This window comes from Mercenaria mercenaria, chromosome 15, assembly GCF_021730395.1.
Source record: "Mercenaria mercenaria strain notata chromosome 15, MADL_Memer_1, whole genome shotgun sequence".
Classification (NCBI taxonomy): domain Eukaryota; kingdom Metazoa; phylum Mollusca; class Bivalvia; order Venerida; family Veneridae; genus Mercenaria; species Mercenaria mercenaria.
Genome location: NC_069375.1, coordinates 35,511,832 through 35,637,052, shown reverse-complemented (window position 1 = coordinate 35,637,052; position 125,221 = coordinate 35,511,832). Strand labels below are relative to the sequence as shown.

Sequence of the window (125,221 nt, the reverse complement as noted above, 5' to 3'; positions counted from 1 at the left end):
TTCACCTGGTGAACCAGGAAGGCGAAATTTTATATTACTGATTTCTTTCAAACTATGGATTATGATAATTAATCAAGGTATCACTGACCTCCGTTTGCCATAAAAGAACACCCGTCAAGGCATTGATTCATTAGAAATGTATGAAAACTCTTTTTATGCGAGATACTGATTTCTTTCAAACTATGGATTATGATAATTAATCAAGGTATCACTGACCTCCGTTTGCCATAAAAGAACACCCGTCAAGGCATTGATTCATTAGAAATGTATGAAAACTCTTTTTATGCGAGATAATATTGTGCGGTGGATGGGGAAGTGTTTCCATGAAGTGCATTGTGCTGGAATGTTCTCTTAAGCGTAAGACTTTGTTGTAAAATGCAAACTTCAGTGATAAACTAGAGACACAGGCGGGTACTATAGACTATATGACATTTCCAAATCTGTTCATTACAAATGAAATAATCGCAAGTTTACTCACCGAATCGAGGTGTTTTGACATTAAAAAAGCCGCATCGGGAAGTGTTGCGCGCACCTGTTGATGACGTACTATACCACCCCTGGATTCTGTAGAAAATGAAGATAGATTGTAACATGCCTGATGCATCACAAATTTGCAGTAGTTTGCCACTTTGTAAAATGATTTATATGCAAGTCCCAGTAGACTTTCAATGCAATGATAATATCTTTGAGCTTTTTGATGTCTCTTTTCCTATGATTATATAATTTGCATTTACTCATTAGAGACATTATTTTCTAATTTTCAAAAGCCGTGACATAATGTAATATTCTGCAGCTTTCTGGTTGGAAAGTTAATGATATAGACAGTTTGTATATAACCAGTATTACATGCATTTTTGAAGTTTTTGGTGGGATTTTTTACATGCCCATTTTGAAATAACAGGATGTATCATGGAATAGCAACAGTGCATCAGTCTGTGAACATTTTCTGTTTTCGGACACAAAGTCACAATGAACATGTATATTAGCTACAGCTTCCAAACTTGGAAGGATGACTAAGCACCACTTGATGAGAATCCCTTTTTTTTGGTGGTGGGGGGGGGGGGGGGGGGGGCAGTAGGTCAAAGTTCAAGGTCACAGTGGCCTTGGACTGGAGACTTGAAATGGTTCCATACTCTAACAGGTATGGCTTTGAAACTTATTGCGTATTGACTAAGTACAATAAGTAGAAGATCCTTATTGTCATTTGATTAGTTGCTATTAAAAGGTCAATGTCACAGGGACCTGACTTCATTTCTGTTCTTTTTTTCAATTCCAGGCTCTAAGTCACAGTGTATTAACTACAGTTTTCAAGCTTTACATGATACCACCAAGGAAGATCTCTGTTGCTTCTGGTGTCGATAGGACAAAGGTCAAGAAGTAAGCCTGAGATTGAATAAGGTTTCTGAACTGCAAGTCCTAGCATGTATTAGCTACGGCTTGACTAAGTACCGCTCCAGGATGATCCAAATCTATTTTGGGGTCAGTTGATGAAAAGTCAATGTCATAGGGACCTGACTTAATTTTTGATAAGTTTATTGTCAGGCTCTAGGTCAACAGTAAATAACTACAGCTTTTAAACTTTACCGATGACTAGATCAGGAAGATTCCTATTGATTTTGGCGTCAGTGGCTCACAGGTCAAGGTCACAGGGATACCCCTCCCCCCCACCCAACACGCACTAATTATTTTACTGTCAGTTCAGTTTCTTGATATTGTGTTGTAGTTCCTGTACCCTCTACACCCACACACAGATACTTTGCCCCTTATATCCCTCCTGCATATTTTCATTCAGATCAGATTCTTGACTTTGTGTCTTAGTATCCCTCATTCACATCCTACACTCTCTCCCCACTACCAGTTAGTAGGACTAAAGATAAAAACTGAACTAGCATGCTTAGATGCAAACACCTTGCTTGTTTTTGTGTATACACACATTAAAAATAACGGTTGTCAGCATTATATGCATGACGTTTTTGAGTTGTGGAAGTAACACAATTAGTAGAGACTGGTAGCACATACTGTACACATTGCTAGGAGTGACCATTTGAGACTATTTCCAAGCTCAATCTTAAAACAAATATGAAACTTAAGTGAAAACAATAGTTGCAGTGATAGATAAGTCACCATAATTGTTTAACCATTTTGTTGATTTTTTAGCTCGACTATTCGTGAGCTTTAGTGTGAGCGTGAGCGTCACACAAATGTTAAAGTTTGTGTACCACCTCAAATATTTTCAAAGTCCATTGAGATATTGCTTTCATATTTTGCATGCTTGTTTACTATCATGACCCCAGTCTATAAAAAGGAGGAGGCAACTCTATCAAGCATTTTGACTGAATTATGGCCCCTTTGCAAATTAGAGTAAATGTTAAAGTTTGCGTACCACCCCAAATATTTTCAAAGTCCATTGAGATACTGCTTTCATATTTTGCATACTTGTTTACCATCATGACATTAGTCTGTAAAAAGGAGGAGGCAACTCTATCAAGCATTTTGACTGAATTATGGCCCCTTTTCGACTTAGAATATGCTTATTGTAATGTTAAAGTTTTACTCATTGCTTATATTATACTATCAAGCACTGAGAATAGTCGAGCGCGCTGTCCACTGACAGCTCTTGTTACTCATTACAGCTATAATCAAACAAATATGATTACATATTTCTGATACATGTAAGTTTGCAAATTAAAAATGTGCTTATATGATTTTTTGTAAAATGTCGACATAAAATTTGTATTTTCCTTGTGAGGCTAAATTTGGTATGATAATGTTTTCTTTCCTTGAATACAACTTTACAGATAGTAAATTGAAATTGGCTAAATGTATATCATGTTTTTGTATGTATTTTGATATACTACAATGTCAGAGGTTTTAATGGATAAATTTTAAGACAGATGTGTTGTCACCATAAAAGGGCTTTTTGTTGTTATTTTTTTGGAAAATGAGGAAACATTTGTGAAATTCAAAAGGCACCACCGGTCTTCTAAAGGCCAGTCGTGGCATTGGTGATGTTCAGATAGATGACCCTCTGTATTCATTCAGGGGTTCTTTTTCCTTTATCCTCTTAGGCTATTGTTTATTAAATGATCTATTATTATATGCTGGGCCACCTGGGCTGAAATAAGTCTTTACACATAATTTCTGATAAACTATTTTCAACAGAGATGAAGATGGTTTCAATTGAGGGCCACTGGCATTTAATATTCAATTAATATTTAGTAAATGGTTGCTGTATTTATTTTTGGGTCCTTGACTGTCTATGGATGCTTTTTAGCACACCAGAGCTCGAAGTGCTCAAGGTGAGCTATTGTGACCGGTCATTGCCCGGCGTCCGTCAACATTTGCTTTGTGAACACTCTAGAGGCCACATTTGTGACCCAATATTTATGAAACTTGGTCAGAATGTTAGTCTTGATGACTTTTGAATAAACGGCACAAATCTCAGCTAAATGGATACATGTGCTAAAACATAGACACATTTGTGCTTCAGATGCACCCATCGTTTTCATTTGATCATTATTTAACGGGTAGAAATTCCTTTAAATCATACCTACAATACCGGAAATTTGTAGTATCGGCCATAATTCTCCATCTGATCGGCGTAAAATTCACCGCTCAAACAACGTTGGAACCACTTGATCTGATAAAGTTATGGCCAGTGTGATTACTTGTATGGTATTTTATCATTATTTCATGCAAGGCTTAGAAAAAATCTTTAGAATTTCAAGTTAGGTTTATCAGCTCTTTTGTAATTAACACGATTTTCAAACCAAAACCTGAATTTGCATATGAATTAGATGCACAAAAAAATTGTCCAATGAGTGATACCAAGGTATTTTTCCATTATATTGCAACTAATCTTCAGATTTCCATAAAAATTTGATCAAATGAGGTAGATGATATAATGATAATTAACCTGACTATTTTATAGGAGTTCATATTTTTCTGTATTAAATAACAATACAACCTAGAAATGTTACTTTAATAAAGAAAAAAATTTAATAAAAAAACTAACTGGCAGACAAGAATCTTATAGCCGGGGAGCCAGGGCATGAAAAAATGGATTTACCTGTCTGGTCATGCTATAGTCAGTTTCTATACATATTATGAAAGTACAAAGTCTCGCGGATCAGAAAAATCGGGCCTGCAAAACAAAAGCTCTTGCAAAATTTGAGAATATCAAGGGGAGATAACTCTGTATATTTGCAGTTTTTTAAAGATTCAAATCGTTTTTTTACTAACAAAACATGGCATCATGTTTCTAAAATCAGTTCAAATATATATCTTTTAACATTGCTTTAAGGCATAAGGCTTATGCTTGAAAAATACGCAAAATTTACTCATTTTATGTACATTTTATTATAAGATTTGGCACCTAAAATACCAGAGAATAAAATAGAAATATTTAACCTAAAAATTAAGTATGAAGAAGTAACCTTTAAAATGGTCTTATTTCTCAAAGTCATTTATTAATACCGCTGCGAAACAGTCTGTTAAAACAGAAAATCATCTAGATACTCTAGTTCAGGTTTGGCTAAGAAATACACAAATCCGGGGTATTTTATGTACCCCACCCACTTTATATAAGGCAAAAAATGTATGATAAAAATATTCGACCAACAACCAATAAGATATATTCTTTTTATCACGTATACAATATAAACTATATTTTTGACCATATAAAGCTGGATGAGGGGTATTTAAAAGATTTTAAACAGAAAAAGGGGGTAGGAAAACCTATGTATGTTACAACCGATAATTAGAATAAACAACCTGTTTGTAAATAAGAGCAACACTAATGAAAGGCGATGAAACCTTTTCTTGCAAACTATTCATGTAGAAAATAATTTATTTAAATACTCTTTCGTGCAATCTAGTACGGTTTTGGCTAAGAAATACGCTAATACAGGGTATTTTATGTACCCCACCCACTTTATATAATGCAAAAAATGTATAATAAAAAATATTCGACCAACAACTAAGAAGATATATTCTTTTTATCACATATACAATACAATCTATATTTTTGACCATATAAAGCTGGATGAGGGGTATTTAAAATATTTAAACAGAAACAGGGGGTAGGAAAACCTGTGTATTTCAATATTTCAATAATTAGAATTAACAACCCGTTATTAAATAAGAGCAACACTAATTAAAGGCGATGAAACCTTTACTTACAAACTGTTCAGTTGGAAATTAATTTAATTAAATACTCTTTCGTGCAATCTAATCCAGGCATGGCTAAGAAATACGCAAAACCGGGGTATTTTATGTACCCACCCACTGTATATAATGCAAAAAAAATATATAATAAAAATATTTGACGAAAAATCAATGAGATATATTCTTTTTATCACATATACAATATAATTTATATTTATGACAATTTAAAGATGGATGAGGGGTATTTAAAAAAATTTGAATAGAAAAAGGGGGTAGGAAAACCTATGTATTTTACAACCGATAATTAGAACAAACAACCCGTTATTTACCATTTAATAAAATACAAACATCAAGAATAAAAGGCGACGAAATCTTTACTTGCTAACTGTTCATTTGAAAATTAATAATTTAAATACCCTTTTGTGCAATTTTGTCAAAATTGTGAAATTGTAGGGGTATGAACATTACCCCACCCATCTAAAACTATGTACAAAATGTGACTGATCGATCAATACAGTTTTTACAAATTAACAAAGTATAAATGCTTGCTTCGGGTTTGTACACATCTGTTTTCACCTTTTTCATGATAAACAGATTGATGGAATGTAGTTCTGATGTGTTGAATGTAATGTAGAAATTTGACATAATGTATAACTTTAATGTTTATAAAATGAGACATTTTGAATAATCTTTACTATTCAGAAGATTTTAAAACTAATTAATGTAATGATAATGCATTATATCACTATTCAAGAAATTTTACAAATCGTACAAAAATGTCGTAATTATATCCCCCAAACATAAATAATTCAAATAGATTCTGTCAGAGTTGTAGCTCACCTGTGACGTAGTGACACAAGGGAAGCTTTTGTGATCGCCTTCGTCCGTCCATACGTCCGTCCACAATTACTTGTGAACACGATAGAAACCACATTTTACTATTGATTTTAATCAAACTTGCGCGCAACTTGTATAAGAGCTAGGAGAGGAGGGAGGAAATCTACTGGCCACCAGGAACAAAAAAAAATTAATGCAACCTTTCAAGGTTATGCATTGGAATGCAGAATCACTCCTCAATAAGAAAATGAATTAGAGAACATACTATTTGATAAGGACATTCAGGTCTGCTGCATCGAAGAGATTCACCTTAGCGAGGATAAATCCTTCAATGTTAAGAGGCTACCAGTGCTTCCGTTGTGACAGGTTGGGTAGGAGCAAGGGAGGAATCCTAACACTGATGAGAAACAACTTAGCAACTTATACTGGTATAAAATCTCGCTTTGAAAACTGGCCAAATCCCATAATGGGTTCCAGAGTTAGGGCCCCTTAAAGAGCCAAAAGTTTCTGTTTTGGCTTGTGAACAGGGTAGAAACCACATTTTGCAATTGATTTTAATCAAACTTGCACATATATTCTATTGGCATAATATCTCGGTTCCTGTCAAAAACTGGCGAGATCCCATAATGTGTTCTAGAGTGGTGGCCCCTTAAAGGGCCAAAATTTGCCATGTTGGCTTTTGTAGCCACACAGGCACTTCACTTATAGTTTGATTTGAAACAAACTTGAGAAATATCTTTAACAGCAATAAATCTTGCATTCCATGGTGACGTCATCAGATCAAATCATAAGTTCCAGAATAACGACCCCTATTTGAACCCCGAAAGTCCCAAAATTTGTTAATTGTTACATTATGAACACGTTAGAAATGACATTTTACGTTTGACTTTCACCACACTTACGACTTAAGTCACGATACGATCTCGGTTCAGTTCGAAAACTGATTCGATTGACCGTTTAGCCAAAAAGAGGTTTCATTTATGCTTTGATCTGACACAAACTCGCAAACTTGATAATCTTTAGACCAAGTTTGAAACTGGATTATGTGGGGTCAAGAACTAGGTTACCAGGACAAATAAAAGGAAAAGCTTGATAGCACCGTAGAGGCCACATTAATGACGCTATCTTCATGAAATTTGGTCAAAATAGTTACCTTGATGGTCCCTGGGCCAAATGTAACAGGTGACCGATATACATGACCCTTTTTTCTCAGAAAATGCTAGTATAAGTCTTAGATAATCTAAATTATAAACTTATTGAATGTTTGTCATTACTTATAAATTACCTAGTATATTGCTCTATGTCTGGATGACAAACAACAAATAGTTTTGACTATTGATAGGCAAGCCCTTCAATTAGTGTTTTTATACATGACATTAGAATTAAACATTTTTTTGTATTTTTTCACGAATTGAACAACACAGTGACATGAACCAAGTATTTATACAGAGTCATATCATTTTAAATAACATTTTCTGGTTTGGCACTAAAGACTATAATAGTAATTAGAATTTTATTTATAAGCAGTCCATCTGAAGCACAATTTTAGTTACACATTCCTGCAGTACTAACGACAAATAGTTACATCTGTACGTGCAATTTAAGTAGACATTAACACAATACTTCATAATTTCATGCGTAACTATTTTTCCGATCTGTATATAGAAATACTTGTATCAATTTAAACTTTACGGCTACACCACAAAAATGATTTTATCTCGTACTATAACTTGCACTGGCAGTGTAAATGGTAATACGTTATATAGTTTTAACTTCAAATATGTGATTTTAGACTGCAACAGTTCAGTATATGTCTTTTTCGCAACTTATACACTTGTATTAACCAAATTCATCTAATTCTGTGTCAAACAGACTGTGTTTTATTCTGCGACACTTTTGAGGCATTGCATTACACCAGCAGGATACAGTGTATTTTATATTAGATTTGGCGCAGATACAATATCTTAAGCATTTTCCATTCGTGCCTTTACATAATAAAGTCTGGTTTCCGCTCAATGACGTTAAAAATCAGCTATCATTGAATTTAAAAGAATTATTTTCTGCGGTCAGTAAATGAGCAATATTGTTTTGCAACAATTGATCAAGGAAAAAGGTCACAATTACCTAGTTCAAGTCTAATATGATTACCACTCAGTAAATAAGGAACGTTTTGTCTGTCGATCCCCTTAAAATGTAATGTTTGTAGTCTGTAGAAGACACCTGATGTTAATAAGGTCAAGGTCAATGTTATAAAATTAGAACTTACACTCCCCTTTGCCTTCAACAAACCATCATGGGTAGGGAAAGAGGTGGGGGGGGGGGGGCATACGTTTAGTACAAACAACCCTTATTTATATCATATTTGATATAACTTCAGATAAGTTATATGAGCCGCACCATGAGAAAACAAACGTAGTGTATTTGTGACCAGTATAGATCCAGAAAACAAACATAGTGCATTTGCGTCTACATCGATCCAGACCAGCCTGCGCATCCGCGCAGTCTGGTCAAAACCCATGTTGTTCGCTTTCAAAGCCTATTGCAATTAGAGAAACCGTTAGCGAATAGCATGGGTCCTGACCAGACTGTGCGGATGCGCAGTCTGGTCTGGATCGATGCTGGTCGCAAATGCACTATGTTGGTTTTCTTATGGCGTGGCTCATATTTAGTGCATATCACCTTAATAATAATTCTAAGATATGTTTTAAAATTAGTGAAGAGTAACTGCCCTTGACTTTTCATTTAGCAGTTGGATAAGTTTTGCAGTCACAAACTTTCCAAATAAATCAGCATTTAACTATAATCATTTGAAGAGAACAACGGAGTAGCAATATCGTTTTCCGTGCATTTTCGCTATTTTTGCCCCTATGGTATAATTATAATTACTTCTGTTTTTTTTTGGATTTGACAAACTTGCAAATGAAAGTTACTAATAATTCAAATGAGATAGTAAAAAATTAAAGTTTGAATGTAAAGGTTTCAGTACTTTTCGGTAGTGTTGCTTGCATTTTATGACATCACAACAGGTTGTTAATTCTAATTATTGGTTACTGCTTTAAATCTAAACTCTCTTAAATACTCCGAATCTATCTTTAAGTTGTCAAAACATAGATTATATTGTATACGTGACAAAAAGAATATCTCTCCTTGATTGATGGTCGAATATTTTTATTATACATTTTTATGCATTATATAAAGTGGTGGGGTACATAAAATACCACAGTTTTGCGCTTTTTGTCGCCAACTAGATTGCACGAAAGAGTATTAAAAATGAATTTCTTTTCAGATGGAATAGTTTGCAGGATAATAGGCTTTCATTCCCTTTCATTAGTCTTGCTCGTATTTATCAAATGGTAAATGATACAGCGTTGTTATCTAATTATCGGTTGTAAAAGGACATCATTTTCATATTCCCTATTTTCTATTAAAATCTTTTAAATACCCTCACCATCTTTAAATTTTTGTCAAGAATATGCATTTTCATTGTAAATATGCGTGATATAAAGTATCTATCTCTTTATTTTGGTCGAATATTTTTATTATGATTTTTTTTTTGCATTATACAAGTTTAATATAAAGTGGGTGGGGGTACCCACCTTTTTTCTACTTAAATATCTTTTAATAATACCCATCATCCAGCTTTTATATTGGTTAAAAATCTCATGAATTTATATTGTATATACGTGATTCAAAAGAATATATCTTCATTTATTTTTGTTCAAATATATCTATATATATTATTGATTTTTGTCAATATTATTATATATTTGCTGGGTGGGGTACATAAAATACCCAGGATTTGCATATTCTTTAGCCAAACCTGAACTAGATTGCATTATAGTGTATCTAAATAATTACTTTCCAAATGAATAGTTTGCAAGTAAAGGTTTTTTCGACTTCCATTAGTGTTGCTCTTATCTAATAAAGAGTTGTTTATTCTAATTATCGGTTGTAAAATACATAGGTTTTCCTACCCCTTTTTTCTGTTTAAAATCTTTTAAATACCCCTCATCCAGCTTTATATGGTCAAAAATATAGATTATATTGTCTACGTGATAAAGAGAATATATCTTCTTGGTTGTTGGTCGAATATTTTTATCAAATATTTTTTGCAGTATATAAAGTGGGTGGGGTACATAAAATACCCCGTATTAGCGTATTTCTTAGCCAAACCTGAACTAGAGTATCTAGATGATTTTCTATTCTAACAGACTGTTTCGCAGCGGTATTAATAAATGACTTTGAGAAATAAGACCATTTTAAAGGTTACTTCTTCATACTGTAAATTTTAGGTTAAATATTTCTATCTTATTCTCTGGTATTTTAGGTGCCAAATCTTATAATAAAATGTACATAAAATGAGTAAATTTTGCGTATTTTTCAAGCATAAGCCTTATGCGTAAAAGCAATGTTGAAATATATATATTTGAACTGACTTTAGAAACATGATACCATGTTTTGTTAGCAAAAAAGCGTTTTGAATCTTAAAAAACTGCAAATATACAGAGTTATCTCCCCTTAATATTCTCAAATTTCGCAAGAGCTTTTGTTTTGCAGGCCCAATTTTTCTGACCCGCGAGACTTTGCACTTGCATAATATATATAGAAACTGACTATAGCATGACTGGACAGGTAAATCCTGTTTCTAGGGACTTTTCGCACTTTTGGCTCCCTGGCTATTAAGCCCAATGGGCTATGAGTAAGATAATTATGTTTTTTTCATTGATGTTTTCAGTGATCAACAGTGTAGGTGGCCTGATTGTTAGATCTATCAAGCATTGTTTATTGATCGAGCGCATAATGGAAACTGCCGTTACCTCTTTAAGCTAAAAAAAAAACATACATCAGTTTTGTATTAACCGATGAAAATGTTCTTTGGGCTATTTAGATGAAATACATGGCAAACATTACTGCATTTACATAAAAAACAAAAAGCATACAATGAGAAATATTGCGGATGGATGATAATTTGGTTTTAGGGGAAATTAAAAGAACAGCTTTATCACTCAATAATAGATATTTTATTGTGATTACATATATAGGATGACTAACTTTGATAATTGTATGATATATTTTACTAGTATTTTGGAGAAATTATCCCACAAACTTTTCAGGAGATTATGAAAAGTCATGAAAAGGTCAGTGAAGAATCAGCTTTCCAGTTTTGGTAAAGTTCATTTATGAAAGCCAAAACCTCAGTAATCTTTGATGGAAATGAGTTGAAACTTCATACACTTGATGACATACAGTGTTCAGGTTCCATAACTCTAATTTTCTTTTTATACGCCCGTTTGAAAAACGGGACGTATTATGGGAACGCCCCTGGCGGGCGGGCGGATTTGGGTGGCATCCACAGACTTTGTCCGGAGCATATCTTCTTCATGCATAGAGGGATTTTAATGAAACTTGGCACAGTTGTTTACCATAATAAGATGGAGTGTCTTGCGCAAGAACCAGGTCCCTAGGTCTAAGGTCAAGGTCACACTTAGAGGTCAAAGGTCAAGTTCAAGAATGACTTTGTCCGGAGCATATCTTCTTCATGCATGGAGGGATTTTGATGAAACTTGGCACAGTTGTTTACCATCATGAGACGGAGTTTCCTGCACAACAACCAGATCCCTAGGTCTAAGGTCAAGGTCACACTTAGAGGTCAAAGGATACAAGAATGAAAACTTTGTCCGGAGCATTTCTTCTTCATGCATGGAGGGATTTTGATATAACTTGGCACAAATGTTCACCACCACGAGACGGAGTGTCATGCGCAAGAACCAGGTCCATAGGACTAAGGTCAAGGTCACACTTAGAGGCCAAAGGTCAGATACAAGAATGACTTTGTCCGAAGCATTTCTTCTTTATGCATGGAGGGATTTTGATGTAACTTGGCACAATTGTACACCTTCATGAGACGAAGTGTCATGCGCAGGTCCATGCTTTAGAATTACTTCCCTTTGTTGTTACTATAAATAGCTTAATTAGATTGTAACTTTTTCATTACTAGTCATGGGGAAAAATCAAGACCACTTTTCTGTAGTACAACATAACATGCATGTTACATCCAATTTTGAGGTGTATTTTGACCAATCTCTACCTGGTAAAGATTTTTGTGTGGACTTACAATTTTTTTTTTTTTTTTTTATTTTTTTTTTTTTTAAAGATTAACTTCCCTTAGTTGTTACTATAAATAACTTATATTGTAACTTTTTTGTAATTGACCGTAGGGAAAAACCAAGACCACTTTTCTGTGGTACAACATAGATGTTACTTTCAAATTTTAGGTGTATTTTAAGGTATCTCTACCTGGTAAGGAGTTTTTATGTGGATTTAGAAAAACAAACTAATTACAGTAATTACTAAACAACCACAAAATTTAAATTCGATTTGCAAATACAGGTGCTAGAGTAAAGAAATTTGCTGCAACGGGCGTATATTGTGACATTCTGGCACTCTTGTTTCATAAAGTTATGCACCTTTTTAAACTTTTGGTATTCATTCATTTAACTTTTCTTATTAACAAGGCTTTCGAATAGTTAAGCAGAGCTGTCTTCTGATAACTCTTGCAAAAGAATGTGACTATACATTTCAAAAAGTTGGATGCAATTATATACAAACAACGTATGGTCTTTGTGGCCATCTGCTTAGACTGTCATTGGGGATGTACAATTAGAGTGTAAGATTTAATAAAACTTTTACAGGGGCATCCATGGCTGAGTGGTTAAGGTACCTGACTTGGTATCACTTGCCTCCAACAGAATTTTTCATGTGAGGAAGCCATCCAGCTTGGTTATGGAAGGTCAGTGGTTCTACCCAGGTGCATGCCCATGATGAAATAATGAACAAAGGGGCAATTAGGGAACTTCCTTCGCTGGAAAGTTGCCAGATGACCTATGACTGTGTTGCAGCTTTAAACCCAACATTAATAAAAACAAACAAAATTACTTTCATAGAAATTAAAGTACAGTATTTCTTTTTGTAAACTTCTGACTATTCTTTTAAAGACTTAACTTTTGTATTGTCACTGTAGTGTAAAATTCAACATCTGAAAAACCTTTTCATTCATTAATTTATTGCATTTTAATATCCTTGTTACAATGCAATCATGACATGGCAAAATTAGTATGCAAATTACTGAAATATGAGCTTATATTTTATCAATGTTGTAGACATGTCAGTGAAGAGTTGTACACTCTTTTGAAATCACATCTAATTAATGAAGTTTGGAGCCATAAAGTTTAAAGTCATAAATAACATGCTTTTCTTTCCAGCTTAGATCCATTTTAACTAGGTTTTAAAAAAAAATGGTAGTAGGATTGGTAAATGTTTTGGGGATTGGCATGCAGGGGTTGGGCAGGAGGGTGTCATCAATTGTTTGTTTGCTCTCAATAACTTGAGTGAACGCTTGCAAGGAAGCTTTGTATGTAGGGAGCTTAATAGAAACAAAGTTTACTATTGCATAATGAGGTCACTAGGATCAAGGTAAAGGTCACTGTTGCTAAAAATAGAGAAAATGACTTCCGCTCATTAACTTTAGTTTGCATTGATATGTTGAAATTAAACGTGGCCTACAGGTAACTTACAGAAAAACCAAGATTGGAATTGTATATTGGGTCAAGTTCAAGGTCAGAATAACTTGATTAATTTGCATACTTAGAAAATTTCACCATAATACAGTGGTCTAAAGCATTGCACCAAAGCTACCTTTTGTGCTGTGGAAGGAATGGGTCACAGTTCAAATCCTTGTCAGGACCTAACTTTATATTTGATTCCATGTCACCTACCTCAGCCTCTGAGCCACGGATGCCCCTCAGAAGTAATCATGTAAAAGCTTTATTTTATCTTGTTTTCATTTTGTAAATTACCACTGACAGTTTCTTTACATGATTTTTAGCAGATGAAAAGGTAATTTTAATGCCATTTGGTATAGGTCAAGGTCACAGTTGCCGAAAATAGCTTTTTTTTCACTGTGATCCTCAGAAAGGTGATTTACTTACTTTCATCAAACTTGGTGTCTAGCAAGCTTTTCTGGAAAATTAGCTTTGGATGATATTATTTTGGGGTCACCATTACTGGCTTCCATGCAATATCTTTAGTTTTGGTACACCTAATTAACATGCAGATTTTGAAAGTTCCTAAGTGACTAAGTGGTCTAGAGCACTGAGCTAAAACTTTTGAGCTGTAGGTCAAATGGATTGCAATTCAAAGCCAAGTCAGGACCTAACTTTTTTCTTTTTTCTTTTTTGTGTGATAAAAAGGTTATTTTAATGTTTGTGTTTAGGTCACAGGCACTTATCAAAGACAGAGGTTGGGAATATATTTAGGGGTCACAAGGTTCCGCTTAATTAATCGGCATACTTTGAAAGTTTTGCGTGGTGCAGTGGGCTAAAGCATTGGTGTAGTGTACCTTTTATGTGAAATAAACAGGTCTTGGTTCAAGTCCTTGTCAGGACCTTACTCTGCCATAGGGTAAAGGTCAAAGTAATCACATGAGTCAAGAATTCCATATGGCAACTGTTTGTTGTATCTGTGCATGTACTTCTGAATTGCATGACTAGATGCAGTCAAATATGATTCTTTTTTAAACAGAACCTGTTGGCATGATGCAAAGTTTAAAAACCTGGTTGGTTTGGAATTTCTGTGTTTCTTTTTCTTTGTTTTCCTTGGTTTTAAGTCACATCACCATAGATTTGGTTAAATTGTTATTTTGCGGTTTTATTGGGTAATACACTATCTGCCCCTACAGGTATTATTCCAGTCACAGAAAGATTTCTATGAAATGTCTCTGGATGGCTTCCACACATACAAGTATTCCATTGACTCTGAGCAGTGCTCAAACCCACAGCTGTGAGAAGCAAGTGATGCAGAGAATATTAGCGACCCTAACAGGTGAGCCATGTATGCCTAGAGGGCTAGCAACATGCACAGTGATGTAAGTAGGTATGTTTGAACATACTTGTTGACAGAAGAAGAGTTATACATTACCAACGATCCATAAGATATTGGACCCATAATGGCACTTGGCAAGTTAGGTATTCTTTATTGTGATTTCATTATTTTCTGGTTTAAATGGAAAGTTATAGGTATATTAAGGTTTCGATGGAGGCCTTGTGAAACAAAAATCAAACAACACCATATCATAAAAAGAAAGAGTTGTTTGACATGAAAATTGAACAGCATGTAAAACATGTATATACTTTACGACACAAGTGTCGTATACTGATATAAACATTGAATTCCGGAAAGGGCTGCCTAAAGGGCTCCACTTCCGGACAGTAAAACGCCTTTAAAAACTCACCATTTTCAAAGAACTGTTACACATGTTCGTTTTGATGCATTTGCAATAGCGTGCAAGTGGTGAAATTTCACGTAACAAGGTGGAACATAGTTTTCAGCAATTGTTTATCTTTTTTTCTTTACAAAGGCATCATTTCAAAGGAGACAACTTTTTCTCAAAGATTACTTAAAATAATCATAAAAAGTTGTTTCCCTTTGAAAATGAATCCCATTTGTACTTAAAATAATCGGGAACAGTTGTCTCCCTTTGAAAATGAATGCCATTTGTAAAGAAATAAAGATAAACAATTGCTGAAAACTGTGTTCCACCTTGTTATGCGAAAATTCACCACTCGCACGCTATTGCAAATGCATCAAAACGAACATGTGTAACTGTTCTTTAAAATGGTGAGTTTTTAAAGGCGTTTAACTGTCCGGAAGTGGAGCCCCTTTAGGCAGCCCTTTTCCGGAATTCAATGTTTATATCAGTATACTGACACTTGTTTCGTAAAGTAATATACATGTTTTACATGCTGTTCAATTTTCATGTCAAACAACTCTTTCTTTCTATGATTTGGTGTTGTTTGATTTTTGTTTCTCAAGGCCTCCATCGAAACCTTAATCTACTTTACATGCAAAGATTGCCAAATTGCCTATTAAGAAATATACCTAATCAGCCGGAATTTTCTGAGTGTTGTTACAGGTCAGCTAACTTGATAGAGATATTCACTGTGCTATCAAAGATAAGAGAGAATGGTTATAGGCAACAACAAAATGGTCAACAAAATCAAAGTCTTTAAAAACAAATTTTGCAGATCAAACCAGATAACAGTATTTTCTAGTTGTTGTTGTTGTTACAGAATGAAACATGTTTTATTAAACGCTGTACAACAAGTTAAATTGTTGAAACAGTTTGATTATTCTACCTGTTCTCAATTACTTATATAGCTGCAGTTCAACTGGAAAGTATTAATACAAAGTATATGGGGGCTATATTGGATTCATACATGTTCCTCTGTTGGTTGATCGATCTTAATCGCTGGGAAGATTTTCATATAACTGGTAGCAATGTGACATGCACAGCGTACAAGCCATGAGAGTAGGTCCAAGGTCAAGGTCAAATTTGGAGATTCAAGGTTAAATAGCTTAACATCATATTGTGACTCCATATTGTCATCTGTTTGGAAGATTTTCACAAAATTAAAATCAGTTGTTTACCTCACTAGGTTCGAGGTCAAGGTCAGACTTTTAGACCAAATGACAAAATTAACTTAAGCTTGTGTCTGCTCTGTATCTTCTTAACTCGGGTGATTTTCGTAAAACTATCATCAGTCAATTTCCTTGTTAAAACGACATGTTGAGCACACAACACTGGTCACTAAGTCCAAGGTTGAGGTCATGCTTGGAGGTCAGAGGTCAAGTAGCTTAAATTTGTATCTGCTCCATGTCTGTAAAGCCACTGGAAAGTGTTTCATAAGACTAGCATCAATTATTTACCTTGTCCAGCTGATATGCAGAGTGTATAATTGTTAGGTGCAAGGTCAAGGTCACTGTTGAAGGTCAAAAGACAAACAGCTTAACTTTTTGTCTGCTCCATATCACTTGAACCCTTGAATGTATTTCAGAAAACTTGCATTAATTGTTTACTCTTCAAGAAAACATACAAAGCAATTGAACTGGGACACTAAGTTCAAGGTCAAATTTAGAGGCCAATGCTCAAATTTGACTCCTCGATAATCTTCTTAAGCACTAGAATGAATTTCATAAAAGCAGCATGCTGAGTGTGCAACCCAGGTCATTAGGCTGAAAATCAAATAAGTGACACTTATAGCAATCAAAGATCAGGCCCCGTGTTCACAAAACATTTTTCGGTCTCAGCTGAGTTTGAGTTTGAAATTTTAATATCAATTTTACCAAAACTTCAAGACTGAATTCCAACTGAAACTGACCACCACTACTGCAAATCCATTTGAAAATAGGTATTAACTGAAAATTTAGTTTTAAACATGCCATTTAGATAAAAATGACAAATAAAGTTTCATTATCAAACTCAGCTGAGACTGAAAATGTTTTGTGAACACGGGGCCAGGTAGCTTAAATTTGATTTTGTTCAATATCTTCTTAACTACTGGAAGAATTTTCATAAAACTAACTTCAGTTGCTAAGCAGACTTGCAGAGTGTATACATCTCAGGACAAAAGGTCAAAGGTCAAGGTCACACTTAAATTTAAAGGTATGATCACAACATTTTACTTGCTTGTCTGGGGGTATTAATTACCTTTAGTGATAGTTCTAGCTTTTATTTTCTACCAACCAAGGTCAAAATGACTTTGAATAGGAGTGACCAAAATTACTGGTCATTAACTTGACAGTTACTGACAAGTAGAATTAGAGGATGAGCACACTTCTTTATTATAATTATAACAGTTTTATATTGTAATTTAGATGTCAATCATGTTAATATTGTTACAGACATAATAGCCTCTTTGCCAGTGTTTTAACCCTTACCATGCTAAATTTCTATAATGGACTGGTCCATCTTCCAATTTGGGCAGTACCATTTATCATTTGAAGGGGTGTTTACTAAAAATTTACTGACTGAATAGCGAACAGTGCAGACCATGATCAGACTGCACGGATGTGCAGGCTGATCTTGGTCTGCACTGGTCGCAAAGGCAGAATCACTTGCCACCAGCAGGCTAAGGGTTAAAGTACATTATTGGAAGAATGTTTGCATGAATGGTGATAATAGATATAAAATTTCTTGCTGGAGATCAAAATACAATCCCAGGTATTGATGAAATGTACCAGATAAAATGGCAGCAGAACTGACACCTCAAAATGGAACAGGAATAAAAAGACATAAAATCACCACAGGATAAATCTAATATAAGCATTGCATACCGTTGATTTCTGCCAAAAACTATTTCCATGTGTTCAGAATAACCAAAGGGTATAGTAAATCTAGGCCAGCTTATGTTATTTAAAAGATAGCATAATGAAGGACAATTTTGATTTAATTATAAATGATAGGAAAATCAGTAAATTTGCAATCAGTGTTGTAACATTTTATAAAGACAGATTTCCCCTAAACATATAGAATACTGTATGCACATAGATATTACATGTATACTCATTTTTACCCTTCGTTAAGTTACAGTTGGACCGGATATGTCAATATTTTTCCACATTGACGCCTGCACTTCGGGTGCGTGGCATCAGTTTAATGTGTGTTGTTGCGAGGATTAATAAAACAAGTATACATGACAAACAGTCATTCCATAAAACATTATAAAAAGTATATAATTCAATGTTTACAAAGTTTAAACAAGTTTAATTTATGCACATATTTCGATGTAAATTTATTGCGATTTTATTACTTTAATATGATACATTGTATTATTTTCTCAAATTTTATTTTATTTACACTTAATTAATTGAGACGAGTATAACTGATACAAAGGAACAAACATGGGGTTCAAGAAGACACCATGAATTAAAATTATATGATAACCTATCCGTGTTGCAAACAAATATTTACTAAACATTTTTATTTGGTCGCCCACCATTTATTTGTCGCCCACCATTTATATGTCATTTTAAAATAAGTTTTATTGAACTCATTTTTAGCTCACCTGAGCAATGCTCAGGTGAGTTTTTCTGATCGCTCGATGTCCGGCGTCCGTCGTCTGTCGTCCGTCGTCTGTCAACATTTAGCTTGTGTATGCAATAGAGGCTGTATTTTTCAATTAATCTTCATGAATATTGGTCAGAATGATAACCTTGATGAAATCTAGGCCGAGTTTGAAAATGGGTCATCTCGGGTCAAAAACTAGGTCACTAGGTCAAATCAAAGAAAAACCTTGTGTATGCGATAGAGGTTGTATTTTTCATTTAATCTTCATGAATATTGGTCGGAATGATAACTTTGATGAAATCTAGGCCAAGGTCGAAAATGGGTCATCTCAGGTCAAAAACTAGGTCACTAGGTCAAATCAAAGAAATACCTTGTGTATGCGATAGAGTCGGTATTTTTCAATTAATCTTCATGAATATTGGTCAGAATGATAACCTTGATGAAATCTAAGCCGAGTTCGAAAATGGGTCATCTCGGGTCAAAAACTAGGTCACTAGGTCAAATCAAAGAAAAACCTTGTGTATGCGATAGAAGCTGTATTTTTCAATTCTTCTTCATGAATATTGGTCAAAATGATAACCTTGATGAAATCTAGGCCGAGTTCGAAAATGGGTCATCTCGGGTCAAAAACTAGGTCACTAGGTCAAATCAAAGAAAAACCTTGTGTATGCGATAGAGGCTGTATTTTTCAATTGATCTTCTTGAATTTTGGTCAGAATAATTGCCTTGATGAAATCTAGGCCGAGTTCGAAAATGGGTCATCTCGGGTCAAAAACTAGGTCACTAGGTCAAATAAAAGAAAAACCTTGTGTATGCGATAGAGGCGGTATTTTTCAATTGATCTTCATGAATTTTGGTCAGAATGATTACCTTGATGAAATCTAGGCCGAGTTCGAAAATGGGTCATCTGGGGTCAAAAACTAGGTCACTAGGTCATATCACGTAAAAACCTTGTGTATGCGATAGAGGCTGTATTTTTCAATTGATCTTCATGAATTTTGGTCAGAATGATAACCTTGATGAAATCTAGGCCGAGTTCGAAAATAGGTCATCTAGGGTCAAAAACTAGGTCACTAGGTCAAATCAAAGAAAAACCTTGTGTATGTAGTAGAGGCTGTATTTTTCAACTGATCTTCATGAAATTTAGCCAGAATGATTACCTTGATAAAATCTAGGCCGTGTTCGAAAATGGGTCATCTCGGGTCAAAAACTAGGTCACTAGGTCAAATCGAAGAAAAACATTGTGTATGCAATAGAGGATGTATTTTTCAATTGATCTGTATGAAATTTGGTCAGAATGATTGTCTTGATGAAATCTAGGTCGATTTTGAATATGGATTATCTGAGGTCAAAAACTAGGTCACTAGGTCAAATTAAAGAAAAATCTTGTGTATGCGATAGAGACTGTTTTTTTCAATTGATTTTTATGAAGTTTGGTCAGGTTGATTGCCTTAATGAAATCTAGGTCGAATTTGAATATGGGTCATCTGAGGTCAAAAACTAGGTCACTTGGTCAAATCAAAGAAAAACTTCTGTATGTGATAGAGGCTGTATTTTTCAGTTGATCTTCATGAATTTTGGTCAGAATGATTGCCTTGATAAAATCTAGGTCGAGTTTGAACATGGGTCATCTAGGGTCAAAAACTAGGTCATATCTAAGAAAATGCTTGTTTTATCGCAAGAGACCAATTTTTTGGTCCAATCTTAATGAAAATTGGTCAGAATATTTGTTTCCTTGAAATCACTAGGTCAAACATGTTTTACACTGTTATGGAGTGTTTCTTAGGTGAGCGACCTAGGGCCATCTTGGCCCTCTTGTTTGTTGTGTTTAATAGTCAGTCGGGTACAATTCAGATCATGCGGCGGTTCCTGCAGCTTTTGATGGCGGAGGAAGACCCCCTGTGTCACTGCATTATTGTTTTACGCAAGGGTGAGCACCAGGGTTGAACAACCATCTATAAGCCAACTGAATGGCTTCCTCCCATGAAGAATTCTACACCCAAGCGAGGTTTCGAACCTACATACATTGGACTCAAATGAACATTGCCTTATTGTTTCAATTTAGGGAAGTGGACCCATAATGCACTCGACAATTTCCGTGTGATTACCTATTCTCTTTGGGCAGTTCGATGTAATGTAGTCCAACATTTGCATGGCTGTCCATGAAAACAGGAGAATGCCGATAATTAATACGTAATTTGCGGTCTACATTTTTAAACAAAAGAATTAGTGTATTTTGTTAAGGAAGACCGTTTGCATTGGATGAGTGTTTCTTTTTCGGATTACCCTCACCCTTGCATGAGGATTACCCTCGCCCATGCATGAGGATTTCCCTCGCCCTTGCAACAAGATTACCCTCACCCATGCACGAGGATTTCCCTCGCCCTTGCAACAAAATTACCCTAGCCCATGCACGAGGATTACCTTCGCCTATGCATGAGTACCCTAGCCCATGACGAGGATTACCTTCGCCTATGCATGAGGATTTCCCTCGCCCTTGCAACAAAATTACCCTCGCCCATGCACGAGGATTACCCTCGCCTATGCACGAGGATTACCCTCGCCCATGCACGAGGATTTCTCTCGCCCTTGCAACAGGATTACCCTCGCCCTTGCACTAGGATTATACTCTCGCCCTTGCAAGAGGATTTCCCTCGCCCTTGTAAGAGGATTACCCTCGCTCTTGCAAGAGGATTACCCTCCCCCATGCACGAGGATTACCCTCGCCTACGCACGAGGATTACCCTCCCCCATGCACGAGGATTTCCTTTGTTTGTATGTAGTTTTATTTATACTCGCTGCCGGGAGTCCCATATGAGCGAGAATATTCGCGTCTTCACTGTCCATCAGCGGGCGTCTTGTTATGCTGTCCCTCGTAGTCCTTGCGGAGTACCTATCTCAGCGTTCAGCGTGGAAGGTGACAATACAAAGCTGAGGTGGTAAACGATCCTTCTTAGGGCCACAGCCCTCGCCCTTAGTTGTGACTCTACCGGCTGTCCTCAATATATTTATGATCACTTCCGGTAGAGCCGCATGCCTGCTCCGCGACGTGCACGCGACGAGAGCTCAGGAGCAGTGAGGATTTCCCTCGCCCTTGCAACAGGATAACCCTCGCCAATGCACGAGGATTATCAGCCCATGCACAAGGATTACCAGCCCATGCACGAGGATTACCCTCGCCCATGCACGAGGATAACTACGCCCATGCACGACGTTGACCCTCGCCCATGCACGAGGAAGTAAACTTAACTTACAAGTGAATTACCATTCTGACAGAGTTCGAATATCAACCATTCATTGGCTTAAATGAACGATCAATGTACTGATTGATAAGGACTCAAAAATTTAACAAAAATAACAATTTTACTTCTTAAGTACCCCCTGATGTATTTAATGTACGCCGGAAGAGGTTTAAATGCAAAGTTGACCAAGGTGACCAGACAAAATACGAAAATAATCTTGATAGATACGATACACCCTGACCACCTTTGATATGACTCTCTGATACGGTAAAAGACGGTCGACCAGATAAAATACTGTCTATCATAAAACAGAACAGATTTTTGTCCAGTTTAATTGTTAGTGATCACATTACTGAAAAGTTTAATTAAATATTGCAGCCTAAAAGCTAGGTTGGACAAGTCTTCCGATCTTTTGATAAAGTTCGCTGCAGATTTTCCAAATAAATTTTATATCATTATGCATTTTCAATAAGCCAAATTCTATATATACGTATGTATATCAGCATAACTTTGCAGAACAATGGCCTTTCAAATTAATTCAGAGATCGTTTTTCAGTTGACAGTTATAGAAAGTAGTCGTTTTAATTTTAATTTGATATAGACTTAGCTAGGTAACTTTAATGTAACATATTCCCCAATGTTCCTTCTTGGGCCCCATCTTTCTCATAAATCGGCTTCTACCATCTAATCGCGGCAGTTGGAATCTCGTGATACTGATCCGGACAGGCGTCATGAAACACATAGATTAAAAGGCACTAAATCTGTTTCTTTCGACATTACGTAAAGTTCCGTCTTGAATAAACAATTTAATCGTATATTGTTTATGTTTTATGGAAGACGAACGACGCACTCTGTCAAATTGTTCCAGATATCTACCCCCAAATATATAAACGTAGTTACCAAAATGAAAATAAAGGTAAGAAGCAATATTTGACGATGGAAATTACCCCCCCCCCCCCCCCCCCCCCCCCAAAAAAAAAAAGAAAAGAAAAATCACTCCAATTACAGTGCTTCGTTTTGTTATTTGAAACCTGCATTCATTTGTACAAACACGCATGTGCAAACATTTGAAGTGTAACAATTTTTTTAAGTTTACTTCGATATAGAAACACAGTTCCAATGCATATTGTATTTAGACACCATAAGGACCGAAGAATTTGTGGTTTGAAAAGATGTCAGAAATTGTTTTGCGAGGCCGCCTTGTTCTGCGCGATAACTAAAAACCCCAGATTTTTAAAAGCCCAGAATAAAGCTAATCGTTTTGTTCATTTCCATAATTAAATTTTGGCTAAAAGTTAATAGGCGTTAAACTGCACGAACAAGAATTAGTTACAACCGAATAGATTTTAATAAGGTAGCCCTGTTAAGTTGAGTTTATGTATTTGTGTTACGGCATTAGTAGTGGTACAAGGAAACAATATGCAAGATGTGAAGCATTTGGTTTAAACCACAACTGATCACAACTGCGCATCCGAACAGCAACGCGAGGTATAATGTCACAATATTTATTGACCAGTATTCACCCATAATCTTAACCCTTACCCTGCTAAATTTCTATAATGAACTTGTCCATCATTCAATTTGAGCAGTACCATTTCTTATTCAAAGGGGTGTTCAATGAAAATTTACTGACTGAATAGCTGATCTTGGTAATATCACTGGTCGCAAAGGTAGAATCACTTGCCGCCAGCAGACTGAAGGTTAAAAATATGGTAGATCTGAACCCTGGCACCAGACCAGAAAGAAAAATGTCAGTGTACATGTTATACCCTACCCCTAGGTATACTATAAGAACCATTGTCATGAACAGGAAAATGTACTAACCCGTAAAATGAACTAACTCGCATTTCTCACCTAATTTTTTTTTCTGTAACGTTAACGAGAGCCTAAAATATGCAGAGTGTCTCTGTGATATGAAATATTGAGACAATGTGGAAGATAAATTACCACTTATTCAGTATGATAGTACCCATTTACCGAAGTACGTATGGATAGAAATGCGCAATTAAAATACCCGGGGTAAGTACAGTTCCCGTTCATGACCATGGTTCTTATAGAATACCTAGGGATAGGGTATAACATGTACAGTGTTTTTCTTTTCTTTCTCATGTTGAACAATTCTCCTCTTTGGCGATCTTATCAGTACATCTACGGCACATATTCTGATAAGCCACCAGACAGCGCAACTGATAAATCCTATTCCTAAACTTACATTGATTTATGTAGGAAAATGATACATTTACCATAGAAAATGTCATAAATTACACATTTCTATTTATTCTATTATACCATCCCTGATATTTCCTTAAAAAACAATTCAATACCTTTACGATAGTATATTTTTCTTCAAAATAAGTCAGTATTTGGTTGCTTCTAAATTCGTTTGAAAAAAGTCTCTCAAATTCAATATACTCCCTATATATATTTAGCAGAATTACACGATAACCCTGTTTTTACTGATTATTTTTGATGGAAATATTAAATCAATCACGAACTCGGCCATGTCTGTAAGGATACATAATTCATGTAATCTATAAACAAGAGCATCGTGGGTGGAAGGACGACTTGTGCCTACACAGTTTGAAATATAAACGATGTTGACATTAATCACCGGTACGTTTATGATAGTTTACTTTTTATTGATCAATTTTCCTAATAAATGCCTTATTTTACTTTTGAAACACTAAACTTATTTTTTTTTGGACGGATTTTTTTAAATCGATTTGCCCAAAGAGCTATAAAAATAAATGTATTTTATACTTCTTTGATTTGCCTGATGATGAATACGATCATTCCCATCCATTATTTTTTGACAATTTAAAACACTTTTTAGAAGTTCATAAAGCATATCTGGGCGGGAGGGTGAAGGTAGACTGGCGAATGTTCAATGATGACATACTTGATCTGATAGGAATTCTACAAAATTAATATTCTGTATCTATTGCAGATAGTTGTGTAATAACTGGGGTTCTAACTGACCAATCAGAGAGCTGATTTTCAAGTACCCTGCCAGTTTCCACTTTGGTTAAACGAAGTAGTATAGTGACTTTTGAAATAAATATATTACACCATTTCAGAAGTCATATTAGATTTTTGACTTAACATGTCCCAGACGATGTTACTACAAAACTTTGAAGTTTCATTGAAATATTTTACCTTAATTTTAGTTAAAAGTGAGTCTATGATAAAGTCCGAGTAAAATGTAATCATCAGTATCATTCCACAATGTTTCGGACATGTTAAAATTATGATTTACTGACATGTTATATTGTAGGCTTCTTATATAACCTAGCATACTCTATTATGTTGATCTGCAATTTTTTTGACATGTTAATTCTTTTCTTGTCAGACGGTTATAGATTTAAACGGAAAACATAATGGAGTACTGTACTGTATAGTGTTCGCCTCATTATGCTTAACAGTTGTTTCTCTTAAATTCTTTCGTCTGACTCTTCCGATTAATACTTGTAAATTTTGTAGCAAAATTGGGAAAAATAATGTTTTAAAAATTTGTTGTTAACAGTGGTCATACATTTTTAAAGAAAAATACTGGTGCTTGAAATTACTATTCATGAATATTTATACATAAAAAGTATATGAGAAAAGACAACCTTGTAAATTGATTGTAGAGAAACGTTACACTATATAATGTGCTTATTCGCTCTTCGGAAGTGGAGGTCCGCTGCATGCAGTGTATCACTGAGCTATGGCTTGATACGATTTACTGAAACAGTTATTTGATTTATACATACTTTCTGCATGTGTCCCTTGACCTTCACTTTTGCATTTTTTTCTTTTTAATAGAAGGTTACAACGATTTGTCGAAATATTAACAAAATGCCGTTAAACTTTATTTTAAACATCGCTAAACCTTATAATATTTTAAAACATCGTTAAACCTTACGTTAAACTTAGCAAAGAGATTGTCGCCAGAACAAATATTTGCAAAACGACGAAACCACAGAGTTTATGTTAAAAAAAGTTCGCCATATGTGAAACTTTTCCCTTCGTTATATTAGTGTTAAAGTCATCCTTGACAGTGTGTAGGAATTGTGTTTTCAACTCTCCTCAACCGCGGCCTCCCTCATTTCCCCGACCAAAGTAGTTTTTTTTTCATTTTAGCATTTTATATTTCACAGAACAGTCTTCAAAAGCAGAAAAAAATCTTATACATTATATACATTTACTATATGTGCTATATTTCATTGTTTGTGTAACTGTTGTGTGTTGTGCATATTTCTTAAGTGTTTTTTTTTCTAAAATTTATTCAGGCATAAGATCATAAAACATTTTATATAACTTATACAATAAAAATACATGTATACGATAATCAATATGTTTAAAATGCTTTTATTAAAATTTTATAAAAAATAATCCCAGTATAGATATGCTGATTAATACATGAAAGATTAAGTCAAGTATATTTTATAGTTTATGACACAGAAAAATGATATGATCTTAACACCTGGGATGTTCCATTAAAGTAAAACTAATCACTTATTTCCAATGGGGTCCCATGCGCTGTTAGATCAAAAACATAGGCATTTAAAGTAGCTGCAAAATTTGCAAACTGAATGTGAATATTACAAAAATTCTACGAAATACAACGGTAATAACTATAGAAATGAACGAATCTTAAACATATTAAAAACAATTATATATCTTTAGCATGTGTCTATACTTCTAATACACGAACTGTTAATAAAACTTGCACTCTATACTAACTCAAATAAAATTTAATATGCTAATAAGCAGTCTGTGAAAAATGTAGGCCTTTAAGTTAAAGGTTACATGTAGACGGATTTTAAATGATGCGCACATGTATGTCAAACGTTAAAATCAATCGGTTTGGCGCAATCTTTCTTCTCTGCTTCAATAGATATATAGAACAATTGAACGACTGAAAAAAGCTTTATGAAAAATTGAGATACATTGTATACATTGTCGATGAAACGAAACTAAAAGGTATCGCCCTTTTAGAATATAATTATCTCTAATTAAATGTTTAATAAGAAAACTGACTATTTACTATTGCCCATCAATAACAAAACTATTGCCCAGCAATAACAAAACCTGTGTCCAGCAATAACAAAACTAGTGCCCAGCAATAACAAAACTAATGCCCAGCAATATCAATAACAAAACTAATGCCCAGCAATAACAAAAATATTGCCCAGCAATAACAAAACTTGTGCCAAGCAATAACAAAACTAGTGCCCAGCAATAACAAAACTAGTGCCCAGCAAAACAAAAATACTGCCCAGCAAAAACAAAGCTTGTGCCCAGCAAAAATAAAACTAGTGCCCAGCAATAACAAAAATATTGCCCAGCAATTACAAAACTTGTGCCCAGCAATTTCAAAATTAGTGCCAATCAATAACAAAAATATTGCCCAGCAATAACAAAACTATTGTCCAGCAATAACAAAACTAGTGCCCAGCAATAACAAAAATATTGCCCAGCAATAACAAAAATATTGCCCATCAATAACAAAAATATTGCCCAGCAATAACAAAACTAGTACCTAGCAATAACAAAAATATTGCCCAGCAATAACAAAAGTATTGCCCAGCAATATCAAAACTAGTGCTCAGCAATAACAAAACTAGTGCCCATCAATAACAAAAATATTGCCCAGCAATAACAAAAGTATTGCCCAGCAATATCAAAACTAGTGCTCATCAATAACAAAACTAGTGCCCATCAATAACAAAACTAGTGCCCAGCAATAACAAAACTAGTGCCCTTCAATAACAAAAATATTGCCCAGCAATAACAAAACTAGTGCTCAGCAATAACACAACAAAACTAGTGTCCAGCAATAACAAAACTAGTGCCCAGCAATTACGAAAATACTGCCCAGCAATAACAAAACTATTACCCAGCAATAACAAACTATTGCTCAGCAATAACAAAACTAGTGCCCAGCAATAACAAAAATAGTGCCCATCAATAACAAAAATATTGCCCAGCAATAACAAAACTAGTGCCCAGCAATAACAAATTTAGTGCCCATCAATAACAAAAGTATTGCCCAGCAATAACAAAACTAGTGCCCAGCAATAACATAAATATTGCCCATCAATAACAAAAGTATTGCCCAGCAATAACGAAACTAGTACCTAGCAATAACAAAAATATTGCCCAGCAAAAACAAAAGTATTGTCCAGCAATATCAAAACTAGTGCTCAGCAATAACAAAACTAGAGCCCATCAATAACAAAAATATTGCCCAGCAATAACAAAAGTATTGCCCAGCAATATAAAAACTAGTGCTCATCAATAACAAAAATATTGCCCAGCAATAACAAAACTAGTGCCCAGCAATAACAAAACTAGTGCCCTTCAATAACAAAAATATTGCCCAGCAATAACAAAACTAGTGCTCAGCAATAACACAACAAAACTAGTGTCCAGCAATAACAAAACTAGTGCCCAGCAATAACGAAAGTACTGCCCAGCAATAACAAAACTAGTACCCAGCAATAACGAAAATACTGCCCAGCAATAACAAAACTATTACCCAGCAATAACAAACTATTGCTCAGCAATAACAAAACTAGTGCCCAGCAATAACAAAAATAGTGCCCAGCAATAACAAAAATATTGCCCATCAATAACAAAAGTATTGCCCAGCAATATCAAAACTAGTGCTCAGCAATAACAATACTAGAGCCCATCAATAACAAAAATATGGCCCAGCAATAACAAAACTAGTGCCCATCAACAACAAAAATATTGCCCAGCAATAACAAAACTAGTGCCCAGCAATAACAAAACTAGAGTCCATCAATAACAAAAATATTGCCAAGCAATAACAAAACTATTGCCCAGCAATAACAAGCTATTGCTCAGCAATAACAAAACTAGTGCCCAGCAATAACAAAAATAGTGCCCAGCAATAACAAAAGTATTGCCCAGCAATAACAAAACTAGTGCCTAGCAATAACAAAAATATTGCCCATCAATAACAAAAGTATTGCCCAGCAATATCAAAACTAGTGCTCAGCAATAACAAAACTAGAGCCCATCAATAACAAAAATATTGCCCAGCAATAACAAAAGTATTGCCCAGCAATATCAAAACTAGTGCCCAGCAATAACAAAACTAGTGCCCATCAATAACAAAAATATTGCCCAGCAATAACAAAACTAGTGCCCAGCAATAACAAAACTAGAGCCCATCAATAACAAAAATATTGCCAAGCAATAACAAAACTAGTGCCCAGCAATAACAAAACTAGAGCCCATCAATAACAAAAATATTGCCCAGCAATAACAAAACTAGTGCCCATCAATAACAAAAATATTGCCAAGCAATAACAAAACTAGTGCCCAGCAATAACAAAACTAGTGCCCAGCTAGTGCCCAGCAATAACAAAACTAGTGCCCAGCAATAACGAAAATACTGCAAAGCAATAAAAAAACTATTGCCCAGCAATAACAAACTATTGCTCAGCAATAACAAAACTAGTGCCCAGCAATAACAAAAATAGTGCCCATCAATAACAAAAATATTGCCCAGCAATAACAAAACTAGTGCCCACCAATAACAAAAATAGTGCCCATCAATAACAAAAATAGTGCCCAGCAATAACAAAACTAGTGCCCAGCAATAACAAAAATATTGCCCAGCAATACTAAAAATATTACCCAGCAATAACAAAACTAGTGCCCAGCAATAACAAAACTAGTGCCCAGCAATATCAATACTAGTGCCCAGCAGTAACAAAAATATTGCCCAGCAATAACAAAACTAGTGCACTATTGCCCATCGATAACAGTTTTCCAGCAGACGTGGCAGCTGTTATAGTTGCCGTCATAAGGACAACAAATTTTATGTGAAGGTTCTACATGTCATCCACACAAAATGACATGATAAAATCTCTTTGTACTTTTAGATTTAACGCAGGATCTGCAGGGATCACTGGGTATTTTTTTCTCTGAGCCACTGCTTTTTCCGAATCGATGAAACTTTGAGGCCAACAACTGCGATCTTAAACTTCGCTTCGGCTTTGTGTTTCGTGAAGCTTAGTGATATTTCCACGTCGCTCACAATACTTTCCATTTTGGTCTATTTTACAAGAACCAACCCTCGAGTTTTTACAAGAACCAACCCTCGAGTTATAACCAAATACGCAAACCATTTATATAAATTGGCCTGGTAATGCAAACTGGAACAAGATATTGGCATCCTATCAAAACAAGCACTTCATCGGTCCCAAGTTGACCGCTTAAGAGAAATAAAACATTAATACTGGACAACCTTAGACACTCATTAGTACAAAATTATTGCCAGTTTCTTATCGAAGGAAAATGATGCTCATAGTGACGATGATATAGGAAGTATTTTGAATTCCTAGGCCTAGACCGATTTCGTAGAGCCACATTTTGTCGATAATAATGATGATGATGATGATGGTGATAATAATGATAATAATAATGATATTATAGTATCTTTATTTAACGAGAATAACATAATGGACTTTAGCCAGCCTAACAAATGACAATTATTTTTGCCTTCAATAATTTATGTCGAATACAGACCGCAAAATGAAGGATATGGACAAACGTTATCTTAAGTGACGTTAACAGTATGTAGTAACATCAAAGGAATTAGTATCAAGACATAAGCTAAAAGTCTGTACAAGTAGTTAAAGAATAAATGTTATTTGTAATCCACGCACCAAACCTTTAAAAAGTATGGGAAAGCATTTGATTACAATCGAGCAGCAGTGTTGTAATAATCGAGCAACAAATTTGCTATTATGTCCGCACGAAAAAAAAAAGAACAGAAAAAGGCTAACAACAAAAATACGTAAAATGGGAACATTGTAAAGACAATGACAGTGATAAGACGTAAATTGATAACTGCCATGCGTCACGTAACACTTCACACTGTATTCAAATGATTGATGTAAACAATAAATGCAACATCGGTTATGAAAATGTCTATTTATTTGGTCACTGAACTTTTAAATTATCAAAACAAAATAATTAACTCGTCTAAGGAAAAACCTGTCACAGTCAGCCGGTCCCGCAACATTTGTTCCTCAGGTCTCTTGCTTCTGCGTTCGATTTGGTAACCGTTATGTGGGACTTCCTTAACCTGATATATAGTAAGCTTTCCTGGAGATCAAAATTCAATTGAGTTTTTATTTGCTTTGGTCAAGGTCTAATTTTAAAAGAAAACAACAGTTTAAGTTAAGGAATGAGACATAAATGTCTGCGCAAGGTTCAGTTGCTACTTTGGTATCTTGCGCAGAGACCAAAGTTCAGTTTGGGTCAAAATGAGTGTTACACATGAACTTAAAATACAATATGGTTTTACTCAGTAACATCTGTTACAAATGAGGTACATCTACAATACAAATGTAAGCTGATTCAGTTGAATAACGTGTGTCATTAGGTAAAAAAAAGCATAAAAATACGTTGTTTTTTTTTATAGGGAAGGAATGCTTTTTTATCCTGTTTCGGCGGGGGATACCTGTTCTGTCTTGTAATGTTGGAACATATGACTGCGGGTTGGTATCAATTTCTAGTTAAAACTCCGCATTGGCGTTTTATCACTGACTGTTATAAGCTGGCGACTGTGTTCCTTTACTTTTTTGTCCCTGTTGTCTATTTGTTTTACCTTGTCTATGTGTGTTTGTGTATACACATTCATACATACACTGCTGTTACATGGGGGTGGAGGTGGGGGAGGGTGCAGGTAGCCACTTTAAACTCCTCAGTGCCCAGTGGTGGCTTTGTCACTGACCATTCCAAAGCGGTGCCCTGCTGTATACTTTTATGTATTTATTATTTCATTGATCCGTTATGTATTTATGTACATGTATATGTGCTTTAATCGCACAAGTGATGGTCGAGAAATAACGTTAAGTGTATATTAGTTTACTAGTATGTTGATTAGATTAGGTAAATGTATGAAATTTATGCAAATTACCACGCTTTTACAGCGTTTTCCATTTTGGCGTAGTTTGGAAAAAAGCACTGTAAGGTCAGTATTTATATACCGATTACCAAGTATGTAGCACATCAATATGTATAAAGTGCACCGATATTGATACTGATATTGGCATCTTATCAAAACAAGTGCTTGATCGTTCCCAAGTTGAACATTTAAAGGAAATAAACATTGATGTATTGTAACATCAGAGACTACTGAGAACGAATTAATTGTCAATTTCATAATGAATAAGGTCGATGCTAACATTGGCGTTTCCGGGATGTCTAGACAATTTTAGGTTGATTTTGTTTGTTTGTTTTAGGTTTAACGCCGTTTTTCAACAGTATTTCAGTCATGTAACGGCGGGCAGTTAACCTAACCAGTGTTCCTGGATTCTGTACCAGTACAAATCTGTTCTCCGCAAGTAACTGTCAATTTCCCCACATGAATTATCAAAGGTGGAGGACGAATGATTTCAGACACAATGTCTTTTATCAAATCGTCACGTAGAACATACGCCCCGCCCGGGGATCGAACTCGCGACCCCGTGATCTGTAGACCAACGCTCTCCCTACTGAGCTAAGCGGGCGGGCTCTAGGTTGATGTGTGTGTTGGGGTGACGGGGGTTGGGGGGGGGGGGGGAGTAAACTTCATGGAACGTACTTAGACTATTTTATTTACTAGTATTTGAATGGTTCAAGCCCCAGTGTGTTGATTATTGTCTCATGTATTATACTCACCGCTGATACAAAAATTTTGATGCAAGAACTTGTGGTCACTAAAGATTACTAAAACAACTGGTCTGAATCTGTTTTTTTCCCCACTGAATTACCTGTTAGACGATAAGGCAACATTTTCTCCAACACAGATTAACATAATTATAACTGATTGTGTTATGCTTCAACGTTCAATTTTATATATGCCTGCTATATAGTCTCAAGTTAGCAAACGGGGCTGGGTGTATTCTTTCACCGGTAAAACTGTAAAGCAGCCGTGTCATATGATTTACTTCGTCTGAAATTACAGATTGGTCACTACGAGTCACAATATAGTAAGTCATAAACTTTCTTCCTTTCCTCTTGTCCTTTCTTCATGGCAATGTGTTATTTTACTCCAGTGCGTTTTAGTATGTATTTATAGCATTCTGTTTGCTCATATGTATGTTAGATAAAACTTGCGTAATAAGAATTTGAAATCCCTAAAATTGACTGACAAAAATGCGAACAGAAGTAAATTAATGTACTTAATGAAGCGTAACATTCGTACATAAAAGCTAACATCTCTTTCTTTTTTGCAGTTAGAATAATTATAGATCTTGATCTAGTCTGGCTAATCTTGAAAAGTGAAACGCTCGATCCCCTGGAATGATGACGATAAAATCTGTGTAAGAAAGTCAGAAGAAACACAGAATGCAGCCAAGAACAATAATCACTCATGAACAGTATAGCAGCAAGTGAAATGACAAAAATTGATTCTGGTGTCTCAGTTTTGTCCCGTTCAATCTACCCAGGGGCGTAAAATTTAGAAAGATGATAAATACTTTATAATGTATCACCTGTGTAGAAATGATCAACTCTCACTTTGTCAAGTTATGGCTGTCAGAAAATGGTAGTTGTTTAATTTATTACGAAATATTACAGGTGTTTCTCTATAAGTGAATTTAAATGTATTATCTGTAGTAAATTTAGTAAATATGTAGTACATGTTAAGTGTTTTATTTCATTTTTCGTCCGTTATAGGGAAGTTTCGATGAAATTATTTGAGGCTATACCGCTACTGAAGACGCAGGGCCAGGAAAATCCTTTTCCGTGCTTTGTCATCACAGAGTTCATATTAAAACTGAGCTACCCAATTCGTAGTTCCTTACCCCGCATCAAGTTGTTTAGAATGCTTAACTGATGCTTATTAATTTTCAGTAAAACAATGCACTTTAAACGGGGACATGGTAGGGTTTTTTCCTACCACTGTATATGGAGAGGTCCTGACCATTCCAAAGATGACGACCGAAACAGTCCGAACGTAAATACAGATCGTTATTTTTTCAAAGTTAAAGCAACGCGAGTTAATTTATTGTAAACAGCAAGTTTGATTAGATTAAATTACCGCAATGAGCAATTTAATTATTTACTGGCAGCCAGTATGTTTTCCCGATATACTGATATATTTTGATTGCAATAAGAAACTCGTAAACGGCCTGCATAAACATTTGAAAAATGAAAAACACCGACATTTTATCATGGTTCAGTTACGATGGCTTTCATTGAAATACGAAAAACAAATATTGACATGCAAAACTTAAAACAAAAGTTCGATGTTACAAACGGGAATTATGTTGACCAAATAAAAGCTAATGTAATGTAACTTGTCCTTTGAGGTCATCTCATGATATCAAATACAAGTGCGAGATTCGAATGCATTTAAAGCCAACTAGTTTTAGAGAAACCAGCTTGTTTTTATGACGTGGACGCCGGTGTGCCAACATCGAAAAAAATCAAATAATCGTTGTTACACAAACGCTGGCACATGTTTTTTTCAAATGAGCATTTCAGAAACGTTAGCTAACTTTGTCGTCTGCAAGTTAAATAAGATAACGTTAATGTCAGACAAACCCTGGAATTCACACCCCGCATTTTTTATCAGTAATTCAAATACAATTTGCAAGTGTCAGCTAATGTATCAAGTGCAAGTTTTAATATGCACTAAACATACCGTGGGTGGTAGACTAGTGGTTTAGGCTATTGTTGAATTAATTGATTCAGTGTCAAATGACGCCCAGGTGATGACACTTCTGAACAGGAACCCGATACACAGTGGTTGCATGTGTGGGTATATGTAGAGTGTTATCTCCTTCATACATGTAGGCTTTATAATGTCTATGATAACCAGAAGAAATTCCTTTCGGATATGGAGTAGTTTGTGCTGACCAAAATTCGTAAGATCTACGCAATTACTGACATTCAGAAAGGCACACATGTACTACAACGCCACAAAGAACTCTGTTTTACATTATTTTCCATGCAGTTTGCCTAGTTTGGAAGAAATATTGATATATGAACCTCACTCAGTGCGGTCTCATATTTCGAATCAGTTTCGTTTGTTTATTTTGGATTTAACACCGGTTTTCAACAGTATTTCAGTTATGTAACGGCGGGCAATTAACCTAACCAGTGTTCCTGGATTCTGTACAAGTACAAACCTGTTCTCCGCAAATAATTTTCCCAACTTCACCATATGAATCAGAGGTGGAGGACGCATGATTTCAGACACAATCATCACGGAGAACATACACCCCGCCCGGGGATCGAACTTGCGACCCCGCGACCCGTAGATATGTGCTCTTCCTATAGAGCTAAGCGGGCGGACTTATACTGGATCAGCAAGTATAGACATCGGTAATGTAAACTGGAGTAAACGATTGGTAGCCTATAAAAACAGGCGCTTCGTCCTTCCTATACGGACCATTAAAGGGAAATAATATGCGGGCAATCCCAGAGACTTATCAGCACAATATAACTACAAACTTTATCATGAAGAAGAATAATGCAGATTTTCTTGGTAGTATGTAAGACTGTCTCTTCAAAGTCTTGACCCAGGCTAATGTAGGATTACAAGTAAATGCTTTTCTTCCAAAAGCAAATGGCACCTTTAACATCAAGCCTTTAGAAAAATATTTTATCTAGTAGCCTATTTGATACATTTGAAACATTTTGATTGCGGATACGAAAGTAATATTAGAAAGTCCCATGTATTTTGTCAATAAAATTTGCTAAAACAACTCGCCGAAAGCAGTATACAATGTATTGTACTTTCCATTTAGAAAAAACGTGGCAGTTGAACAATTCAATACAAACACGTTTATTATTTTTAACTTATAAAGAAAATTCAAACATTTTTTTACAGGCAGTCATTGAAGGAACGATAGATATGTTTATCTGTATAAATTATACATTATATATGTATACATAATTATATCTGCGCAACTTTGACGTTTTATGTATATATATTGAGTTCGGTCACGCAAAACAGGCCCGGAAGCAAGAAAACGTAGTTTACTTTTAATTTTGAACATAATACTTCGTAAAACTATTTATACTAAGTTCTTCTTTTTGATCCACCGTTACAGGACACCGTTTGTAGTATCCGCCCAAACCTTCCTTATAGGACATCGTTTGTAATGTCCTTCTTTGTAATGTCCGATAAAGTTATATTTAGAACACGTATATTGCAATCAGAGGTGTTTCTTACATTTTTAATTGCCAGCACAAAGTCTTACGGAATGCTCGCCATCTATATAAAGGATAGATATTACACCTTTATCTATATTCTTTCTTCTTTCCGAATTTATCTTTCAGTTTACTAGAATAATATTGGTCCATGGATAATTAGAGGGTATTTACTGACAAGTAAATTTATACTTATTTAGTTATGCTCGATTATGAAGAGCCTAATTGTCCTTTGAATTATATTCTCGAGTCCGCTTCCGCTAAAGATTTATTTTAGCATGTAGCAATAAACACACTTATTTACATATATTTGAATTAGAAGTAATTCGGCTAGTTTCAGGCATGCAAATGGCGTTTCGTAATTTAAACAAAGAGAAGTTACTCGGACCTATCCAGGGCGTTCGTTAGGTCTATTGCTCATGTCTTATGTGGAAGGACAGATGTAGTTGCTATGACAACAGCAGTTACTCAGGATGAACAATCATCACCTTCACCAATAGCGCTTAATTTTTGCTATAGTTTAACACATGCATTACATACCATCATATGCAAAGCTACACGCAAGTATCTTTTGCAAACGAAAGCTTCAAATTAATTCATATCGAAACTACATACCTTTTCCTAAAATTGTATGACTCATTTCATTTTGAATTCACTATTCATGTGATAAATAAATGTCTTGCTGTTCGGAAATGAGAAACTGTTGAGCAATGTGGCGCAGCACGCAAGATTGAATGTACCGAATAAAGACCTTTTATCGTTATACACCTACTGAAGTGTAACTGTCGAGGCTAATAACTAGTGGGCTGATGGATTTAGTCTTCACATGTTTATAGGCTTCATATGAACTCTGATTGAATAGATCTGGTTAATCTAAGATTGTTTTGAAATGATTTCAACATTGCCTTAGGAAATCCGATGAAACAAGTATCAAGTATCTACTAGCCTCTCCCTCACACAGTCATGTTTACAAGATAATTGAGCTTTTGATACAGTTTGCAGTCCTTCATCTTACCAGGACATGAAAGATTCAGGAATCGTGGGTCCTTCGTTATGGGGTGGTCACCCTTCGAATCATTATCCCATTTGAGTTTTGGGAATGCTTTCCAGTGGTCCAATGGTAACACTGTCTTACAACGAAACCAGGGGCCATTGGTCCGTGTCTCCGGTTCTTCAACTAAAATTACTAACATTTGGATACGAGTCCTATGTATGGGTGTTTTACTCCTCTGGAATTAAAGAGTCTTTCCTATCTTGTACTTTCCTCCAGCTAACAGTCTTCAGGAGGAGTCATCCTTACTGGTTTCCAGTGGTGACAATTATAATTATGCATAGAAACGCACTGAATTTCTTCTTGTCGGGAAGATCGTTTGTCCATCCTTTTGCCCGTCCATGTCTTAGATAATGTACGAGGGACACATCTCCATAAATATTTAATTGTTCAGGTTAATTTAAGTTATTTTGAAAGTTTTGAAACAATTTAGTGAATAAAATAGTTTGAATAGTTTAAGATGGCGCGATTTACATTCATTTAATGCTTTTAGTTACGTGGGCTGATTGCTTTATGATGTGTGAAAAGTGAAGTTTTATTAAATTCACATGACAGATTGAGATTCGAAATTATGCATTTTGCAAACGCGACAATATGTGGTGCGTAACCACGACAAAATATGCAGAAAAAGAAAACAACATGACAGTACTCCGGATTAGTTCACACACTGTAATTTTTCACTTGATCCGCATGAATTTACATTTATGTACATTGAATAAATATGTATTTCGTTCTTGGAATAAATTAATACACTAGTATATATGTTGTCACTTATTTAGAAAAGTAGGTCTACATACAAGAAAAATGTATTCTAGACGGCTTGGCATGTTCGCAGGACTTTTGTTAGGTTTAGGGTCACACCGACACAATTTAGATCATACGGCCAGTTTTCAATGTTTTTGGTGGCGGAGGAAGGCTTCAGGTGCTCCTCCTGGCGTTGTTTCTGACATGGGCGGGCACTTGGGTAGAACCACTGCCATTCCATATACCAGCTGGATGGCTGGCTCACATGAACAATTCTACACCCAAATCGAGGTTTTGAACCCACATCGATGAGGATCAAGTCAGTCTAAGCCAGCGACCATAACCACATCCAAGGAAGCTCGATCTTTATATGAATTAATTCATAGAACAGCATAGAATACGTGTGTTATGGCTATATGATGGTTATATACTTTGTAAGAGTGATAGTACAGTGCATATATAATAAATATGTGGTTGTAGCTCATGCAATGTTGCACGTCCCCAAAGATATAAATTGTGTACATGCTAACCCAACGTGTTCAATTTGAATTTTACTTTCCGCTTCAAAACATGTTATCAGATAAATACTGTAATTTATGTTATGTACTAATGTTTAGTAATTGTAGCTGCTGGCGCTGTCTCGTGGATCAGTAGATCTTACATTTGACTTTAGATCTGGTTATATTTGAAGCTTAAATTATGATGAATGTTTTCTTTGACAGCTGAATATGAATTTTGAAGTGTACGGTCACTGACCATCACTATCTGTGTATTGGGTAACAGCAATACAGGTCATCAGTCAGCTTTCTAGTGTTATATTAATCTGTTGAGTTTATCAAGTGATTTGAACTGTAAATATTTATGAATACATAAAACATGTCTCTGATGTTTTCTTCGGCTAAAATAACAGCGTCTTGTTGACCTTGAAATGATGCTTTCTACTGCACTTTTGGCAGATGGTTATCACTGTTGACGTCTTGTTTGGTTACCTACATAACTGTTAGAAAATATTTATTCGCCTATTATGTTCTCAAGGCTATAAAATATCTCCTTATCAAGCCATGACGGTTATTATCACTGCTAGCATTGATTAAGAACCCATTTTCACCAATTATAAAACGGGATTTTTTATGTATCTAAACATACCTTCTTTTGATCGATGTTCTTTTTTTTTATGATCAACTTTATATTTATATTCAGTAAACTTGATCTTTATTTGATAAGCAATAAATTGTTTATTATTTTTTGAATGGCTGTCAACCCCAAATATGACCCAGTATCGCGTTAATTCAATTCATCCTAACTATAAATTATTTCTAAAACATTTTATCGCTGGTAAGATTGTTATCAACCGAGTTTCCTGTAATTTTCAATTCCCAATGTACAACTTTTCCAATTTCCTAAATTTGTGATAGAACTAGAATGTAATGTATTGTCTAAAGACATTTTTATCCTGGGTACATGACTTGTTTACTGACAACCAAAAAGAGTTTGTTCGCTGAAAATTCATGCCAATTGCCAACTGTTACAAACATTTTCTCGCTACTTTTCGTAAATTTTGTTTCATTTTGTTGACCTAAGCTGACGCAGCCAGCTAGATGTTTTAAGGTCGCTCTTTCACAGGCATAGTAATTTGAGTATGAACTTTTGGTCTGTACAAGCAATACATTTGAATTTTTTTATTTCTTTACTTCAGGTATACTTATGTACTTACTTATTCACTTGAATTCAGTATACCAGATTTACAGTATACCAATGTTAAATAACGCCATTTTTATGACAAGATGACAAGCACGTTCAACGGCACTTTACATTCAACAGCAGCGACTCAGGGCGTCAATTTCATCCTCTGCCGTACTTACGCAGTGCAATCTGACCAGAGGGACAGGACGAGAGAAAAGCTGTCCCCACCCCATCCCCAAACTCATACCTACTCTCAGAACACAGAGAGAGAATTCCTTCAAATGAATTTATAAGATCACGCACTGGTGCAAACAGTTTCCTAAATAAAGTATATGTATTGTTTTAAGAAGATTTTAAGATCGGCAAAAATTAATGACTTACCACATGACGCAAGAATATGATTATGTTTAAAGTGTGGGTTTGTGATAAATATTTTAACTTAACATTAATGAATCGAGCTGTGTATAACAAGCATTACCTCGCCATGAATCAGAAATCAATTACAAAAGGTTGAGTACCATTACCATATTCAAACAACTTCTGTAACCTTTCAACACATTATTACCAAACTTATTGCAATTAATAGATATACGTTTTGTTGACATCAGCAAAAACCTGTCAATATATGTACAGTTTTGTAGAGCACATATATTTAGTCAAATGCATTAATAATGTCGACGGAAAAACTAAATAGCCACTTATCTTTAGATGAAGTCAATTTAGTTTTATTAATTGCATAATTAAACTCTAGATTTAAAACTTTGGCATTTGATTTAAACCTTTGACACTGATTTATGTGTATTTTAAATATCTAAACACGTCTTCTCTTGATATATTCAATAAATGAGGGCGAAATAATATTAATTAATTAGCTTGGATGAAAACCGAAGCTGTTATTTATATCATTTTGATTAAATTTTCTGGTTCAAATTCTAAATGCGTTCATATTTTGTTTGCTTGTGAAACCTTTTTCTTATGATAATCTGGTCGATATTTGACTTTTCATAGAAAAGGTGATATCTCATGCGCTGGTTGATGATTTCTTTTTCGTTGAGAAACGTACGAAAGTAAGAAGAGAATACTATCATTTTTTTATCAATGAAAACATTTTACCGTTTTGTTAACATATCAGATACTGTTTTTAAATCTGTCAGTTTTATATTGGTTGGACCATTATCCGTGGTACTAAATTATAAGTGATATGGTTACAGATAAAACTTGATTTATTGTACAATGGACGGAGCTCTTAACGCCCCCTCAATATTTTGGCAATATATTTCATATCATTAGTAATACATTTCAGCCGTTAAAGAGATATTTGTTTTCGACTACCCACTACACAGACATAGGAAATTGCACAAAGTTATATACAAACACAGTCAACCAGTACTTGCAGTAATTTGAACGTCCAGTTTGAGTGGGTCAGTATTAATTAACATACTCGCAGTGCCCGTATAACTATACAGGTAGTTCCACTATCAATACACATGCAGCGTATGAAAACGCAAATCAAGTAGTATTCAGACGACACCTAGATTCCCACGCGACTGATTTCACGTTTAGTTCGGGTCACTAGCAGTTTGAAACCCCACAAGGGATTCAGCCGGCTTAACGGAAAGTAGTTTATTCTACACGTGTACCCATATATACCTGAAATAATATCTAGAGGACCTCCAGGAGGTAATTTTATTATTATGTTAGTTAAAGATGGTATGTCACCATATGAACTAATTCAGGTTTGTGCGATTTAAAAACCCCTAAGTTTACACAACAGCAACAGTAGTATATACTTTGTATTTTCAGCGAAAGTCTTATTTTTCCAGCTTTTAAGATCAACACCAGTAAGAGTGTTTTATGTATAGACATGTGCGAATTAGGAAAGTAAATAGTTTGTGATTACATTCTCCTTAATATAAGAATGACATGCCGCTTTCATGACAAGCTAAAAATTTGAGGTTCAAATTGCAGACGGTTCTGTTTATTTTGCACTTTAAAAAAATACACGTTGTGGGCGTTATGTAAGTGTAAAAAAATAACTTAAAGAAACGTGTTGGATTTCGGGTAATTTATTGAATGCAATTTATTATGAAGCTTGTCTTGAACCGCAAACAAAATTTAAACCCACAGACAAGATTTATCATCTGCAAATTTGTGTAGGCGCATCAAACCACCGACTTTGTGGAGTGGTCGTATGTGCGAAAAATTGTGCCATAGTGTATGATTTTGATATCCTGTATCCTTTAGTTTTACGTATTTATGCTTATTTTTATATTTGGCACTTTCACGCTTCCGTTGGAACACATTTATTGCACAGTCATCATTTTTTGGCATCGAGTGAAATTGGTTTGACTAAGTCTACGTACGTACACCTATGAATTTAAATCAGGCCAAAGAAATGAAAATGTCTCTCTAACTAAATTCGTAACGTGACTGCAGTTTAGATAAAGACTCCTTTTGTTATAGGGTTGTTGTGTTATTTAAGTAAATGCAAACCATATGCATGATAAAATGTAATGGTTAAAACTGCGTTGTTTTATCGAACACATGTGTGATATACAACAGATACGTCGGTCCACGATTCGAACCCCTCTCGTATATTTTTCAATTTTCTTTTAAAAACTGGGTTGTGTGTCTGCTTTTCTGTGCGCATCGTCCTACAAATTGCATCTTTTACAAAAAAATAACAAAAGTTATATCAGCACGAAGTCGTGTGTAGTCCTATGACTGGATACAAATAATAGTATCATTTTCCATGTGACGCAATTATATCATAATAAGCAAATCTCAAAGTTATTTCTAACCCGGGTAACTGATTGTAATGTTTGAACTTAACCAAATGTTATAATTTCATCTTGTTTTAATTGTTCTCTTGGGCTTTACGCCACACAGGTCTACTTACAGGTCATACGGCGACATTGCAGATTTTGATATTGGATAAAGATTCCAGGGACCAATTGTTCGAAACTTTAACCGGCTGTTTAACTAACCGCTGGTTAAATTTATTGTGTTTCGACCTATTAGTCTTGATGGTAAGCACTGGTATATTTTTTTCTTCTTTTTTTTCACTGTAAAGACATTTTTGTGCTGATAATCCTTAACTCATAAAGTTTTACAACGTCCTCTAAAATATCGAAATATGAACTTAAAAGTTAACCGACCGTTGCTTAATTAATCAACTGTTGAAATTTCGAACAACATCCATCCAAGTATTGCGATCATACTTTGTATACTGAGGGAGGCAATCACTTAAGATGCTGATTATGAAGCATCCCCTATTTCAGGCAATGGGGCCGGCACCGACTTTCTGTAGGCCAGCTCATGAAAGAACTTTGTCACCGAGTCACCATGTAATTTTACTTGACCCTGGACGTATATAATTTTACAGTTAAATACTTTGTAAAACTAAATTAACACTTACACCGTGGGTGTTCTTGGATTTGTTTAGATACTTTCCGCCCGAAGGGTTGTCATGCGGCGCATCAAGCACACCAATTTTCACAAGAATATATTTTGAACTCGACTTATCGTCATTAAGCTCATCTCACTTGGTATATACGTTACTGAAATTAGCAAGTTTACATTTTTCCCATGGTCAGTTTTATCACTTAACTGCCAACTTGTGTCCATTGAAAACGTTCTGCCTTAATGAAACTAAAATTACCATTTAATTGAAAGGTTGTTGTTCAATTTATCGGTTGATGGCGCGAATAAAGCCGGTTTAATTGGGCTTGAAAATGACCTTTATGGTCACAACAGGCGTTAGATTCATAGCACCGTTATACTGTAAAGCTAGCATCATCTTCGGGAGAAAATATAACAAACAGCTGACATGTTTCTAGCTCTTGGACCGTCAGGGGAGGTAACAAGAGTCACAGATCCCTAACTGAGGGTCGTAGGTCGCGAGTTGGAACACCAAATAAGCTTGTGAATACGCATTTTAATGTGTTTTTGGACAGTGAAGATTTGACAGACGACAATTTTTCCTAGGCCCTTCTTACTCATGCGGAGTAGCGGCCAGTAATATGTAGATAAAGCGTTAAATACAAAGGTGAATGCAATTCGTATTACTTCCCTTCCATTGTGTATTTCTTTTTTTTTTCTTTTCTTTTTTTGAAAATAAAAGCTAAAAGATGTTAATCATAGATACTATAAAATCAAGTTTAAATAGCAATATTTACTTTCGTTTGGTTGTTTTAAATTCTAGTCCTAACATAATAAACTGCATTTATTATGCATGCACAGATTTTTACTCTATAAGCATGCATTTAACTTAACTTGTGGATTTGTAATATGAAATAAAGCTGCTATATATAGTCGCTGTAAGAACAGGACTAATGGTGGTCCGCTGCACACGGTATATCTATGAGCTTCGACTACGGTCAACCTTGAAATGAAACAGAATATGGAATATATTTAAACTTACTGCCGTGTGTATCCCTTGACCTCCACTTTTGTCGTATTTTCGGCTCATATTTATTGAAAAATGGACATCCTGCACATGGTATATCTATGTCAACATTGAAATGAAACAGAATATGGAATATTTTTAAATTTACTGCCCATTGTATCCATTGGCCTCCACTTTTGTCGTGTTTACATGAAAAATGGTCATCACAAAATCTTACATAAACATAGCATTGTTTTGCATCGTACTAGTTGCATGGAACAGTTCCAATGCCAGTCTTGACATCATTATATAATTACGTTGATAGTGGCTATACCGGTGCATGTGCCATAGACTGTTTTTTTTTTTGTGCTATAAGACATTCTTTCTATAAATGTTAGGCTGTGTTAGTGAAAATCCGGAAAGTCCGAAGGCAGCTAGATTTTTTTTTATGAAATTGCGCTTTTTAGACATAGGGGAATAGGCACAGAGTGAACGGCTTCTGATGTTTAGGTTGGCTGCTCTGTTATAATTTTTGATTAGGTTCGTCTGGCTTTTTGACCGGGACGAATGGCCTCCTGGTCAATTTAGTCATTTACTTGTAACAGACGATTAAAAAAAGGCCAATTCTCTTTCAAGTTTCCGACCTACAGTATGATTTCAGGTTGGGGCCGGCATGTGGGTCGAATGAGCGACCAGATCTTCGGCTCGTCTAGGTTTATACAGATGCTGGTTGCTTTCCTTCTCAAAAATAACTTTCTTATTTCATGGCACTCGCGTACCCATATTGCTATATTGTTTGGTGTTTCCTGCCAAAGTTGATGTATGCACGCATAATGCTGCAGTATGAAAGTCATATAACTATAAAAAAATCCCTAGATATTCCAAGATGTCATTATAGATTTTAACTTTAAAAATGAAAAGTTAATTTGAATTCATTGCATTACAAACCCAGTTTATTATACGTTCGCATTAAGGATGTTCGTGAATATCTGCAGATTTAACATTCAATTATAACGCAAACGCATGCATTTTTCACCCACTCGACACACCCACATATTAGAGGAACCACTTGCAAGGGTAGTGTAAATCGGCGTAAAAATAAGACAAGGATGTCGTAAGCCCTTAACGCTAATGATATGTAAATGAGCCGTACCATGAGAAAACCAACATAGTGGGTTTGCGACCAGCATGGATCCAGACCAGCCTGCGCATCCGCGCAGTCTGGTCAGGATCCATGCTGTTCGCTAACAGTTTCTCCAATTCCAATAGGCTTTAAAAGCGAACAGGATGGAGCCTGACCAGACTGCGCGGATGCGCAGGCTGGTCTGGATCCATGCTGGTCGCACACCCACTATGTTGGTTTTCCCATGGCACGGCTCAAATCATCGAGATCCAGACGGGATTGTGCATTATGGGATATTAAAATCAAAACTATTGAATACTGCAAGCTGATAAACTGCCAAATTAGCATGTTTTGACAGCCCACTCTAGTTTGATATGTTATCTAAATAAATATATCCACGCCTCCTTCTAAGAATATGAAATTATTGAGTACACTTAAATTACACACCTTTTGTAGATGTATTCTAGGGTAGAGCATAACACTATGAACCGAGAGGCGGCGAGTTTGGTCTATAGGCGTGGTGTATGTTCTCAGTGAAGATTTGACAGAATTCGTCTTTTATCGCTGGTCCACGTGGGAAGTCAGGGAAAAAGACAGTACTGTAATCACTTGCTGTTACTGTTGAAAACCATCAAATAAACAGACATTTAAAGGTCTAAACATAAACCAAATATTGCTCACACTAACCTAGGCCAATGTTAAAGTAATAAATGAAAAAAAAAAATGAACCGTGCCATGGGAAAACCAACATAGTGGGTTTGCGACCAGCATGGATCCAGACCAGCCTGCGCATCCGCGCAGTCTGGTCAGGATCCATGCTGTTCGCTAACGGTTTCTCTAATTGCAGTAGGCTTTAAAAGCGAACAGCATGGATCCTGACCAGACTGCGCGGATGCGCAGCTGGTCTGGATCCATGCTGGTTGCAAACCCACTATGTTGGTTTTCTCATGGCACGGCTCAAATGTATTTTTAAGAAACAGACAAAACACCAACTAGATAGCCGAGGTTTTTTTTTTCCAGTATCGTTTTCATATACATTTTTACAGTTGAGAGGTTTTCGGAGACCAACTTGCTATTGCCCACCCAGGATGAAGTCAAACGGGTATATTACTTATCCAGCATTTAATAATATTTGTGCTATAATGATTGACTTTTACAATAATCGTTTTTAAAATTACAGGTTACATGTGGTAATTACAGGTTACACGTATAACCGAACTGGGGCTTCTTCTTAAAGAAAATGTATATTTACATACGTTTGATATAATGAAAAAGGAAGGTGATTTTTTTTTCTTTTTAAATTATAATACTGGAAATTATATAAAACATAAAAAAGCACAAAGACTTTGGACCAACACCACAACCCTCTAGTAATCTTGTATTGGATGGAGCTTTGATGATTAAAAAAACAAAACTTTTTTTTAAAAACATTGAACTTAAACCAAAATATTTTACCTGTGCGCATTTTCTTTAAAAAATGCAAAAAGATGTTTTCTGAGTTTAGAAGTTCGTAACTGCATGAGTTATACTGGTTCATTGATACGAAGATGGTGCTTAATAGGTTATTTCAGCTCATATTGTGGCTACGACTTTTGTCTTACCGAAGTACCCATTTGGGGCCCCGTCATGATAAGGAAAATAAATGCCAAGATTATAAAGATGCATTAATCTTTATATTTCATCTCCTCTATCTTTTAGACATATGAGCCGTGCCATGGGAAAACCAACATAGTGGGTGTGCGACCAGCATGGATCCAGACCAGCCTGCGCATCCGCGCAGTCTGGTCAGGCTCCATGCTGCTCGCTTTTAAAGCCTATTGGAATTGGAGAAACTGTTAGCGAACAGCATGGATCCTGACCAGACTGCGCGGATGCGCAGGCTGGTCTGGATCCATGCTGGTCGCACACCCACTATGTTGGTTTTCCCATGGCACGGCTCATATATCAAAACCTGGAAAAGGACCGAACTGGGTCTCCTCCCAATATCTCTAATATCCATAATTATTAAAAAAAGGAAATGAAACTTGCCTCGAAAGTGCTTGCTTGGTCCATTTACAAGATTTTTTTTTTTATATATATACAAAGACAATTACTGGGAGCTTGCTGCTTTTGATTTGATTAGCGACGATATTTGTATGTAATCTTTTTTTATAAGAATGAGGAACCATGTAATACTACTACTACTACTAATAATAATAAATTACGTTCTGTTTCGTTCTGTGTTATTTCATTTGATTTTCTGTAATAATAAATACAAATAGCAACTCAAAAGAAAGTATACATGGTTTCATTATCATAATAACTCACAAATGCAGTCACTTTTTTTTTCAATTTCCAAAATTGACCTTAACATCGACATTTATAAGTGTGTGATCCCTATCCCCACAATTTGTTGTATAATGTATTTATATATAGAGGATATTTGTTTGTTTCAGTGTAAGATCGGAATATATTTCACCGAGTGAACACCATTATGCAATATTTTCACGAGTAAAAATATAAATTATGGTGTTCATGAATGAAATATATTTCGATCTTACACGTAAAACAAACAAATTTTCTATTTATTTCATTTTTTTGACTAAATTTACCCATATTTTAAGTTTCTTACCAGTGAAATATATAATTATTTGACATTTTTCAATGTGAAAATACCAGATACATTTCACTCTAATAGTTCAATAATTCAATGAAAAGCATGTAATAAATGTAATTATATAATAATTCACATGCTAATTTTGAACATTATAATAATTTATAACGGAACAACTTTTATTTGTAATCTGTGTAGAACAAGAAAAGACAGTTCTTTTCTGCTGTGAAAAAAAATATGTACTAATCGAAAACTTCTAACGTCCCATAAAAATTTTGGCAATATCTTCCATATTACTAAGAGTACATTTATGACATTTATAACAAATACTAATACATTTGTATAGCCCAAAAACTATTTCAAAAATATTCTATTGCGCTTCACACAGTCATAGGTTATTTACAAATTCTATTCTATTACATAAAGACACTGGCGCCAGATCAGAAAGAAAATGCCTCTGTACATGTTATACCCTACCCCTAGGTATTCTATAAGAACCATGGTCGTGAACGGGAAAATATACTAACCCGTTTCAATCGCGCATTTCATACCTAAAACACGCAGTGGGGTAAATGTGTACTATGGATATCAAACAAGTGGTAATTTATCTTCCATTGTGTACCGGTCACTTTTTTGAATACATCTTATCTTAGAAAAACAACGCGTAGTTTATAGTAATTTCAACATTACACAAAAAACTTGCTTGAACTTCCCTGGTGAAGTTCCGTTCTAGATTACAAAACCATTCTGATTGGCTGTTGTAAAAATGTATGTCAATCGTCATTTTACTACACGTGTTCGCTAAAATGTGAAAATGCAGCAAAGTGTGCAAAATGAATAAACTATACAGAACAGATGCAGACCAATGTACGATTTCAAATTAAAGATCATATACAAGATGAATTTCATTCATCATTTCGAGTTTTAGTGTAAAATTGTGATTTTTTTAAAATCTGTTTTTGTTTGTTTACGTTTCGCCAAACATGTGCGCACTGCCGTGACCTCTAGACCGGATGTTCATTAGGGAAGTTCAAGCAAGTTTTTTCTGTAACGTTGACGAAAGCATACAATATGTGGATAATCTCAGTAATATGGAATATTGAGACAATGTGACTGGTGCACGATGGAAGATAAATTATCGCTTGTTCAATATACTAGGTACCCATTCACCGAACTGCGCGTTTAAGTTGAGAAATGTACGATTGAAACGGGTTAGTGCACTTTCCCGTTCATGACCATGGTTCTTATAGAATACCTAGGGGTAGGGTATAACATGTACAGAGGCATTTTCTTTCTGATCTGGCGCCAGTGCATAAAGAGATTTAAACAGTTCAACCATAAAACATTTTAAAGAGGTAGGTTTTCGGTTCTTTTCTGAAAGATTGTTCATTTTTCATATGTTTAAGGTCGTTAGGAAGACTGTTCCACCATTTTGGTCCAACAACAGCGAAGGATCTGTCTTGATCCTGGGACAGTAAACTGAATGTCATTTGAAGATCTTAGTCTGTATTTTCCTTGAGCATACGTTAACAAAAACACTCAAATAAGATGGAGCTTTCCTTGCACAGCACGAAATACAAGAACAAGAATTTTGAACATAACTGTAGCCCTTACAGGCAGCCAATAAAGAGATTTTAGAATTTATGTCGTAGGATGACCATCACGGGCATTGGTAACAATTCTGGCTGCTTGGTTTTGTCCTCTCTGAAGTCTGTTGATCTGATAGGCAGGGATATCGGTGAAAAGGCCGATGAGAATGAATAAGTCCATGCCCCTTGATCTCTGTGGACTTTTGTGACAGATGTTTACGAATGTCTTTCAGATTTCTTTGCTGGACATGCGCAGTTTGACCAGTCCATTTATAGACCCACTTCTCTTACATGAGCAACACACTTCACTATACATCCACCAACATTCACACTGGCGATGTTCACTTTTGCGTTTTGATGCTTAGTTCCATATATGATGATCTCAGTTTTTTTAATTGTTCGTTTTCAACTTGAATTTTGTCATCCACAAGATCACATCATTAAGACAGTCATTTAGTTGTTGAAGCACGCTTGTCTCTTTTTGCACATTTCCAGCTTGAATTCTGAATGCTATTTTATGGTCGTCTGCATATCCATACAATTCTTTTGAGTAACATGAAAAAGTCAAACAAAATCGAGTTATATAATTAAATCATTCACTAGCCTCTAACATTTTTTTAAGAAAAGCAACGAAATCCAACACTATGTATATTTACTCTTGCAATCACACATTATAGTATTTATACTTAGGCAAATTTATGCTTGCTTTTGCTTTTTAAAAGAAACATCACTTACTCAATTGGGGAAAATCTCGATGAAGTTTCTTTTTTGTCGAGCAACTTATGAACAAAACAGAACAGAAGTTTATTAACCCTTAGCCTGCTTGTGGCAAGTGATTCTGCCTTTGCGACCAGTGCAGACCAAGATCAGCCTGCACGTCCGTGCAGTCTGATCATGGTCTGCACTGTTCGCTATTCAGCCAGTATCTTTTTGGTAAGCACCCCTTTTAACAGTTAATGACACTGTCCTGGGATGAATCTTGTTTTATCTTTGAAAATAACCAGTATCCAATTATGGAAGCATTGACAATGTATTTAAAAGCGTGGCCGCGGCTATAGCTTGAATTTCTTGAAAAAAATAAAAGAAACACCTCTTTTTGGTGGTATAAGCTTTCAGAAATGTCAGCATATTTAGGGTAATTTACTGACATGTAATAATTGTAGGCTACAAAGTTTACAAGATCTTGCTAAACCAACTTCCCATGTTTCTACGGGGGACCGTATGCAATACTTTTTGATTGGTATTATTCTACTAAAAGTACTTTCATTGAAGTTTCACACAAAATAATTTTGTTATTGAAATAGCGAATATTTAAAATTTGAGTAATCGTCCTGCTTTTATTTTACATGAGTTTATTTTATATGAGTATTTGTATTGATTCAAAAGTTTAACCATATTTTCTAAAATATGCACTTAAAACTTCATTGAACATACGTGATCCACTAAAATACCAATGTATCAATTGAAGTCGAATGATACGCCGCTCCTCGCAGGTAAACTGAAAAGTGTATTTCTGTAAAAAAGGTAAAATTTATCTGTGGTAAACTTACGCAATTTTCAAATGTTTTTAAAACTAGGGATAGATCTGAATTTGTGTTTATACATATCTTAAACGTACAAACTCGTTTTGCAAGTTTGCATTCAGCCACGTAAAGGCCCCAGCCAATCGCATCAAGGCCTTCGCTACGCTGCCTTGAACACTGAAAGTGATTTTACCTTTTAAAGTAAAACACATCAGCGTTAAGCTCCCGTTTGCAATCTTCAGCCGGCCGAGCGTCTGTGGTAGTGAGTGGAGTTTTGTAAAATCTGCACGCAGCATATTGGACTCTTTTAAGCAAATAATAAAAAAAAATAAAATAAAAAAGAATTGGATATCTTATCGCTTCTGTTTTTTGGATTTAAATCTGTTTGACGTATAAGGTAAACATATATTTTTTTTATCGTATATAAGATTTTACAAGCTTTATATAAATGTTTAAGTGGCTGGTCATGAAATAATATTACAGTCAAACTTGCGCTTAAACACCACCTCTGAACAGAGGCCAACTGGTTGTTAAAATGGCTAGTTTTGTGTTCTTAAAATTTAAAGTGTATTTTAATCTGTGAATAAAGACCGCCTGCCAATAAAGACCATTTCGCCGTCTCTCACAAGGGTGGTCAATTTTGACTGTAATAATATATAAAATGTACTGATGATTTTATAGCATCAAACCGTAACGCGACAACATTCATTGATTTTTTTTACAGAGCATCTAGTTTTAAAAAGGCCTATTTTTCTTGTATAATACAAAATGAGAAAAGGCAATAAAATTTGAAATACAAATAATTGAAATATATTATGTAAAATTTACAATTCTAATTACGTTGTTTCCGGTTTTGGATATGAATCAGATTAAAGGCCATGTTTATTGCCACATCTGATGCCATATCTAATGCCGCATTAACATATAATGCCATATCTAATGCCACATTTAAGGCTGTATTTAAGGCAGCATCTAAAGCCGGTTTAAAAGTCATATCTAATGCTACATTGAATTAAGGCCGTATTTAAAGTCACTTTAAATGCCACAGTTGAGGCAGCATCTAAGTCGTAAGCGAAATAAATACTTGCTCTTGGTGTCTGCTGGTGCTAATTAGTTTGCATTGTACAGAACAGTGAAGATTAATAGAAATAACAATGTTAAAGTGTTTAACCAGTCTATTGAATGCATTCAGAAATGACAAATTTAGGCCACGGTGCATCCAGCGGTCTATGAAATGTGAATAATATCTTGACTACCGTTATAATAAGGTGTCTCTTTTTGATAATAATAATAAAAATAATAAAACAAAACGAGTAAAAACGAGACATCACGCTATAGGCTAAAAATTGAAAACGTCATTAAAGGCACTATTGTTTGCATTTAATTAGCAATATGTCGGGAAGAGGTAGATAATTTTGCAACAGGTGTACGACAAGGGTTATGCAATTTACACATAATTTACGTTTTAGCCGGTATGTTCAGTTTATTTATTTATTTATTTATTCATATTTTTTTCGGGGTGGGGTTGGGGTGGAGTTAAAATATACATTTTCCCCAAATAAGTCTTAAGATATTAAGATATGCTCACGTGAAAATAAAGAGTATCTCTCGCCTTAAACTAGTTTAAAACATGGCCAAACAGTCGATTTGAAATACCTCAAATGGCATGAAATACAAAATCGTGAACGGTATGGTACACACGTAACTGTTTAATTAATACCCAGCAAAGAAAGAAAGCAAAACACAAATGTATTCATGAGATTAAAGTTTAACAAAAATAAATTCAAGATGAATATAATATATATCTACCTGACAAGGCATTTATTTTGCATTTAATATCAATATATGGGTTGTGTCATGACGCCCTTAAATCTATGCAATATTGGCATCGCTGCCCGATAAATCGGTGGCAACAAAAGGAAAAAAAAACGACACTTTCATCTCGATAACGTGACCTGGTGACTTCTAAAAGATTAAACGTGACCACAAAAACATTTGTAACTTGAATCTTAGATATTCTGTTACTATTCATCTTTTTTCTCCTATTTTAAATTAAAATGAAATTTGCAAGTAACAAATTTAAGTAATTTTACGGAATTCTGTTGTGCTAAACAGGAGGGACAGCACCCCACTTGTTACCTCTGGAAGTTAGTAAATACAACGGCCATCATGAAACATAATCAGCGTTCCAAATGATATTATATCTTGCTTACTGTGAACAAATGTTGCAGTACTCGGTGTATGCAAAAAGCGGAACGAAGCATGGGTTAAATACACCGTTTTACGATATAAACACATGAAATACCCCTACAAGCACAGAGATACGGTCGTTCACATAAAATACTAACGTTTTTCAACATACAGCATTACAATGATGTTGTCATAAGTTCATAAGATACCACCATGTTGCCATATAACTACACAAATACCACTGTGATGCCAAATAACCACAAAATACCACAAAAATACAAATGTGTTGCCAAATTACCACAAAAATACCACCGTAATGCCAAATAACCACAAAATACCACAAAAATGCCGCTGTGTTGCCATATAAAAACAAATATACCAGCGTGCTGCCAAATAACATCAAAATACCACCATGTTGAAAAATAACAAGAAAGTACCATTGTGTTGCCAAATATTAACAAAAAATTAAATCGTGTTGCCATACGATCTATACAAAGAATTGGAATAAAGGTGTCGTTAATAACGACAAAAATGAATAAATAATTTTATGCAAATATTGTTAATAAACTTTTAAACATATTTCGTTTTAAAATTTCTTTTCGTTTTATAGTTTCCGTTTATGGTAATCTTGCATTTTATAATTATATTTTAGTTTCGTTACCATAATCGTTAGTTTGTTTGGTTTGCTGACCAACATACAATACTTATGTACAAACATATGTAAATAAAAACATAATATTTGGTAGTAGGATCTTAAATGGAGAAATAATCTATGACAATCCAACCGGATCAAACTTGAATATTTAAGCCACATTCAGCGATGTTTATACCACAAACGGGTCCCTCATACTTTAATATTGTTAAACACAGTGAAAATGAGATCTTTGTTTTGATGTTTTGAGTGACCTGACTTGTTTAGGAAATAGGGTCTTATATACATTACATACCTATGGATAAATGTACGACATCTAGCATTAATGCCAGATGTGTAGTATTTATTAACTATACCTTTCGAGATACCTACTCAAACCTTCGAGTTATTGAAACTCAAAATTTCTAATTATTAACTCAAAAACTCGAAATTTCGAGTAAGTGTCTTGAAATTTGGAGTTAAGTCGAAATTTCGAGTGAGGATGTATAGGTCATGGCCAAGACCAGAGTAGCTGTTTATAGAGTCGTATAAGATGATCGGGTAAAGTTCGCTCTTAAGTCGAAATTCGCGAAGTCCTTTGTGCTAAAAGTGATTCAAACAAATTGTACCATCTGGTGTTTGAATTGAATGAAACCAATTCTAATTATCCTATGCCATTTGGAGAAAATGAAAGTATACTTGTTAAATTTTTTTGAAAAAAATCGCCAGAATAACACGGTCACTCAATGAGTTTCAAAATTTTAAAGACGGAGTGAAAGAGCTGCCATGTATTAATCATTTCCATTGTCTTGCTGGGGATGATATAGAAAAGTTTATCAGTGAAATTGATACAAGATATGTTACCCATAAAATTTAATGTTCTTAAATTATATTTAAATTCTATTCACTATCACCAAAATGATGGGTCTTTCTTTGAAACAAGGTAATTTTCAATCAAAATTGAAACAGACACTTGTTAGACCTCTTTTGAGGAAAGCTGGACATGAACTCGGGTAAATATAGACCAGTGAGTAACTTACTATTGTTTTCTAAGTAAATTGAGAATGATGTGCTCTTCAGACAATGATAATGATTCCCTTCCCAAGACCCAGTCCATTAATGTGAGCGGAATGGAGAGACACGAGTTGTCGGCCCTGGTCGCAATTGATCTTAGAATAACATTTTACACTGTAGAACATATATAGTTCATGATGTACTTCAAAGCTTGTATGGGTCGTGTAAGCGTCAAGTTGGTTTTATCTCAGAAATTTTCATGAGTACAAAATTGTATGGTGTCTGATAAGATGTTTACTCCTACTAAATGTTCATGATGTACTTAAAGTTGTATGGTGTCTGTGATAGTCAAGTTGGCTTTACTCCTACTTAAGAGATAGTTCATGATGTACTTCAAAACTTGTATGGTGTCTGTGATAAAGTGTCACGTTGGCTTTACTCCTGCTTAAGAGATAGTTCATGATGTACTTCAAAGCTTGTATGGTGTCTGTGATAAAGCGTCAAGTTGGCTTTACTCCTGCTTAAGATATAGTTCATGATGTACTTCAAAGCTTGTATGGTGTCTGTGATAAAGTGTCACGTTGGCTTTACTCTTACTTAAGAGATAGTTCATGATGTACTTCAAAGCTTGTATGGTGTCTGTGATAAAGCGTCACGTTGGCTTTACTCCTGCTTAAGATATAGTTCATGATGTACTTCAAAGCTTGTATGGTGTCTATGAATAAGTGTCACGTTGGCTTTACTCCTACTTAAGAGATAGTTCATGATGTACTTCAAAGCTTGTATGGTGTCTGTGATAAAGTGTCACGTTGGCTTTACTCCTACTTAAGAGATAGTTCATGATGTACTTCAAAGCTTGTATGGTGTCTGTGATAAAGTGTCACGTTGGCTTTACTCCTACTTAAGAGATAGTTCATGATGTACTTCAAGCTTGTATGGTGTCTGTGATAAAGCGTCAAGTTGGTTTTACTCCTACTTAAGAGATAGTTCATGATGTACTTCAAAGCTTGTATGGTGTCTGTGATACGTCAAGTTGGCTTTACTCCTACTTAAGAGATAGTTCATGATGTACTTCAAAGCTTGTATGGTGTCTGTGATAAAGCGTCAAGTTGGTTTTACTCCTGCTTAAGAGATAGTTCATGATGTACTTCAAAGCTTGTATGGTGTCTGTGATAAAGCGTCAAGTTGGCTTTACTTCTGCTTAAGAGATAGTTCATGATGTACTTCAAAGCTTGTATGGTGTCTGTGATAAAGCGTCAAGTTGGTTTTACTCCTACTTAAGAGATAGTTCATGATGTTCTTCAAAGCTTGTATGGTGTCTGTGATAAAGCGTCACGTTGGCTTTACTCCTGCTTAAGATAGTTCATGATGTATTTCAAAGCTTGTATGGTGTCTGTGGTAAAGCGTCAAGTTGGCTTTACTCCTACTTAAGAGATAGTTCATGATGTACTTCAAAGCTTGTATGGTGTCTGTGATAAAGCGTCAAGTTGGTTTTACTCCTACTTAAGAGATAGTTCATGATGTACTTCAAAACTTGTATGGTGTCTGTGATAAAGCGTCAAGTTGGCTTTACTCCTGCTTAAGATATAGTTCATGATGTACTTCAAAGCTTGTATGGTGTCTGTGATAAAGCGTCAAGTTGGCTTTACCCCTGCTCAAGATATAGTTCATGATGTACTTCAAAGCTTGTATGGTGTCTGTGATAAAGTGTCAAGTTGGCTTTACCCCTGCTCAAGATATAGTTCATGATGTACTTCAAAGCTTGTATGGTGTATGCAATAAAGCGTTAAGGTGGCTTTACTCCAACTCTAGATATAGTTCATGATGTGCTTCAAAGCTTGTATAGGGTCTGTGGTAAAGCGTTAAGTTGTCTTTACTCCTACGTAAGACCAAACAGATGTCTGGTAAGTGCAAATTAAGGCGTTATCATGCCACGTGTGATACAATGTAGTGTTCTCCTAGCTCTACCTTACTTATGCAGGAACATTCTTTGATGTAATTTCGCGACGCATCTCTGTCTATGGGTTTGTGGATTATCGCATTGCAATTAAACATTTAAAACAGACACCAGTCATTAACGAATTACATACGATTGAAGACTGAAGAACTTTTGACAAAGCTGTATGAAAGGGAACACACTTCTTATAATGGACAATTCAAATACAGAGTTAACTATGTTCTGCAGTAAAGCACAGCTGAAGCAATGTTGTACCATTGGGGTTAACATTACTGATGATAAGATCACACCTGAAAGCAGGTTTTTGGGTTGTTTTTTTTTCTTCTATAGAAACGCTTATTTTTCAAGGAATATGTTAAAACGGAATGTCGTACAGCTATGTTGAACTTCTAAAGGATTAAGACTATTTGTACATATCTCAAAAAGGATGCTACAGAAATAACTGTTTCATCACTAGTAATTTCGCTTTCGGGACTATTGTCATGTTATACTGTATGGTAAAGCAGAGAACGAAATACGTAAATTGCAACGTTTTCAAAATATGTGTTCAAAACTTGCTTTAAATCGTAAATTTGAGAATTCTAAGCAAACCTTTCAAAACCAGGATCAGATTTAAATTGCTCTCTTCCATGTACAATCGTTATGATGGAAAAGCTTCGGTCTATAAGACTGACCTTTTATCCCAAAATTCTCCCAATAGACTAGGTTTCAGGTTTTCCGACTGTACAGAAGGGTTACGTGTTGTTCCATTTAACGAACGAAAAGAAGTGTGTTTTAATGGTAAATGTTTTAGGATTGTAGGTCTGAGACTGTGGAATGATAGACATTAGAGTACAATGCTGACCACATACTTAGAATCTTTTTTCTTTTCGTTAATGTAAATTTGGATTTATATCCTCTTGTTATGTAATATGGATAATTTTGTTTCATTTTGTGATCATCAAGATGTATCATAGAGACAAAGTTTTAAAACTTTTTTTACCATTGAATATATACCTTCATCACATGTTTGACGTCGCGGGAGTGTAATAAAGCGATTAATTAATAATAATAATAATACGCTGTTGTGTAATAAAGCTTCGACGTCGGCGTCGTTTATAGTATAGGAGATGTTGGTCAAATTCACGTTTTTATATAGTAAAAGAAAGTAGATTTTTTGATGTTTCGACAGGAAAAGCAAACATGTGATAAAAAGAATATCACATTATGTTGACTTTCCACACTGAATTTATTAAACGAGTTGAATAAAATTGATAAAATGCTCGGCGGAGTCTCGCATTTTATTATTTTATTCAACTCGTTTAATAAATTCAATATGAAAAGGCACTCATGTAATATCCTCTATGTATAAAAAATAACAGTTTAATCAAATAAATGAGTTTTAGTTGTTTTGGTATAGAAGTATATTTAGATGTATATGTCCGGGCTAACATTAGGCTCATTGTGTAGACTAGACATTGGGTAGCCCTAGAGGAACAAATGAGATGAACGGCGACATTCACTCTTAAAATGTCAATATCTTAACCATTTTTAAGTCTGGAAGGTTTGAGCCCATATAGCAAGGAAATATAGGCCAATATCGGGTAACCGCGTATATGTAATTATTTTTTCCGTATCTGGAAGCCTTTCGACCTAGTTCGAGCCCCTGCCACTGAATTATACTGTACATGTAAATAAAGGTATATATTCAGGACACAGTCTGATATCTGTATCTCTAGAAGCTACTGTCAATCATACGTTGATATATGGTAGCATATGATAAAGCCATTGCATGCTAGCTACATTGATAAAGCCATTGCATGCTGGGTACAATGATAAACCCATTTCATGCTGGGTACAATATGAATGACTATTTACATTTTTTTGGCCTTATTCGAACAGAAATTCGAGTTTTGCTGATAAAAAGGCAGGATGCCAATTAATTAGAAATTTTTAGTTTGTTAATAATACGCACCTGACATTAATGATATTCTGTATAAAAGCACCTTGTCGGAATGGTTGTTTCTAATCGAACTATAACAGTAATGTCTTTATTTTCAGTTTAACCAAGAAAGATGTCTTCGGAAAAAGATATAAGAGTTATTAAGAAGCGATATTCGGTGGCATCTGCTCCAATTGTCGTTCAGAATACCAAGCCGGGCACTTCCATGTCTGTTCGGACAAGCTATGGCGGTCCTATGACTAGACGTTCCAACGTTATGATGAGCAGCAGTTATGGAGGAGGTGGTTTACTGCCTTCAGGCGAGACCGCTAAGGTTAGCAAGGAGACCGTCATGAGCGTGAAAGGATCAAGAGGCAAGGAGAAGAAGGATTTGAGTGAACTGAACGGAAAACTCGCCTGTTACATTGAAAAAAGCAGGCTCTTAGAAGCATCAAACAGGGCGCTAGCAGATGAAAATGAAAAACTAAGAAAGCTTAAAGGGATTACTGGCGAAAGAGTCAGGGTAGAGTATGAGGAAGAAATAAAAGAACTCAGAGAAGCGCTGGAGGAACTCCGAAAAGAATTCGCCCCATTAAAAGCAGAACTGATGTCAAAAGAAGATCTACTGGAAACAAAAGATAATGAGTAAGTATAATTTTAAAAAGATTTCCTTGTTTTGTCATAAATAACAGTCTTCAGTCCTTAATGATTTTAAAGTAATGGTAATCTAAAAAAACAAAACAAGCAAAATAGGTAGAGCAATATAATTGACTAAAATTCAACGCTATATTGGATAGAATGTAAGGTAGATGGCCATTGAATAAGAAATAAGGTTGCCGAATATACTACATATCTTGTACAATAATGCAGTGGACCGTCACAAAACCCCGCCAGGTCGATTAAAACGCACAATACCCTGTGACATAAACAAACACAGTTTACTAAGGTCGCTATGAAATCGTGTGACGTTTATATGAATGGCATGCCTCTTTATAGATGGGCTTAAGTAGCTTACTTTTTTATGCCTCCGAAGATGGGCATATTAAAATCGCACTGTCCGTCCGTCCGTGTGTGTGTGCGTCCATGTAAATTCTTGTCCTTGCTGTAACTTGAACATTCATAGAGGGGTTAGAAAATACTTTGACACAAATGTTAACCATATTGAGACGATGTGTCGCGCTCATGACCCGGGTCTCTCAGGTCAAGGTCAAGGTCACAAACCCTAACCCTAAACGCTAACCCTAACACAAATGTTCATCTAATCCCAAGGGTTGCTCCGGAGGCATTTGTCACTAATAGTGACAGCCTTTGTATGCTTTTTATGCGTTTTAAAAACGAAACATTTTGATTTATCATTAGAATAGAGGACTTAAAAAAACGAATTCAAGACCTTCAAAATCAACTTGATACGAGCAACCAGATGATTTGCGACTTAGAGTCTGAAATTAAATCATTGAGGCAAACATGTGAGAACCTTGCAAGAGACAGGGATATGGCAAAGAAAGAAGTTGCCTTAATCAGAGAGGATAATGCTAGACTTAGAGGGGTAAGTCTGTTTCACTTCCGAACTGATAGATTACTGAACTGATTTAATAATTATTACAAAACTCTAAATTATTACAAAACTCCAATTATTACAAAACATCGCGACTTGCATTCGTTCGCTCGAACTCGACGGGACTGGCAAAATTTGTTCGAGTTGTCGGTAAATCATACAACATGTAGGGATTTTGCGGTAACCTGACAATGTGTTCGAGCGGAGGGTGACATTCTAATTATCCGAATTCGAGTGAAGGATGATTGGACTGTATGCCGTTATATGACGTTTTGTTCGAACGTCCGCCTATTTAGCTACCTTGATGACACATGCATTCTCAAAAACGTATCACACCGCGTTATCATTCACGTGCCGTTAATGCACGGTTACTAAAGCATAGAAAAGTATCGCATTGTGAACAAAATTGTCGAGAAGTGTTTTTATAAAATGTATTATTTTTTATTCAGAAGGAATGTCATTTTAGTCTATTTCATGTCCAGAAGCGTCACTAAAAAAATGGTAGGGATAAGAATTCATCAGCCAAAGAAATGAAATAAAATAAACTGAGCTTACATTGATAGTGTGTTTGTTTTCTATCCTCCTCGATGTTAAATGATTAGCCCAAAGGGTGTATTAACCGTAATGTTTATTTACTTCAGGACCTTGAAGCAGCAAGAAGTCTCCAGATTATCGCCGAGCAGGCACGCGACGCAGCCTTGGAGGAATTAGATTTCTTAGAAACTTCCACAACGCATGTACGTTTTGACGTGTTTTATTCATTTCTTAGATAAACAGCAAAATTGGTACGTACTTTATTGCGATTTTAGACAATGCATTTGTTGTAGTTAATACACAAGATACTGTGAAATCATTAATATTCGTGGGGGACTAATTTTCGTGGATTTCGTGGTTCAGTCAATCCACGAAATTTAATCCCAACGAATAAGTAAAATTCCCATTCATTTTATAATCAAAAGTTGAAATCCACGAATTCATATCCCCACGAAACTACCGTTTTTACCAAAACCACGAAATTTCATGCCCACGAAATTAAATGATTTCACAGTATTTAATGCGGATCTGAATGAATTTAAAGTGACCGGCTCACGTGAAGAAGTATTACATCTTCGGACGGGCACCGGGCACCAGAAGAAAGTATCATGTAAACAGAAAACAAGTATCTTAATTATTATTAGATTTTTTGTCCATTGAGTCAAAAATATTAATGTAAATATGAAATAAGAAATGTATGACTATTTTATAGGAAATCGAAGAACTTAAAGCATTGGTTGAAGGTATCAATACTTTAAGACCGAAAATTGAGGCGGCGTGGCAGAGTGAATTCCAGCAGGCTGTTTGCGATCTTCAACAAGACTTTGATGATCGGTTGGCAACTATAACTGACGAATTGAGATGTCGATATGAAGATAGGGTAGGTAAAATTGGGACCAGAGGTAATGAATCTAACTTTTTATTGCTAGATTCAAAACCTCTATATCTGATTGAATGTTTCGATAAACATATTCCCTAAACTCAGGTTTAATCTTGTCTCAAAAGTTCTGAACAAACTGAAAATTCCAGGTTCTTGGTTTGATGACCAAATAAAGACTCTATGATTGATTTTCAAACTCGAAGCGACTAATTCTCATTTTTTCTCAAATGTTTATGAAAATATAGATTCAGGATCGGCGTGAAGTTGGCAGTACAGCAGTAGCAGCAGTAGGAGCAGTTAACTGCTGTAACTGCTGGCAGTAGCAGCAGTTAACTGCTCCTACTGCCAGCAGTTACAGCAGTTAACTGCTCCTACTGCCAGCAGTTACAGCAGTTTATTGCTTTCAAGGGCAGAAAATTCAGGATCAAGCCTGGGTACCTATGATCTTTAATACATATTTTCTTTCTAAATCAGACAGTATACAAAGTTTAAAGAAATTCTGCCCGTAGGAAAAAAATGTTGCCCTATATAAAATTGTCCCATTCACCCTTAAATTCTCCTGTAAACTATGCAATACCAGCAGTTTAATGGTTTAAAAGTCTCATTTATGTTTCTGACAGCAGAGTTGTCTATGAGAGCATGTCACTTCCAGCAGTGAAATGAGTCAAATGACCAATGAAATCAGTTCTCTATGTGTTACTGGCAGTAGTCAAATGGTTTATAAGACCAGTATACCAGTTTTTTTACATGTAACTACCAGCGATTAAATGTTTACAAGGCTCCTATTACTGCTAGCAGTAAGATGTTTATGACAGCAAATAACAAGGCTCCTGTTACAGCTAATGAGAGCAATTTACCAGTTTCGTATATATTTCTGGTGTATTCACTGCTGAAAGAAAAGCACTCAAGCCGAATTCAGCCTCGAGTTCCGAAAAAAAAAGAGTTCCCCATGGAAACACCGCCCCAGCTCACCCCGGGTTCCTCCCAAACAAGAGTTTTCCCCGAATGGCGGCCACCCGTGCCGGGTGGGGTACAACCCCTATACAACGGCCACCCGGTCCGATCCAAAAGTCAAGGTCTGGGGCGGAGCTGGGGGTGCCCAAACTGAGAAATGTGACAATTTCCAAAAACGGCCTCGGACCAAGTTTGAGACCCGCTCACGGGTAAACAAGAGTTTTCCCGGGGTAGCCGCTACGCTGGCCCCCCATACACCGTCACCCTCTACAACGGCCACCCGGTCCCGTCCCAAAGTCAAGGTCCCGTAGGGTCCTCCTATTAACTGCTGTAAGCATTTCAGGCCACCCCCGCCTCACAGCTCACCCCGGGTTCCTCCCAAACAAGAATTTCCCCGAATGGCGGCCACCCGTGCCGGGTGGGGGACGACCCCCTCTACAACGGCCACCCGGTCCGATCCAAAAGTCAAGGTCTGGGGCGGAGCTGGGGGTGCCCAAACTGAGAAATGTGACAATTTCCAAAAACGGACTCGGACCAAGTTTGAGACCCGCTCACGGGTAAACAAGAGTTTTCCCGGGGTAGCCGCTACGCTGGCCCCCCATACACCGTCACCCTCTACAACGGCCACCCGGTCCCGTCCCAAAGTCAAGGTCCCGTAGGGTCCTCCTATTAACTGCTGTAAGCATTTCAGGCCACCCCCGCCTCACAGCTCACCCCGGGTTCCTCCCAAACAAGAGTTTTCCCCGAATGGCGGCCACCCGTGCCGGGTGGGGGACGACCCCCTCTACAACGGCCACCCGGTCCGATCCAAAAGTCAAGGTCTGGGGCGGAGCTGGGGGTGCCCAAACTGAAAAATGTGACAATTTCCAAAAACGGCCTCGGACCAAGTTTGAGACCCGCTCACGGGTAAACAAGAGTTTTCCCGGGGTAGCCGCTACGCTGGCCCCCCATACACCGTCACCCTCTACAACGGCCACCCGGTCCCGTCCCAAAGTCAAGGTCCCGTAGGGTCCTCCTATTAACTGCTGTAAGCATTTCAGGCCACCCCCGCCTCACAGCTCACCCCGGGTTCCTCCCAAACAAGAGTTTTCCCCGAATGGCGGCCACCCGTGCCGGGTGGGGGACGACCCCCTCTACAACGGCCACCCGGTCCGATCCAAAAGTCAAGTTCTGGGGCGGAGCTGGGGAACCCCAAACTTCTGTCTGATTTTACAGTCATGGTGTTAATCTGTACAATGTACATGAATGAATACATTGATGGATAATTGTCCTTTCCTGTTTTGCATAATCTTCCTCGCCTTTCAATTTTCAGTCAGGAGCTGGTAAAATTCGATTTTAGCACACAACAACTTTATTCAAACTATTGTTTGTATTTTTACTTCAGTTATCATTAAAAATAACTATTTGAATTTAAATGCCTATAAAACACATGTACTCATTTTATTTAGAAAACGTGCCCGGGCCAAATTCGAAACCATCCCTTGCAATTTAGAAAAGCGCGGGATTTTCTACTTTCAGTTTCTTAAATTCGAAACCATCCCTTTCAATTTAGAAAAGCGCGGGATTTTCTACTTTCAGTTTCTTAAAATACAATCTGGGGAGGTAATTACATCATAGTAAAGGCCAAAACTCAAGAGTTAAATACACTACACTATAAACTGATTTGACATTTGAGAGTTCAATTTATAGGCTCGTCTCAATTTTGTAAATCAGCCGTGTTTTATTACAAATGTATATTCACTTCCTGTCTAAATAAAATGGTGTTGTGGTTGCGTGGAGTATTGTCCCGTAAGCGGTTGGGACTCTGTACTCTGTCAATTCATTTTTATTAACCTTTTATGTGCGATAAAATTAATTCATTCTTTCACTTACTAGTGTATGTTTTCTATTTTTCTTTTCATCTTAACGCAAAATACCATGCATAATTTTCATTATTGGTAAGTTTCGCCAGCTAATTCGTCAGAGTCCACAGTACAAAATTTTTTAGCCAAGAATTTCATAAAAATATAAATAATTTGATTTGCACATGCATGCATCACATCCATTGTGCATTATATAAAATATTTTGTACTTACTTCTAAAAATATATGATAATACGCATTAGACTTCCATATAATTTCGTTTGATCTGTTGCGGCTTTACATAACACTGTATTAAAGATGAAAATTTATATTGATTAAAATACTGATGGATATACAAGCACTGCTTATACCTACCATAATATCACAGCTATTTAGGCGGTTCATCTTTTTCTTGGTAAAATTAATTATTATACAAAATAAATCTATACTACTATATTGTATTTGCAAACACTATCCAAATTACAGACCGTTCGATTAAAAAAGTATAAAGCACCGCTAACTTTAAAACCGAGTAATAACTCATGGCAATAGCAGCACTTCACTTGTGGTAGTACAAACAATTTAACTGTTGTAACTGCTGGCAGTAGCAGCAGTTAACTGCCCGTACTGCTGGCAGTAGCGGCAGTTAACTGATGTAACTGCTGGCAGTAAGAGCAGTTAACTGCTGCTACTGCTGCTACTGCTGTACTGCCAACTTCACGCCGATAGATTCAGGCAGTGCAAACGTTCCTGGTGCTCAAATTGGTGGATTTAACAATATAGTTTGATAATTATCTACTTTACAATTTCAAGCACTGCAGAATAACACTAAATTTTTCGAAGGAAAAGATTTAACATTGGTAGTCCAGTAAAATCTGTTAGAAAAGATTGACATTTCTTAGACCTCAATTTACTATCCGGGAACGGGAGATAATCTTGCGTTCTGTGTTTTTTTTTTCTTCAGATAGCACACATGCAGGCGACTGCACCAAGGGACAATATGGACGGACTTATCAAGACGGAGAACAGAACTTTGAAATCTCAACTTGGAGATCAAAAGAGACAAAATAGTGAATATGACGCTAAGGTACAAAACTGCACAAACAAATTCTTAAAGGCACTGACTTCCAGATTTTGGCTAAAAATAATCTTCCTTTAAAATTGAAGATTGGTTATTTTATGAACATCAGAACATGCGTATTTGTTTCTAAACTATCCTAAAAAATGCCATATCAAGAAAAATAACATGCACGAGTCGGAAATCGAACCCGGACCGCATCGGCAATATTTTTTTCCAGCGTTCTTGACCAATACGCAACAAAGGAATTTGTATTTAACGGGAGTTAAATGTAAAGCTTTATAATTGAGACAGTTTACTTTTGGTACCGTTACAAACGCTTTTCAATATTGAATGGAACAGTTAGTAAAAACAACTAATTCTTACGTGTTTACATAACAAATTCTCTGTCAGTACTAATAAGCTTTGATAATGTGGCAGTTGAGTCCAGTAAGTCCAGGGGTGTTCAAAGATAATCCGTCACAGATCTATTGTAAAGCAATTATACCTTGTTCAGACTACGTTTTTAATCCTACATTAACTTGGGTTTATTTTTTAAACTCGTTTGCGTCCACACTATATGTGGTGTTAAACGTGAATTTTGTAAAGGTCAAGTGGTTTCTGTAATGTAGCATTAAAACTACCTCGGGAGGTGGTTTTAATACTACATTAAAAAGTAATGCTACATTATTTTACAAATGTGAACGCAAATGTGAGTTATAACTGGTTTTACAATCCCAAATCTACAGATCTTACCTTTTGGAGGAAGAATACCATGTGTTTCTCTTTTGTATCAAACAATTGATGCTGTGGCTGGCAAAAGTAATTGGACTCTTGTTGAAAAAAAAAAACATTAAATTGCGATATGGAGTCATGCTGATGCTCAAAATGGACAATAGATGGAATGAACAGAAATTCTTAGATGAACACAGAAGTTTAAATATTGATGACCCCTTCTTGTTTCTGTTAGTCTCAATTCTTTGTAACCTTTTTTGCTTATTGCAAGATATTTGTTAACTTTCAACATTGCATGTATATATTTAAACCACATTTCTTTGCCTAGTGTGGACGCAAACTAGATTACATTTTGATGGGTTTTGAATGTCAAATACCAATTATAGCCAATTAGTGCCTAATAAAAATAAAACCGTTCTGCTAGTGTGAACACGGTATTATTGGATTTACCTGTATTGGAAAATAAACAGTGTCGATTGTATTGAGGTCAACTGCCACATTATCAAAGTTTATTAGTAAATTCGTTTCAAAGCCTTCCTAAGAATAAAGAACAGCAATAATTTCCTGATATCTAAAAAGTTTCTTTTTTTTTGTTGTGCGATCTGGAGGTCAGTGCGTTTAAAAATCACACAAAAAGCAACATTCAAGTGCTTAATATGCCATGTTTGGGTTTGCTTGTAGCAAGCGCTTATGTAGGGGTCACATACTTTTGTTTATATGTTTATATATATTATTCTAATAATGTAAATATGTACAAAGATATAATTATGTTAGCACGTTAGCCATTAAACATGTTGTATTCTACTAATTTCAAAAAAGACATACAAACACGTACGTATTATCAATCTCGTACGCAGCAATCTCCACTTGCTGTAAAAAAGACTTCTGTCAGGATTTTGATATATAAATCGTTTTTTATATTAGATTTTAGTTGTTGAAACTGTTTGAAGTATTTTCACAGATTTAAGGATAATGTAGGTGATGTGATGAAATGAAAAAAGAACATAAAAGCCGAAATTAAGAAAAAAACTCTTTTTCAACGGCATGCGATTTCATAGTCACGTGTCAGCAGTGATTAATGTAGCCCTAGGGGAGATAATCGCTGTTGAATTAATATGATGTGGATTTTACTGAACATTTCCAGAAGAAATATAATCCTAGAGTGAGAAAAGTCACATCATTACACACATTCACTCACCTCAGCCTTGCATTATACTCGTCAGAGCGTTACAGTACACTCGTCACAGCATTCACCACAACCATACATTATACCCGTCACAGCATTCACCACAACCATACATTATACCCGTCATAGCATTCACCACAACCATACATTATACTCGTCACAGCATTCACCACAACCATACATTATACCCGTCACAGCATTCACCACAACCTTACATTATACTCGTCACAGCATTCACCACAACCATACATTATACTCGTCACAGCATTCACCACAACCATACATTATACTCGTCACAGCATTCACCACAACCATACATTATACCCGTCACAGCATTCACCACAACCATACATTATACCCGTCATAGCATTCACCACAACCATACATTATACTCGTCACAGCATTCACCACAACCTTACATTATACTCGTCATAGCAGTCACCACAACCTTACATTATACCCGTCATAGCATTCACCACAACCATACATTATACTCGTCACAGCATTCACCACAACCTTACATTATACTCGTCATAGCATTCACCACAACCTTACATTATACTCGTCATAGCATTCACCACAACCTTACATTATACTCGTCACAGCATTCACCACAACCTTACATTATACTCGTCACAGCATTCACCACAACCATACATTATACTCGTCACAGCAATCACCACAACCTTACATTATACTCGTCACAGCATTCACCACAACCTTACATTATACTCGTCACAGCATTCACCACAACCTTACATTATACTCGTCACAGCATTCACCACAACCATGCATTATACTCGTCACAGCATTCACCACAACCATGCATTATACTCGTCACAGCATTCACCAACCATGCATTATACTCGTCACAGCATTCACCACAACCTTACATTATACTCGTCACAGCATTCACCACAACCATGCATTATACTCGTCACAGCATTCACCACAACCATGCATTATACTCGTCACAGCATTCACCACAACCATGCATTATACTCGTCACAGCATTCACCACAACCATGCATTATACTCGTCACAGCATTCACCACAACCTTACATTATACTCGTCACAGCATTCACCACAACCTTACATTATACTCGTCACAGCATTCACCACAACCATGCATTATACTCGTCACAGCATTCACCACAACCATGCATTATACTCGTCACAGCATTCACCACAACCATGCATTATACTCGTCACAGCATTCACCACAACCATGCATTATACTCGTCACAGCATTCACCACAACCATGCATTATACTCGTCACAGCATTCACCACAACCATGCATTATACTCGTCACAGCATTCACCACAACCTTACAATATTCTCGTCAGAGCGTTACAGTACACTCGTCACAGCATTCACCACAACCTTACATTATACTCGTCATAGCATTCACCACAACCATACATTATACTCGTCACAGCATTCACCACAACCATGCATTATACTCGTCACAGCATTCACCACAACCATGCATTATACTCGTCACAGCATTCGCCACAACCATGCATTATACTCGTCACAGCATTCACCACAACCTACTCGTCACAGCATTCACCACAACCATACATTATACTCGTCACAGCATTCGCCACAACCATACATTATACTCGTCACAGCATTCGCCACAACCATACATTATACTCGTCACAGCATTCGCCACAACCATACATTATACTCGTCACAGCATTCACCACAACCATACATTATACTCGTCACAGCATTCACCACAACCATACATTATACTCGTCACAGCATTCACCACAACCATACATTATACTCGTCACAGCATTCACCACAACCATACATTATACTCGTCATAGCATTCACCACAACCTTACATTATACTCGTCAGAGCGTTACAGTACACTCGTCACAGCATTCACCACAACCTCACATTATACCCGTCATAGCATTCACCACAACCTTACATTATACCCGTCACAGCATTCACCACAACCTTACATTATACCCGTCACAGCATTCACCACAACCTTACATTATACCCGTCATAGCATTCACCACAACCTTACATTATACTCGTCACAGCATTCACCACAACCTTACATTATACCCGTCATAGCATTCACCACAACCTTACATTATACCCGTCACAGCATTCACCACAACCATACATTATACTCGTCACAGCATTCACCACAACCTTACATTATACCCGTCATAGCATTCACCACAACCTTACATTATACCCGTCACAGCATTCACCACAACCTTACATTATACCCGTCATAGCATTCACCACAACCTTACATTATACTCGTCACAGCATTCGCCACAACCATACATTATACTCGTCACAGCATTCGCCACAACCATACATTATACTCGTCACAGCATTCACCACAACCATGCATTATACTCGTCACAGCATTCACCACAACCATGCATTATACTCGTCACAGCATTCACCACAACCTTACATTATACCCGTCATAGCATTCACCACAACCATACATTATACTCGTCACAGCATTCACCACAACCTTACATTATACTCGTCACAGCATTCACCACAACCTTACATTATACTCGTCATAGCATTCACCACAACCATACATTATACTCGTCACAGCATTCACCACAACCTTACATTATACTCGTCAGAGCGTTACAGTACACTCGTCACAGCATTCACCACAACCTTACATTATACCCGTCATATTATTCACCACAACCATACATTATACTCGTCACAGCATTCACCACAACCTTACATTATACTCGTCACAGCATTCACCACAACCTTACATTATACTCGTCATAGCATTCACCACAACCTTACATTATACTCGTCACAGCATTCACCACAACCTTACATTATACTCGTCACAGCATTCACCACAACCTTACATTATACTCGTCACAGCATTCACCACAACCTTACATTATACTCGTCACAGCATTCACCACAACCTTACATTATACTCGTCACAGCATTCACCACAACCTTACATTATACTCGTCACAGCATTCACCACAACCATCCATTATACTCGTCACAGCATTCACCACAACCATGCATTATACTCGTCACAGCATTCACCACAACCATACATTATACTCGTCACAGCATTCACCACAACCTTACATTATACTCGTCACAGCATTATAGATATGTTCCATTTTTCAGAAGAAATCCTCAAGTACCATATTTTATAAAGCCACGTGTATGCTTTCGCGGCTGTAACAGTAGCAGAACGGCCAGTGCATTCGAATACTTCAATATGTGTATACGGTATACGTGTATATGGTATCATTGTAAAGGTTTAAAATACCCTCCTATTGATGCACCTTGTTAGAGGCTTAGAAACTCTCGTATACTAGCTCAATACCGCCATATTACAGACAGTCATGCATGCAAATTATTTAGAAAAAAACGATTAGATCATTCAATATATTTTCTTGAATGATAAACAGATGAGTTTATCTGTAACATGCTGAATCATTGTGTTGCATTAAATAACTATGAACTGTCTGTAATTAATTTTGGAAAATACTTACTGTCGTTTATAGTAGATGAACTGTTCATGTGTTTTATATTTACAGATCGCATCTTTGATGGCACAGATCCAGGAGATGAAAGCCATGATGGAAAGAGAGCGTAGTGAATGTGAGAATTGCAAGGACGAACTTAGAATGGAAATAGCCAAACTACAGCAAGAGCTTGCAGATGTTAATGCTGATATGGCTGAAATTCAAGACAGCAAAATGAGCTTAGAGCTCGAGATCGCGTGCTACAAAAAACTACTGGAAGGCGAAGAATCCAAGTAAAATTTACATGATTGTGAATTTATTCAATGCATTTGAAGAAATTGTCCCTTCAAGATCCCATCATTTATATCAAATTGTCCCTTCAAGATTCCATCATTTTTAAAAGATTCAGTCATTGGAGAGATTGTGATATAATTAAAAATAATTATATGGACACTTTACCTGACCTTTTATCAATAAAAAATGACCTTAAGTACATCAACGTTAATAACTATCAACGAACACGTTAAATTTACAAATAATTGCCTTATGCAAAGTATATATAATATTATGTTTTTTCTGTAATTGCAGGATGGCTAGATCGTTAGAATCACAGTTTAACATGCAAAGCCGTGGTGGGCAACATTTGGCATCTGTGATTTCTGGAGGGATGTCAAGCGGCGGCGGCGGCGGCCAGAGTTCCGCAGCGTCCAGTTAGTAACGTTAACACACGTAGATGTAATCAATCAGTGGGGGTTGTAGCGAGAAATCACGTGCTTCTTGCTTACTGTTTGTATTAAAAATTTGGCACGTGCAAACTTTGTTTCATTAAGTTTAGGTTTCTGAAAATTTACATCCTTTAACAAAGAGTGCAGTTACAACATAAGATGAAAATATACTGCAAATTCAAAAGTATTCTTGTACATTCTTTTCATGCTTTAGCATTAATTGCACATGCTCGATTTATTGTTTGTGAAAGATTATCTTGCCAGAAAGCTCGGTACGTTCATTTAATTTTTGTCAGCGAAAGGGAAGAATTCTAAAAGACTTTTCTTCCATTCTTATCCCTTCCTGTGTTAAGTATGACGAAAGTATAAATGTTTGTGCTAAGGAATAAACATGTATTGGCATACTTTACATATAAAATGCTTAATGCTCAGCCTGAAACAAAGTGCGCATTTTGCTGTCTAGTGAGAATATACCATAAATACTTCATCTGAAAACACAACATATGCTTGCTGTAGTCAAAAGAACATACAAATTGTTCAAGGTATTTTTGTCACACATATTCATTACCATCATGTATTCAATGACATTATATAAAATGCTGTTGGTGTTTTTGCTATATGTATCCGCTTATGCTATAGTGTAGATTTTTTGTAGATATCATAAGGGAGATAAAATGAGATTTGTTAAAGATGTCAACTGAAACCATTTTTATTGCCTAATTAAGTAATTTTCAATTTATGTCTTGCTTGATTATAAGCGTGTTTCTATATTTTTTTCAAAACAATTCATACATGTGTTTACTGTAGTCCCGTCCAAAGTATCACTTGTCTCTCGCGTCAGTACGTCAGATGTTAGTTAGTTTTTACTAATTATTCCATTCAAAATTGAAACTGGGTACCGGAGGTAATCTACCGTAATTATAAAAATTATGAATTCCGTGGTGTATTGGCCAAGACGTTAGGAATGTCTTTTTTGCCAAGGCGTCCCAGGCCATAAATGCCCGACTCGGGCATGTTTTTTTTTGTCTTGATTTCGCATTTTTAAAGATAGTTTAGAAACAAAACCTCGTGTTTAATATTAATAGTATGACCAAACTCAAATTAAAAAAAAGAGACCATTTTAGCCAAAATCTGGAGTTCAGTCCTTCTAGCTCTTTTACATTAAAAATTTTATATTTTGTATCACTTACCCATTTTCTTATATAGACAACCGGATTATAGTCTTATGCAAAATATTCATTCATACATTAAGCTTTGATATAACACGATTGCTTATATATGCTGAGCATTTTAAGACGTTTATACTGTCTTCCAAATTAATTTGAATAAATTTTTTATCATACTGCTGCCTTGTGTCATGTCATTATATTAACTGTGGTTTAACAACATTTCTATTTATTTTTCTTTATGTTAAAAACTTATGTCAAAAATCGTCTCCTTTATATAAATTTAACAGTTGCCGTGGGTAAAAGGAAAAAACTCATTTTTTTGCATGAATAATTATGATGTATCTGGTATCACTGCTTCCATCGACTAACTGTACTAGAATTCCAAAGAGACGTTTCAACAAAATTGTGAGTTGTTGGTGTTGAATAATGTTTAGTATGGAAGTAATCTCAAGTTGTAATCCAACGGCTTTAAATACACACTCATAAGGCTTACGATGGCTTGTATATTTTTTATATTTGGTTATGGGTAAAAACTATGGCTTTTGCTGTTACTATAGGGTTTTTTTTATAATCAGATATTTTGTTTGCTGTTTTGTTATTGTTTTTTTTTGTCGCAACAGTGTTAGATATTACTTATTTTTTTGAGAAAATTGATTTTATTCTTTTTTATTATAGAAATTGTAGCGTGCTTACCTGGCTACCACTTTTTATCGTAACGGACAATGTACGAAATTTATTTGTGAACTAAATATATACCAATGTTATTTATACCCCCCACATATCTTTAATTATTTGCACACTTCTTTCTAGTGTTTTCACATATGCTCTGTTGTACAAATTTGCATTTTACAAAGTTCCCTGATTTTTAAAAGAAATAAGATATTAACTAAATTTCAAACAAATTATTTGTTTACGAAACTAATCAAAATACTAAACTGGGGTGAATTTGACACATGATTAATTAATTAATTTATGCATGCATGCTAGAAAAAATGCACTTATTGAAGTTGAATATCGTATTTTATTTGTTTTATTGACTTTTGTTTGAGGAATTTTGTTTTATTTTTCTAGAACCTGTTGTTAGTAAGTATAAGAAAGAATATGTTTATTTATGTTGAAGTCTCGTTGGAAAGATTTAGTCTCTTTAGTGTACTCCTATGACTTTGATTCAGTTTCACTAAAACGTTGTTATTTCTTTTCTTAAAACAGTATTAGTTCTCATCTACTTTAACATTTTCACAGTTTTTTTTTTACTTCTGTCTGAATTAACAGTTTATACCTGTCCGAGTTAAAACATTTTGACTAAATACCTTATGTGTGACTAAATTTCAATGTTGGGAAAATGGCATCACTTACAAGAAATAAATCACCGTATAGAAATAGAACGATACATGTATAGTCCATGCTTTCAAATTTTGAAGCATTTGATGATAAATGTGAATACATTCTTTTTTAAATGTAAAATTATTTTTTTTTAATAAAAGTAATGATTTTTTTTCACATAATTGGTGGAAAATTCATGTGTAGGTAGTTTAAATATAAAAATATATCAGAATCAAGGTCATAGTGCATGTAAAAATAACACCAGCGCATGTATCTTTAACCAGAAAGCGCATTGTGTCAAATGTCCTTCAAGTAACCAGCATATGTTTATCAAGTTAAGCATATATGTGGGACGTATCTGTTATACATTTCGGGTTGTGTAAGAATATTTTTCGAACTATATTTCTGTGTAACTAACCCTAAAGTAGCTTATAACATACCCATCATTCCGGAAATGGTCATAACAATAATCAAAATAACAAATGTTTTAGATAGCTCCCTTACATGTTATAGAAAAAGACATCATTCTACACAGCATGTAAAGATTGCTGTGGACATCGACGTTATATAAAAATAAACGTTTAAAAAAATTTTGGCGAAGTGATAATTGAATATTTTTCGGAATAATTATTGAAAAACCGCTATTTGGCATTAACTTGTCGTCGCCTTTTTCGCTCAATAAAGAAGAATCGGCGGCACGTAAAGAGTAAGTATCTATAATCCATTGTACCTTACACAGTCTGTAGTGTATTAACCTGCGATGTCAAAAATCTGTTTGTCGTGTTGACAAATATCCCCAATTCCTGTATCTTCGTGCCTTCCTATATCTTCGTGCCTCTGTCATTTACACGAGCTGCTAGTTCATGCAAAAGTTCTGACGTCATTGAATTGTGTAAACATAATAAGCACATGGTATTTCATATACAAAGAAGGCAAAATGCATACAAAACATGTAGTTTGCCTTTAATCCACATTAATTAAATATCTATCATTGACACTGTGTAGCTGCTTACAAAGAAACCAAGTACAATGCAATTATTTAAAAATATCCAAATTTTCATTTCCAAAACTTCTGACAGTTTCATTCCAAGGTCATTGCCAATTCTCCTAACCTAATTTCATCGAAGGGGCAAATTTCCATGCTTGAATGGCATAAGCGACCCAAATAACACAAGTGGCACGATGATATAGGAAAATGGCGACCATGACTTAGGTTACACATATGGTGGAAACATCTTGAGATTTCACAAAGACTGTTTAGGATATCCAAACAAAAAAGTTTGCATGATAAAGATAAAAGGTTTATCTTCAATATCATATATACACTTTTAAATGTATTTTGCCTAATTTTGGGATTTAAGTGGGGGAATAAGTAGGGGGCACGAAGATACAAGAAAAGGGCATACAACACGTCGAACCGGACAAATCGTTGTCATATTAGTACCTAAGAAACCAGTACCTAACATTGTCTATTTTAGTTTAGCCTTTTCTTTCGCACAAAATATAGAATAATATCAGAGCAATACTAGGTGGCGGTGGATTGAAATGATATTGTCTTCTTAATGTTTGTATTTTCCTTACTGAATACTTTTCAGTTATAATTATGTGAAATATTGCATGCGTTTACTTTCGCCTGAACCGTTTTACTGTTTTTCTATAAAGTACAACCTGGGCCTAACTTGTACAAATCGTGAAAAGTTCTTTTCTTTTTTTTCAGGTATGAGTCAGTCAACAGGAAGTATCAAAGTGACTAGGTCATCTACCTGCGGAGCTCAGATCACTGAACTTGATAATCAAGGAAAACATATCTGCATATCAAATACAAGTTCAAAGGTATATGATATGTTTTTGTCACAAAATTTACTTTCGTGAGATCATTTCCATTTACTGGTCGATTACTGTTGTACTGAATATTGCAACTAATAAAATATAACAATGTCTTTGACCATTCCCAAATTCTCAGGCATAGAAATAATGGTCAAGAGACAACAACATGCAAATTTTGTTTGTTAATTTTGGGTTTAACGCCGTTTTTCGACAGTATTTCAGTTATGTAACGGTTGGGCAGTTAAGCTAATCAGTGTTCACGCCGTGGATTCTGTACCAGTACAAACCTGTTCTCCGTAAGTAACTGCCAACTTCTCCACAAGAATCAGAGGTGGAGGACGAATGATTGCAGACACAACGTCTTTTATCAAGTCGTCACATAGAACATACGCCCTGTCCGCTGATCGAATTGCGCTCTCCCTGTTGAGATAAGCTGGCGGGTTTATAAGATACAAAAGTTTAATAAATATGTATCACTGTATCAATATATACATATAACATGACGCATTTGCAATTGCCTACGATTCATTCACGAAACCGAAATATGTTCCAAGGCTTTCGCATTTTATACAAAGATTTAAGAATTGATCATCTATTTCTGACGATAATTTTCATATCTCTGACAACATAGAAAAAAACTGACATTCTGATTAAGTTGCATTATTGGTGCATAATTTACATATACAATTTTGTCTCCTAATACTTGCAAGTCTCAAGGAGTCGAGTTGCTTTCTGAAATTGTTTACAGAAATTACATCTTGGTTTGTTTCAAAACCGAAGTGAATTTTATAGTTATTTATGTTTATGCTTTATGCTTCCAAGTTTATGTTGAAGTTGCTGGGTAAAATGTAATTGATAGTGTTTTATCTGCGCATAATTAATGTTTTCATCACTTGTCTTGGTCACGTGGCCATAGATTCATTGCAAAATGGTCAACGCATACAAAGCCCCGCCATCTTACATTTTCATCTGATGCCTATATCTCATGCGGAAAAGTAAGTAAATATAATAGTCTTCATTTACAATATATTTGTGTTGTAGGACATGGATCTGTCTGGATGGACGTTATCTCGAACGTGTCCAAAAAGGAGAACTAAGAAAACCAGCGAATACAAGTTTGAAAGCTTTACTCTGCCTAAGGGCAAAACAGTGAAGGTATGGGATTTTCATCACATTTAAGAAGGTTAACATATATACTGATATATTAATAACTACCTGAATGGATAACTAGGAGAACGCCAGGCACATCTGCTCTAGGTAGTATTTTCTATTCTCAGTAGTGGGATTTCTGGGTTGCCTGCGCATGTAGGCACACTCTTCAATTCCCTTGTAGCTAAACTGCTAAGCTTAGATCTGCACACTCGTACGTGGATCGTCGGCATGAGTTCCCATGAAAAGGGTTTTACACACTTGATACAGTCGTCAATTTGATAATTCAACCGCAAGTACATTTCGGATGGATTTTTAACGAAAGATGCGCAAAATCAGAAACATATGGAATCCCATAAATTTCGGCAATCAAATTTCGGCAATCAAAATATTTCGCGGCTTAAAGGCGATAATTTTCGCGTAGAATCTATATAATAGGCATGATGCAGAAATTAAGAAAATACAAGCTGTGCTACAAGTAAAAATATTAGTACGGTCCACAACTTTTTTATGTTCAACAAATGCAAAAGTCGACCCCTTAAAAGTGTTAAATTTTTGTCAACTTTAATTTGATGTTTATAATCAAATAAGTTATAGCTTTTTTAAAGATAACTGCAAATCATATCACGAACAAGAAAACATATAATGATATAAATATTAAGTAATGGAGGGGTCGGATGTGTTTGTTAACGGTACAAATATGAGTGAGATTGAAGCATTTTTGAACTTGAATGCATGGTTGCTACTTCGTTCGAATATTTAAATAATACCGTGTCCAAAATTAGTAATATGTTTATAGAAAGCGCAAGTACAGTCAAACTTGTCATATGTGACTTTCCACGGGACCATCCATGAAAGGTCATATATGACAAGGAGTCTTTTAATTCAGGTTCACTAAATAGCAAGGTCAGTTGTTTAATATAACTACGTGTATGCCATTTATTGGATTGTATTATCGTTTATGTATGTTTAACCCTTAGCCTGCTGCAGGCGAATTTAACAGCCTTTGCAAACAGCTTGGAACCAGATCAGACGCCGATTAAATCGGCGTCTGATCAGGTTCCAAGCTGTTTGCTACTCTGACAATATTTCTTCCAATTTTGGAGGAAATTGAATGAACTTTACAATTTTAGCAGACGACATTTCCAGCAGACGACAATTTATCTAGCATGCTAAGGGTTAAGACATAAGATACTATGTTATCAAATAATTTATTTTAATTTGAACTATTATGTTTAAAAAATAAACACAATAAAAATATGTTGTGTTTTTATAAATTGATTATATGCAGGTAATGTATAAAAAATCATGATTAAAACTCCGAACACATTGTACAGTCTAGTAACTAACCTGGCAACATCCATATCATCAGTTCAAAAAGACTGTCATATCAAAAAGCTTTTGAACCAGTATGACATATTCGTATTTTGAACAAGTTCTTCTTTAATAAAAACAGTTAAATTGCTAGACATGACGTTCATAGAGCAAAGTATTGTTATAAAATTAGGGAAAAAAACGATTTCAGTAGGAGGGATTTGAATAGTAGTAGTAAGCCCTATAGATGTTACAAGGAGAAGTTAGAGTTTAGAAAGTAGAATCCAAAAGCTTATTGGAAAATATTGTTTATCTGGAATATGAAATTGAACTGTAAGCCTAGTAAATCTATTTTAGGTTTAATATCGGCGTGCGAGAAAGTGAAACTATGTCGCCCTTACTAGTTTTCAATTTTTAAAAATAATCTACATGAATGTTTCGCGAATAGTTGACAACTAGAAGGTGTATCATGTATACAACATGACCTAGTAAATACCTTGATAGAATATTTAAAACTGTCCATGTTTTAATTTGCTGACGACACTGTTTTTTGCTCTGAAACTGAAAATGGTTCGCACCAACTACATATTTTATAACCAATATTGTGAAATGTGGAAACTCACATAAATTACATCAAAAGTTACAATTTTAGCATTTTCAAGAGGTCATCGCAGTCAATATAATTTTCATTTTAAAACTAGTATTTTTGAAGTTGTAAAGGTGTATGAATATTTCCGAAGTGGTTCTTTCTTCGTAGGATAAAAAACAAAACAAGTACTCAGTCAAAGAACTAAAAAATGTCTTGTCTTAAAATAAGTATAATCATTGTGTTTACTATAGATATGCGAATTGAATTTTATTATAAAGCTGTCATGCCTATCTTATTGTATGTTAGTTTTAAACATGTCACTGCTTGATTCAAGTGCTATATTCTTTTTTATTGTTTGCCACCAATGAAATGGCACATCTTGATCATTGTGAAACATTGTGACACGCATTTATCGAACATTCATCTTTTGATACTTTGTGATTCGAATTTTGCCTATTGATGTATAATGAAACTACCATGAAACATATTTGACCGTGGTATATATCTAGAAACACGCTTGTGTTATGCCGAATACCATGTTTAAGAGTACAAATTCTCATTACTGTAACCACAATGTTTTATTTATTGTCAAAATAGGAACAAAAAGCGCAAAAAATCAACACAAGTATATTTTTTCAGATCTACTCAAATGAGTACGCGTTTAGCATGGATGAAGAAAAGCGAGAAAATGCAAGACTCGATATCATTGCTTTGCTGGCATCAGCAGAATCTTGCAGTGAGTGGGGAACAGGAGACGGAGAAGCCGCTCTTAAGAACAAGGACGCAGTGGTATTCTTTCTTTTATTATTGAATAACTTCTATACTTTGGTTATAATTTTAACAATTATCCTGCTAAATTTCTAAAATGGACTAGTGGGCAGTATCATTCGAAGGGATGTTCACTAAAAATTTATTGATTGAATAGCTAACAGTGCAGATCAAGATAAGCCTGTTGATTTTGGTCGGCACTGCTAGCAGAGGCAGAATCACTTTCGATCAACTGGCTGAAGGAGTCTGTGATAAAATCGACGTCGGAGTAAAAAGGAAAATCAACATTGTCCCTACTTTGATTTTTGAAGTCATTTAAAGAATTGGAGAAAAAAATCAAAATGGTCTTATAATGAGGACATTACACAAATTATATTGACTGATCAAAATTACAGCCATTTTGTTTTCATTTCGACATGTAACAAAAATGACGTGTTTTTTTTTAATTTCTAGATTTATAATTGCATTTTTTTCCTCATTTCTGTAACATGATTTGTTTAATGTTTCCAACTATTATGACAAAAATACCATGTTTTGCACCTTAAACATAAGAAACGGTAGAAACTGAGCTATATAAAATGTTAATTTCTATATATATATAGAATTTAGCAGTATGTAAATGACATCATCATCGCCTTATCTTTTTCAATAGATGTCCAATTTTAAATTTTAAATTCTCAGCGTTATGAACCTTAAATGCCAGAGGATGCACGCAAAGTAAAACACAGCACGTGCTAAAATAAGCTTTATTTCCACAAAATGTCTTTTATATTCTAGACCTGTTTAATTCCATTGTATTTAAATTTGTTTTTACTAATTTATCCTTTCAAAAAATATATACAAACATTTTGTTGTAAACGGCATAATACATATTATCTTATACGTCCCTTGAATGATATTTCTGGAAAAAAAATTTAATAACTTTCATGTTTCATTTTCAGACTAAGGCCTCTGCTACTGTTACACACATGATGGGCTAAATAAATATGAAACCAAATATGACGTCATGACGTCATCAGCAAAATAAAAATCAAGACGTATGACTCTTGCATTAAAATCACGAAGATTTTCGCACCATTTAGTTTTGAATATGTGGATTCTATGATTATGATGTTGGTTTAAAAGCTTAGACAAAAATAATTATATTATATATTTTCTTTGGCATTTGATATAATTATGTTTGTACTCCTGCAATATGGAATTTGTATATATGTGGACTCATTGTTAGTTTAGTTACAAAAGAGGAACATTTAATTTGGAGTGCTGTCATTCAAAACCATTATAATAAACTTTACGAATTTCATTGCACATATAACAGTTTGTGAAGGTTTCGTTTTCTCTGTGTGAGTGTAGCTTATATCTTTTTCTTGTTAAAGAAAATGAATGATTCAATGGTGCTATCTGAACAGAATCTCTCTGTATTGTACGAAACATATTTAAGTGCTGTGTATGTGTAAGAGCTACGTATGAGCCGCGCCATGAGAAAACCAACATAGTGGCTTTGCGACCAGCATGGATCCAGACCAGCCGGTCAGGATTCATGCTGTTCGCTTTCAAAGCATATTGCCCGGTCAGGATTCATGCTGTTCGCTTTCAAAGCCTATTGTAATTGGAGAAACCGTTTGTGAACAGCATGGATCCTGACCAGACTGCGCCGATCGCAGGCTGGTCTGGACCCATGCTGGTCGCAAAGCCGCTATGTTGGTTTTTTCATGGCGCGGCTCAATTATGTTTTTGCATGCCATACATTACTTCGGTTCCGAATTGATAAAATTACAATTAATATAGACATTTTGTTCTACGGAGTTTGTGCTTGTATAATCTTCAGTGTACTCGACATATAGGTTAGTATCTATATCTTAACACGGTATGAAAGGTGGTGCTCTCAATATGCGGATGTTTGAGTCAGTGTGGAGAGAATATTAGTTTCGTTAATAGCACACATCATGAACTATTTAAGTTTACACTTGCTCTTTTATGCATCAGTTTCGAAAGAAATCTTTATTAATACTCTTAGTTTTCATTGGCTTTCGTAAGGGTAACTGTGCTGCATAAGTTAATGCGTAACAAAAATGGTAATAAATCTTGTTTCCAAAACAGGTCATTGGAACTCAAGGCCATTGAAGCACCGGTCATAAGAGTTCAAGGCCATAAGAGCCAAATGACAAATAGAGCTCAGAACCATTAGAATCAAAGGTCATTAGATTTGAAACTGCAGTTGTGTTATCAGTACTAAAATTCTTTGTCTTGCGACAAGAACATGATATTTAATGTTTGATAGAGGGTGTTTTTGTTTCCCTCGATTTTTGTACATATTTATAAAAAGGATGAATGAGAAAAGAGTGCCATTCTCCACGATGAAGCTTATATTTATACATTTGCATTAACTTTATTCTTTCTGAAGGCTATCAGGTATGGTCCTTTGGGATCATGGAGTCTCCTTTTTGTAACAGCTAGGGTCGTGAGAGCCCTTGCATGTTTCATGCTCTCCTCTGAATAAAGTTTCATCATTTTGCATGATAGTATTCCATGCTTCCAAAGGATATTCTTATAGTTCTGTTTTATTATCTAGATAGATTTATGTATTTTTGTTGTTAGGATTTTTATATAGTTTTACAGAGCATATATTTCTTTTACTTGATAGATCATTCCATAAATTGTGACCCCACGCTTGTCAGTGCGGGTGTTCAGATCTGTTGTATACATGTATTTTAGTGCAAGACTTGAATCTTATGATTCCCTACGTAAAGAAAGTTAACAACAGTGTATATGAGCCGCGCCATGAGAAAACCAACATAGTGGCTTTGCGACCAGCATGGATTCAAACCAGCCCGCGCATCCGCGCAGTCTTGTCAGGATCCATGCTGTTCGCTTTTAAACCCTATTGCAATTAGAGAAACCATTTGCAAACAGCATGGATCCATGCTGGTCGCAAAGCCATTATGTTGGTTTTCTCATGGCACGGCTCATATCAACGTTTGGTTTGCTCTTACACATTATTTTGTGCCAACGTGAGGAATCTATTTTTTCACAAAGAAGTAGTTTTGAAAAAATTGTTCACATTTATGGTTGAAATGACATATAGCTTCTGCTTAAATACCTTATCTATAATTTTGTAAAGCGTTGAAGCAAATAAATTTTAATACTATTTGCCTGCTTTTCCTTAACCCTCACGCCAGTGAAACCCTCCCCACCTCCCCATCTCCCGTCAATTAAAATTGTAAGGACATACGACAATGGCGTTGGCTGAATAATTAAATATTTCTTAGATTCATTCCTCCGACATTCTAAACAAGGATAATGGTACATTGTCTTATGGTTTTACCCGGTTGGTCCCAGTTCATGAAGTAAAACCTCCAAAAAGCACCTGCGGTCTTCACCCATCACTCAAAGGAACAAAGTCGGCATATTAACTTTAAACGATGTTGCTCATTGCCGAGCTGGAGCGGCCGTCTGCGCATGTCCGGCAGTGATTATCAACTGGAGCTCACGGCAAAACATTGAGAAGCGTATCTAGTATTTTTCAAATTAACCATTCAAGCCGACAATGTTGAGAAATTGTACTAGATATCGAAACACTTTATTACATGTAAACCTGTTTGGTTTGGATTTAGTCACAGACACAGATTTAGTCATACGGCAACTTTTCCAGCTTCTTATAGAGAAGGAAGTCTTCAGGTTTCCCTTCGTGCATTGTTTGAGGCACTGAAAGCCACTTTGTTAGAACCATCATAATTCGTGAAAAATTTACACATCCCAAGCGAATGCTCGGAGCAGCATCGATGATTGACAAATATTTGGAAACTATTAGCCTTAACCACTAGGCCAGGGATCTCCGCAGATCTATTTTTCACTTTAATTTCATTTTATGTGCTAATAACGAGAATCTCATAACCAACGTTGTAAGAACGATTCCAAAGATCGAAAACAAAGTGAATCTAATAACACCGATTAAGAGCAAATTTCAAGATTGAAAGCCAGGTGGAAATCAGGTGACGCGAAAACATAAATGCAATAGCTTTGCAAAATAAATAAAGTACTGTTTTCAGAAAGTTTTGCAATTTATATTGAAAGTTCTGATAATCAAAAAAGGGTTTATTCTTGAAACTATTGTATAATCTTTAATATTTACATACAAATTGTTAAAAAAAAACCTTCGCGATCATCATTCAGTATATATTTATCCCTGTTTACGTGTTATTAACGACGTGTTAACTATCTGCAGTTCAAATATAACGAATTTTGATGGTACCTTAATTTTCGGAGAAAGCTACGAAGACTTTGAAATTTTGTTTTCCCGCAGTGGCCCACAGGATCGCCAACTTTTAAGATTTACTCGTCCCCACAAAATACAGGCTGTGCCCAATATCGACTAAATTTTGTCATGAATATTTTATATCCACCATGATCATCCAGTATCACAAAAGTGTGACAATAGCATCATGTGCGAGAAATATAACACTAAAATAAGCAAATAAATGGCAGAAACCGACGCCACAGAAACTAAAGGTGAGTAATCTGGCCAATATCTCGAGTACTGAACAACGTTGAAACAGGCGAATACATGCACAGGGCATGATGATTGTGGGCATGATGATTGTGGATGACAGTAAAGTTTTCAGAAATCATTGGAATGCTAATGATAATTCAAACGGTTCTATCACTATAATGGATCATGAAAGACGATTATGAATCATCTTGCCATGCCCAGAACGTGTTTTTATGATTATGACAATATTCACTTAAATGTCTGTTAGTGCACATTGAGATGTCCAGATAGGAAGGAAGGCACGTGCTCTTCCTTAGCATTGCTCTGATAACATGTATCACTCCTTACGCAAGTCATTCTTTAATCTCTGTCACACATGCGGGAACCACCCTGAAACTCAAAAAATAAACAGATTATATTTTACTTAATACCGGAACTGACCAACGTCTAGGTATTTGATCGGATTTTGGTAGTCATTTAACAGGTTTCGCTTGAATCGTTTTAAGACTGAACGCTTACAGTTGTTCGAATTTCTAAAGCATTTGAAAAATATATCAACAGGAAATGCTTTTTTTGTAACCATCTCCACAGACTAAGATAAAAACATTCAAACAAACAAATCTGTAGGACAGTTCGGACATTGTTGCATCCTGTTGAGCGCTATAGTTCAGGAGTACAAAATACTATTCCCTTTAAATTCTACATTTCAAAACTATAGTGTTTATAATGTAGTCACAATGATTCATGTCCATTTTAAATTACAAATCCTTACCTCGTTTTGAAGAGTTTCGTTAAAACTGACATAAGTGATGACAAAAATAGGGTTTATATATCTTCTAAGAGTTGTAAAGTGTCAGTAACTATGTTTTTTTTTTTTAATATAAAGAATTCCGTATGGAATCAGCATGGCAGTTTGCTTGTTTATGAATCAAAACGTTGCCCAGATGCTTGATGCCAGTATGTAAAATGGTCCTGGATCGAGGTATCGCAGGATAAGGGAACAGTTTGAAATAAACACACACTGTTACGTTTTTTGTTTTATAGCGATTGAAATACGAAAATTTGATTGGAGTAGGAAATAATTCTACCTTAACTGAACTTATGATGCCGATCCGTACTATTTTACGTTGTAATGCATCTCCGTATATGAAATGAATGGCATATGCAGCATGAAATTTCCGAGGAGCTATATTTGGATCAGACGTACACGTGTTCTTTAAATAAAAGAGCTATAGACGCGGAACTTAAAGAGAGCCACATACGGTGTGACAACGGTGTGACAATTCTCAAAGTATTTGCAAGCAGTATGATAAAAGACATCTATTAATTTATATCCTCTTGTTCATATATCTTGGTTGCAAAACCATGAGGGATAAAATAAAATATATCGTTTGTTTTGCCAGTTACCACGTCACACCGACACAGTGTAACTCGTATGGCTTTTTTCCATGTTTAATTTTGGAGCAAGATCCCATATCCCTTATCTGGCATTAAGTCAGGCATGAGCAGGCAACTAGATATAACTATTTACCTCTCGTAAGCCAACTGAATGACTTCCTCATATTAAAACCCAGGTGAAGGGTAAGTGATTCGAAGTCAACGAACCTTAACCAATCAGCTACGGACGCCCCTGAAATAAAAAATAATTCTAGTACTAGAAAAAGTTTTTAAAAAATATATCTACAAGTACAGATAAAGGGAGATTACTCTGGAAATACTTTGTTGAACTCAAAGAAATAATCATTTTTTTTTATACACAATTGTTCTCTTTGATTAAAGCGGTTATAACATAATTCAATGGAAAAGCGGCACTTATATAATTCAATGGAAAAGCGGCACTTATATAATTCAATGGAAAAGCGGCACTTACATACTTCAATGAAAAAGCGGTAATAACATAGTTCAATGGAAGACAATAAAACATAAGTTTTTTACAGCCATCTGACTGTATTTTATAAGCATATTAGTTGTTGAATAATTCTCTACACTTATTAGAATGTTAAATGTTTGCTCAGATACGATATCTCTTTTTATTTTATGCTAACTGATGAAATACTGTGTTATATCAGTGAGATATAATCCATATCACTCACTGCATATCACTCAATGTATATATATAGCTTTGCCGGTCTACTTGTACACTGAGTATGAATTTTGAATTATTTCCTTGCTTGGTCGCTCTTGCACGATAGTTGGCCAGTACTAGTATTCATTTATACATTTATCGAAGATTTTAAAATGTTTAATATCTATTTCGCTGATTTTTCCTTTAATTACTTCGAAACAATGATAAATAACAAAATGAATTATGCCAGAATGTTGAAAAATTACTGAGTTCTGTGAATTGCTTTATACAATAAGCCATAGCTTTAAATCAAACTTTAATTGCATCGAAACAATGATAAAAAACAAAATGAATTATGCTAGACATAGAATGTTGAAAAATCAGAGTTCTGTAAATAGCTTTATACAATAAGTCATAGCTTTAAATCAACAGTAAGACTAGATATATAGTTATATTTCAAAATATTTGCGTCACTGACACAATGTATCATTCCATGTGGAACTCCCGCGCAGGCATATTGTGTATCGCCAAAAGGACATAACAATGTGTCTGTTAGAGTAACTGCATCTAAACTCTTACCTAATCCTAACTGCTACACATGTGAACAAATCGCTTATTCGAACCATATGCAAAGCTGTTATTATCATTATTTATTCATTTATTTGTTTATTTAATATCTTAGTATCCTTTTGTTGCATAGGCAAAACTAACACATTAAGGATTACTAGTTTTTTGTTGTTATCGTTTTTGAATCTTCGTCAATCTTAAGTTTAATGCAGGACTTCTGCATCCAGATTTTGACAGGTTTTTGATAAATGCATACACAAACATTGCAAATATTTCAGGTTTGCTCATGCGAAACGTAACCTTTTTCTAGATCTAATATTGGCACACACAATTATTTGCTAAATGGTATTTCGGTATCCAGATTTGGATATATATATAAATTGATAGATTTACTTGAATTGCAACCATTACAAATCTTCAATATCACACCAAGAATGACTTCTTTTCTTACTCGAAACATCGGTTGATCATTTTTACCAATAAAACACATGCCATTTGAACAGCAGAGTGAGACGGGTGTCCTGTTGTTTTTTGATGTTTTTTTTTTTAAACAAATTTTCCGACATGCATCAATCGACATAAATAGTGTTATGTTGGTATGTTTGTCACTTAAGCATTTTGGTTTGACACTTAAGCATTTTAGTTCTTGTGAGACGTATCTATGCGAAATTTCTTCCACGGAAATTTTTAGCCAAGGGTTGCCCAGTATACACATATGTAATCAAGATCATACGATATGGTTGTAAAAAACAAAGACAAGTATTAAACAGGGAATGTCATGCACCAAAAACGCAGCCTTTCCATAACGAAACCCACAGCACGCAAACGTGCACACCACAAACACAAACACGCACGCACGCACGCACACACACAAAGCCAACACATGAGGACATAACGAACAAACAAAGGAACACAGTGAGGCACCTCCTTGGAACGGTCAGTGACAAAAACACCACTAGGGAGCTTAAACCGGTTTATGGTGCGCACCAAACCTCACTCTTGCCCCCACCATGTTCCAAAGACACGGGACAGTGTAAATAAAAGCAATCCCCTCCAGGTGAATCTCTAACACACGTAATGGAAACAAAAAGGCATAGCATGTAAAACACAAAAATGCTCGTGTATAAATATATAAAAAGCAAACCTTAAGAACCAAAAACGTATGTACTCAATGCCTTTTCAGAAGACAGAGCAACAAGAGAAACACCCTTAAGGGCCCGACGAAATAGGCCAGAAGACAGATATCAAAACAGTTCAGTCCTGGTAGGATTACAAAACTGCTTATCATAGAGTCCCCCCCCCCACACTCTTCCGTCAGACACAATCAAAGAGGGAAGCGTAGTGTCCAACTGTAAACGGGTTGGACACTAAACATGCGGTATGTCTCAAAACAGTTGGGTCGTAACCTCTTTTAATAAAACGTTTTATAATTTTACCAAATACCTTTAAAAGTTCAATTAAAAATATACGCGTACGATATTTGAAATAATTAATATATTATCGACACTAGTTGTTATGTCCATTTTTTCTATATGAAATTGACAAATTTCAAATGGTTGCAGCACACAACAGGACCCATTTTAAATGTCTGTAACTTACATTTTCTTGAAGAATATTGTCAGAGCTGAAACAAAATCAAAAGAAAAATGGGGGTCATGTTTTTCAGCCAAACACACAAACTGCAAAATCAGCTAAAATGATTCCCCATATTGTAGACGTGGTGTATGATATATTCTGTCATCTATCATTGCATTATGAACATGCTTCCTAAATGTCACTGATACATCTGTTTGTGATTCCAGCAAAAATTTGCAAGCTCACACTTAAAAAAAGAACTTAACGGTAGAAAAACGATCCTATATCCTTTAAAGAATTTTGTTTCTACAATCATTAAATCATAGCTCGAATACGCTCTAAGATTTTGTTTTAAATATCTTGGGATACTAAAACTATATATTTCGTATGGACAGCAAAAAAGAAAGACGCGAAAGTTACTTCATCGCTGCTTAGTGATAACGGACCGCTGTTTTGACGACGTCCGCGTACATTCAGGGAGAACGTTCCTTAGATGACGTCGCAATTGTTCCGTCTGTTGAACAGATTGGCTGGAAAGCTAATTTTAATATTAAATGCAACAAATTGTGTGAAATGTATGATATAATTTTGTATAAAACTAGAAAGGAAATATAAAATGAATATAAGAAATTAAACTTTTGTTCGGTGTTCATGCGAAATGAACAACAGAATACCATCGGCAAATTACCGAAAAAAAATCATTTCTAAAGAAAGTATTTTATGCGAGTCGACACCTCCCTCTCTCTTTTTCAGTGAAGTATTAGGGATTGTTTCTAGGTATATGTTATTAGACATATTTGATTTATGTAAGATTATTAAAATAAATATATTATTAATATTTTTATTATATATGAAACTATCTTTAGAATGTGTTCGCCTGTATCTCTTACATATAGCTGCGGTATAGAATTATTAGGGTACCGGATATGGAATGTAATTATTTGAAACATTTATTCGATTTGGTGTGAAATTCAGGCGGTGGTCTAGTGATAAGATAAAGGTGTTGACTACTCAACCCATGGGTCTTGGGTTCTAACCCGATTTGGGTCACGACTATGACTTCTCATATGTCAGCAGTGCTGATTTTTTTTCTCAGAAAGCGGCCTCGAGAGTGATTCAAATAAGCCTTAAGCTTTCATCACAATCGAGCCAAAATAAATTAGTATAAACTAACTTGAGGCGATGTTGTTTGTATTAATACCTATTAACTTTGCAGGACAACTAATTTTCTTTTCAAAATTGTTAATATGTACACTTGGTGTTTGATTTAATATATATACAATTTTTTAAAATAAACATATGTTCACAACATATATTCACAATATATATTTTAACATTCAAAAATAATTTATTTTGCAAATATATATATATATATATATACATGTAATGTGTTTATTTACGATCTTTCCTTTATCGCTTGAAATTGCAAATGTAACGAGAAAAATCCTTTTGAAATTCATACTTATATATACCAATATTTCAAATAAAACAAAACAAAATAACTTTGCTTTAAATGCTTATTCCATTTTGCTTGTATAACCATAATTTCGATTGAATGGTATAAAGGTATTTCTGCAAAACACAACGTACTACTCTTTACTCGAATTTAGGCCAAAATGCTTTCCTGGTACAGACGTTTACAAATGTCGTTCCATAAAATTTGATTGGTCCAAACATCATGTACATATGGTCAAATTTAAATGCACAGTTTTCATTGACATCAGGTGAAGTTTTGGGTTTTGAGTTTATTTAAGGAGAACAGTTTTGGTCCTTTGCGCATGTTCCTCTGTTAAGATGATCAGAATATTTTTGTGCTTTACAAGCTGCCGATTTTATTATATTTGGCAGGAGATTTGTCCAGAAATTAGCTCTTCGCGTATTCCATCGTTGTTTCACATTCAATAACGTCATATCACGTGATATTTGCAGATAATGTTGATGTTTTCGCGTGTATGGAACCCAGTCAAGCCCGAGGTCTTCCGGTGAATTTGGATTTCTGAAAATAACCCACAAAAATGACGTGTTTATACAAAACTAAGTATGAAAATAAATAATAATTCAGAGTATCAAAGCTTGCATATATGAGATCCTTTAGAAATGAACCGGTTGCATGAGCAGAAGACTACATAACTAGAGGCAGAAAAGCTACTGCTAAGGATTATGAGAATGAAATGTTGAGAATGTAACTTTTAAAAATGCTGAAGTATGGTTAATTAATAGTTTAATGTATCTCTTACATGCAATTTGAAATCATCTTCGTGATTTGCATATATTAAGTAAATCTCATGCATACACGCGCATACAAGTGTATATCAAGCTACATTTTAAATTATTGACGGTACAGTCAGTTATGATTCCACTTGTCCAGATTTAGTATAACTGTTTTAACTAAAATTCAAATAAAAATTGTACATCCTACCCGGTTTTAGCAAAATTTGTCCATAAGGTCATAATATCTGCAGAGAGGCGTTCTTCCCATCTCGACGGTGAAACATGGAACATCTCTTCAAGCTGATCAGGGTTCTTAAATCCAAACACAAAAGGAAGATCACCCGCATGTCCAAGCTTCTTAAACCAAGAAGCTGGAACAAGAAAACCATTAAATTCAGGGTTAACATCGAATACATACATATATGTATGTTGACTGGTGGATACATTTGAATGCTTGTTTAGTGTCTTGTACAAGTCTCCATTGAACGATACATCGCCCCACATGGACACATATTCTTCTTTTACGTTATTATAGTCGTCGGGATTATCCAAATTTGTATATTCCCCTATCACAGCATCTGTAGCAATTCTGGGTACATTCTCTCCAAGGCAGATTTTTATCATCAAGGGAACTAAAGTTTCTTCAAAGTATGTTTTGTTTGGTGAAAATTCCTCGGCATCAGCCACTCCTGCAAATGGACTAAGACCTATACTCCCTTCTCCCGAGTTGACACCAGACATTATATCTAAGCTTGAAAAGATTTCTTTGACTTCAGTTGGAAGATCTGATTTATCAAAAATATGTTTAGGATCAGTGGTAACAAATTTGCCATCAACTGTAGGTAGAAATGGAAAGGGAAACGAAATCAATTCATATGTTGCATTACTAACAAACTCTACTAACAGATCAGCGGACACCTCTCGTAGACAAGAAACTAAAGCTTCGGAGTTTTCTGTTTCACATTCAGCGAGAGCTCCGAGATGTTTTGCATGTTCTGAATTCTTTTCATTAGTTCCCCAAAAGTTACCAACACTTCCGCTTTGACCTATAACTCTATGAAAAAGTCCTTTATTTCCAGGATATAGGGCTTGATACATCACACTGGCCGATCCGGCTGACTCCCCAAATATTGTTACCTTTTCTGTATCTCCCCCAAACGCGGCGATGTTATCATGTACCCATTTTATAGCCATATGCTGGTCCCATAAGCCATAATTTCCTGGTGCACTTTTGTCCCCAGTCGTGAGAAACCCCCAAACCGACAATCTATAATTGAGTGTAACCACTATTACATTTCCGTGAGTAGCCAAGTGGTCTCCTATGTACATGTCAGAGAATCCAAGAGTAAAGCCACCTCCATAAATCCAAACCATAACTGGCAACAATTCATCCTCTGATTTTCTTTCAGGTGCATAGATATTTAGATACAGGCAATCCTCATCATAAGTTAATCTTTTGCTATCGAATAGTCCTAGCATTTGAAGACATACGTTACTGTGATTAAAGGCGTCTAAAGGTTCATCAAGTGGAGACCTCGGAACTGGCTTTTGGAATCGTAGCTTTCCTATGGGTGGTTCAGCGTAAGGTATACCAAGAAATTTGTGAATTCAGGAAGATTTACCAAGAAATGTTACGTCTTCCATTAATCCATTAATAATCCCAATGTTTGTGTCCACGGAGACTGTTTCAACTTCTAACATCCCTATAACAACGGACAGTATTGGGAGAAGACATAATGCTTTGGCTGCCATTGCACTGCTTTATGTTTGCAGATCTGTAAAACAATAGTTAAAAGTATTCTCTGGTTTAAATTACGTTTAAACGTAAGCTTCAAAAGTTCATTTTGTCTTGCTCCCTAAGTTAAATTCAGATAAAGACAGGAGATGATATAGATAACTTTCACCTCAACTGCATATAATCTTCATACACGTTTGAATCGATATCCAGAATATAAAGTAGAATGATAGGCCAACGTGCCCCGCACTAATTGTAACAACATGCCCCGACCCGACAACACGTGACAATATCTAAGGTAGACAACTCAGAGAAAGCATGTAACCTCTTGAGATTTTACGATATTTAGCACAATACCTTGCTTAGTCCAACAACATTTTTAAAGTTTTATATATATTTCAAGTGTGCACATGAACCAAAAATGTATGAAAAACTCGAAAATTTACTTACGTGGCCCAAAATCTAGCTTTTTGTTCTATTTTTCAAATAACTGTCACCAAGTTAAATAACAAACCGTAAAAGATGGCGATTTTTAAAACTAATAAACACGCATAATTTGTGACTTTATATGATGCGTCATCACTTCAATATTTGCAATGTAACAACCTACCCCATGTAACAACTATCCCCGGTCTCCCCTAACATGTAAAAGGAGATACTTCACAAAATCAAAATCAAAGATAATGAAACATGTGCAAAACGCAAGCATCCGCATACTAGCAGTCACTGGTCGCCATGGGATATATTTGGTACAAATAACGGCTGGTCGGGTTTTACTGAATAGTTCTTTATTTTGTTATTTATTCATGCATTCATTTTGTAGGATTTCAAAGACATGTTGTATTTATAGTTCATTTGGCAACTTTCCAGCGTTTCGTGATAGAGATAGATCTGTCCATTCTGTCAGGCAAAGGTGGACATCTTAGTAGAACCACTTACCCTCTTTAAGACAGCTGGATGGCTGCCTTACATGGAATAATTAAACTGGGTGGCTGCCTTACATGAAATAAGAAACTGGATGGCTGCCTTACATGGAATAATTAAACTGGGTGGCTGCCTTACATGAAATAATTATGAAATAATAAATCTTGACGGCAGCCTTACATTGAATAATTAAACTGGATGGCTGCCTTACATGAAATAATTATGAAATAATTAACTGGACAGTTGCCTTACATGAAATAATTAAACTGGCTGGCTGCCTTACATGAATAATTAAACACCACATTGTTTTCTAAGATTTATATGAATAATATATCTTATTTTGCACACCATGGCTACTAGAAGGAAAGTGTTACCTTTGAAAGTCCAACTTCCCACAGATCTATAGTTATAGTTACATGTAAACAGTCTAAAATGATAAGATTTGAGTGAATTATAACACTTCCCACATATTTAAATAAAGATTTCGTTGCTCTCCCATAATTTCAGCTTAAACAAATACTACTGTAACCCTTAGCTTGTTATCAGACTGTTCTATATACTGACTCTATTTTAAAGGGGTGTACTTCATTGTATAACTATACAAGTTGAAAAAAATATAGGATACTAGTATTTGTTTGTAATAGTGCAAGTTTGGTACCTATAAAAATAAGGCTCTTCGTGCTCTGACTTCAGACAAGTTGTTAAGTACATTGGTGTACTTATCATTGTCTCTGACTGATCCTATCTAATCTGGTATTTTGTCACTTCTTAGCGGGAACTTATTTAAATTGCACTATTTTGTCTAACCTAAAATAGCGTTAGTGCGAGGCTGGCATGCCCAAACGCGTTTAAACTCTCAGATTCCCATGTATAGGTTACTGACCATTCCAAGGCGGTAGCCCTATTTTCAAATTAGTTTAGTATTTGATTTTATGTATATTGTGCTGTGTGTTGGTGGTGTTACTTCTCTCCCCAGTCACCAATGCTACGCACCCCAAACCCCCCTTTGTACCATGATTTAGGTTTCATAGCTACCATATACTTACTGGAGCTCCCAACACATGTTGTCCCTGAACGGTGCCCCACTGTATCCTTTTGTTTGCTCATTTGGTCCTACTTGCCTGTTTGTTTTGTTTTCTCTGCGCTTACGCCCACACGTATCTGTGTTGATGTGTTTGTGTATGTCGGTTGGTCTTGTGCGCATGCATGTTTACACTGTTGTTGTTTGTGGTCTGAGCAGGCTGCGATTTTGGAGCGTAGCTTTCCTTGTCGGATATCCTTGCTTTTTGTTCCCTCAACAGCCCACCTCTTTCTCTACCCAATCCCCATTTTTTTCTATATATTTCATATATAAATCAAAATGTATTTATTTGTTGGAAATTTTAGGCAACCGGTCTGCTACACATTTCCATTACAGTTTCTACTTGTGGCGAGCCTACGTAAGAGATTTATACTGTGTTGGCTGTTTTCTGTGCTTCTAGGAAATCTACTCATAATGTTTGGTGTTTTTTTTTGGTGTAATATATCGAATAATTTTGCTTCGATTGTATATTAGATGTAATATATTCACGAGTTGCGCTAGCATGAATGAAAATATAAAATATTGTTTCCACAAGTGTAAGATATTTCGATCTTTAAAGAAGAACAAACAACGTTCTTTTTATTTATGTCTCTATAATGTACTTACTAAGTTATACCAATTTTACCCGCGGAACGTCAAACGTATTGTACAACTGTACAAAGTCATCACGTAACGATGTTTATGTTGTTATGTAAATAAATAATTCTACAAAGTCTCCTGTTTTCCTCTACACTTGTATTTATACTTTGCTGGTGTTAATATAGATTTATTTGTTTATAAATGTTTATTCTATATGGTATTATATTTTTTTTGTAATTCATATTATTTAACGTTTAAGCGTTGTTTCAAAATCATTGAACATTAAACAAGCAAAAACACTTCCACTGTTTAGAACATTGAAAGTTTTCAAATGTAATCCGCCATTATTTTTCAGTTGTCCACTAAAAACATGAAGTAAATAGGTAAAAATTATCAAAATTGGTATTTAATGTGAAAGATATAATTTGACTCTGCTCTATATGTAGCCTATTGCATTCACATGGTAAATATTTTAAGTGTTTCTAAATTAAATTTAGTTGAAATAAAGAAGCCTTATCTTATTTTAACTTGTACATCGTACTATCAATTCAATGAGAGATCATTTAGCTTAATTTTGGAGGCATGTCTGTTTACTACGATATCAGTCTATTATTTAGGCTATTGACCCGTCAAAATGACAATATCAATGCCATGGGTTCTTCTATAAACTACTTAATTCACTGAAATTTCACTAAGAAATGAGTCTGAGTTATAATTGCTTGAACAAAATTTTAAGCTGAATATTTAAGAATTATTGAAGTACTTCTTGCTGCTTCAGTCACGGAACAAACCAAAATCCGACAGCGATAACCTCATTAATCTCTGATGTAAGGGACGAACAATGCGTAGAAGACTGGGGTATAAATTCTGAAATGCATAGAAATTTATGTTCTCTGTATCAGGTTATTTTCTAAGACATCAGTTCGATGACTCTTATTCCTATGTTAATAATGGAATAGAAACGACATTTTTACGTCTTTTTTTCGCAGGTTGAGTGACATTGCATGTATAAAAAGTTAAAATTAACATTAAAATAAAAATGAATTCAGATTGTTAAACTTACTGTCAAAGTCTAAAAAAAGATAAATCAAATATCTGAAAGTGCTTCAGCTGGGCACACAGCGGTATACGTATCAGCAAAGACATATAAAAAAACGTTTACCACACTTACCTCATTCATTTTATCTAATCACATTCTAGTAAAAACAGCTGTACTTGTTGTGTTTCTTTTAACAAGAGAGTAACAGCCCGAGTGATATAATCATATGCATCTTAACGACAAATTTTATTCAAGAGCAAATCACTGTTTGAGACATATTCAAGACTACTGAGATACCAGAAAGCAACCAAGCAATAGGTTGTGTTCGTTAGAAGTCATTATAATTATGTGCAAAACCCCTTAACTTACTAGTTAATGAGAACACTCGGATGAATAATAACAGTCCTCTCGATTTCAGTTAATGTAAATAGCACTTAAAGAGGCATCACAAAATAACTGTATTCTTTTGTATTTCCATGATGGTAATTACACATGATTTGTATGAAAAATATGAGATATACAAAAATTTAGTTTCAAATTGACAGTTATATATATTAGGCCAAGACAATGTGTTTAATGTCTTAACATTTTATTGAATTAATGTAGTAATATGTACATAAATCAGTGTATTAAGTTAAATTTCAATCACATTTTGTTTCTACAGTGTAAGACAGTTATTCATCTATATTCTTAAAACTATGCTGAAAAGAGATTGAACGAATACGTTTGCAGTTAAATTGTGAAAAACACATTTATTCAGGAAGGACCTAAGTTGTCCACCTGAAATAACTGTATAATACCTGTATTATAGGAATGTTTTCATGATTTTTTTGTAGGTCACTTGGTCGTGGGGGGTCTTTAAGTAATGCTTAGATAAAGGACTGTTCTATAACCTGACCTGGCATACATACTTGTAACATCACTGCACTTGACAGAATTAAAAACATCAGTTTTAAAGGCGTACGCTAGAATTCCCTGTATATGAGATGGGCGAAAATTTTCCCAATAACAGAATTTCTTTAAACTTTGGATATTGAAGGACAATCATCTAAGAAACAAAAATATGCAATAAAAATCATAGGTCACCGGTATCGAAAAAGAGTTATCTGCCCCTGAAAACGTCATTTTTGGGGAAAATGCCGTTTCTGTTATTGGGAAAATGTTCGCACCAAATTCTAGCATATGTCCTTAAAGTGATATACTATCATAGGATAACTATACAGCGACATTACAAGTTGATACTGTTTAAGTGTAGTTTCGCATCAGTGAAAGTTATAAAATGAAAATCCCACTGTTTTAAACAGTTCTATTTTCAAATATAATCCACCTATATTTCAGTAATTAACAGTTTACTACTAAAAAGTATGAAATAAAAAATAAAAGTGTAGGTAGTTTATGAGAAAGATACAAATTCATTCAATTCTACATCAAATCTAACGTATCTCAGGGGCCCGTTCTTTCTCGTACGTATGTACCATAAATAACTATATATCATTAAATAACTACTGTTCCTATGTTTATATTTATACCATACCATTTTAATTTAGGTTTATTGTATTCATATTTTACATTTCACGTGTCTCTCTAAGTTGGTGGAAATACATAAATCTTATCCTATCTTTACCTTACACAATGTATATTGTATTTACTTTCTGATGCTAACAAATGAATGAAAGAAGTACATTTTTTTTCGAAAACATAACTTCAGCTAGATAAACATTAACTCAAGCATATCCCTTTAATATGCTATTCGTCGCGCCATATTTTGACCCATCCCTGCCAACCAAGGATTGGTTAATAAACTACGTAATTCGCTAAAGTTGGTACAGGCAATAGCCTAAATAAAAAAAAACTGAATATATTGTCGGTGTTCATCAATAATCTGTAGTGTTCATTAGAGTTCCTTCAGACAACCTTGAGGGTGCAACCTAACTCCCACTGGGATTAACCTTTTCAGCAGTTCATTAATCTTTGATATAAGGAGAGGCCTCTGCATCAAAATTAACGGGATCTATGGCATTAGGTCATGGTATGTGCAAAACCCCTTACCGAATTATCGAAGTATACGGTTGTTCATCCAGTATCATGTGAGAACATGGTCTTTTACTTGTTGGTAAAACAAAATGCTTGGCGACTTTTGCACAAAAAGGGACATGGCACGTACAAAAGGTTTAACCTAAAAACGAAGGGAATAAATCAGGAAAATGAAGAATAAAACACACGTAAGTATCGGATTACCGCAATGATATACAAATCAAGCCGTGACACAAGGGAAAGGAAATAAAATCAAACTTTTCCACATGTTTCCTTTTTATGTTATTCAATAACGCAAAACAATTATAAGACAAGACTATTGCCTAGCACTAGAAGTCCCCTACTGGAATATTTGCTGCCATATGGATCACTTATTTTACACTGAAATCTTATTGGCGAAGCTGCATATTTTCCAAATAATCTACATTCTACGAGTCAAGATTATTGGACAAATCTTGTATTTTGAAAGTCATCAATCATGTTTTATGGCTAATTGGTGGACAGACAGATGAAACAAAGGGGCAGAAAAAGTATAAAATCTGTATATTTAGTATATTGCATATTATATATATTCCTTGTAAAACAATAAATACTTCTTTCGTGGTAACACAAGGACACGCAACGCATGTGCTTATTTAGCTATTGTATGCAGTACAGAAAATGCGCATTTAATACTGATGATTATTTTGTGCCCATCAACTTACCTAATATAAACATGTGTTTTCCTCCTATACTCGATCTATTTCAGCATCATCGCATACTATTCATATCCATATCTCTTATTATTGCCGTGTTGTGTTTTCAAATGAAATTTCAATTTTGTTTGAACTCATTTAACTTCCCTATAGTTGAATTTATTCTTCGATTTCTTTGTACTGAATGTAGAGGTAATTACAAACAGGGTTGCAATTCTACAAATGTAGCTCTGTCTTATACACCATCAGCAATAGCTATCCACAAAAGCCAAAACATCGCGCACACAGTCAAATGATATCTTGTTATAACAATTCTTATCTAGACTTTTGTTTTCCGTTCTCGGACCACAAATTGATATTCGATCAAATAGTTTCTTGAAAACTCCAATTTGTTAATTCACCAATAGCACCAAAAAAATCAAAGCTATATGGAAACTTTCAAGACGTTGGGCTATGTAACATTTTTTCTGGGTTGTTTTTTGTTTGGTTTCCTTAAAATGTTACAACACAAGTTCGAAGTTACATTATTATAAAAAACAAGAGGGTCACTTGTAGTTAAAAACTTCTCACTATGTTCAAGGTGGACAAACCCCGCTTTTGATCTTATTAAAAGAAAAATAAATAGAAATTTAAAACAAGAGGGCCAAGATGGTCCTAGGCCGCTAACCTGAGAAACCCACCATAACACAACATAACAGTGTAAACATGTTTGACCTAGTGATTTCATGGAAAAAATATTCTGACCAATTATCATTAAAATTGGAGTAAAACTCTTGAGTATAAGTAAGTATTTTCTTTGATTTGACCTAGTGACCTAGTTGTTGATCCCAGATGATCCATAATCGAACTTGGCCTAGCTCTCATCAAGACTATCTATTTGACAAAATTTCATGAAGATCAATTGAAAAATACAGCCTCTATCTCATACACAAGGTTTTTCTTTGATTTGACCTAGTGACCTAGTTTTTAACCCTAGATGACCCATATTCAAACTCAACATAGATTTCATCAAGGCTATCATTCTGACAAAATTTCATGAAGCTAAGTTGGAAAAATGTAGCCTCTAGCGCATACAGAAGGATTTTCTTTGATTTGACCTAGTGACCTACTTTTTGACTCAAGATAATTCATCAACAAACTTAACGTAGATTTTATCAAGGCAATCATTTTGACCAAATTTCATGAAGATCAATTGCAAAATACAGCCTCTATTGCATACACAAGGCTTTTCTTTGATTTGACCTAGTGACCTACCTTTTGATCCAAGATAACCCATATTCAAATTTAAGCTAGACTTTATTAAGGCAATTATTCTGACTTAAATGCAGGAAGATCATTTGAAAAATACAGCCTCTATCTCATACACAATGTTTATCTTTGATTTGACCTAGTGACCTAACTATTGGCCCAAAATGACCCGTATTCAAACTTGACTTAGATTTTATCAATGTAATCATTCTGACCAAATTTCATGAAGATCAGTTGAAAAAATGCAGCCTCTATCGTATACACAATTTTTTTTATTTGACCTAGTGACCTAATTTTTAGCTCTAAGATGACCCCTTTTCAAATTCGGCCTAGATTTCATTAAAGTTATCATTTTGACTTAATTGCAGGGAGATCAATTGAAAAATACAGCCTCTATCGCATATACAAGCTTATTCTTTGATTTGATCTAATGACCTACTTTTTGACCCCAGATGACCCATATTCAAACCTAACCTAGAATTCATCAATTCTGACCAAAATTCCTGAAGATTAATTGAAAAAAAAAGCCTCTATCGCATACACAATGTTTTTCTTTGCTTTGTCCTCCTGACCTAGTTTTTGACCCCAGATGACCCATTTTCAAACCCGGTCTAGATTTCATCAAGGTAATCATTCTGACCAAAATTCATGAAGATTAATTGAAAATACAGCCTCTATCGCATACACAAGGGTTTTCTTTGATTTGACCTAGTGACCTAGTTTTTTAACCCCAGATGACCCATTTTCAAACTCGGCCTTGATTTCATCAAGGTAATCATTCTAACCAAATCAGCTGAAAAATACAGTCTATATCGCATACACAAGCTAAATGACGACAGACGACAGACGACGGACGCCGGACATCGAGCGATCAGAAAAACTCACCTGGGCATTGCTAACATAAGCTAAAAACAATAATTTTAACTACTAAATTTCGCTGGTGAGCTTTAGGCATTAACATTTTAACCTTTAGCCTGCTGGCGGCAAGTGCAGACCAAGATCAGCCTGCACGGTCATGGTCTGCACTGTTCGCTATTCTGTCAGTAAATTTTCATTAAAAAACCCTTCAAATAATAAAAGGTATTGCCAAAATTGAATTATGGACCACTCCATTTCAGAAAATTAGCAGGGTAAAGGTTAAAATAACATCTATCAGCCAATGGTTTAACAAAACTTGAGCATTTTCGATAAAATAGAAAAGAAAACTAGTGATAAAATCAACGAACGCTGACAACTGGCAACTGAAATACAAGTTGTCTCCATCAGTTCCAGACCAAGGGATGTCCAAATTTCGTTCTACGCTTGTTAAAGTGTTGTTTGACGTTTGCTGACGTCATATTTCTTGACAGATGTAAATGGTGTTGACTCGTTTTCGTATGCGCTACTCAGTTAATGTTCATGTCGTCAGTAAAGTCGGATTTCAATATAAGTGAACAGTCAAATAAAATAACCATAATAACAATATATGAACATGATTTTGTTACATATGTATTATGCACTGCATAATAAATTCAATGGCTGGAACTCGGATCTTTCGAACACCCGGGATCGCTCGAACTCTTCTCCCGGTCCCGAATTTATTCCTTCTTCATTCTATATAGTTCTACCTCGGATCGCTCGAACTTCGAAAATTCGAACTCTCGAACTCATTTGGTGGTCCCCTCGGCTTAAATACAGTGATAATTACACCTATTCAGTCGAACAGACAATTTGTCGCCGGAATGGCTTGTGTTTACAAAGTTGTTCACACCTCTGCCTGACATGCGGCAAGCTTCCCCTTTAACCGGTGCGTGCGTAATTTTCACACGCTTATGTAATTAGCGTCGGTATACGGCATACAAATTAAATAAAGTGACTTTCGTTCGCTGTAATGCATCAATGGGCTTTGATTTATACGAATAGAATTATTTAAAATAATTGAGCAATGACTGTCTTGATTTTTTCTGCATAAGAACGGGAGATCCGATGTCATCTTTCGTACTGCTTTAGCATGGCTGAGCAACTTAGAAAAGGACCGGAAACGGGGGCATATCTAAGTCGGCTACTTGAAAGCAATATATTTGATAATATTTGCACTGGACTATGATTCATAAAGGTTTGCTTTTCATTTGATGCTGTCTTCACCAAATTCTTATAATCATATCAGTGTTTTATATGTGTGTGTGTTTTTTTTTTCGTATCTATGTCATGTTTGAAAATTAATAATAAAGCATATTTCAGCGTTCGTTTTTTATTCATCATCGTATCATACACACATTTAGGTACAATATGACAATATATTACGATGTAAGGTTTGTAACACATCATGCCCTCGAATTCCCAAATTCAAAATGGCCGCCATTTGGATGGCTCGAACAACGGAAAACTCGAACTAATTTCCACGGGACCCTCGAGTTCGAGCCATCGAAGTTCGACTGTATCATGTGCCTCTTGTTTACGTACGCCTATCATTATGTCAATGATGACCAATAAAGACGTATACGTTATGTATTTTAATGATATACAATCAACCTTAGCTTAACTGGTAAGAATAATTTCACTTTGTAAGTTATACCTTGTAAGAAGAGTAAACTGTAGTTCGCCGATCATTATAATTGATAAGCGAATGAATAATTACAAACAAGATGGACGTGAAGCTTTGTAAGAAAAGAAATACCAACCACTTTACAAGTATAATTTTTCTCTACACATAATATTCAGACAGTATTGAATATCAAAATTTTAACATTTCTCCAATAGTTAAATATCCCACAAAAGAAGTACGATGTCATTTAACGTATAATGGATCAATAATTACTATCGGCAACTTCCGTGTGATGACGTATTTTCCGTGTGCGGTTTCGGCATTCTCCGGCTAGCTGCTCGTATGAACCACACGAGTAGCCAGAGGACGCCGAAATGTGTTAAAAGGCCACGTAATCTTACGGAACTTCATAACGACTACACGTTTTAATCGGTACGCCTACGCAATAGCAAAATTTTCCGAAGCTTGCTTCAAAAGGTACTTAGAACACATAACGATAACACTTCTTCTTTTGAACAAATAACATCCGTACGAACTAGACGGGACTGATCATATCATTTTATAACAACCTATCAATTATCGTTTAACTCAATTTTAGGTATTTAAGAATTTACAAGCACGTATAATACCAAAACTATCATATTTCTGGTATAACGCTTACAAAGGAGGACTCTTACAAAGCTGAACGGTAAATTTACTACTCTTTACTTGAATTTAAGCAAAAATGCTGTCATGGCACAGACTTTTACAAACAGTGTTCCATGAAATTTGTTTGGTCCAAATATTCAGTATGTATGGTCAAATCAAACGCACAGTTTTCATTGTTGACATCAGGTGAGATTTTGGGTTAATTTAGGGAGAACAGTTTTCGTCCTTTGCGCACGTTTCTCTATTTAGATGATCAGAATATTTTTGTGCTTCACAAACTGCTGCCGATTTTATTATATTTGGCAGGAGATTTGTCCAGAAATTAGCTCTTCGCGTATTCCATCGTTGTTTCACATTCGATGATGTCATGTCACGTGATATTTGCAGATAATGTTGATGTTTTCGCGTGTATGGAACCCAGTCAAGCCCGAGGTCTTCCGGCGAATTTGGATTTCTGAAAATAACCCACAAAGATGACGTGTTTATACAAAACTAAGTATGAAAATAGATAATAATTCAGAGTGTCATAGCTTGCATATATGAGAGGCATTAGAAATAACCCGGTTGCATGAGCAGAAGACGTCACGACTAGAGACATACAAGCTACTGCTAAGGATTATGGGAATGAAATGTTGAGAATGTAGCTTTCAAAAATTTTGCAGTTGATTACATAATCGGTCCGGCTTAAAGTATCTCTTCTTTGTAATTTGAAATCATTTTCTTGTTTTGCACATATTAAGTAAATTTCATTCATACACACTTACACAAGTGTATATCAAGCTACATTTTGAATAATTGATGGTGCAGTCAGTTATATTTCTACCAGTCCACTTCAATTAGAACTGTGTTATTTAAAATTCATATACAAATTGAACATCCTACCCGGTTTTAGCAAAATTTGTCCATATCGTCATAATATCTGCAGAGAGGCGTTCTTCCCATCTCGACGGTGAAGCATGGAACATCTCTTCAAGCTGATCTGGGTTCTTAAATCCAAACACAAAAGGAAGATCACCCGCATGTCCAAGCTTCATAAACCAAGAAGCTTGAAAGAGAAAAACTTTAAATTCAGGGTTAATATCAAAAACATACATATATGTATGTTGACTGGTGGATACATTTGAATGCTTGTCCAATGTCTTGTACAAATCTCCGTTGAACGATACATCGCCCCACATGGACACATATTCGTCTCTTATGTTATTATAGTCGTCGGGATTATCCCAGTTTGTATATTCCCTTACTACAGCATCTGTAGCAATTCTGGGTACATTCTCTCCGAGGCAGGATTTTATCATCAAAGGAACCAAAGTTTCTTCAAAGTACGATTTGTTTGGTGAAAATTCCTCGGCATCAGCCACTCCTGCAAATGGACTAAGACCTAAACTCCCTTCTCCCGAGGTGACACCAGACATTATATCTAAGCTTGAAAAGATTTCTTTGACTTTAGTTGGAAGATCTGATTTATCAAAAATATGTTTAGGATCAGTGGTAACAAGTTTGCCATCAACCGTAGGTAGAAATGGAAAGGGAAACGAAACCAATCCATATGTTGCATTACTAACGAACTCTACTAATTGATCAGCGGACACCTCTCGCAGACAAGAAACTAAAGCTTCGGAGCTTTCTGTTTCACATTCAGCCAGAGCGCCGAGATGTTTTGCATTTTCAGGATTCTTTTCATTCGTCCCCCAAAAGTTACCAACACTACCGCTTTGACCTATAACTCTATGAAATAGTCCTTTATTTCCAGGATATAGGGCTTGATGCATCACACTTGCCGATCCGGCCGACTCCCCAAATATAGTTACTTTTTTCCGTATCTCCCCCAAATGCAGCGATGTTATCATGTACCCATTTTATAGCCATATGCTGGTCCCATAAGCCATAATTTCCTGGTGCATTTTTATCCCCAGTCGTAAGAAACCCCCACACAGACAATCTGTAATTGAGTGTTACCACTATTACATTTCCCCGAGTGGCCAAGTGGTCTCCTATGTACATGTCAGAGAATCCAAAAGTAAAGCCACCTCCATGAATCCAAACCATAACTGGCAACAACTCATCCTCTGATTTTCTTTCAGGTGCATAGATATTTAGTTACAGGCAATCCTCATCATATGTTAATCTTTTGCTATCAAATAGTCCTCGAATTTGAAGACATACGTTACTGTGATTAAAGGCGTCTAAAGGTTCTTCAAGTGGAGACTTCGGAACTGGATTTTGGAATCGTAGCTTTCCTGTCGGTGGTTCAGCATAAGATATACCAAGAAATTTGTGAATTCTGGAAGATTTACCAAGAAATGTTACGTCTTCAACTAATCCATTTATAATCCCAATGTTTGTGCTCACAGAGACTGTTTCAACTCCTAACATCCCTATAACAACGGACAGTATTGGGAGAAGACATAATGCTTTGGCTGCCATTTCACTGCTTTATGTTAGCAGATCTGTAAAACAATAGTTTAAAGTATTCCCTTGTTTAAATTACGTTTAAACGTAAGCTTCAAAAGTTTGTTTTGTCTTGCTCCCTAAGTTAAATTCAGATAAAGACAGGAGATGATATAGATATTTTTCACCTCAACTGCATGTTATCTTCATACATGTTTAAACCCATATCCGGATTATAATCTAAAGTAGAACGATAACATGTAAAAGGGGAGGCTTCACAAACTCAAAGGAGATATGCTTTGTTTTGTTTGGTTTTGGTTTAACGCCGCTTTTCAGCAGTATTTCAGTTATGTAACGGCGGGCAGTTAGCCTAACCAATGTTCCTGGATTCTGTTACAGTACATACCTGTTCTCCGTAAGTAACTGCCAACTTCCCTACATGAATCATAGGTGGAGGACTAATGATTTCAGACACAATGATGTTTATCAAATAGTCACGGAAAACATGCTTTACGAAACATGTGCATAAAGCAAGCATCCGGATACTAGGATTCACTGGTCGCCATGGGATATATTTGGTAAAAATAATGGCTGGTCAGGTTTTACTGAATATTTCGTTCTTTTGTTATTTATTCATGCATTCATCTTTTAGGATTTCAATGACATGATGTATTATAGTTTATTTGGCAATTTTCCAGCTTTTCATGATAGAGGTAGAGCTGTCCATTCTGTCGGGCAAAGGTGGACACCTTATTAGAAACACTAACCCTCTTAAAGACAGCTGGATGACTGCCTTAGATTAAATAATTAAACTGTATGGCTGCCTTACATGAAATAATTATGAAATAATTAAACTAGGCGGCTGCCTTACATATAATAATTAAACTGGATCGCTGCCTTATAAGAAATAATAATGAAATAATTGAACTTGACAGCTACCTTACATGAATAATTAAACACCACATCCTTTTCAAAGATGCGTATGAATAATGTATCTTCTTATGCACACCATGGCTACTAGAAGAAAAGTATTACATTTGAAAGTCTAATTTCCCAGAGATCTATACTTATAGCTACATGTAAACAGTCTAAAATGATAAGATTTGAGTGAATTATAACACTTCACACAAATTTAAATAAAGATTTCGTTGCTCTCGACAATTTCAGCTTAAACAAATACTACTGTAACCCTTAGCTTGATATCGAACTGTTCTATATACATGTACTGACTCAATTTTAAAGGGGTGTACTTCATAGCATAACTGTTACAGTACAAGTTGAAAAAAAATAGGATACTGGTATTTGTTTGTTTTAGTGCAGGTTTGGTACCTATAAACATAAGGCTCTTGGTGCTCTGACTTTAGACAATTTGTTAATTACATTGTTGTACTTACACTGCCTCTGACTGATCCTTTTTATATATTTAACTTTATACAATACGGTATTTTGTCACTTCTTAGCGGTGACTTATTTAAATTACACAGTTTTGTCTAACCTAAAATAGAGTAAATGCGAGGTTGACAATGCCCCAAACGCGTTTAAACTCTCGTATAGGTTACTGACCATTCTAAGGCGTTAGCCCTATTTTCAAAATGCTTTTTGTCCGTTTCGTATTTAATGTCATGTATATTGGGCTGTTTGTTGGTGAAGTCATTTCTCTCTCCAGCCCCCAAAGCAACGCACACTAACACCCCCGCCCATTTGTACCATGATTTAGGTTTCATAGCTACCATATAGATGTACTCTCTAGAGCTCCCAACACATGTTGTCCCTGAAAGGTGAAAGGTGCACCACTGTATTCTTTTGCTTGTTCATTTGGTCCTACTTGCTTGTTTCTTTTGTTTCTCTACGCTTACTTTCACACGAATCTGTGTTGATGTGTTCGTGTATGTCGGTTGGTCTTGTGCGCATCCATGTTAACACTGTTTTTGCTTAGAGTCTGAGCAGGATACGATTTTAGAGCGTAGCTTTCATTGTCGGATATCCCTGCTTTATGTTCGATCTACAGCCCACCTCTTTCTCTACCCAATCCCCATATTTTATATTTCATTTATAAATCAAAATGTATTTGTTTGTTGGAATTTGAAGAAACCGGTCTGCTAAACATTTCCACAGTTTCAGTTTTTACTTGTTGGGAACCTACGTAGAAATTTATAGTGTGTTGCCGTTTTCTGTGCTTCCAGGAAAATATACCATAATGTTTGGTAATTTTTGGTATAAGATATCGAATAATTCTGCTTGCCACTGACCGTTCCAAGGCGGTGCCCCACTGTGTTCCTTTGTTTGTTCGTTTTGTCCTTGTGTGTTGGCTTTGTGTGCGTGTGTGTTGTTCGTTTTGTCCTTGTGCGTGTTGGCGTTGGGTGTGTGTGTGTGTGTGTGTGTGTGGTGCACGCGTCTGCGTGCTGGGGGTTTCGTTTTGAGGAGGCTGTGTTTTTGGTGCGTGGCATTCCCTGTTTGATATTTTTCTTTGTTTTTTTCGATTGTGTATTTTTTGTTTTGGTTGGATTTAACGTCGCAAAGACACATGATAGGTCATATGGCGACTTTCTAGCTTCAATGGTGGGGGACGACCCCAGGTGCCTCTCCGTGCATTATTTCATCGCATCACGAGCGAGCACCTGGGTAGAACCACTGACCTTCCGTAAGCCAGCTGGATGGCTTCATCACATGAAGAATTCAACGCCCCGAGTGAGGCTCGAACCCACATCGATGAGGGGCATGTGATTTGAAGTCAGTGACCTTAACCACTCGGCCACGGAGGCCCCTTCGATTGTGTACTAGATGTAATATATTTACGAGTTGCGCTAGCATGAATGAAGATATAAAATATTGTTTCTACGAGAGTAAGATATTTCGATCTTTAAAGTAGAAAAAACATTTTTTTTATTTATGTCTCTATATTGTAACGTCAAACGTATTGTTAACTTACTGCACAAAGTCATCACGTAACAATGTTTATGTTGTTATGTAAGTCCCCAGTTTTCTTCTAGATTTGTATTAATACTTTTTTTGTGTTAATATACATTTATTTGTTTATAAATGCTTATTCTATAAGGTACTTTATTACTTTTGTAATTCATATCATTTAGCATTTAAGCGCTGTTTCAAAATCATTGAACATTAAACAAGCAAAACAACTTCCACTGTTTAGAACATTGAAAGTTTTCGAATGTACTCCACCATTATTCTTCAGCTGTCCACTAAAACATGAAGTAAATAGGTAAAAATTAACAATATTCATTTTTAATTAGAAAGACATAATTTCTCTATGTTCTATATGTCTTGGTAGCCTAGTGGTAGAGCGTCCGCTTCGAGTGCGGGAGGTCGTGGGTTCGATCCTCGGCCGCTTCATACCAAAGACGTAAAAAATTGTACTAGTAGCTCCCTCGCTTGGCGCGCAGCATTAAGAGGGTAGTGTAAGGACTGGTCAGGCCGGTGTCAGTATAATGTGACTGGGGTGGGATATAATGTCAAGTGTCTACGGCATGATATTCCAGTGAGGCAGCACTACAAAGTTGGGCATTGTGCTCACTGCTACAAATACAAACCGTCGTTAATATGACTGAAAAATTGTTGAAAAGGACGTTAAATACACACACGCACACACACTGTTCTATATGTGACAGAAATGTAAAAACAAAACCTGTCTTTTCTGTGCGTTTTGGCACGTACACATTACCCTAAAATCAATATGTACTTTTGAATAGCATTGATTATCTTGTAATTTCTCTTTATGTTTGCATTCACATTGTAAACTTTACGTGTTTCTAAATTAAATTTAGTTGAAATAAAGAAATCTTATCTTATTTTAACTTGTACATTGTACTATCAATTCAATGAGAGATCATTTAGCTAAATTTTGAAGGCATGTTTGTTTAATACGATATCAGTCTATTTATTGACCCGTCAAAACTGCAATATCAATGCCATGGGTTCTTCTATAAACTACTTAATTCACTGAAATTTCACTAAGAAATTAGTCTGAAGTTATATTTGCTTGAACAAAATTTCACGCTGAATATTTAAGAATTGTTGCAGTACTTCTTGCTGCTTCAGTCATGGATACAACTAAAATCCAACAGCGATAATCTCATTAATCTCTGATGTAAAGGACGAACACTGCGTAGAAGACTGGGGTATAAATTCTGAAATGCGCAGAAATTTATGTTCCCTATAACAGGATATTTTCTAAAACATCAGTTCGATGACGCTTTTTCCTATGTTACTAATGGAATAGAAACGACATCTTTACGTCCTTTTTTCGCAGGTTGAGTAACATTGCGTGTGTAAAATGTTAAAATTAACATTAAAATAAAAATGAATTCAGATTGTTAAAGGTGGATAATCAGATTTTGGCCATGTAACGGATTTGTTCGAAACTTTAGCATCTGATCATTTACACTCATTTATGTTCACTTAACACTTAATACAAATTAGATTTTCACTGGAGGTATTTTTAAAAATTCATTTTCCTATCCTGGTTGCCCAACCAAGATAGAGTTATTTTATCATAAGACTTAGTATAAATTTGATAAACATAATTTGCCTAAGGAAATGTATAAATATTAGACATATTGTAATATATTTGTAAAATATTTGCATTAAAAATTATGTATTTAGATGGAACTCATTAGAAACGCAAGTTTGAAAAATTATTGTTACCTCCCTTTGCCTATCTTGGTTGCGCAACCAAGATAGATTGGAAATAAATGAATTCAGAAGCTACACAAAGCTTTTAAACTTGCATTATGGTTCAGATTGTTCAATAGTTGATATGTCTATCAAATGCAAATGTAAAACTAGACATTGTATCGAAATAAAAAGAAATACCCAGCTTTTTATATACTTTCATATTAAAGGGGAGTAATTACAAAATTTTATAAAAATATACATTTCAAATAGGAATCTAACTCTATGTAATCGGTCTTTTTGTTCCTTAAATAATTCTCTACCAGAATATACAAAAAGTAAAAAATGTCATTAAATGTTGTTTAAATGTGATTGACCACCTTAAAACTTAATGTCAAAGTCTGAAAAAAAGATAAATCAAACATCTGAAAGTGCCTCAGCTGGGCACTCAGCGGTATACGTAGCAGCAAAGACCTATGAAAAGAAACACCAAACAACAAAATAACAACAAAAAACAGAAACGTTTTCAATGTATTTTATCTAATTATATTCTACTAAAAACAGCTGTGCTTGTTGAGAGAGTAATATCTCGAGTGATATTATAATAAGCATCTAAACGAAAGAAAAATTTCATTCAAGATTAAGTCACGGTTTGAGATAAATTGATCCCAGAAAGCAACCAAGCAGTCGGCTGTGTTCGTTAGAGGTCATTATATTATGTGCAAAACCCCTTATCGACTTACTAGCAAATGAATAATAAAAGTCCGCTTGATTTCAGTTTATGTAAAAAGCACTTAAGTAATGCTTAGATAACCGATAAGATTGTTCTATAACCTGACCTGACATACATACTTGTAACATTACTGCACTTGACAGAATTAAAAAAACAACAACATCAGTTTTAAAGTGATATACTGTCATAGCATAGCTATAAAGCGACATTACAGGTTGATAAAAATTATTTATGTTTTAATGTAAGATATCGAAAAGAGTACTATCAAATGCAATAGATTCGCGAGTTACGAAACCATAACAGAATAAATTAGATATGGTATTTACGAGTGAAAGATGATTCAATTTCTCTAGAGAAAAAAACAAAACAAAACATTTTTTCTTTAATTCTAATGAAATAACTTTACCTATCCACGTCACGCGAATAGGTCAACTACATGGCAAAGTCATGACGTAATTTGTTTACGTTGTAAGACTGTATAAGTGCAGGTCCGCATCAGTGAGCATTATAAAATGAAAATCCCACGTTTTTAAACAGTGTAAGTTTTAAATATATCAACCTATATCTCAGTAATTAACAGTTTACTACTAAAAAGTATGAAAAAAAAAGTGTAGAAAGATACAAATTTATTCAATTCTACATCAAATCTAATGTATTACATAGATTCCCGTGCCTTCTCATACGTATGAACCATAAATAACTGTATATCATTAAATAACTACTGTTACTTTGTTTACATTTATACCATACCATTTTATTTAGGTGTATTGTACTCACGGCATTTTACATTTCACTTGTCTCTCTGAATTGGTGGAAATTCATAAATCTTGTTTTATCTTACCTATCGCAGTATATATTGTAATTACATTCTGACGCTAACAAATGAATGAAAGATATACATTTTTTTTCGAACTCCTAACTTTAGCTAGATAAACATTAACTGAAGACATATCCCTTTAATACGATATTAGTCGCGCTATATTTTGACCCATCACTGTCAATCAAGGGCTGGTTAATAAAGTACATTATTCGCTAAAGTTGGTACAGGCAATAGCCTAAATAAAAGGTTTAACTGAATCTATTGTCGGTGTTCATCAATAATCTGTAGTGTTCATCAGTGTTCTTTCAGACAAGGGTGCAACCTAACTCTCACTGGGATAAACGTTTTCAGCAGTTGATAAATCTTTGATATAAGGAGAGGCCTCTATGTCGAATATCACAGGATCTGTGGCATCAGGTCATGATATGTGCAAACCCCTTACCGAATTATCGAAGTATATAGGTTGTTCATCCACTACTGATATCGTGTGAGGACATGGTCTTTTACTTGTAGGTAAAACAAAATGGTTGTCGATATTTGCACAAAGAGGGACACGGCACGTATAAAATGTTTTACCTATAAACAAAGGGAAGAAGTTATTAAGAAAATGAAGAATAAAACACCCTAAGTATCGAATACGTACTCTTACGAAACTTCATAACGACGATATAGTATAATGTACAAGTTAAAATAAGATAAGAACTGCCTTTGAACTTAAAACAAAGTGTATCAGTGAACATATTTGAAACATTGGAAAACATATTTCTTCAGAGATTACTTTACAATGTTTTAAAATTGTAGTCATAGTAGAGCAATGACATTGGCATGAATTCATAACGTTTTGTGTCGATAATTTTGATTTGAGATTTGTCTGCTTTTAAACATCACTGGAATAAGGATAATGAATTTCTGCAAATTATGTACTATGATATTATATTGTGCATTTTAGCTATGACGACTGACTATTTGAGGCTGACATGTGTATTAATGTAATAATTCTTGCTTTAATAACTGTTTATTATCATTTAACTGTTTATTATTGTATAATGTCAAAACTATTATCTTTCTGGTACAACGCTTACAAAGGAGGACTCTTTCAAAGCTCAATACTAAATTTACTACTCTTTACTTGAATTTAAGCAAAAATGCTTTCCTGGTACAGACGTTTACAAATATTGTTCCATGAAATTTGTCTGGTCCAAAATTTAAGTATGTATTGTCAAATCAAACACACAATTTTCATTGTTGACGTCAGTTTTTGGGTTTATTTAGGGAGAAGGAGAACATTTTTGGTCCTTTGCGCACGTTCCTCTATTTAGATGATCAGAACATTTTTCTGCTTCACAAACTGCCGATGTTATTATTTTTGGCAGGAGATTTATCCAGAAGTTAGCTCTTCGCGCATTCCATCGTTGTTTTACATTCGATGACGTCATGTCACGTGATATTTGCAGAAAATGTTGTTGTTTTTGCGTGTATGGAACCCAGTCAAGCCCAAGGTCTTCCGGTGAATTTGGATTTCTGAAAATAATCCACAAAGATGACGGGTTTATACAAAACTTAGTCTGAAAATAAGTAACAATTCAGAGTATCATAGCATGCATATATGAGAGCCCTTAGAAATAATGCGGTTGCATGAGCAGAACACTAAACGACTAGAGGCAGCAAAGCTACTGCCAAGGATTATGAGAATAAAATGTGGAGAACGTAGCTTTTAAAAACTTTGAAGTATGATTAACCAAGTGAATGAAGTATTGCCATGCAATACAAAGCCCCCTACTGGAAAGCAATTAATTTTCTCTGCTGCAGTATAACATAATGAACTGATATCTGTCAATGATGTATAAACAATATCGTACTATATATATACAATATGTTTTAACATAACACTTTGATTAGAATTTGCATATATAAAAACGTTTTTTTCATATGGAACATTTTTGGCCAATTAAAAAATTCTTACCATATAAGTTATTTATAGTAATAACAAAGAGAAATTAATCTTTAAAAATCTATTATATTATAAGTCCACACAAAAGTCTTTACCAGGTAGAGATAGGTAAAATACACCTAAAAATTCGATGTAACAAGCATGTTGTATCACCGATTTTCCCCTTCGGCTAGTAATAAAGAGTAACAATATAATCTATTTATAGTAACAACAAAGGGACGCAATTCTAAAAACAAGGGTGCCTCATGCTCCGGACAAAACCATTCTTAAATTTAACATTTGACCTCTAAGAATGACCTTGACCTTAGATTAAGGGACCTTGTTCTTGCGCATGACAATCCGTCTCATGGTGGTGAACATTTGTGCAAAGTGACATCAAAATCCCTCCACGCATGAAGAAGAAATGCATCGGACAAAGTCATTTTTGTATCTGACATTTTGTCTCAAAGTGTGACCTTGACTTTTAAGCTAGGGTCTAGGTGCTGCACATGACACGTCGTCTCATCATGAGGAACATTTATGCCAAGTAATATTTTAATTTCTTGATGGATGACAAAGTTGCAGACCGGACAAGACATTTGTACCAAGTATTATGAAAATCCCTTCATGGATGGCAGAGTTACGGACCGGACTGGAGAAAAGCCCTCTTGACATTTGACCCCTCGACTGTGATCTTGACCTTTAAGCCAGGGGTCCGACTTTTGCGCATGTCACGTCATCTCATTTTGGGAAACATTTGTGCCAAGTGATATTAAAATCCTGTAATGAACGACAGAGTTATGGACCGGACACGAAACAGATCCTGTTCGTGCCATGTTAACATTTGACTGCTGAGTGTGACCTTGATCTTTAAACTAGGGGTCTGAAAGTTGTGCATGACACATTGTCTTGTTATCACGGGTGGTAAACACGCAATCCAATTCCCGCTGGGAATACGCTTAAAATGGGCTGCGCGACGTCCGGTAGAGGTGTTGCGCGTAAAAAAGACGAACTTGAGGTATGTGTTATGATTTTGCTTAGTATAAGACAAGAATAATTTTTCTCGAAAAAAAGCAAAATGCTATTCGATACAAATATGATGATACATCATGTATGTAAAATTTCTGGTTTGTAATTTATGATTCGGCTCTATTAACACAAAAGCTCTGTCGACACGAAGTGTGAAAAAAGTATGAAATCAACAAAAATGGCAGTTTCTGACCTCATACGCCTTATCTGAGGACATCTGATGCTTTTTATGATAACTCAACTGTTATAAAGTAACAGATAAAAAAACCAATTGCTTCGAATCCTGCTTACGGGGACATAATTGACAAAAAACCCCAAAAAACAATAACATCGGGAATGGGGTTGCGCACCGGAAATGGAGTTGCTCGTATACATCATTATTATTATTATTATTATTATTATTATACTAGATTTATATAGCGCCCTTTTCATGATAAACACGTTCAAAGGCGCTTTACAGCAACTGCAGCCACACAGGGCGCGAAATCATCCTCTACTAGTACAGACACAGAGCGATCTGACCAGAGGGACAGAGTGAGATAAAGCCCCCAGAAAAGACAGAGAGAACTTTTCAGCTACAGACGTGTAGAGATAGTACCTAACTTTTTCAAATCATAGGTTTGAAGTTAAAAAGCTTTGAAATGAAGGCAAGTGTCCATATATTTCTCAAAAATAGATATATAGACAATATTTTATCCAAAAGCGTAGAGTTATGGGTATTTAATATTTTCATATAAAACAAAATTTTGTGATTAGGGAAATGTAACTCTTCTTGAACATAGAGAGCAGAAACGTCAAAGGGACATAATATTGTGAATATTTTCTAATTGGATGCATTTGATCTAACATTCAGTTGTGATCTAGATTGCTAAATAATGATCCCTGGTACTGTGTGCTAAAAGTTTAGAAAATCTGGAACAGTCTGTAAACAGCAAAAATATGCTGTAGCAGAATGTAACTATTTAAGCTCTATCCAAGACTCGAATCTAGGACCTCTCACACCTAAGACAGACATTCCACCACTTTCCTATAATAGCAGTAGCTAATAGCTATGCAGTCTGAGTGCAGTCTGTACCTTACGTGAACTGGAACCATTTTGTGACAATAACATCATAATCGGTGAACTCCGGATTATCGGCGTATTCGCTTTGTAACCTAATGGCAATTTTCGTGTAAAGAAAAAATATAATCCAATGCTGCCAACGTTTAAATCGGTCATCACTGCCCAAATTTCTCTGACGTGTTGTTCAGAGTATGAACTTAATAACTGGTAGTACCAGGGAATACGTGTTATAGAGTTCAGCTTAAGCACGTGCTATGGGGCGTGAGAGGTGTTGCACATTTCATTACCCCTCATGAACAGACTCAATCAAACCGAGCCTGCTATTATTCTTCTTGGTTGCATTCTTTGCTTCCAAATGATCTTTTTACAGCTTTTATTTCAACCAGTAGGGGACTAATAATCGGTCCGGCTTAATGTATCTCTTACTTGCAATTTGAAATTATCTTCGTAATTTGCATATATTAAGTAAATCTTATGCATACATGTGTATATCAAGCTACGTTTTGAATTTTTGACGGTGCAGTGCAGTCAGTTATGATTCCACTTGTCCAGTTTTAATTAAATTTAGATATAAAGTGTACATCCTACCCGGTTTTAGCAAAATTTGTCCATAAGGTCATAATATCTGCAGAGAGGCGTTCTTCCCATCTCGACGGTGAAACATGGAACTTCTCTTCAAGCTGATCTGGTTTCTTAAATCCAAACACAAAAGGAAGATCATACGCATGCCTAAGCTTCTTAAACCTAGGAACTGGATATAGAAAGCCATTAAATTCAGGGTTAATATCGAATACATACATATATGTATGTTGACTGGTGGATACATTAGAATGCTTGTCCAATGTCTTGTATAAGTCTGTATTGAACGATACATCGCCCCACATGGACACATATTCGTCTCTTATGTTATTATAGTCGTCGGGATTATCCCAGTTTGTATATTCCCCTACCACAGCATCTGTAGCAATTCTGGGTACATTCTCTCCAAGGCAGATTTTTATCATCAAGGGAACTAAAGTTTCTTCAAAGTATGTTTTGTTTGGTGAAAATTCCGCGGCATCAGCCACTCCTGCAAATGGACTAAGACCTATACTCCCTTCTCCCGAGTTGACACCAGATATTATATCTAAGCTTGAAAAGATTTCTTTGACTTCAGTTGGAAGATCTGATTTATCAAAAATATGTTTAGGATCAGTGGTAACAAATTTGCCATCAACCGTAGGTAGAAATGGAAAGGGATACGAAATCAATCCATATGTTGCATTAGTAACAAACTCTACTAACAGATCAGCGGACACCTCTTGTAGACAAGATACTAAAGCTTCGGAGTTTTCTGTTTCACATTCAGCCAGAGCTCCGAGATGTTTTGCATTTTCAGAATTCTTTTCATTCGTTACCCAAAAGTTACCAACACTACCGCTTTGACCTATAACTCTATGAAATAGTCCTTTATTTCCAGGATATAGGGCTTGATACATCACACTTGACGATCCGGCCGACTCCCCAAATATAGTTACTTTTTCCGTATCTCCCCCAAATGCAGCGATATTATCATGTACCCATTTTATAGCCATATGCTGGTCCCATAAACCGTAATTTCCTGGTGCAATTTTGTCCCCAGTCGTGAGAAATCCCCACACAGACAATCTGTAATTGGTGGTAACCACTATTACATTACCCTGAGTAGCCAAGTGATCTCCTATGTACATGTCAGGGAATCCAATAGTAAAACCACCTCCATAAATCCAAACCATAACTGGCAACAACTTATCCTCTGGTTTTCTTTCAGGTGCGTAGATATTTAGATACAGGCAATCCTCATCATATGTTAATCTTTTGCTATCTAATAGTCCTAGCATTTGAAGACATACATTATTGTGTTTAAAGGCGTCCAAAGGTTCTTCAAGTGGAGACTTCGGAACTGGATTTTGAAATCGCAATTTTCCTATCGGTGGCTCAGCAAAAGGTATTCCAAGAAATTTATGAATTTTGGAAGATTTACCGAGAAATGTTACGTCTTCCTCTAATCCGTTGATAATTCCAATGTTTGTATTCACAGAAACTGTTTCAACTTCTGGCATCCCTATAACAACGGACAGTATTTGGAGAAGGTATAATGCTTTGGCTGCCATAGCACTGCTTTATGTTTGCAGATCTGCAAAATAAAATGCTTCACTAAACAAGCGCTTACGTTTAAACATAAGTTTCAAAAGTAAATTTTGTCTTGCTCCCAAAGTTAAATTCAGATAAAATGGAGAATGTAAAGTAGTATGATAACATGTAAAAGGGGAGACTCAAACGAGATATGCTTTGTACCACTATGATAATGAAACATGTATCAAAATCGAGCATTCGGATACTAGCTGTGACTGGTCGCCAGGGGATATATTTGGTACAAATAACGGCTGGTCAGTGATTTGAGGTTTTATTGAATAGTTCTTTCTTTTGTTATTTATTCATGCATTTATTTTGTAGGGTTTCATCTCACAATGACATTTAAGAAATAATAAGCTCCCAAATGTGGTTTATCGTAGAATAACCCGTGTTCTGAGTTCTTAAGCGTAAGCCGTTGGCCTGAGTGATATATTATTTCGCATAAGATCGAAAAACTAGTGTTATTATGCGATAAATCACACTTGGGAACTTGTTATTTTGATTCTAATACGAAATACTAGTATCAACAGTGTTAGAAAAATGGTTACTTTTTTTACGACCGTGCTACGCACCTGGGTCGGATTATTGCAGAATAATCCAAGATAGATTTTGCTCTACATGTATGTAGGTTATTCGTTGGTCGTGTTAGAATTGTAATTATAGGTAATTTGGCGACTTTCCAGCTAGGGGTAGATCTGTTCATTCTGTCAGACAAAGTTGGGTATCTAAGTAGAACAATTAACCCTCTTTAAGTCAGCTGGATGGCTGCCTTATATGAAATAGTTAAACCTGATGGCTATCTTACATGAAATAATTAAACTGGATGGCTGCAGTACATGAAATAATCAAACACGACGTTGTTTTCTAAGATTTATATGAATTATCTATGTTATTATGCACACCACGGCTACTAGAATGAAAACTTTACCTTTTGACAGTCCAATATCCTACAGATCTATAGTTACATGTAAACAGTCTAAAATGATAAGATTTGAGAGAATTATAACACTTCGCACAAATGTAAATAAAGATTTCGTTGCTCTCACACAATTTCAGCTTAAGCAAAATTTACTGTAATGCTGAGTTTGTTATCGGACTGTTTTATATACTGACCCTATTTTAAAGGGGTATACCCTCACAGCATAACTTTACAAAAAGAATAAAGACAAATGTCAAACAGGGAATGTCACGTAGAAGTTGAAAATATAGAGGATATTTGTTTGTTTTAGTGTAAGCTTGGTAACAATATAAGTAAGGCTCTTGGTGCTCTGACTTCAGACAGTTTGTCGAGTTTATTGGTGAACTTATCACCTTATTTGTTTGACTTTATACAATCTGGCATTTTGTAATGATTGGTAGATTCTTTCTTAGCTGGAACTTATCTAAATTGTGTTGTTTTCTCTAACCTAATAATAGCGCTAGTGTGAGGTTTGAATGCTCCAAATGCGTTTACACTCTCAGTTTTCTCTATATAGGTCACTGACCATTCCAAGGCGGTGGCCTTATTTTCAACTTGATTTTGTCCGTTTCATATTTGATGTTATGTATATTGTGTTGTTTGTTGGTTGTACTACTTTCATTATTTCCTCTCCCCATTCCCCAATGTTACGCAACCCCCTCCTTTCTTCTGTACCATGATATAGGTTTTTGTAGTTACCATATTCTATCTAGAGCTCCCAACACCGGTTGTCTCTGAACGGTGCTCCACTGTATTCCTTGATTTGCTCGTTTGGTCCTACTTGTCTGTTTGTTTTCTTTTTGTCTACGTGTACGCGTACACGCACCTATGTCGATGTGTTTGTATATGTGGGTTGGTCTTGTGCGTGTCCGTGCTTACACTGTTATTGTCTGTGGTCTGCGTAGGCTGCGATTTTAGAGCGTAGCTTTTCTTGTCGGATATCCTTGCTTTATTGCTTTCCCTCAACATTTCCCTCGTTGCTTTCTCTACCCAATCCCCAATTTTTGTATATTTCATAGATAAATCAAAATGTACTTATTTGTTATAATTTTGAGGCAATACGTTTGCTATACCTTTCCATTTACAGTTTCTACTTGTAGCGGGCCTACTTTGAGATTTATGTCTCTGGCTTTGTTGGCTGTGTACTATGCTTCCTGGAAATCTACCCATAATGCTTTTCTGTGTAATATATCGAATAATCTTGCTATGGTTGAATACTAGATGCAATACATGCACGAGCTGCGCTTGCATGAATGAAACTATAAAACCTGTTGTGCACGAGTGAAAGATATTTTGATTTTACATGTAAATTAAACAACTTCATTTTTATTTGTGTCTCTTTGACGTATTTACCAAATTACTGTAAAAACACTTTTGTTCGCGTAGGTCGAATTTTCCCGCGGTGCGTTACACGTTTTTGTCAACGTAACGTACAAGGTTATAACGTAACGATAAATAAATAATTCTACAAAATCTCCAAATTTCTTCTTCTTTTCTGATTACATTTTGTTGGTATTTATATACATATATTTCTTTATAAACGTTTATTTTAAAAGTATTATGATATCTTTAATTCATACGCCAACATTAAATCGCCCCTTTTAGATGTTCGTACGTATTGAGTGTACTTTATACTTTAGGTAAAGGTGAGGTTTAGCATAGGTTTAATAGTGAACATTTAATACGTGCGTGCACTCAATGCGGGAGAATAAATGCCGACCATAATCCATACTCTTTACCGTTTTTTAAGCGTAGTTTCAGAACAATTGAACTTTATATAAAAATAAAATAAAACTTCCACTGTTTGGAACATGGAAACAATTTCATAATGTATTTGTAATTCTTCAGTAGACTATTAAAACTTTAAGTAAATATATCTAGGTAGGAATTTTTTAATTGAAATTTTATTAGAAAGATATTATTTCTCCCTGTTATTTATCTATACTAACGCAAGATAGAAATGTAAAAAGCCTGACCGCGTCAAACTAGTTGGACTAATAGAGTCGGGTTCTGTAACATGATATTTGTTTGTTTTGTTTTTTAACGCCGTTTTTTTTTCAACAGTATTTCAGTCATGTAACGGCGGGCAGTAAACCTAACCAGTGTTCCTGGATTCGGTACCAGTACAAACCTGTTCTTCACAAGTAACTATCAACTTCCCCACATGAATCAGAAGTGGAGGACTAATGATTTCAGACACAATGTCGTTTATCAAATAGTCGTGGAAAACATATGCCCCGTCCGAGGATCGAACTCACGACCCCGCGATCTGTAGACCAACGCTCTTAGTAACACGATATCTATATGCATTCTTATGAGTTGTGTGTTTATCCGGCAGTGAAAAATTAATCATCTACATAAATTATTAAATTTGAAGAACACGGTTATCAGTATGGGGTATTTTTATCAGTGTACCCGAATAGGGTTAAACACAATTTTATCAGTACAGTTACATTTTCAGGACACCAAGGTCATTGTCAATATAATCTGATATAACATTTTATTATTTTCATTTTGACGTATGTCGTTTATAATGCCAATTCTAATATGACTAACAATGCTTTAAGGTTTAGGAGTATATCACCAAAGCACAAAAACATTTTATAAACGTCTCTGTACACATTATCCGCTTACAGCTTACTTTTAGAGCTATGTCCCTTTATTAAGATATCATTCCTAGTATTAATGACCCGTCAAAATGGCAATATCACTGTCATGGGTCCTTTGATAAAGTACTTAATTCACTGAAATTTCACAAAGAAATTAGTTTGCAGTTATAATTGCCTGCTGAATATTGTTGCAGCATTTCTTGCTGCTTTATGCATGGATTCAACCAAACTCCGACAGCGATACCTTCCCCTAAAGGAGCATTAATATCTTTGATGTAAGGGGAGGACACTGCAGGAAACCGGGATATTCTGAACTAAACCAAGGTTGGTCGTCTCTATGGCAGGATATTTTCGAAGAGATCAGTTGCCTGTGTTAGGCAGGGAATAGTAATGACATATGAGCCGCGCATTTTATATACGCAACGTCGCATTACATAGAGAAGATATGTAAATATGAACCGCGCCAGGAGAAAACCAACATAGTGCGTTTGCGACCAGCATTGATCTAGACCAACATTCACGCTGTCTGGTCAAGATCCATGCTTTTCGCTTTCAAACCCTATTGCAATTAGAGAAACCATTAGCGAACAGCGCGGATGCCAAGCCTGGTCTGGCTCCATGCTGGTCGCAAACGCATTATGTTGGGTTTTTTATGGCACGGCTCATATTGACATATCTTCTGTAAGAGTAAATATCATTTCTGATATATATTTAAGACTGCTGTTGTGACAGTTCATAAAATCTGTGAAAAGGTCCCAGAAAGCAACCAAGTTATCGGTTTAATTCACCCAGTGTTCGTCAGAGGTTATGACATGTGCAATACCCCTGACATACTAGTAAATGAGAACATTTGTGTGAATTTTAAAAGTCAATAAATTTCCTTGCTCTCAATTTCATTTTAGGTAAATATCGCTGTAAATCGATAGGACAGTTCTATAACCTGACCTGGCATACATACTTGTAACATCACTGCACTTGACAGAATTAAGAACATCCGTTTTAAAGTGATATACTTTCATAGGATAACTATACAGCGACATTACAGGTTGATAACAATGTAAATTGTAAATGTTTTAGTGTAAGATATAGAAAAAAGCTTTTACCAAGTGAATATCAAATGCGATAGATTCGCGAGGTTTGTAGCCCCAAGAGAATATATTAAACTATATTGTTGACGACTGAAAGATGTTTCAGCTTGATAAAAATTAAAATGTATGAAATAAAAAAAAACTAGAGCTATCACTGAAGGTGATGAATGTACCCCCTCCCGCCCCCACCTTCGCCACACTAACACACACGCGCGCACTGACACAAGTCCCATAACTGTGCAGATTTTTTTTTCTGAAAGAACCTTATATGCATCATGCACAACTAGAGTTACTACTGATCACTTGGATCAAATTTCATTAAATTGTGTGCATGGGTTCAGGAGATTAGGCGCGCACAAGATTACATATGCAGATTCTATGTATTTAGCATAGTAACAAAAATCAAAGTCCCGTCACTCTGCATTTTTTTCTGAAAGAACCTTACATACAGCATGCACAACTGTTGTTACTGATCACTTGTGTGAAGTTTCATTAAATTGAGTGCATGGGTTCAGGAGATTAGGCGCGCGCAAGATTGCATATGCTGATTCTATGTATAAACACATGCAGTATAGTTATAAAAATCAAAGTCCCGAAACTCTGCAGATTTTTTTTTCTGAAAGAATTTACATGCCTCATGTCTCATGTACAACTTATCACTCCTGTGAAGTTTCATTAAATTGTGTCAAGGGGTTGAGGGGGAATGGTGCGCATAGATTGTGTCTATGGACAGACGGACAGATAGACAGGCGGACAGACAGACAACCTGAAACCAGTATACACCCCCTCCCTCCCCCCTTACAACTTCGTTGTTTGGGGGGTACAACAAAAGTAGGGTGTAGGTATTTTATGCGAAAGATACAAATTCATTCAATTGTACATCAAATCTAGCGTATTACAGAGATTCCTGTGCTTTCTCGTACGTATGTACCATAAATAACTATACATCATGTATATAACTACGGTTACTAGGTTTACATTTATACCATATCATTTTTATTTACGTTTATTTTATTCACATTTTACATTTTCCTTGTCTCTCTAAGTTGGTGGAAATACATAAATCTTATCCTATCTTACCTTACACAGTGTATATTGTATTTACTTTCTAACGCTAACAAATGAATGAAAGATTTTTTTTCGAAAACTTAAGAAACAAAAAAACAACTAAATAAACATTAACTCGAGGCATATCCCTTTAATACGATATCAGATGCGCTATATTTTGACCTATCGCTACCAATCAAGGGCTGGTTAGTAAACTATGTAATTAGCTTGGTCTAAGGTATTAGTTTTCAATTATAACAGCCTTAATAAACAAATTAAACAGAACTTACTGTCGGTGTTCACCAATAGTATCTGCAGTGTTCGTAAGTGTGCCTTCAAAAAGGGTGCAACATGACTCCTACTGGGATTACCTTTTTCACTTTGATGTAAAGAGAGGCATCTGCATAAAAGATTTGCGTAAAATGGTTTGAACTGCGTCGACTTTTACGGGCTCTGTGACATCAGCGGGAAGACTCTTCTTCCAATGTCAGGCAGCAAATGGAAATAACGTTTTTACAAGTAAAAGTTTTTTCTTCCCCTAATGAATCACGTGAGAACTTGGTCTTTAACTTGTTGGTAAAACAACATTTTTGGCATTTTTTTGCAGAGTGAGAGACTTTACATGCATAAGATGATAAACATAACATCGAAGCGAAGAAGTTAGTCAATATAAGAAACTTACTCCCAAAGTAAGGACAATGGAGAATAAAACACCTGTAAGAACGAGATGGCGGCAATGGTATACATATCAGCTATGGCACAAGGGAAGGAAATAAAATCAGTTTTACACACGTTTCTCTTTTATTTAACTATATAACGTAAAGAAATAAAAGCAAATAAGACAAGACTACTGCCTAACACTAGAGGTTCCCTACCGGAAGGAGTATCCGCTGCATATTCTCCAAATAACCTACCATCTACAAGCCAAGCTTAACGGGAAAAAAATGTTGTATTTTGATAGTTATCTATCATGTTTTATGACTATGGTTTTATGCACAGGCGGACGTATTAAATGGCAGATAAAATAAATGATATTTAATATACTGCATATAACAATGTATATATATCCCTTGTAAATCAAGCAATAACGAATGCTAATGGAATTATAATGCGCCATTGACATTCAAAGGTATATGGTAAACGAAATATTGAAATCAGTCAGCTAATCTATCTTTTTGTTCAAACACACACTATGCATGTACTGGTTTAATAAATATACAAAGTACAGAACATGCACATGTATTGATGGCGATTACTTTTGTGCCCAACAATTTACTTATATGTAGGCTTATGTTTTCTTTCTGTATTTGGTCGGTCCAAGCTCTGTTCCGCCGCAGTATATAATATCATCATCATATATTATCTAAATCCATATGCACTAGTATTCATGTGCTGTTGCGTGTAAAAATGAAACGTCAGTTTCATTTGAACCCTTTTGACTTCCCTGTAGTTTGAATGTATTCTTCATTTTCTTCGTACTGATTCAAAATGTAGAGGTAATTTCATACAG

At 35.4% G+C, this 125,221-nt stretch overlaps 3 protein-coding genes and 1 pseudogene across 4 annotated transcripts; 1 reads left to right on the top strand and 3 right to left on the bottom strand.

Annotated features, from left to right (window-relative positions):
• Positions 1-51,230: 51,230 nt before the first annotated feature.
• On the top strand, positions 51,231-82,996 carry LOC123551005 (non-neuronal cytoplasmic intermediate filament protein B-like). 2 transcript variants are annotated; one of them, XM_045339601.2, is made up of 13 exons: positions 51,231-51,411; positions 58,847-59,372; positions 60,087-60,273; positions 60,924-61,019; positions 61,529-61,696; positions 65,456-65,578; positions 71,055-71,275; positions 71,571-71,692; positions 73,948-73,959; positions 75,917-76,032; positions 77,068-77,181; positions 79,718-79,867; positions 80,788-82,996. In XM_045339601.2, exons 2-13 carry the CDS (start codon positions 58,861-58,863, stop codon positions 80,824-80,826), a joined length of 1,860 nt encoding a protein of 619 aa, XP_045195536.2. In that variant the 5' UTR covers positions 51,231-51,411; positions 58,847-58,860; the 3' UTR covers positions 80,827-82,996. The 2 variants fall into 2 exon arrangements, with proteins under 2 accessions (XP_045195536.2, XP_045195543.2); XM_045339608.2 differs by lacking the exon at positions 73,948-73,959 and having other exon boundaries at positions 51,232-51,411.
• Positions 82,997-89,870: 6,874 nt separating this feature from the next.
• On the bottom strand, positions 89,871-92,361 carry LOC123550999 (acetylcholinesterase-like; the record flags this gene model as incomplete). The annotated part of the gene is made up of 2 exons (XM_045339589.2): positions 89,871-90,538; positions 90,962-92,361. Coding segments are annotated over 2 exons (1,647 nt in total), but the record flags the coding sequence as incomplete, so codon positions are not given.
• Positions 92,362-102,746: 10,385 nt separating this feature from the next.
• On the bottom strand, positions 102,747-105,351 carry LOC123550996 (bile salt-activated lipase-like; annotated as a pseudogene).
• Positions 105,352-110,799: 5,448 nt separating this feature from the next.
• Positions 110,800-119,096, bottom strand: LOC128549023 (acetylcholinesterase-like). Its single transcript, XM_053524989.1, has 3 exons — positions 118,938-119,096; positions 116,444-118,010; positions 110,800-113,354 (listed from the first exon to the last, which is right to left on the bottom strand). Exons 2-3 carry the CDS (start codon positions 117,985-117,987, stop codon positions 113,102-113,104), a joined length of 1,797 nt encoding a protein of 598 aa, XP_053380964.1. The 5' UTR covers positions 117,988-118,010; positions 118,938-119,096; the 3' UTR covers positions 110,800-113,101.
• Positions 119,097-125,221: the final 6,125 nt, after the last annotated feature.

Bases quoted from the DNA above. Each gene is read 5' to 3' on its own strand.
- LOC123551005 (XM_045339601.2), top strand. From the start codon at position 58,861: ATGTCTTCGGAAAAAGATATAAGAGTTATTAAGAAGCGATATTCGGTG. The intron at 61,697-65,455 runs GTAGGTAAAATT...TTTTTTCTTCAG, and splicing joins GATGTCGATATGAAGATAGG to ATAGCACACATGCAGGCGAC. The intron at 77,182-79,717 runs GTATGGGATTTT...ATATTTTTTCAG, and splicing joins CTAAGGGCAAAACAGTGAAG to ATCTACTCAAATGAGTACGC.
- LOC128549023 (XM_053524989.1), bottom strand. From the start codon at position 117,987: ATGGCAGCCAAAGCATTATACCTTCTCCAAATACTGTCCGTTGTTATA. The intron at 113,355-116,443 runs GTAGGATGTACA...GATTATTTTCAG, and splicing joins ACAAATTTTGCTAAAACCGG to AAATCCAAATTCACCGGAAG.